General features: G+C 35.6%; 5 protein-coding genes and 1 long non-coding RNA gene across 7 annotated transcripts; 3 read left to right on the top strand and 3 right to left on the bottom strand.

Moving 5' to 3' along the window:
* Positions 1-22,251: 22,251 nt before the first annotated feature.
* LOC137401078 (beta-1,3-galactosyltransferase 5-like) lies at positions 22,252-73,582 on the bottom strand. Of its 2 annotated transcripts, XM_068087428.1 has the most exons (4): positions 73,538-73,582; positions 44,132-44,245; positions 33,217-33,399; positions 22,252-24,478 (listed from the first exon to the last, which is right to left on the bottom strand). In XM_068087428.1, exons 3-4 carry the CDS (start codon positions 33,396-33,398, stop codon positions 23,596-23,598), a joined length of 1,065 nt encoding a protein of 354 aa, XP_067943529.1. In that variant the 5' UTR covers position 33,399; positions 44,132-44,245; positions 73,538-73,582; the 3' UTR covers positions 22,252-23,595. The 2 variants fall into 2 exon arrangements, with proteins under 2 accessions (XP_067943529.1, XP_067943530.1); XM_068087429.1 differs by lacking the exons at positions 44,132-44,245; positions 73,538-73,582 and having other exon boundaries at positions 22,252-24,335; positions 33,217-33,391.
* On the top strand, positions 63,867-64,823 carry LOC137400820 (beta-1,3-galactosyltransferase 1-like). The gene has a single exon (XM_068087159.1). It carries the CDS (start codon positions 63,867-63,869, stop codon positions 64,821-64,823), a length of 957 nt encoding a protein of 318 aa, XP_067943260.1.
* Positions 73,583-74,569: 987 nt separating the features above from the next.
* Positions 74,570-75,241, bottom strand: LOC137400819 (general transcription factor II-I repeat domain-containing protein 2A-like). The gene has a single exon (XM_068087158.1). The coding sequence runs from the start codon at positions 75,239-75,241 to the stop codon at positions 74,570-74,572; it is 672 nt and encodes a 223-aa protein (XP_067943259.1).
* A 66-nt stretch (positions 75,242-75,307) lies between these two features.
* On the bottom strand, positions 75,308-76,112 carry LOC137400818 (general transcription factor II-I repeat domain-containing protein 2A-like). Its single transcript, XM_068087157.1, has 2 exons — positions 76,012-76,112; positions 75,308-75,758 (listed from the first exon to the last, which is right to left on the bottom strand). Exons 1-2 carry the CDS (start codon positions 76,110-76,112, stop codon positions 75,308-75,310), a joined length of 552 nt encoding a protein of 183 aa, XP_067943258.1.
* A 731-nt stretch (positions 76,113-76,843) lies between these two features.
* Positions 76,844-88,483, top strand: LOC137400087 (uncharacterized). The gene is made up of 3 exons (XR_010979217.1): positions 76,844-76,919; positions 82,301-82,426; positions 88,436-88,483. It is a non-coding gene; the product is annotated as an uncharacterized lncRNA (long non-coding RNA).
* Positions 88,484-90,182: 1,699 nt separating this feature from the next.
* LOC137400817 (uncharacterized) lies at positions 90,183-121,640 on the top strand. Its single transcript, XM_068087156.1, has 15 exons — positions 90,183-90,196; positions 90,309-90,461; positions 94,566-94,793; positions 98,310-98,401; positions 99,826-99,923; positions 103,059-103,100; positions 103,929-104,010; positions 110,944-111,105; positions 111,266-111,427; positions 111,590-111,727; positions 112,462-112,599; positions 115,495-115,607; positions 115,860-116,002; positions 119,155-119,210; positions 121,142-121,640. Exons 1-15 carry the CDS (start codon positions 90,183-90,185, stop codon positions 121,180-121,182), a joined length of 1,662 nt encoding a protein of 553 aa, XP_067943257.1. The 3' UTR covers positions 121,183-121,640.
* The last annotated feature ends 6,434 nt before the right edge of the window (positions 121,641-128,074 follow it).

The raw sequence follows: 128,074 nt of genomic DNA, 5'->3' as shown, positions 1-128,074 counted from the left end.
TGCTCATATTTGGGAGCTATCGGTGACTCAATATATCGAGAAGACAACTCATACTATTAGCATATCAGTATTTATCGTCCATCCCTACGATGAATAGCAGGTTACGTATTATAATAGAGGCGTGTACTAACCGGAGATTCCCGTTAATGCGCCCTAGCGGTGAAAAAAACACAGAATAGACACGCCCTTATATAAAAGTAGCGGCTAATAGTCCGAAAAGTACGGTACTCTATAAAGCGAACAGACAGATACACAGATAAATAGATAGACAGACAGACAACGATTGCCGTTTATATAGTAGATATATATAATATATATATATATCTCAATGCTCGTCTGTCTGTAGCTCGTCTGTCTAGTTATAGCAATAAAATTGTAGCAACAAAAAATTCCCTCCGTACTGGATTTGAACTCATGAAATTCAAATCACAAGTCTACTAACAAGTCTGTAACCACAAGACTAAACCAATCTTATCATTTCCACCAATCTTACTATATACTGCAAATTTTTTTGAAACTGCAATCGTTAAACATGGAATTTTTATTATTATTTATTACTCATATTACCTTTCGTGTTTAACTGTCTTTTGAAAATTTTTAAACGCTTTTTTAGTTTTTTACCATTACTCACTACCTTTTTTATTTGTAATTTTCCAATGTGTCATTTTATTTGTGCCATTACACTTCCATTTCTAGTTTTTCCTCAGGTTCGATCGCTAAATCTTTGAAGGCTAAATACTTTTCACTTTGATATTTGTGTTATCTCGAGTAGGAATTGCTTTTACATTTTCTCTTTTCGTTTGGTCAGACAAAGTTTCAGGCAAAGACTTGTCGGTATTTCATTTTTACTTTTGTACCAGTATCATCCATCAAAACTTTGAATACAACGAGTTTCTGTTGAAACAGTAACCTTTTTTATAGACACACTTCTATGTAGTCATTGCTATTATTAATTAAAAATATTCATGACTTTTATTTTAATTTCTCAGTTTGTATTAACTGTGTCAGTATCAAATCATTTTTCATTGTAATAATTGTAGTCATTGTAGTAAAACAGACTATCTAGTCATTACGCTAATTCTTTCAATTTAAACACCTTTACAGTTTTATATTTTTTCTCACAATTTCTTCGAACTGCCCACAACACTTTTCTCATGATATAAAGTTTGAAAGTTAGAATGGTACATGTAGCTGTTGTTATACGTTAAATAAAAACAAGTTTTTTTTTCAAAGACTTTTTTATTACCCGAGCAACGCGGAGCATTCAGCTTTATAGTCATAGATTTTATAGTTAATTAATTTTAAAATAAAAACTACCAAGCTAAACCAAGCGACAACTTTTTCATTATACATATTTTATGTCTCATGAACAAGTTGTGCTCTCAAAAATATGAATCTTATAATATTTTGGTTATCTTAAAATTAGGCAAACTCCATCTTTAAAGGAGAATTGCTCCTTCGTGGTATCTCATATAACAGGGTTAGAGAATCGGGTTTACTGGTGAATGTTCACGTACACGTATATGATGATAAAGCCCTCAACTTGGATGACTATCTCAATCTATTTTCGTTGTCTTCCCATTTATTTATGTTTATGTTTTCACAAGAAACTGATTTGACTAAGTTTGAAAACCTACCAATTTTTAAAAACTTTATCGTCATGGTTACGCTTAATTAATTTTACAAAAATGATTCCTTCGTTAGAGTACTTGATCAGCAATCAAAATAATTGTCACTGTCAAACTAGACATGAAGAGTTAAAAGCTGTCATCGAGTTCTGTGCTGAGCGGAAAAATTTTCATCTAGAACAGAGAAGTACCAAAAGTTAAAAAAATATTGAAATAATTCGGTGCAAACTTATTCACTTAACATCGCACATACTTGACTCAAAAAATTGCGTAATTTTTCAACACTTGAAGGACACTCGTTGTTGTTACTGCTAATTATTTTTATAAAAATTCTTTTATTTGAAAGTGTAACAGATCTTTAAAATTAAAAATATCAAAAACAAATTACACTAGTTTTAGTGTTCTAAATGTCCGGAATTGAAACAAGGACAGAGAACAAGAAAGTCCAATTTCAGAGGCGCAGCATGTACATCAGCTGTTACCTCTCATTATCTCAGAGGTTTTACAAGAACTTAGCTTGTATCAGGTTTCAATGTATCTGCTTCAAGGCCGGCTTGAGCAGATTTCAACTAAACATTCCATACCAATCTTGGCTTTGTATGACTTGTAAGCTAATCTGAGCAGCGATAATCACCATTTGTATAACCTATGTGTGCTATGCCATCTATGGGTTCCTTGATGCTTACATTGCCAATGAAACGGCAGTTCGGATGAAAAAACATCCGGTCAATGAGCTGCCGGTAGGCGCTGTCACAAATATTTAGTATACTTAGTATATAGATATTGTGTGTCCTGTTTTAGATGGCTAAGCAGTTCTCTGTTCATTTAACTTTTTGTCAGCATCGCATGATGAGGTACGCTTTTAGTGCAAACATATAATTCAGTGCATATACATATATTATGTGCATGTTATGTGGGTTTATTTTAAAAATCTACCATCTATAGTTGGTGTTTCCTCAAAAAGTTCATGCAAATGGTTAAGATAAACACTTAGTTATACACATCATTATGAAGTTGAGGTACTGTATTAAAATATTGTCTTAACATTGGGTTAACATTGTGCTAACATTGGGTTAACATTGGGTTAACATTGTGCTAACATTGTATTAACAATTTGGTAGCATCGAGTAAGTATTGTATTAATATTGAGTTAGCATTATGTTAACACTGAAATAGCATTGTGTTAACACTGTGTTAACAATGTGTTAGCCTTGTGTTTACAATATGATTATATTTTGTTAATGTTGTGTTACTATTGTGGTAACATTTTTATAATATTGTGCAGATCCATAATGACCAAATTCATCATTGCAACCTTATTAATAAATGGTGGAAAATAATAGAAAATAAAATAGTATCTCATGAAAAATAAAAACTAAAGTAAATGAATAACATAAACATTTTGTCTCGGAATATTTTAAGTATTCTATTCAAGTTGATCATTGGTTATACTCTGACGGCGAGACGGCCGATAGCTGAACATGGAGCACCATCTCATTGGTCAACACATAGTTGCATGACACCACCTTATGAAAAGCCAGAGAATATAATGAGCCAATTAAAAAGTTATGCAGTTTTGTGTACATCGTGATGTCACCACTGTCTGGGCTCTTTCTGTTGTGATGTAACTTATAAAAGTGGGATGCACCTTAGAAAAAATATAAAAGTTACACATTTTGTTTACAATTCAGAGTTGGTTTGTGACAATACTGGATGGATAGCAATTATTACTAGCAACTTATAATAAAGGGCAAAAAGTTAAAACATAGTAATTTACTTTTGAGTGAACAAATTAAACATTTGTGATTTGTTGTTTCACTTTTGGTACTTTCACTATTTTAATTTAAAAATTTTGATACTGTAACATAAATATGAAAAATATTAATAATGTAATGCAGTATACAATACAAGATGTAATATACTAAACCATAAAAAGTATATAATTATGTGTAATTATTATACTGGTGTTAGGGTCAGAGTACATGTTTGTTAACACATGAGTATAGTCACATCGGTATAGTAACAGGATAGAGCAGTATTTCTTTATTGGCTAAACTAATGTTGTTGGTGTGGAGCTATTATCTTTGGTATGTGAAATCTGGTATAAAAATATATTTTATGATAAGGAACCGCTGAGAGTGACCATTTTGTAATATTTGAGTTTTACCCATTATTAAGATGTAAAAAAAGAATTAAATGTAGTCAGTAAAGCATAAAATAAACATCACGGACATCTAGTTTACAATTAGTATAAAACTTACCTACGTTGAAGTGCACTTTTATTTAGGTCATAAAGTCTTGGCGGTAGATATTTTGGCAGAACTGCTGTCACGACAAATCGATTTTTTTATTTTGATATCGTTTCACTATTTATGCCCCTGGTCATACTGTAGAAATGTTAACACCTAAATAAAACAAAAATCAAAAAATTTTTATAACAAAATATGTTATAAAAATTATTTATAACACATTTTTATAAAATGTGTTATAAATAATTTATAACACATAAATTATGTGTTAATGTTTTGACACATAATTTATAATGTGCTTAATTTACCTAATTATTATACATTAATTAGGTAAATACAATATTTTTAAAACAAGATGTATAATAATTAGGGAAATTAGGCAGTTATCTCTTGTTTGCTTGAATCAAAATTGTATCCAACTAAGCCTGTGTTCCCTAACTTCAGTATTTATTCTTGCTCTAGTTTCCTGCAGTAACCATATGCAACAAGAATGCATTTACAAAGGCAGCAATAGCAGCAACAGAGGTCAATATGTAGGTCGGAGGTATCGAAGAACTACTCAAAGAAAGTTTCGATGTCTACATTCACAGTCAGCGGTACGTGCTTTTATAGACTTGGTCAGAGTAGGGTGAAAATATAACCATATCTGTTTCTTATTAGGAGTTAAAATTTTACAAAACCACAGTGTCTCTTTAGTGAACATTTGGTCTCTGAAAAACCATATATGATGTATGTACTTCTGTGGGCCTGCCAATCCAATCCTGGATATTAACAATGAAGAGAATCATTTGATTTATGTGTAAATATAATACTAATTCTGAAAAGAATTTTTTCTAAAATCTTCACTACAATTGAGGGGTGTCTGTCAGCCTGTCTGTAGCCACGGTGAACGTTTTATCAAAAGATTTCCTTGCACAAGAACCAAACTCAGATATTCCATTTTGCATGCAAGCATGCTACCAACTGTGTCACTCAACCAACATGCTGCTTTTCGGAATAATTATGCACATACTTACTACATATAACAATCCTTCATGGTCCACGGGACTGACAAAGCACTACAGTTGTAGGACTCAGTAGCACTACAGAGTACTACTGTAGTTTTTTATACGGTGGTTGGTGATTCTGGCGAATAAAAATTTAAAAAACTGTGCTTATTAATAATAGCATTGGTAAATGACATGAAAGAAATGTTAACAAGCTCTTTTAGTAAACATTTACATCTTGGCCTTTGTGCTGGTGTCATTGACATGAGGGTACATGTCAATGCCCGCTTCGGTGTCAAACATTGGCCTGTACGCCAGTGTTGCACACTTACCACAACTTTAATCAATGTTTTTACTGTGACGATGACCTATTCACTAGTAATTATGGCAATATTGTTTCCATAGTTACTAATGTTCACTTCCTCTAATGACAATTATAGCATTTAAAACTTGATAAGTGGTAATAAATTGCGTCAAACAAATAATAAAAGTTTATTGATGCTGCCAAGTCAGCGTGTTCAATCAGGAAAGTGGCCCGAAATGAAATATCGGGCCACTTTAAAATTATTAGTTGTGTGCACTTTGTCAAGAATTGCCGAAGAATAGTTTAACATGCCTTGATGCAGCTCTTTCCGGCTCTTCTATATTAAGTGAGTGGCCAGCTAAAAGTAACCCAGTTGGTAAAATATTATGGTACTTAATTTCTCATTTGAATTTTTACATCCATTATGAGTTAGGTCAGGCCCATATAAGCACTTATGCTATGCCCTGGACCGGCAGTTACAATACATTAAACCATAACTGTCACGAACAACTTTTATCGTATTTATTAGGTAAATCAGACAAGCTGGTTCCGATTTTGTACTCAAAATAAAAATTAGTCCACTAACCTTCAAAGTCATTTAGGCTTTTTTAAAGCGTTTCAATGTCCGTTTCGAAAACAACACAATCAGCATTACAAGCTCCGCCCATAAATATGTGATGAAACCTAGCTTTTTCAGGAACGGAAGTTAGGAATGTTTAGTCCGATTTAAAATAATAGAGATGGGTGTATTAAAACCCATTATTATCTAAATCCAGCCTGTAAAATAATTTCAGTTTTTTTATGAAAGGGGTATAAACTATTTAAAATTGCTCGTAGCTTGTTACATGACGTTTAAATGGGCTGAACGCCGAGAAAAATGAGCTCAAAAAGCGTGGTTTTATCACAAGCTAGCGTTGTTATCGCGCTTTTTTAAATATGCAATGCTAAATAGCTTATCTACCTTTCAGAAAAGACTGATATTATTTTTAAGGCTGAATTTAGATATTAATGGATTTTAAAACACCCATCTCTATTATTCTAAATTGATCTAAACATTCCTACGTAACTTCTGTTCCTAAAAAGCTAGGTTACGTCACATATTTATGGGCGGAGCTTGCTATGCCGATCGTGTTGTTTTCGAGACCGATATTAAAACGCTGTAAAAAAGTCTTCATTACTCTGAAAGTTAGTGGACTAGTTTGTATTTTGAGTACAAAATCGGAATCAGCGTGTCTGATTTACCTAATAAATACAATAAAAGTTGTTCGTGACAGTTATGGTTTAATAGACAACCAAGTCATGCCCCTAGAGACAAGTAAGCCACGCTTTCACATACAATCGAACTATGCTTTGACAGAAAATTAAGCCATGTCTTTGCAAACAATTAAGCCAGGTCCTATCGAAAGACTAAGTTGTATCATTTACCAAGAAGTCCTGAAACTCTGATTAGCGATTTTGAGGTTTATAGAAGTAAATTTGCAGCTCATGTATTCATATTTTATTGCAAGCACAATATTGAATATTACAAATGGGTTCAGATATGTAAATGGCATATTAATTATTATTACATTTATTCACATTAAAACATTTGACCAGCGATCTCAGAAAACAGCTAAGATTAGGTTTAACAATAGTAACCACATAATTTTGACATTTAACTAGCAAGCTCTAGCTAGCAACAGTAACTAGCGAGCTCCTAGTTCTGTCCGCTGTGAGAGATCATGATGCATAATTATTATAATGATGCACAATAAATACAAATGTGGCAAGGTGGCTGCATGGTTTAGCAATAGAGTGCTTGGGTTCAAATTTGTACACTCGAATACCTAGGTTTGATTCCGGTGTAGTGTAATATTTTTTCCTGACACCTTTAACTGCCTTTGGACAAACGGACACGGCTTTTATTACAGTAAAGATTCAGAAGAAAAGGGTTGAATTGTTTGACTTATTTAGGAGTTGTCAACGGTTACTAGAACATGAGTAAATAGTTTCAACTTTCTTGGTATTCATTATGTTCAGCTTGCTAATGGTTTTTCTCAAGGTATTAGTGGGTTATTAGGAGAAATTTAAGGTTAGATACTCTTCCTGTTTCTTTTAACTAAAATAGTATTCAAAGCATTTAGAAATTCTGCTCCTACAAGATAGTGGGGCAGTAGCTACATACCGTAGTTTCTGATAATAATGTGCAGTTAGAGAGTTGTGCTCTCTCTTATCTTACCTTACACAGGCTACTGCATCCAGTTCAATGGAGATGGCAAATACACATAAATTAATGGAGGAAGTGCAGCTGGCTTTACTCTCTGGTTAGATGCAAGAGTGGATGACTACTACTTTGGCCCGAGCTTTCATGCTTCAGGCTTTCTTGTAAGAATGTATTTGAAATTCCTCAAAGATACCTGCAGTCTACCTCTTTTGTGCCAGCACTAGAAGAGAAATACAATTACTTAAGCTATTCAAAGACAAATGAGATGTTAATACAGTTACTGCACCAGCTATTTTGAACGACAAAAATGTGTGTTTGGGGTTCGAGTCTGTTTCCATCATCAACGGTTTTGAAAACTGTCAAAACTTTCTTTGTTTATTATCAATGGAAACTAAAAGCTAACAGTTAACATGTTCTGATAAACACTGCATTCATAGACAGTTCTTCGGCTGTTTCAACATTCCTATATACTCTACAGATGGAAACAGGAAAAATGCTATCAAGGATTGATACTTTAGCAGTAACGCTGCAGAACTAACTAGCCGAGTAGTAAAGTATATTTTAGGCCTGTGGTTTTGGCAGTCCTTATGGTGGTTGTTATATTCAACAAACCATGTTCATATATAATATAGCTTATTACAAAGTATGCGCATTAGACACTTTTAGATTATTAATTTTTTTTTAAATAACAAAATGGATCATTTCCTCATGACTGGAAACAGTAACTAATTTTAAAATGAACAATTGTATTGTATATTAGCTTCATGACATGCCTAGATAAAAATTTCGTACATTTACCAAATGTTCCAAATTTTGTTAATTCTGTTAGTTGTAAATTACTCCTTCAGCATGTGAACATTATAGTTTTATTAGTACGCGTTTCTTTTCAACATTGACAGCTCGGAGCCAGCTACAAAGTTTGAAGTCTGTATAACAACATTAGGTTCTAGCTTGTTTTAAGCATAATGTTTGCCAGAAAGATAGCAGAAGCTGTGAAAGTTGAGAGTTCCATTACATTCCAATCTAACTAATAGGAATGCTGTTTGTTAAACAACGAAAAAGGTTACACGTATTTGAACCTCTATTTTATGTTTTGAATAAAAACAAAATGCAATAAAAATAAAACATTCAGAAATACCTTGAATAAAATCTTCTGGTTTTTAGCCTAAGAGCCCAATATTGGCTCTACCGACTTCTCCAGGCTACTCACTGATCATAATATTACTAAGCTATGAGTGATAATGATAGCTAAATCATTAACTAACATTTTACCTATCTCAAATTCAGCCTCCTTCTGCAAAGGTGTCAGTTCATCAACCCGGAGAAACCCCCTTCTACCTGTGGAAGTTACAACCGGTGTCATACCTGGAACAGATGTTTATGTGGCTCTCCAGAAGACTGAGGTACATTTCCCTAAATTAAATTATAGCCTTAATGATTGGCTATCAAGATCATTAGAGAACACCTACACAAGTTAGAAGAATACTCATTAATAGCCATGTAGATTCCTCAAGTACAAATCAATTTGTACCTACAATAATTAGTTTTAAAATGTTATTATCACCATTTAATTATATTGTATTATAATGTTTTTATTAGTCTGCATTACTGTTGCTATGTCTTGAGAAACTTTAGTTAGAATTTGTTATAAAACCTGGCTTGTGGATGACTTGTAAGAGAGACCGCGGTGATTGGTTGAGATACGATGCACACGTATATGAGCTTTGTTATATTCTTTGTTATTGTTATATTGAGCTTTGTTATACCGCAGCATGGTCTTGATAGCTGTTGAGATATATTATCAATAGTAGGGAATCTAAAAAAAAGTAACTGTTTGAAATCAAATACAATCAAACCGCCAGACCTCCAAATAAAACAATTGTTTCATTGCCAAATGTGTATGCTGGATAAAATAATATAATAATAATATACAATGTAATTTACTTTATTTGGTTCATTCCACAGCCTTAACTTTGTGTAAGTTTGGTAGATTGTTTAGCATGGAAATAAAAACACAGAAATGTGTTTAGATACTAATCACAATAACTCAAAGATCAAATATGATGTCTGGTTAGCAGAGGCTGCGCGTGTGTTTTTAAGCATTGTTGCACAAACAATGTCTCTGTAATCTTGTCTGGACGTGTCTGAGTCCAGTGGCAAGAGAACCACAACATCTGGTGACATGATCAGTTGTGCAAAGAGCATTTAAGGTTAGATGTTATTCCTATCATCAACAGTAACCATCTTTGGGGATTGAACCACAACCTTTTGTTTAAAAGTCAGGCGCTCTAGACCACTAGGCCATGGCTGCTTTGTAACAGAGTAACTGCTGTGGCTGCTTTGTAACTGAGTTTTGTAAACAGATGAATTAATAAAGAAGTAACCTATGGAAATGCTTTTATTACAATTTTATATCACAGAAAAGAGCGCAAGTGTAGTTTTCAACGCACAAGGTAGAGGTCATGTCGCAGCCATACAACATGAACTACTCTGAGATGAACTAGGGTAGCAGGAGTCTAATTTAGATTCCATCTTTTGCATTATTTTTACATTTCATATTCTGTTACATTTTCTTCTTTGATTCCCATTTAATCTCTTCTCTTTCATTTACTGTAAATATTTTTGAGGAAACTGAAGGGTGTCTGTTTGAAGTACATTCAGTGTAAAGTTAGATATTTATAAAATTCTATGTTCTTTGTTGAAAAACTTGTCTGTTATGGCAATCATGAGGAGGTTTGATTTGACTGTCAACTTATCTGCTGGAAGCGCAATGATCCCTTTCTATATCGCCCTTCATGTTTCGTGGATTATTTTTTACATTGAATTGTGCTTTGAATCTTGATTGGCTCAGGTGCTTTACTGTTGTCTAAAAGTAAAATATTGATGCTGTATTGAATTGTTTTTTTTCACTTGTCAGCAGTTCTCATTTCTGTCCATTCTGCCAAACCTACTTTTGCAAATGTTTTCCGTGATAAAACCCACAACGTTGAAGAAACGTTATGCACCGACAAAGGAGCTTCCAGACGCCCTCAAGAGGCCGAGGAAGATGCTAACTAACGCAGAAAAAGTTAGACTTCTGAACATGCTAAAGAAAGTTACACGCTATGCAGCTGTAGATCGCCATCACGGAATAAATGAATCTTCGAATAATTTTGAATTTTTCAAATAATTCAAATCTTTGAATATAGTAGATGCTCCCACAACGTAAATAATCCGTCTCAGGAACATTTAAGTTTTAGGAAATTTATGTTATAAAAACAGTAAAATGCTTGTAAATTACTTAATCCACTCCAAGATTTTTCCAAACTCACTCCTTTGACCGTGGCCATGCAAAAAGGAAAAACTTGACTTATCTCTTCCAATTTGTGAGCTGTACCGTAACTGCAGCATTGCTAATTTGCATCGAAAACTTTTCTCCTTTTTCTGGTCAATTTTAAAGGTTTTATAGACCATGATTTCAGTAATTTTTACAATAAGTTTATAGGGAGCGCACATCTTTGATGTTTATTTGCAACGATTTGGTTATTTTTTCTAAACAACCAAGTCTATTCTGCAAAGTAAAACTAATAACAAATATTTTATATGTCTACAATAAAGCAGAACAACATAATATTTTTACTATAAAAAAGCGGTACTACCTGTTCGTCGTCTATCTGTACTTAGGTTAGGTTAGGATTAGGATAAAAGAGGTCAAGGTTAGGATAAAAGAGAACTTTCAACGATGCTCTAACTCATTACATTCAGATTGGTAGACTGACAGTGTAACATCTACACCAATCGATCGCCTTCGTATTTATGAACAATTGCGCAGCAGATGTTCTCGGTTTAGTCGACACATATGATGGTCTATCCCGACAAACTAGAATGTTGTGAATGTTGTATATAGAATAGATACACCTTTATAAGCACGTCGTTTTTCTCTCGCAAGTTTGGTGAGAATGTGTTACATTCAAATCGAATTTGATAGCTCACCCAACTTGACTCTTTATGTTATATGGAATTTTTTACGTAGTAGGAGGCCATAACTTCCCATAAATTTTTTACTTCATCTGGAATTTACGTTATAGGAGAGACCTGCTGCAATTTTAATATTACTATTTTAAAATTATTGTTTTTTTTAATAAATTTCGGGCCTTAAAACAGGTTTGGATTTTTGGTTTCATTCTATAGTAAAATAAAAATAAATAAAGCTGACTACTTCACGGATTTGCCTTCTCACGGGTTATTTTTGGAATTCAAATCCCGCGATAAACGAGGGATCACTGTAATTCATGGAGAACTTGAGCTAATGTTTTAATTTTTCATTGTACACCTTCAGTTAAGGTTTAAAGATGAATAGGAAAACATTTTAGTAGATTTTATTAGAAAGTATGAGTATTTCTCTATCATTTGCAATTGTTTTTAATGTTTGAGGTAATCTGACGGCCAGGATATTACGTGATTAAAATTGACAAAGCTTTATTAGGGTTAAAATGCTCAGATCCAGCAAAAGTGCAATTATGACGTCTATAGTTAAAAAGAGACCAATCGAATAGCGAGGCGTAACGCTGCATCTTGAACGCAGTAGCTGATATCAACTGTCGCAATGATAGCAACTAGTGACATCATTCCACGCGTAATTTGCTTCTGAGCATTTTAACCGCGATCAAGTTTTGTCGATTGTAATCTTGAAACATCCTGGCAGTCAGATCACATCAAACATCAAAAACAATCGCAAATGATAGAAAAATACTGATAATTTCTGATAAAATCTATTAAAATTCTGATTAAGTTCATCTTTGAACTTTTTGTGCTCTAAAATACCTGATTCATAAATGAGTATAAACCAACTCTATTTTTAGTACTGTTTGTTCTTTAGCCATAGTTTAACTATATTAATGTCAATTTTTAGGTTTGCCATGTGCCACCTCCCGCTGACAGGAATTGAGCAAATTGTTTTGATGTTGATCCAAATCCACTCAGCTTTTATTCCAACTATTCCTTCACCAACTGCTGAGAGAGTGCAGAACGAGATATATTGTTACAAAGTGTGGGTGCAGATTAATGGTTCAGCCTGGTGAGCTATAAAATATTTAAAAAACCATGACACATTATTATTAGGAAAACCATGACCTATTTATTAGGAAACCTATGACTCGTTATGAGGTTAAACACTGACCTGACTTTATTAAGAAACTTATGAACTGTTATGTTAGAGAAAACCATGATGTGATTTTATTAAGAAAGCCATAACCCGGTTTTTATTCAGGAAACTGTGACTCGTTGATGTTAATGAAATCGTAGGCTCATTCTTATTGCAGAAATCGTGACTTGTTCTATGTATATATCAGTGAAAGCTTTTTGGTCTATTTAGGTAGCCAATGGTAATAAATTTACAAATATTTTATAAAAATATGTTAGCTGGTTTAAACCATAACTGTCACGAACAACTTTTATCGTATTTTCTAGGTAAATCAGACATGCTGATTCCGTTTTTGTACTCAAAATAAAGATTAGTCCACTAACTTTCAGAGTAATGAAGGCTTTTTTACAGCATTTAAATATCGGTCTCGAAAACAACACGATCGTCATAACAAGCTCCGCCCATAAATACGTGACGTAACCTAGCTTTTTAGGAACAGAAGGTACATAGGGATGTTTATACCAATTTAGAATAATAGAGATGGGTGTTTTAAAATCCATTAATATCTAAATACAGCCTTAAAAATAATATCAGTCTTTTCTAAAAGGTACATAAGCTATTTAGCATTGCATATTTAAAAAAGCGCGATAAAAACGCTAGCTTGTGATAAAACCGCGCTTTTTGAGCTCATTTTTCTCAGCGTCCAGCCCATTTAAACGTCATGTAACAAGCTACGAGCAATTTTAAATAGTTTATATACCTTTCATAAAAAACTGAAACTATTTTACAGGCTGGATTTAGATAATAATGGGTTTTACGACACCCATCTCTATTATTCTAAATCGGACTAAACATTCCTAACTTCCGTTCTTGAAAAAGCTAGGTTTCGTCACATATTTATGGGTGGAGCTTATAATGCCGATTGTGTTGTTCTCGAAACGGATATTGAAAAGCTTTAAAAAAGCCTAAATTACTTTGAAGGTTAGTGGACTAATCTTTATTTTGAATACAAAATCGGAATCAGCGCGTCTGATTTATCTAGTAAATACGATAAAAGTTGTTCGTGACAGTTATGGTTTAAGATGTTTTACTTTTTACTCTAACCAGTCATCTGCATAGAGAAGACAAATCTTTATTGCATAGTTGAATCTCAGTGCTGTCTACCAAACATACCCAAGTTCAAAATCATAGACAATTGCTCTGGTGATGTGCTGAACATACAGGTTTCAATTTTTTAAAACTTTGATGTTGTCATCAAATGTATATCAGGACTTAATATTTATCTTTGTGATATATAATAACCTTCATGATGACCTTCATTTGTACCCATATAACTAAGATAAGTATAGGCAAAAGCCTTTGAAGTTTCAATTGAAAATTGCATCAATAATTATAGATACCCTCATTATGCGTTATTATGTTATATTATTTAATAAAACTGGAATTGCCTAAATCCAGTGACCAAAGCATCCATATTCCTCACAGAGTGTGAACCTACCCTTTTGCGCATAATAGCCTGTGTTCTACGTGTATCCAGATACCAGTATCCGAACTAATCTTTGTCATGCTAACTTTCTCTAGAATACTTTCTTCCAGCATTTATAGTGTAAACTGTAAAGCATACCGTAAATATTTTTAAAGCACTACCTACCATAATAATTGTAAAGCGAGTGACTACTTAAAGATTATTTTGAAAATTGCGGTTTAGAATTGTATAATAAATTCTTTCAATTTAGTTTTTTCAATACAAAAATTTGTTATGTACCTAAAGTGAAAAAAGACTTCAGTGGTGAGATCTCTCTTATCACTCTAAAAAGACCAAAATTTATCAATAGCCTGTGTTTCTATTTAGCCTCAGTTCTGATGCTGCATGTTGTGATTCCTATCATAAAATGTAGGTGATGTTTTACATCCTTACCGTTTCAGGTGTAGACGGAGCCAAAGTATGCAAGCCAGAAGTTATGGCCACCTGTGCCAATGCCTATGATAGTGAGTAATCTTCTCCTGTTATTGGACAACTCCTCAGGATTTTTTCTAGTTTTATTAGTAGACAAAAAAGATTTCAATAATTTTTAAACTAAAAGTTAATAACTTGTGCTGTGGAATCGAACAGTCAAGTAAGAAAGCTTCACACAAAACATAATGAGAAAAACAGAATTTTAAAACGGTTTAAAAGTAATTGTTTAATTAACAGAATTGATGATTTGAATAGCGATATTCTGTATATGGTAATGAGTACATGTGTGTGAATCATGCCACAAGATCTTAGTAGCAAAAAATTTACTTTCTTTCAAATAGCTGTAGGCTTAGTATGGTTATCAGACGTACCCTGTTAATCACAACAACAAGACTCTAAATTGCAAACTATAAATTATTAAAATATGATTTACATTGTCGATTATTAAAATATGACTTACACTACTGATCGGCACTGTATGACTCCCACTATGAACTCCTCAAAATAAGTTGCAATGAGATTAGATTATTTACTGCAGGAGCGTTTTACACAAATGAAGATGGAAGAAGGAAGTGTTCCTGCAAGACCCCCTGTCATGAGGTAATCTACGACAGTCAACTATCTAAGTACGCCTATCCAAATGCAGCATATATTGAAGGCCTTGGTGACAGCAGGTGTAAGTATTGCAAACACTCGCAAGTTTTGCTGCAATGAGTTAGAAATAAAATAGCCCAACAATTTCTAAGCTATTCAATATGCAGTTATACCAACCCAACCATCTATCGGTCGCAGCAGTTCAATTCTGTGAAGATTGGCGGTTTTAACCCGTGAAGAGTCTTTTGTAAAACCTTTCCTTTAAAGAACACATGTCAGTTCTTACTTTGACATGACAAGTGTTCACTTATTTTGCATTTTTAAACATTATGAGGCTTTTCAAAAGCCGTTGATCCTGGATAAAGACATGCCCATCACCTTAAACCATAACTGTCATGAACAACTTTTATATAAATAGTTATAAATAATAGCTAATAGTTAATAAATAAACTATAAATAGTTTATATACCTTTCATAAAAAAACTTAATTATTTTACAGGCTGGCTTTAGATAATAGTGGGTTTTACGACACCCATCTCTATTATTCTAAATCGGACTAAACATTCCTAACTTCCGTTCCTGAAAAAGCTAGGTTTCGTCACATATTTATGAGCGGAGCTTGTAATGCCGACTGTGCTGTTTTCGAAACGGATATTGAAACGCTTTAAAAAAGCCTAAATGACTTTGAAGGTTAGTGGACTAATCTTTATTTTGAGTACAAAATCGGAATCAGTGTGTCTGATTTACCTAGTAAGTACAATAAAAGTTGTTCATGACAGTTATGGTTTAAAGGCGATGGGCATGTCTTCATCCTGGGAAATGATATCACTACATACATAGCTAAGACATCAAGTTTCAGTTGATCTACTCTTAGCCTTTGTAGACCTATCCAGCACAGGTCTACAAAGTGGCACCATCTACAATGTTTTAAGTTTTTAAGATATAATAGTTTGAAAGAGAACCTTGATGGAAACAGTCATATTCCAGCGGAAGTGCGATTATGATGTCCATAGTTGCACTTTGTCAAAGAAACCAACAGAATAGAGACGTGTAATGCTGCAGCTTGATAGCTATAGCTGATATGAATAATGAGAGAGACAGGCAGCCATGCAGCTAGTGTCATTATTTTGGCACTCATGTTGCTGTCAACTTTAATCTATAAACATCCTGGCAGTCAGATCACCTCAATCATAAACAATGTTTGATGATATAAAAATACTGCCATTTTCTGATAAAATCTACTAAGATTTTGTGTTAGCTCATCTGTTAACCTTTCTAAAACCTATCATTTTGCAGTGAACGTCGACTTCTTGAGGGCAAACGGGCACCTTCTTTCCATAAACTTGAGATGAATGAGTTATGATGTCATAGAGGAGTATGTTGTCTTTGTGTGGGAAGATGCCATTGGTAAGCTATTTATCCTTACTAACTCAACAGAACTCAAAGTAATGCTCTTTATATTACACTCATTAAAAGGTTATTCCTAGTAAAACATTTGCAACTAGTATTTGTAGATTGAAACGCAAGGACCTTAGTCACTGTGTTTTATATCAGGAAAATAGTAATATGCGTACATTGCTTATTTTCCAAATTGGCTGCTACCAAATAACTCTTTTAGTATAAAAGTGAAATGTGAATATAAGGCTATAGCTGTTTGTAGAATTCAGATTTTTGTTCACGTCAAACATTTTACTGAATTACCCTAGGACACTTATATTTCGCTAGTATTTAGTTTGGTGAGTAGCATACAGAGTAAAACTTCGCTGCAACTTAATTTCGCGGATCTGATGAGTGCGAAAATATAGTGATGTGAAAATAAATGCAGTAGAACAAACATAATTAGATTCCTCAGGTCCAGTTCACTAGTAACAATTTGTTTGAATTTGGGGCTAGTTTGTATTTGTGAAACGCGGGTAGAAATGTGTGGGCGAGATCGACAATGCAATTTGATCGCTTACTGCTATTTGTTTCTTGGACTATCAATGACGTCTAGGTCCTTGCCACCGTGACTGATGTGGTACCAATATTAGATCTCAAGTATTTATAGCACGCGATGGCCATGGCTCAAGGTTGTTATTGTCTTTGGTTGGTAATAAAATTCATCGCTACAATAATTATTATTCAATTTTATGACTTTTCCTACCAGACTTTCATCCTGTTCAGTTTTCATCCATTCAGTTACAAATTCAGTGACTAAACTAATATTATCATCTTCCTCATTTGTCTTGGCGTTTCCAAAAAAACCTGTTATCTCAGTTTGCTTTGCCACGTTGCTCAGTCGGCGTATTAGCTATAATGAGTTTAGCAGAAATTGCCCAATGAGCCCAACCACACACAAAGGTTACCTGAATTTCTAATTTGATGATTTTATTGTGGATATCAATGAACAAAGCTATTTAATTTCGCGGCGTTTTCGCTCATTCGTTATGACAGTTTAGTTTCGCTCATGAAATTTTCGCGAAAGGATGACTCCGTGAAAATGCGAAAGTTAGATGACGCGAATACATAAGTGTCCAAGGGTATATACATACTGTAAAACCTCTAATTGAACGCCATGGCACTCTTATTTTTCTACCCTTCCTCTATAGTGGCGGTCAATTGGAAGCGGCGTTCAAATAGAGGTGGCGTTCAATTAGAAGTTTGACGGTAGTTTACAAAAGAACTCTGTACTAATAGTAACTTATCTGAGAGGTCAAATATTTCTACCCTACAAACCTGTTTCACGGCGTCGCTCATCAGGTGTCTTAGATCAAAACTTTTTTGATATTTTTTATAAAGCTACAGTAATCAAGCTAAACTAAGGAAAACGATATAACATATTTAAAAAGTGTTATTTTGCCAGAACAAGATAAAAACTTGATTTTTTAGTCAATTTGATATGCCTAAAAGAACAAATTTGAAAAGCAAGTGTTCCCTAGGACAGTAGCATTCTTGTACACACCGAAGTCACTGCACAGAACAGAGTTTGCATCATGGTAGATGTATCATCGGAGAGAGCAACAAAAAGGAAATCATATTTTTCACGCAAACCGACCTTAGCCTTAGCACTCAAGCTGTGTATAATCCTAATTCTTGCCAAGGCACCATGAATGAATATACCTTATATACGCGCGAAACACTAGAGCTTCATTTTTGTAAATGAACAAAATAAATTAATTTAATGTCACTCGTTGAGCTTTCCATTTCAGTGAGTCATCCTGGAACAAATATTTCCATTTACATATTTTCAGGATTGCTAACAAAAATACACTTTCTTCACTTTTGTTGATAAGTGGAATAGCTATATTTAGCATAAACTTGCTTATTTATAAAACAACTACTGTACAGTACACCGATTATTATTTTTTAATGTAGTTGAAAATATAACTCTTTTCACCAATCAACACCAGACAACAAACAAAAGGTAAGTTTTGCTTTTACCTAACCTACTTACATAATTATAATAAAACTAGTTCATGCAAATGTACCATTTTATATTCCTCTACAAATATGAAACCACTAGCATTTTGTAATTATTCACTAAACAGTCATACCTCGACATACAAGTGTCCCAACATACAAGAAATTTGAGATATGAGGAAAATTCTGACTAAATATTTGCCAAAAGATACAAGATAAATATGACATATGAGCATGTGAGGAAAGTTCTCGATGCGGCTGCTAGGTAGCCGAGTATGAGAAAAGCATCGCAGCGTCTTTTTTGTCAAATCAGTTTTAAAAAGGCCGGCTAAAAGCGAAGGTGAAAGCGAGTCAACAAAAGCAATGGCTTAGAAAAGAAGAAAAAATAAAAAACCAAGTTAGAATCATGTTTAGTGTAAGATTAACTCTTTCGCTACCGTAAGCCGATGTATTGACTTATCAATAGGATTTTACTTTTCTTTTCACTACAAAGCCCACACATTAGCTAGACTAATCAAATTTTGTCTCTCATGAAACAACCTAGTTGCCAATCACGTGCAACCAATAACAATCTTTTGGCTCAGCATTTCCATTTCTAATTAATTTTCAAAATGGGAAAACCAGATCGTTATCGTCGTGGCAATAGGAAACACACCGTGTTCAATCATGGCAAAGAAAGCGTCAGAAACTTTGTGAGAATGAGATTCACTAAACAATTCTATGCTTATCTTGTAGAAAATTTTGTTCCGAATAAAATTCATTTTACAGTAAAAAATTATCTGTTTTTAATCTTGAGATATTGCTTAAATAGTAGCGGTATATCGATTTTTCGAAAATGCGTTTGAATTAATTTGGGCAGAATAATCATTTGGTCAGAATCTATTGCGGTAGCGAAAGAGTTAAAGGTTGACTTGCAACAAAATTCACATTACAGTTATTTGGTATCAGAAGATTCACTATGTCTTACTCTGTTGTGTTTTAGGTGCCAAATATGTGGAAATGTGATTACAAGCTCTTAAAAGCTCAAAAACGAAAAGCCGCCGTAGACGGGAATCTGTTTATTTATCTGACGTAGTCATTACAGTTTGGTTATTGTCTTGTCAGGGGATGTTCTCATGTGAATGGTAAGGCCAATAAAAAGTTCAATATAAAACTTATTGTTGCACTAGTTTATGACAAACCCTTCGGGTTTTACCGAAGACCCCGTATCAAATATAGATGCTCACTACTTTACAGTTTTGTTTCGACCTGGTCTAATCGGCAAGTCGTAATCTGATCATGTGACCCAATACTGCGAAAATAGTTTTTGCACCACTTTTCAATTATCACAGGTGACCAACAGGCTCGTTTTGATTATCAGACAATGATATGTACTCCTTCGATGTAAGATTAAAAAATTAAATGAATTTTTACGGTAAGTTATAAGATGTCAGTGCTAAAAATGATGGCATTACAATGACGATAAAACAGACGGGTAAGAACAATAGACATGGTTTTATTGAATGCGTGAAGTATATTTGTGAAAATATTTCGACGAATGAGATTGCATAAAGGTGTAAACAGAGACCATCATGTAACAACTACGTCCCATTTGAGCCGTTTTGGAAAGGGAATCCAAACTACGGCGGTCTCGTGTGGCTGCGATTAACTGTTCGTTTTTGAGCTTTTAAGAGCTTGTTATCACATTCCCATATGTTTTGCACCTACGACACAACAGAGTAAGACTTGGTGAATCTTTTGATATCAAATAACTATAATGTGAATTTTGTTGCAAGTCAACCTTTAAGCCTTACTTTTCAGTATGTAAATAGTAAATTAAATTCACTTAAGCTAAATTTAAGTTTATGTTATGTTCCGAAGTATCACAAAAGTGTAGCCTACTGAACCCGCTGTTATCAAATCTCTTATACACGGCTGTTAGTCGCCACCATCTGTCTCCAAAATAGGAACTCCATACAATGCTGTACATAATAACATTGCATTTTATTGCAGACCATAACAACTAGATAAGTATTTGTGACTTTGTACGGTTGGTGATGAATTAGAACAATTAAAAACATCTTTTTCCATTGTAATTTTTTTAAGTGGTTTTTCAGAGGATGGAAACGGATTAATTTTTATTTAGTTATTTTATATAAAAAACTGATTTGGGATACAAAAGAATTGACACGCGAGTAAGGTCCCAGAGCAAATCAAGCTCTTATTTCGAGGTATGACTCTTTATGCCTACACGAAGTAATAAAAATAAATAAATTTTTAAAATAAATTTTTAAAATAAATGATAACACTAGAGAGTTATCACTGCTTCTAAAATTCTCATTCTTCACAAACTTCCCTTAAATCATACATTAAACTTAAAGGTCAACAAATGACAAGCAATAATCTTAGAAGATGTCTACTTTTCAATATGTTGTAGCAAACTTAGGAGGGACCCTGGGACTTTGCGTAAGAGCCAGTCTTTTGACCATTTGCGAGTTTCTCCAGTTTGGTCTGTTTGCCCTTATCAGAGTCATCAAGAAAACAATGAAAAAAAGATCTAACGTCACAAACGTTCAGCCTTTGCCTGGCAACTCGGGAATATGATTGAACATTAAGTGGTAGGCATGTTGCAATTGCTTTTTTAAACATGAAACAGAGCCCGAATGTATGTAAAACATTTTATTATAACTTATTAGTTAGAAAGTGAAACTAAATCTAAACATACAATTCCTAATATTATTTGCACATTTTTAGCAAGTCAGTGGTTATTGCCACAGGTTTTCCAAGTAAACTCAAAAGCATGCAACGCAAAAACCTACAGTACTATAATATTGTTTTGAAGATATTAACGTCTGTACACATCACATTCTGCATTGTTCGATATTTTCTTATCCAAGGGTGTACAATATAAATATTATTTATACTATGTTTGCTTATGAATCTCAGCCCATTCAGACTTTTGTCAATATTCAAATAATTTGTTGTAAAAATTTTAGTTTTTTGGTAGTTTGCAATCACATATCATTTATATTGTTAGAGCAAATAATTAATTTAGTTTGTTTAAAATAGATGTATTTTTTTCTGTGTCACATTAGTCCAAATCTCGTAATAATAAATCCCAATTTGTCATTGTGTATGTGTCTGTCTGTTAGTCCACATAAAAACTATGTGAGTTTTGCGTTTCCACATTTTTCGGCCAATTTTGTCCAAAATTCACACGCATATTCTGAGCCTTCCAAAGATAACGTAAAACATTTCATTTCAAAACTCTATCTGATTCATGAGCACTAGCCTCTCAGGATTTCAAGCCTGGCCTCAAGATAATTTTGCATATATTGTTTTCTCATCAGATCCTGTCCAAGAAAACCCAGCAGTGTAGTTTCGGTTTGTTTGCTCCTTTTTCCTAGGTTAAGCAAGAATTACATAAAGTTGGCCATGTTGTGCGAGATTAACTTTCAGTATAACTCAAACATTTCCAGTGGATTGGGCCGCTAATTTGTGAAATAGTGCCAAAATACTGAGGTCATTTCATTAAATGACCATTCTGTTGCTTGACACATCATCATACGATTGAAACTTTGACATACGATCAATCAAGTGAAGTTTGTGATTCTATACAGTTCCGTAAACAATTGCGCCATCTCAAAGCACTGGTTAGCAAAATCTTGATAATAATTATAATAACCAAGTACAAATAATTTGTTCACTATGTTGACCAATAGCGAGCTGCGAAGTGTTTCTAAAGATAATTAATTAGTGGATCCCTGGCTGACGGAGAATGAGCAAACACATGCAAAGCACTAGTAAGTATTACATGAGGTTGTTGTATATACATGTAGGTTATTATATTAGCAAGTTGTTTGGGATGTGGAGTAGCAAGTTTCTGAAAAGATTTGACATGAAGGGATGATCTTTAATGAAAACAACAATATTGAGGGAATTAGCGAGGAACATATGCAAATTACAAAAAGAAATATGCAGGAACAACTGTTTGTATTAACGTGAATAACATGTTCTTTGTGATGTATGAATACAATACAATGACTAGCAATTATGAGAAGCTCATCATAAAAGAAAAATAATGTAACATTAATTATAATCACAATTTTCTTCCTATTCAGAATTTTGAGGAAGTCCTAAAAATCAACATTGAAAATCAACATCAAATATCAACATCAAATTCTTTTGATTAGTATAAAAAAACTTACTCCCACTCATATTTAATTTGACCGGTTCAGAAATGGATGACTAAAGTTCTGTACAAGATCTCTATGTATAGGTACAGCACACTTGTTTCCTAATCAATCTGAAGTACGGGTATTCGATGGTACCTTTACCAATGAAAGGCTTTGCATAGGACAATTTCAGATTATGAAACAATTTTTTTCTTAAAAATATTGCCTCTTATTACAAAATAAATTGAAAAACCCAAAAAGCGAACATTTATGATACTGTTACAATTTTTATTCAGTGGAGACCCTAAGCAAGTTACTTTTTTCCGAAAAAAAGTGGAGAAAAGAAGAGTCGATATATAAACAAAGCATATAAACAATAAAACAAAGCAAGAACCGTCAGAAAAGGACAAAAAAGGATGTTTGTTTGATCAAGCTTATTAAATTTTTCGTAGTTATTTTATTTTTCATTTCACAAACTCTTCTCTTTCATTTGCTAAACTGCAATGTCTGAGGAAACTGAAAATTGTTTGTTTAAAGTTCGTTTAGTGTTGAGCCAAATATTTGCTCAAATTTTATGTTTCTTGTTGGAAAATTTGTGCGTATATTTGTGCGGCAACCGTAAGTACAGGTAAGATACGACTGTCAACTGATCTGTTCGAAGTGAAGCATTGAGAACATAAGACGAGCTTTGACTAACACACGAATATGCCCACAATCTATCTACGAAACAACAAATGAAAGCCAACGTTCTTTACTTTGCCTGCAAATCTCATCTTTATGTTTAGTAATTTAAGTTTTAACTTTTAAGTAAAGTTATTGACGCATTTTTGGAATTGATACAAAATTTATGTCCAACTCTTAATTGGCTTGGAGTCAATTTGTGCATTGACGCTGTATTGTAAAAAGCCATTGACCAAAAACCAAAACAAATCAATTTTCAGAACGAAGTTAATTTGTAAGTAGAGGCACATAGTAAAATATGGGAAATTGGAATGAATTCTAAACGCAGCTGCCAATTCTTTCACGTTTTAATCTGTTATGAAGAGTTTTTAGCTGTGCACTATTTACACCGTGTATAGATTTAGTATAATGAAAATCAACAGCCCCGATAGCTCGAGGAACATAAGAGAATCCAGGTACTTGATAATATTGAACTGAGAGATTGGTGGCTGCAGCTGACAATCCAGTGATGAAGATATCTTCGAGCCTCAAAAATGGAACCTTCATGGCCACAATCGATATAGGTTTTAGAAGGTCGGATGAGATTATATACGCAGTTCCGCTGACATATGTAGGATAGATGGTGCCAGTGTAGTCTCCGGCATGCCACTTATTCGTTGGGTCACGTACTGGTTTAGCGTTTTTGAATACCGACCCAGATATACTATAGCTTGCTAAAGTTTCGTGCTTAAAAAAATATCTGACATCATCTAGAATTGTGAAAACATCGTCATCTAATTTGAGAAGAAATTTAGCCTGCGGGCACTTGAGAGCTGTCCATCGTACTAAGAAGATCGATTTGATCGTTAGATTCTCGTAAGAGTCTGTGAAGTTGCCTTGCAGTATGTCGCCATGCTCTTCACTTTCCTTGTCTAGTCGATTCTGCATTTCATCATTGTCGACTCTCCCGATGACGAAAGCATACTTGATATCAGTTAGACATTGATTTGTTATGGGTGACAGGACGGTCTCTCTGTAAATTTGTCGGTGCTTTTGGGTAGATGGTTGGCTAATCACTGCTATGAAAAGGAAAGTGTTGTTAGTACACAGACTACTGGGTTGTTTCAATGTTGAGTAGAGGGAAACACTGGAGTGCCAGAAGTGTGGGTCTCGTCTTGTGTTTTCACTTTTATGTTGAACTGCTTCGTTAGTTGTATCATTACTAGAAAAATGAAAGATTTTGGATTTATTGCCTTACAAGCTATAACTAGCATTGACAAAAAAGCTAACAATTAGCAGTAAAATACTTTGCCTACTTTTAAAAATATAGCACTAGCAGTATGATATATGGCTTATAGATAGACTTAAATTTCTGAACAATGCATGTCAAGAACGATAACAAGTTTTTTTAAAATTTTGTTGCTGTAAGCTTTATTTACCTGACTGATATTTAGTTTATGTAAACAATATTGTACAAAAACTTTATATAGCGAAAAGCATAAAAACTCATCCCAGAGTGGAGATTACAGTGATCTGACATCACAGTAACTCTGTTCACCTCGGTATTGACCTAAATTGTTATTTGTGGGCAATAACGGACTATTCAAAATAATTTTACAATGGAGTTACTCAAGCTTGAAATGAAGTTTTTTGGAAATGCTTAGTGCTTGCTGGTATGATCACCATGATCAACACTTTGTCTACTGCTACAGCTTCTATGCATGGCCTGCATGGAATTCTGAAGTCACTGAAGCTTACTAAAAAATCCTTAAAGGTTGACTTGCAAGAAAATTCAAATTAGCGTTATTTGATATCTAAAGGTTCACCATATCTTACCCTGCTGTGATATAGGTGCAAAATATGTGGAAATGTGATTTCAAGCTTTTAAAAGTTCAAAAACGAACAGTTAATCGCAGCCATCACGAAAACGCCGTAGTTCGGAATCTGAACATGAAATTGAAGACCAATAAAAGGCTCAATATAAAAGTTCTCATAGCACTAGTTTATGACAAACACTCGGTTATACCGAAAAGCCCGTATCAAATACAGATGCTCGCTACTTTACAGTTTCGTTTCAGCCTGGTCTAATCATCTAGTCATAATCGGAACAATTTCTGCAGCATTTTTTGACTATCACAGGTGACAACAAGCTTCTCATGTTTATCCGAGTATGACATGCACCCCTTTGAGCTAAGGTTAAAAAATTAACGAATTTTTATGATAGGTTTTGAGATATCAGTGCTCAAAGTGACAGCATTACAATAATGATTAAACAGACACGTAAGGTCAATAGACATGGTTTTATTGAATGCGTGAAGTATATTTGTGAAAAAAACTTTGATGAATGAGGTGGCATGAAAGTGTGAACAGAAGCACATCGTATTTAACTACATCCCATTTGAGCCGTTTTGAAGAGGGATTCCAACAAACAGCGTTTTTGTGATGGCTTCGATTAACTGTTCGTTTTTGAGCTTTTAAGAGCTTGTAATCACAATTCTATTTTGCACCTACAACACAGCAGAGTAAGACGTGGTAAATCTTTTGATACCAAATAACTGTGATGTGAATTTTGTTGCAAGTCAACTTTTAATGATTCAAATTAAAAGTCCATGATATAATGTAAACAATTTTGCTACAAAACTACTAAAATCATCAAAAATATATTTATGAATCTGTTGTATAATAACTCTAAATAATTTAAGTGCAATGTCAAAATTAGCTGGTCAAACAATAGCATACAACTTTTAAAAGATCACAAAGGGTAGAGTCGCCTTTACAATTAGTTATCGCTGAAATATCCCATAAGCTTGACAAAATAACTTCTAAGAGTTGTGAAAGACTACCATGTTATTGAAAGCGATATTTTAAGCTATGATAGACTTTGCATCAGTCCTTAAAAACTAGAAAAGTCCTGTTAGCTTGCGAAAATAATTCAGTTGGCTTTCACAATAAAGTTAATCTCTAGAAGTGGTAAAGGTTCAAACTTCATATCTTAGCATAGAATAGATGTCGGAATTTTTATTGGGCATAATTATTATGTAACTTCCTTGGTAACATACTAGCTTCCTTGGCAACATACTAGCTTTCTTGGCAACTAGGTAGCTTCCTTGGCAACTTCCTAGCATCCTCGGCAACTAGGTAGCTTCCTTGGCAACTAGGTAACTTCCTTAGAAACTTAGTAGCTTCCTTGGCAACATACTACTAGCTTCCTTGGCAACATAATAGTTCCTTAGCAACTTACTAGCTTGCTTGGCAACTAGGTAGCTTCCTTGGCAACTTACTAGCTACCTTAGTACAAAGGACCCTCGCCATGCGACTTTAATTCGTTCCAGTGATGGCACCGTAAGGCGAAAATGTTGTATAAGGGGTATAGAAACCCATAATGATTAACTAATGCACACACGATCTGGAATTTTTTTTATATACATATGATACGGAACATATAAAAATGATTAACAAAATACTATGTTATTCTTAGTAATACCACAGTTACTTACAGTAACTTTATTTTTATGTAGTAGTTATGATCTGCAATAACATGTAACATTGCAATGTACTAATTGCAGTACGTATCATAGGGAGCTTTTACCCTCATGACAGATGTACAACATAAATGTTGAACTTACCTTAAATAAATTTAGCTTATTAAACAAATACCTAAAGCTAAATTTTAGTATGAAGTTTTAACTATTTTGCTAAACTTCAACTTTCCTTGATTTCCTGTTTCGTTTTCACTATAACTAATAATGAATAACACTGAACTGAGAGAGATCAGGCATCATATTTCTTTCATACCAATAGAGTGGAAGAGATTTGGATGAATTCGTTACTCCGACGTATTCAGCACACAGACTGAGTTGGGTAAATTGATAAATAGAGTATATGAATTAGATATTGAATAAATTAATGAAATCTAACTTATCCAGTGAGAGAAAATCTTCCCAACAAACTACAAAACTGAGAACAACTAGATCAGTGGACTAGATTAAACTTACTACTGATACCTAAGTGATGAATTGAAACAACTGCGTAGGATGAGACCTGATGCTTGAAAGAGATGTAGTTACATTCGTTCGCATGACAATCAAAACAGTATGAGTGTGTTGCTAGTGCACAGACAAACTATAGAACTATACCATATCGTCGCGTGGTACATAAATAATAGTACTTCATCTTATCGAGAAACAAAACATTACCCCAACGATATCGAGGTTTACAAAAATGTTAAACGTGTGCAGCTGACACTGCTGGACTGCATTTACGACTAACTTATTGGTTTTGTAGGAATCACTGACCATGATAGATCTTCCGTCAACACAGTAATAAATTATTAAATATAGAGTTACCAAGATAGTAATAATGAAGAGAAGATTTGATTCGAGTCTTTTTGCTTATAGAAAAAATGGAGAATCAAGTCAATTCGTCTATGATGCCATTTTAAGAATCAATTGGCATGGATTCTTTACTGGCATCGTACTTTTGAGTTAATTATAAGTATGCATGTACAGACGATAATAACATTGCATATTGCTGAAATTATAAGTAGGTTTATACAGGCTTTCCAACCGCCACAAAAGTGTTGTTGATGTTGTAACTACAAAAAATCTGAGCTCTAAACGAAAAATTTGTTTCTAAAGATACACATGTTAGGCCATGGACCAAGGCAGTTTATTTTGCATTTCTGTTTGCACATTTTTTCAGTGGCAATTTTTTGCACTCAGTAGATAGACTTGATGGTGTGAAATTCATATACAATGAGTTGCCATGCCTATCATTCCCACTAACGGGAGAATTTTCCCATTTTAGGTTTGGTAGATTTTAAAGAGTTGTCTCCTTTCACACCAAATATAATTGACTCTTTATGGATTGAGTCACACTTTGTCCATTTGTTACAAAGGTCAAAGTCAAAGCATCGTCTGCTGTAATTTATTTTGTTGTCATGCATTCATGGTTTGAGCTTTGACATGGCTTGTGTAGCTCGCATAGACATAGACAGACAGTTCATAGACATAGCATAGACAGTTCTAAAGAATTTGATTTGGTAAACATTGACTAAGCACGCAAGTCAAACACTTAGTCACGGTCTAGAAAACTGGAAAAAGCACTTTTTAAAGAGCCTGAAAGGTCCATTTCCAAAGGTGTGTGCCTTCAACTTGTCTGCAAAGGCTTCCAGATTCACAAAACATGCTATTAGAGACTGACTAATAACAGCAAGATTGAGCTTGCTTGAGTATTTTTTACACTTGTGATACTTTAATAGTTTTAACACTCAAACATTCAAGTCGATCGTGAAGAGCAGGGGAAGGATCATGATGATTTGGTCATCATTAACATCGCATTTTTCATCACCAACCGTGAAGTATCGTGTCCCAGTTTGTACTTTTAAGAACTTCCCTTCGAGATATTCTCAGGCAGATTTCTCATTTCTCATAGATTTCTCACTCCCAATATAGTGAACCGATCTCTTCTTCAAAGCTTATCGTATCAACACAAAATCTTCTACTACAATATTTTCTGTGTTTATTTCTTCATTGCACTTTTCCATCTCAGACTCGCTATCATCTTCAACCAATTGTGCCAATTCTATTGTATAGCGAAATTCAATTTGCTTTAAAGCCTTCAGTTATATTAGCAGGGGTGACAGATTTTGGATAGGATTCACCTGATGATCCTCCAATTGGGGCAAGCGTTATTGTAGAATCACTTCAGTAGTCCATATACCGACTTGTCTAATGGCTTTAACTTCTGACTAGTATGTGTTACAATTACTATTTCGTTTGCCTTTGCATATGCAATAGCCTCTATGGAAACGTGGCTTGCATGGTTGTCTATGAGTAGAAAAGCTCATATTTCCTTGGTGCACCAGGTAGACTGTACAAAATGATTCATCCAATCTATGAACAATTCTTTTGTTAACCATCCTGTGAGCTGAGCAGCACCTACACTACCTGGCGGTGCATCATTTACAATACTTTGTTTAAAATGTACACTAGGAAACACAAAAAAGGGAGCGATTGAGTTTCCTACTACATTTACACATCCAACTAATGTGACCAGTGTCCTTCTTTCGCATGACGTAGACAAACCAACTTGCTTGCAGTTTTTTTCTGCAATTACCTTTGGAGGTGTGTGTACTGTTATCATTGCGGTCTCATCAACATTATAAATGCCACTTGGTTGGAATTTATAACACTCATAGGCGTCAAGAAAGTACGAGTAGAATTCATTAGCTATTGTTTTGTTGAAAGCGGTAGCTCTACTAAAGGTCCGGCCACACGTAACGAATTATTCATTCAATCTGACCGAATTGACGAATTTCACAGAATTCACAGATTTATTCGGCCGAATATCACAGAATTGTCTGAGCTGTGCATGCACACCGAATTCGTCAACGAAACACTTTTAATTAGCTTACCAAATTTTTTAGCGAACACGATTCTAGTAGCTTTGACAAGTGGTATAGTCCAAGACACGTACGATGACACACAATAAAAGTATCACCGCGATATGACTTTATACATACGATGCAACTGCCTATATGCGCTAGAGATAGCGACTGTTTTTTCGACGGAGCTTTTGCTGAATAAAAAGAAATTATTATTATTGAAACAGAAACAACTTATAGCTTCTAAAACATCTAAAAAAATACTGGATTCACGATGAGAAGTTTTTGCCATGGTGAACCAACGAGAGAGAACCAACAATAGCGCATATAGGCAGTTACATCGTATGTATCAAGTCATATCGCGGCGATACTTTTATTGTGTGTAGTCGTACATGTCTTGGACTATACCACTTGTCAAAGCTACTAGAAACGTGCTCGCCAAAAAAATTGGTAAGCCAATTAAAAGCATTTTGTTGACGAATTCGGTGTGCATGCACAGCTCAGACAATTCTGTGATATTCGGCCGAATAAATCTGTGAATTCTGTGAAATTTGTGAATTCGGTCAGATTGAACGAATAATTCGTTACGTGTGGCCGGACCTCAAGACTAGTTGCCTCTAGTGTGCTTATAGACAGCTCCTTGCACCTCTTCATGAAGCCATAAAGCCAATCATAACCTACAAGTTGACTGTGAATATGTTAGTCTTATCATTTCAATCAGGTTCACATCCAAATGCCATTAACAGACAGCTCATGAGAGCAGTTTAAAAATTTAATAATCTATTAGTTTTTAAATTAAGATCACCCAATCCGAAACCCTGATTTGAACAGCTTTCAATTTGTTATATACATGTATATATATACATGTATATATACATGTATATATACATGTATATATACATGTATATATACATGTATATATACACGTATATATATGTATATATGCATGTATATATATATATATATATATATATGCATGTATATATATACATGTATATATATACATGTATATATATATACATGTATATATATATACATGTATATATATATATATATATATATATATATATACATATATATATACAGTGAAACTCGGATAAATCGTCCTCGGATATATCGAACACATGGTTAATTCGAATGTATTTGCTTGGTCCGTTCCCACACAATGATAAATGGCTTTAGATAACTCGACCGAAACTCCGTTAACTCAAACAGTTTTTTCCAAACGGCTACCGAGACGGTTGTTACTATCGCTTTAGAATATCACTTTATTCCAAGCCATAGAGATAAACATCGACTTTTAGTAGTTCTTAGGCCTCGTTATTACCAACATCGGCAAATATTTTCATTAACGACTTTTCTAAAGGTTTGCAAAAATCAAATTTTACCAAACATCCGCTTAGCGATAAGCCCTCTGAAAGCAAGAAAAGCGAGGTAAAATTTGGATAACTTTAAAGTAATATCAGCAAAATTGATAATGGGTTTTTAATAGTAAAGCAGTTTTGTAATAACTGACTTACTGCAAAATTGATCTTGGTTAAAATGCTCGGTAGTAAAACACGTATGTATTTTTTCTGAGCGTTTTAACCGCGATCAAGTTTTGCCAATTTTAATCTGAGAACGTCCTGGCAGTCACATCACCTAAAGCAACAAACAAATCTCAAGTGATAGAAAAATATCTATACTTTCTGATTAAAAATATTTAAAACTTCACACGAGAGACCCTTTAACTTGCAACAAGCAATCTATGCTTTTGATTTATATATAGTTTGTATATGTACATGTATCTACTAATAAATACGTGCACTTATGACTGTCCTGATAACTTGAACGCTCTAATAACTCGAACACTTTTGCTCGGTCCCTTGAAGTTTGAGTTATCTGTGTTTCACTGTATATATATATATATATATATATATATATGTATTTATAAATAACATAGATAAGTATAACATAAATAATATATATAAGTAAAACTACCACACACCCGCTTGTTGTTGGTATCCCAGCTAGTTGGATAAGACCAATGGTTGATCTTCACAAAATCAAAAGCAAGTTCTCTTAGCATCTTTCTTGTGAGTCCAGCATGCAGCTTAGATGCTGCCAAAAGGTGGTCAGTCATAGCTTTCTACTGGTCACCATCGAATTCTCTGCAATTGTTAAATCTTGGCCAATAGGTCAAGCTGCCTGGCGATTAGCCCTGTTCAATTGCATTTTTTGCCTTGACAACATAACGTGAAGGTGTCGACTTCTTGATGTTGAAGTCGGTAGCTGGTCCTCGCAATGTAGATGTTCCATCTAATACCACTTCTACAGCAGCTGTAATACGCTCATCTGTATGAATAATGTGTGTAGTTGGTTTTCGATTACGTACCATGAATTCTGTAATAAAAATTTATATGCTTTATGCATTTTTGGAGCAAGTAGCAATTACTGACTCTTGTTACTTATTGCTAAGGCAAACATGGCCGTGATGGAGTGCATAGAATAGTATTCAACTTTCATTGCATTCTGGTAATTGTAAAAGTAGCTATGCAAAAAGGCAAGATAGTTCATGGGGTGCATCGAGACGCATGGGGTGCATTGGGACATGGTCCCAAGGCACCCCCTCCCATAGTGCCCTGACAGCCGTCAAAAGACCTAAACTATTTTTATGTAAACAATTTACAAGCCTAATTTAACATTAATGTGCGGAGCTGAAGTTGAGAATGGTATGTTTTCATAAACTACCAACTCTGACCTCTGACCCTGCTGCATTTCTTTCATACTTGATTAGCAAACTAATTCAGCTTAAAAAATTTACTTTTAGTAGAGAAAAGTGAATAAGTACTCACCAAAATTACCTCTTTCATGCAATGTGGGCAAATTCAATATGGCTGAGCAGTGATGTCATTTCCTCTTTCTGGTGAATGGAAAGCCAACTACACAAAGTATTGAAGTTTGAATCTCGGCCCTGTCCCAATGCACCTTGTGTCCCAGTGTGCCCTCGCCTCCCCTACTTTCAGGGAGGGCTGGGTTTGCTCGAACTGTGATTATTAAGTACTTCGCCTTGTAGTATGACGAAATATACCCAGACACACAATTTATAGCAGTGGATTTCAGTAAATCAATGCTGACTAGTAAGTCAGCTGAAATGAACTTGCAGTATAATAATCCAAGCTTCCTTTCACACTAACTTCATGCTGTATGTAAAAAAACTGCTGCAGGGTGAACGCCTTGCATCCAAGTGAGCTTACTGATAGCACTTATTGTAACTAACAAAGATTGGTTGACATCAAAAGGCTGAATGAGAGAGCAACAAAATATGACTACTGACAACGCAGTCACTCTGTTAAATTCTGTTAAGCTGCAGTCACACAGTCATATTCTGTTGCTAGGAAACTTTTTAGCGAGTATTTTGTGCTTACGAAAGATGGAAATGGCACTTGTGAATGATGCGCAAGCTAGTCTATTTTAAAATTTTCCATTTTATTTTACCATTTTAAAATAGTGTATACCAGTAAACTATAATTTGTAAGCTTTCCACCGTTCGGATGAAAGACAATTTTTATAATTGCGCTAGCGCGAATACTTACATAATTTGTGCTTGTGTATTCTCATCCTCTTCGAACGCTTCTCTTGGTAGCATGCTGTCCCATTTAGCATTTTCTAGAGCCTTCCCTGACGCGAGGTTATAGATTACCTCCCTCTTGTGTAGTATAACAGCTATTATCAATGTTGTAGATACAGCCAGGGCAGCTATCCATGATCGTTTCATCCTGCATCGAAACAGTATTGAATTCAATGCCCTAAAACTCATCACCGCTACTTGACCATAGCAAACAAAAATACTCTGGGATGCTCTCCTTGCGTGCCGACAGTACGAGTACTAATAAATGGTAATATGTTTGTGCCTAGCCTAGCGGTACAATTCTTATCTTTTTATCTTGAATTGATAGGGTAGCAATCGACAACGTTAAGTATGCATTCGAGAATTTCAACTAGCTCCGTGTCATCACTCAGAATACAGTTTAATGGCTTCACTTTTTCAATTGTAAACCAGTTTGTATTTCTCTTAACACGAATGCAACATATCAGCACACTTGTACACATTACTCATACAAGCCAACTAATAGATTTGTTTGAAAGAGACCATGACTAGGTATTTATGATATAAATTCTATCAAATAAATGTGGTTTTTTTGGTTTTCTTGAATTGCATCAGTGATGCATTGAAATCTCATCTGAAAAACATGAAATATGATATATACAGGAAACATACAAAAGACATATAAAAGACATGCATTAAACATCACATCAAAGTACAACAATCCCTCCTACACCACAGCTTCAGCTACCATAGTTTTAGCGTATCACACGCTTTCGATAGCCTTCATTTGTATACTTATAACAACACGCTGTACGTCATGTCTCTAAGAAAAAAATTGCAGTGCACAGTCGAATGATATGACAGTCCCTAGCAACAAGCAGATTAACGTCCACAATAAAAATAAAATCTACAAAGAATAGCTTGAATCTACTTATTAGCTAATTAATATAATTTTACCAATTTTCTTTCATCTACAGAAAATGGCCAATAAACGCTTTCCGTCTACCGTAAAACCTCTAATTGAACGTCATGGCGCTCTATTTTTCAACCCTTCTTCTATAGTGGCGGTCAATTGGAGGCGGTGTTCAAATAGAGGTTTTACGGTATATGTATATAAATTTTAGTGTTTGTCATTGGTCTGCCCAGTTACAGCAATAAAGTTATAGCATGTATGCCATGCAGATACACAACTAAATTATATGATTGCAAAAGTTTCGAAAGAGGTTCAAGTTTTCTGAAGTATTAAAATTATGACTAACATTGTAAAACAAGTTTACTCTAAAACTTCTAATTGAACGCCGCTTCTATTTGATTGTCACTGTGAAAAAAGAGTTGAAAAATAAAGCTCTACCCTTTAATCAAACGCTACCTCCCTTTGACTTCCACTGACATTCTTTGAACTTTACGAAACCGTAATATAAAGTGATCAGTAGAAAAGTGTCTACAAAATCGTACTAATAATGACTCGATTACATCAATAACAATTAATTCTTTTGTTGTTTCCATTCGTATCAAAGTCCGTTTTTGAACTCTGAAGCTTTTAGGTTTTTCCATTAAAATTTGAAAGCAACATCGCAAACTGAAATAATTAGTAACCGTATAAGGCTAATACTAGTTCCTTGTTTAATGCGGGCTGGATACTTTGACATATGTGAAAAACCTCTTTCATTTATGATGTTATATGAATGACTAGTTTTAGGCTAGAGGTCATGCTTTTGGCAAGCGAAACTTTCAAGCGTTGCATTTGAGGAAATGCAATGTGTGAAAGTTTTACTCCGCTAAAAAAATTGTTTGAATGCTAATATCGACTAGTTCAGAAGTGCAGAAAGAGAGCTGAGGTAAGCAGACACTGTGGGAGGTATTGGACAGCCAGAAGATGCTTGTTCCATCGAAGGCAACAATCAGAATGCAGATGGCTGAGCAAACGATGCAAATATGTTTGTTTCAAAAATATTAACTTTTGTTTCTGCGTGTATTATAATGGTTTGTTTATGCCACTTGTTCTTGAATATATATTTGTAGGATTTGATAGATTATTATTATATAACTTATAAAATTTGCAGGTTTATAGCATATTAGCTGCATTACCCGCCTATGGGAACAGATTCACATGCAGCATAGGGTTTATTGAGAGTTGTCTTTCATATTGTAAAACAACTCCAAATATGCAGTCTACTGAAATTGTTGCCCTGATCAGAGTATGCATACACACATACATGTCAATGATGTTGGGGAGAACAATAGAAATCTGCAATGTGTTTTACAGCTAGATGCGTGTAAAATCTAGTAAATATTCTAGATTCATGCGTCTAGATTCATGCATCCATTCATACCCATCTATACTTGCAGTTAGCGATCGCGCACTTTTGCTGCCGAGCCCCCGCCTCGGCCGACCAGTCTTTACCCGCCGAACAGTTGACCATCGTGCTCTTACACTCGCCACGTAATCAATCGCTTCGCACTCGCAATCAATCGCCTTGCAATCAATCGGCCCGCACTCGCCTCGCAATTAATCGCTTCGCAATTAATTGCCTCCCACTCGCCTTGCAATCGCCTCGTAATCAATCGCCTCGCACTCGCCTCGCAATCAATCACCTCGCGATCGCCTTGCAATCAATCGCCTCGCACTCGCCAACTCATTCATTCAGCGTGCCGCGCCTGGAGACTCCCGCTGCACTTGGAGTGAAAAAGGTCTCACGCGCATCCCCGAGTGACACCACGGCCCAAAACCGCTAGCTGCATTACCCGTCCATGGGAACAGATTCACGTACAGCAAGAGGGTTATTAAGAGTTGTCTTTCATATTGTAAAACAACTCCAAATATGCAGTCTACTGAAACTTTTTGCCCTGATCAGACTATGCATACACATGTGCATTCATACGTTTCAATAATGTTGGGGAGAACAATGGAAATCTGCAATACGTTTTACAGCTAGTCTACAATGCATCAGTCTCAAACCACTCAAATTGGAGTTGCCCTATTTGTGTACAGAGAACTGATAATGAAATTGACATTGCCAAGTAAACTTAAGTTCTTCAAACTGGCAGTATTGACAAATTTTGCATCTTTTAAGAAATTATACAAAATATTTTGCTATTGCCAGCATTTATTGAATTGAGAGTTCTACATGCTTAAAACACTAATCATGACTCACTAGTTCTTCGTCTGTAGCCTGTGTTTTGACATGGTATATACAACCAGTAATGAGGTTGTGTTGATAAAATTTATATGTATAACAGCACAGACAGTACGATGTCAAGGCAGATACAGCATTAGCACCTTACAATAATAAAACATAACGCCAACATGAGATCCTTTTTATGAGATACAATGAGGAAAACGAATGAATGTAAATATATACACTGAAAAATGTGTTAGAAAATGCTGCATGTGGATAATATGTAGGTATAGCAGCACATGAAGAACATAGCATGACATAACAATAACACAATGTTAGTTCAACGCAACACTTGTGGATAGACATTTTATGTTTTTCTGTCGGGTGTATGAACAAACAGTTCTCAGCTTGTGCCTACTTTTGAGCAGGCGACGTACAGCTGGTCATGGCTAAAGCAGGGTGACCGTAAGTCGATACCAGCTGCTCTCTTTCTTTTCACCATCACCTATCGCGACCCTCGGAATACTTGTGCAAGTTCTGTAGTAGTAAGTTACAGTGGGCCTACTCTTAGCTGAAAAAATTAGTAACTCAGCTGCTGAAGGAAATGAACATGTCCCACTATCACGAACAGTGGCAAATCCCACGTTATTAAGTATTGGAGGTGTGGTAATTCATAGACAATACAACATTGAATGAGAAGTACTTACCTTTTTGAACTAGAAATTTAGTGGGTAAAACGCAGTAGCAGTACCCGTGCAAGTTCTGTAGTAGCTGTAGTTCTGTAGTACTCGTAGCTGGAAAAAAGTAAAAGTAACTCGGCTGCAGAAGGAAATGAACATGTTTACTATCACAAACAGTGGCAAACCCAACGTTTTTAACCCTTTCACTGAAGTAGACTTATGCGTTTTCTATGGTCGACCGCGTAGACGCATTTTTGCGACTTTACCAGCAATTGCTAGTAACTGAATTTTATTATTCGTTGATAACATAACCAACGGTCTTTAGGACTTTTGTGGTAGTGACAGTGTTGTCCTAAGATTCCTCTATAAAATTAGCCTCAAGTTTAATACTTTAATCTTTGTTTGGGAATTTCCAACTTGAAAACGAGCATTTTTTGTGTAAGTTCTTTAAACGCGTCCGAGTTAGAAAACAAATAACTACTCATGTTGATGACATTATAGCCGATTCAGATTTTTGTGATTACACAGTTAATTAAAATAGCAATAGCAGCACCGACTCTGATGGTGGTGAAACTAATGGTTTTGTAAGAATAAGGAACATTGTAGAGGATCATTTTAGCTTCGTAGCTTCACATCGCTTTATCAATGCACAAAGTATAGATACAATGAATTTTTTGCATAGCAGTGTTAGTTAACATGTTGGCAAAATGAAATATATAACCAAAACAAACGTTCTAGATGGAGTTTGAAATTAAAACAAATATTGTATACATTTCATGAAGCAATATCGGCAAAATGGCTGGCAGTAGGCCGATAGCTAAATTTGTACATGGATGCAGGTGAAAGGGTTATGTAGTGGAGGTATGGCAATTCATAGACAATACAACATTGAGTGAGAAGTACTCACCTTTTTTATGTATAAATTTAGTAAGTGAGAACAGCATTTTTTCCCCAAGAAACAAACATTCACATGACCTTCTCGGTATGCGTTGGCAGTAAATACTAATTACATGTAAATTACTATTCATTAATTTACTTTATTTAATGAGTAGTACATTTGTATAGCTGTATAGGCACCTTTGTGTAGGCCGCAGAATTCAGGACGGCGCTTTTTAACACGGCAGCAACTTTGCTGTTTAAGACGGAACAGTGCCGTTGGGCACTGTAAAGAGGCGTGCTAACCGGAGATTTCGGTTAATGCGCCCTAATGGTGAAAAAAAAAACACAGAATCGCCGCACCCTTATATAAGCCGCTTGACTCAAATCATCACAAAAAAGTAGCGGCTAATAGTCCGAAAGTACGGTGTTTACTACTCAGTTGGCTTCGTACGACCGAATGGAAAAAGAAAGACCGCTCTATATTTTATTTACTGTTACTACTCATGTTAATTCAGTTCGCTTCGTACGACCGAAATTCGTACGACAAAAAAAGTAAAGACCGCTCTATAAGGCGGACACACAATTACACAGACAGACAACAATTGCCAATTATATAGTAGATTACTTGATAGGTTCCTTACGGTTATCTTAACTCAGCTTATAATGGATTGACGCTCATAACTCCTTTTCTGGTGCACATAAAATGTCAGTTTTTGCTACAAACTGTAGCAAACATCAATGAATGCAATGAGTTTTTATGCAGCATTGTTAAATATAGTGGTAAAATAAAAATATGTCTTCAAATTTAGAATGAAATGAAAATTTAGAGCTCCAACAAATTGCTAAGCAGGACACAGGCTATAATATCATCGCAGGTTAGTTGCAAGCAATAAATATCAACTGGTAGAGATAATTTTCGAAATCCCAATGCATATTTAGAAATCTTTGACAAGCTTGAAATAATTTGTCAGATTTTTTGCATCCAAAAGGGTTAATGTTGCTCTGCCCAAAGGAGAGTACAAAATATAGGTGACATTCGCTTCACCGTTAAAAGGGTTAAATTCATCTTCCTAAAATTCTGATGAGCTATTTGAAACATACAACGCCACCCTCTATTTGAACACTACTCTCTATTTGACAGTCAACCTGTATTTGACTACCACTATAGGGAAGGGTTAAAAAATAGTCGCCATGGAGTAGCATGCTATAGGGATGTTTTGGATTCTATTGCCGTAATGACTTTTGCACTCAATGACCCCAAAAATTTATCAGCACACGCGTACAACCACAGCACTACCTCTATTTCCAAAATACTCTACACCCACACTTCCAAGTTACAAAATGCCTTTCCATAAAATTTCGCTTCGAGTTACAAAAAATGTTTCTAGATACGGACACGCCTTCTGTATTTTGGCCGGTTTGTTTCGTGCCATGGCTCATTTACCTCTCGTAGATATGACATACAACACGTCTCACTCGCTCAGTTTTATTTGCTAGCGAAGTCAGTAACTGTTGTATAATTTGGAGTTATCATATGTCACATACAGAGCAGGGCGCCTATAGTTTCTCGCCAAAGAGGTTCTGCGTTTTCCGTATGATGACGTAGTTTTTCAGTAGTTACCAATGTAAATAAATTTCTTTACTTCCATTCTTGAAACATTTATTCTGAACAAAGCAACACTGAAGCAATAATGCAAGAGCCACCTCCTCAGACCATCATCTTCCCACTCCCTGTGTTCTATGCCTAGCCTCGTCTAGACCGCCAATGCTAACGGTAAACAAACAGACATTCGTAGATTTTATTCACTAGTTCTGTTCTTTCTATGCGTCCGAGATGAATTAATTTCACAAATCAAAGTTCCACTGTGCAAAGTTAACTATGAACTCCTTTTATTACACCTAAGGGACACTTCGGTTCCACCAATAGATCGTATGTTTTATTCACCTAAACAGTGTAGTAGTTGTTTGTTCTTACTTCTTTGTTCTTGTCTTCTTTCTGCGACAGAACTTTAATTTGCACAACTGATAAACGATAGTAATGAACAGTATGAATAGCAAAAGCATACAAATAGCGTAAGAGAAAAACACTTTTACTCTGATCACACCAGCAATCATGAATCACTGCAATACCAACGAAGTCAAATTATAAAAATAAATATATCATAAAATCCGTATATAACAATAGTAAGGATGGATGCATTGTACTTTTAAAGTGGTCCTGTTTCCTTCACAGGAATATGCTCATGCACAGCCCCATACGGAACAGAGTCATACAGCATTTAGTTTCACAAAACTTTTAGCTAGGTAAGGTTTTCAAGAATGCAGAGCTAAAGTGTTTATAAGGACTGGTAAAGGCGTGGTCACACGAGCACCAAACCGACATAGGATCGGTTCGGAGGCTGGTTCGGTTCGTGGCACATGTCACACGGCCACCGAAGTAACTTCGCTTCCTAGATACCATACGAGAGACAGGACACGGTTTCACTAGTAGTGTTTATGTATTTGAGTTAAATATTTCTATTGTAAACAAAAAAAACTTTGAGGAACAATTATAAATTATAATTACACAGCAGATTTATCAGAAGATCGTTCAGCTGCTCAAAATAAATCACTCGATACAAAGATTTTGCCAACCCTTCCCATCAACATAATTATATTTTTTTATTAACAAATGAATGTTTTTCTATGCTGAGTACATAACAAACAAAAACAGTCTTTATCATAGTACTGTGGTTTTACATAAATAAATCAGTCAACGATACTTCATCAGGATGAATATGACACATTACTTATACTCTACACGAAAGGAAATCACAATTCTCTTACATTTATGCAAAAACATAAGTGCAACATCTTACATTTATGCAACACAATCATAAGTCCGGGTGAACTTTGTCGTAAATTGCTTCATGTGGTTTATTTAACGAAATAAAAGTATCGTCCCATTTCTTTTTTAACATTACTCACGCGAACGTAAGTAGAAATGTGACGCGTGCTCGCTAGAATTCTAGAATTTTAACCAGCCAATAAGAGCAAGGGTTCGGCACGAAATTTCGAGCAGGACCGAAAAGGTTCGTTTCGGCCAGAAATGTCCTCGGTCGAACTTTTTAGAGTTGAAAACGACGTCGTTTTGCGTCATTTAGTTCGGTTCGGCGCTCGTGTGACCACCCCTTGAGCCTCTTCCAAAAACTCGAGGCAGCCTGCATCTCTAGCCTATGTGTGAAAGCATATCAATTATTTTTTTCGAGATACACAATAAGAGATTGCTTGGGCATAGAAGCAGCAAGAAAGACGGTAGTTGTCTTTTCCATGCCGCTTTGATTGACATGGCAATGACTCTACTGTATGAATTAGGGGATGGCTTGAGAACAAATCATATAGCAACCTTTTTGCATTTTCCTACCGCAATCGATATATACAACAAGCATTCACTAATTATAACCAACAAATATTACCTTTAGTAATTCCTCGCTCCTTCGGGGTTCAACTTTCATGGCTTCAGCCTTCAGTACTTCCCAAGGTAAAAATATTCGTTAAAACTTGAAGAAATAAATTAACTAAAATCTGTGAATCTCTCTCCTACTCTGGCCTAGTGAGATTCGTCCACGGACATCATTGTGATAACAGTAGTCAGGGTTTGTTGTTCACCTGTTACGTTTTATAAGTTTTAAAACTGTAACTTGCTTGGAACACCCTTCATCAAGCCTCCTATTCACCATCAACCCCCAAAGCTGACTAATAAACTAAGAAAAAGAGGAAAATGCTTTCGATTAATCAAAATGTGATTTTATCAGATGAGTTCATTAGTTTCTAGTTCACAGATTTGAACTTTCACAGAGGTTGCTAATTCTGATTAACTGCAAATTACTGTCCATTATAATCAATTCCAGGAAGGTTTACGTTATACTATATGTAAACTGTATGTATTATACTGTATGTACTAGGGATGGCATTTGTGGTTTGGAAAGGTGTTATCACTATTGTTGGAGTTGTCCCACCGATAGCGATCGAATTATCAATGAGCAGACAGAGTTTACCGATAGTTATCGCGTGACTTGGCAGCTGGTAAAACTATCGTATTATCGTGCCTGAAAGATCGAGGATTGTGAAAAGGGATAGGAAAAGGAAAAGCTGCAGAAAAAATTCTGCCGAAAAAAACAACAAAAACTATAGGCAAACTAGGATAACTCAAACTTTACGGGACCGAACGGAAGTGTTCAAGTGGTCAGAGCATTCAAGCTATCAGAGCACTGTCACAAGTCCATGTATTTATTAGTAGATAAATGTACATATTCAAATTATATATAAATCAAATGCATAGATGGTTTGTTACAAATTGAAAGGCTTCTACTGTGAAGTTTAAAAAAAATGTCATCAAAAAGGATAGAGACTTTTCTATCACTTGAGATTGGTTTGTTGTTTTAGGTGATGTGATTGCCAGGATGTTTTCAAATTAAGATTGGCAAAAATTGATCGCCGTTGAAATGCTCAGAAAAAAGACATCTTTTTCTTTTGAGCGTTTTAACCAAGATCAAGTTTGCTGATTTTTTTTCAAGGAAATCCGACGGTTAGCTCACTTTTCCTTGCTTTCGGAGGGCCATCGCTAAGCGGATAATTGGTAAAATTTGATTTTTTTGCAAACCTTTAGAAAAGTCGTACAAAAATATTTTGCCGATGATGGTAATAACAACGTCTAAGAACTACTAATAGTTGAGGTTAACCTCTATGGCTTGGAATAAAGTGATATTCTAAAGCGATAACAACCGCCGCAGTAGCTATTGGGCACAAAACTGTTCGAGTTAACCATGTGTTTGAGCTATCGAGGGCGAGTTATCCGAGTTTGACTGTTTCTACAAAACTATCAAGTTATATTCTTTTTTATTATTCGATAACGATATATAAGTTTCAAATGTTTTGATAGGCTAAAATAAGCAACATACAGTCATACTTCGACTTACGAGCTTAATGCGTTCAGAGACTGAGCTCGTATGTCAATTTACTCGCATGTCGGTGCAATTTATCCTTCGTTACAACAGCTGACTTTGATAAATTTGGATTTTATCAATGCCTTAAAAGACAAACTTAGAAGCAAACCTAAAACCAAATTTTCATTTTTAATTTAAAGTAATTAAAATTTCTTCGGCGTTCATAGTTTGAAATTTTTAGCTGGTTAGCTAATTTTCTCTTTGTTTCGCTCCCATAACTAGCCGGCCGTTTTAAGATAAACCTATCTAAGGATGTTTGCCTTTGTCGCCCTTGCAACATGTTGCGATTAGGACGAACACAGGTGTCGTCACAAAGGGTTAATGCACGACCACTAGCCAACTTGTCCGAATGTCTATTTTATAGTTTTGATAGATAGAACTGGCCTTTTCACATCGCATCATTTCAGTTACGCTGTCACCGGCCAATTGTTTATCTTTTATCCCATGCCTGAGCAGTCTCTCTATCAGCGGTCGTGAAGATCGCTGCGCCGTTTAGAAATTATGGTTAGTTCTTTTGCGAACTAAATGCCCTGAATATAATCCTTCTGTTTGATAATTGTGGATGTATTTCTGTCATATTGCTGAGCTAGCTCAATCACGCATACACATTTCGCATATTTTTCAATAATTTTCTGTTTAATATCAATTGTTATCATTTGCTTTTTCTTTGCATTATTTTTCATTTTACTGGCAAATTTTCGGTCTACGCACAGTACTTTCAATTCACATAATTCTGCATTGAAAATCGCGCACAAAAACATGGTACAAAAGTATAACCTTAGCAGTTGAAAAATACTGAGTGATGCTGTTCTCATAAAACACCTCTGGCATACTTGGCAACTGACTCGCGTGCTCGTATCTCAAACATGGCTCAAATGTTAGTGCTAAAACTTGCTTAAAAGCTGGCTCGTATCTCAAGCTTCTCGTACGTTGGAGCACTCGTAAGTTGAAGTATTACTGTATTCATATCGAGAAGACAACTACCGACTATCGTAGTCGACTATCGAGCTATCGCGCAACCCTAGTATGTACCTCCTGATGTGACCTACTCAACTGAGTTTTTACATCATTCCTTCATCATAAAAACTACTAAAAACACGACAAGAATTGGGATGTCACATATACAGCCCTTACGCATTTCCCATACTTGTAGGAACCCTGCAATGCCTACTATTTGTGCAACAGATTGTGGTATAAAAATGGATAAATTATGAGCATGACTAGCCTGAGTACCTTACCTGACGTCAGCCTGTCAGTGAGCCCAGCAAGTAGTGATCATCCAGACCGGCAATACTCCTAGTAGGCCATCAAAGGAACTGAGTCACTAGTGTGATCAAGGAAAGTTTACAAATCTACAAAAATCATTATCAATAGCTCACCTGATTGGCTAGTGTTGTGTAGCTAGCAACTCTGAAGTCTGCTATAAGCTAATAATGAAGACCATCTACTATTTGCGAATAAACAATCTAATTCTGGCAGTAATTCAATTGGATCCATTAGCTATACTTGCAATGCAAATGGCGGCTAGGTGCATATAGCCGTTATAGCAGAAGGAAAGACCTCGAATTTTTGTTGTAAATACAAGCCAAGTTGGACTTGACTGGGCTGGTCACTCATGATATAGCCAACTGAGTTTTTAAAAATCTTATTTTCTGCGGTGGTTTAGATTTGCGTTTTCTTTTATAGCCTCCGATAACAGCCCGCAATTAAGCCTCGACATTAGCAAATGGCTAAGGAGCAGAGACAACAGTACATTAATGGCAACAAAAAAGGGTGGATTTTCAAATTGCAGAATGATACCCTTCTAGAGGGAGATTCTCTGGCCGCAGAACTTCCCAAAACTACTTCTGACTACATTGCAGTAATTTTTTCCATGCAATGCATAAATTTGTATCGGAGCAGTAACTTCTGCTCAGTCTGACGTCGATATATGCGATCTGACTTACAAACAATCATCACTTAAAGATGTAGTTGCGTCAAAAAAGTCAATTTAATGAAATTAGGACCCATAAAAGGCTAAAACATCAGCTACAATTTGATGCCATTTTTGTCTTTGTAGACCAACCCTGTCCAGAGATATATGCGTTTGAATGAGGCCCTCTTTTAAAAAGCTCACGTTCCAGCGGGTGCCTATTTCGTGACGTCACAAGCAAGGTATCTGAAACGAAACCACGAGCGATAAATATGAGGTCGCTTCGTTAGCCAATCATGAGCGCGAAATCTTTATATAGGCCGTAATAAATGTTATCACTCGTAAAACGCGTTGTCTGTGATCTCGAAGAATCTCATCGTTAGAGAATTCTCAACGTTACTGATTCAACGCGTTTCAACAATTACTAAGTTATACATAGTTTTGTATAGCGACTGCGACTCAGAGTTATTTGAGCAACTTTTAGTAAAATATTGGAGTAGACAGCCTATGGCTGTTGACAGGCGTCAGCAGCGTTTCGCTGCAGAGGAAGACAGAATGGAGGTAAATTAACTTAGAGTCTTCTATACTTGAGTAAATATAATATTTTTATAGTCATAAATACATTTACTAATGAATAAAATGATAATTCTTTGCTATCTCCAATCATCGTTTCATAGCTTATCTGCCGTTTTACCTAGCTTTAATATTTTTTTCGAATTTTCTTTGGTAAATTAGAGTCATGATTACCAATTATTTTCACTCGTAAGAAGTGGGTAAAATCGATTGATCATTGCAAATCTTTAATTTCCAGAACCAAAGCTTCGAATCGTTAGCTTGGCTTGCTTGTGCCTTTATTAAATGTTTATTCGTTTTTAAAATTACACTCGCAATCTATTTAACTCCCAATTTGGAAGCTGTCAATAGATACGCTTTAGAATGAAATATCTATGAATGACATATATTTATTGCATTTTTTTTACTGATTACAGAATGTTTATGTCGTCCCACCAGCCGAAGAAGCTTTGTCAGTGTGGAAACTGCCATAAAGTGGAAAGAGAGACTGGAATGCGTGCTGCATAATCCATGATGTTTTGTTTGAGTTTGTTGCAGTAGATGAATTTGTCTTATTGTATCAGCTAATACTATCTGAGTGGCCACGACTTGATGAATATTTTTAATAAAAGTTTTATGCCGAGATGAAAATAATTTTGCTTGTAAAAATTATACAATAAAATAATATTGTTGAAGATAATGCAAAACATGATTTGCAGAATATTGTAGTGAATTGGATGTGGTATATGGATGTCCGCAGAACTGGAGAAGGTGAGTTCAAATCCAGTTTGCAGCAGACTTCTCATCCTTAACACTCTATCCCTGTCTATATTCTTTTCAAAGACGTGGCTTGCTTATTTCACTTCGGTAGTATTCGGTAAGAATACTACTAGTAAGAAACTAGTACGTAGACGGTGTAGGCAATGATATACAGCCCTGCCCCAAAGATAGGCGACAGGCATAATGTGGACGGGGCTTATAAGAGGCGGTATATCGTTAGTATAACGGGTAGCTGCTGATACAAAGACCGCGTTCTACATAAGTGACTTGACAGAATTACCGTAGACCGGTAGAATTGGTAGTCGGTACCCAAATGTTTACACAACATTTGGAGAAAGTGAGTAGAACAAATTTTCAATTTTCGTTATTTGAGGCCTTTGAAACATTCATAATAATGCATCTGTAGCAGGATTTAAAATTTTATTCTAGCCAACATGAGCAAATACAAAATAAGATATATGCCAATAGAGCCGCGTAAGACTAGACATTTATCGCAAATAGCCGATGTGAATACGAGAGATGGAGACAGGTTGCCTAACGCGTGACATCATTTTGGGCAAGTCTGGGCACGTTTTTGTGGCCTGAGCGTTTTTACGGCGATCAGATTTTTTCGGTTTTAATCTTCAAATATCTTGGCAATGCGATCGCGTAACACAACAAACAACATCAACTGATAGAGAAAAAAAATGCTTTCTTTTAAGATCAACGTAAATTTGACGCAACTACATCTTTAACTATGAACTTACACAAATTTCTGTAGATTTTATCATAAAGTATCTGTACTTTTCTATCATATGCGATTGTTTTTTATGTTTGAGATGATCTGATTGCCAGGATATTTCAAGACCAAGAAACTTGATTAAAACGGTCCGATCAAGTGAAAGCGCGATTATGACGCGTGTCATTGAAAAAAGGCCGACAGAATTGAGACACGTAACACTTCAGCTTGAACGCAATAGCTGATATCAACAATCATGATGAAAACAACTAGTGACGCCATCTCACACGTATTTTTCTTCTGAGTGTTTTAACCGCAGATGGGCACTCGAGTTTTTAAGCTCGCTCGAGTAAGCCTAAGGCTCATCACACAAGTGAATCGAATCAATTCTCTTGTATCCTTTTATTCACTGTAGAATTGCATTAACTCAAAACATCCTACTAGTAAGAATTAGATCAAGTCTTTACTGTCAGCATAGAGAAATTGACTCAATTCTCGATTTTCAATAAACAAAAGGACTCGAGCCAAATGCATCAATGCCTCATTATTACTGCGTTGATGGAAAATCCATCATGAACAGTGACATGCTAACCCAATCTGTGACTTGACCTGCATTAAAGCGAAAACATCTGTGCAGTCCTGTGTTGCCTACCGCACACGTTTTTTACAAGACCTCGATATCACTACATATACATTATTGGTCAATGATGGCCAATAATGTACCTATACCCACTAATATGGTATAGCTCTATGGTTTGCCTGCGCACTGGCAATCAGCTCATAAGCTTTATAGCTGCTCGCTATTCTGCTAAAAAGCCTTCATAACGACTCACCTCTGTAGCTATACAAAAAACCATGATCACGGATCGCAGTATTAACAGATCCACCAAAAACTTTGCCTCAATAAATATAGGAAGTTATGTTATCATTTTACAAAAACAAACCAGTTACATGATTTTTTTCTTGCTCACAAAACGGCATAAAATCGTGGTTTCCATTTTTCATTTCCTGTTTAGGATGAAGGGGAATATTGTAAACAACGACCTAAACGTATTTCGGTTAGTAAAACTCTTTGACACTGGACCAAAGATATTTTTGATCACTACATTTTTATATTAGACTAGAAATTCCCCTGTCATACAACCTACGACCAAAGTGATATTGGAAAAAAGAAAGGGTACTGCTGGTTGAGAAATGCAATATTAGCAGTCAAATGGCCCTGCACTAAAATAACTGCAATGGTAGTTGTAATGGTAGCTGTAATGTACTGGGAGTTATTATGTACAACAAACAGCAATAATGAAAGGAAAAGATATATGTTTATATCTCTCCCCTACAATAGGAGAAATGCAATATTAGATGTACAATGGCAAGCTGCTGTGCAATATACACAATTTGAAAGTTGGTTGTGTTGAATATAGAATGGATTTAATAGCGATCTGTAAAAGAAAGCGAGCATCAGCATTCACGCGCCTGGAAGTTTTCTACGAACTAGAGCAAAATAAAAAAAAAAGTTCTCGTCATAAGGAGGCATTGTAAATCGGCCCCACCTTGTTCATAAGATGTAAAGAATTTTGGCTAACGTTCTAAATAATTTAATGAAACCTTCGGAAATTGGACCAAAAAAAAATAGGCTGATAAACTGTGTACCACAATTTCGTACCTGTAAATTGGTCTACGCCTCAAACGGTCTACGTTTATTACAAAAACCTTCGGATAAATGAATTCGAATAATTATTCTTATAATTAAATATTTTTGGAAGATATTAAAGACGGAAAGATATTAGAAACCTTCGGCAATTGGACAATGCCATAGATTGGTGAAATGTGCACGTTTTTCTCGTGAAATACGCACGACTTGATGGTTCGATTCTCGGTCGCACGGCTTTATCAGCGTTTCGTTGGCCGGTCTTAATTTTGATTTAAAAAGGCTTGTCAGGTTTTAATATCGATTTTAGGCCAAACTAATCTGTCTAGTTATGTATTATCCGATCAGATGGGTAAGGTTTAGGATATTGTCTACAAAAAATAAAGACTTGGTAACATATTTAAATGGGTTTATATGTGTTTTGTATCGTTATTATACTTAAACGACTCCATTGAAAAATGGTTAAAGTTGTTGATAAGATTTCGGTACAAGGGTTTGCGACGATGTTGATGAATAATTTTCGTGAGTTGTGTGCACATATGCATTTATCATAAAGCTCTCAAACAATCGCTTCACCCGTGTTTGGTTGTGGGATAATGTGTGTCTGCGTTTTGATCCAACTGCAAAATGATAGCGGTTTTCTTTTGCAGCCGAATTCACTAAACTACAAATATATTAAATATTCATTTTATTCCTCAAATGCATTGATTCTTGTGAAAATTTTTTTGCGGGTGTTAAAAGACTCTAAAATGAAGTTATAAAACAGAAACATTGCTGTTTAACAAATATACCGAGTGTATGCCAGCAAAAAAGCGTAAGCATGACCCGATTCCATCCAAAAAAGCAATGAAATCCGTAGTGAAATAGTTGATATTCGCTATTCAGACAGTCCATGGACTGAGCTAATGTGTGTAACTAAATTGAAAATTGTGGGTTATTGTTATTTTGATATAGTGCCATAGGTCAATTTCTGGGTAAAAATTGATAAAGAATTGATTCTGTTTATTTGGAAGAAATGAATTGAACCGAGTCGTTGAAGCTAAGATAGCTAAAGAATTGAGAATTGAATTGTGGTGTTTTGCAATTAACTGTGAATTAAATCGATTCTTACATGAAATATGATGCAAAAGAATTGGAAATTGAATTGCTAATTTTTTGATGAGAATTGAATCGAGTCATTTGTTAAAGCCTTTAACATCTCGGGGTTCAACCTAGCCTGTCTTGACAAACTGTTGTTTTTGCGGAGTTGTCCCCCGTCTAGTGTCGACAAACTGTTGACAAACAACAGTTTGTCAAGACAGGCTAGGTTTGACCGCGATCAGTTTTTATCGTATTTAATCAAGAAACATCCTGGCAGTCAGAGCACCCCAAACAAAAAACTATCGCAAATGATAAAAAAATACTGATACTTTCTGATAAATTAATAAAACAATTGTGGTAAATTTATCTTTAACGACGCTTTTGCTTAACAATGACTTGGAGTTATGACACCATGTCAAAAATATGTACTGTTAAGAAAACTAAAGGCCGGTTCACACTATGTCGCCGTTTCCCTTTCGGCGTTCATCGTCGAATATGTGAACCATGAATTGATGGCATCGACGAAGCATCACGGACACGTCGGGAATGTTTGCAGCTGTCAAACTTTCCCGATATTTCGCCGAGCATCGATGAAGGCCTTTTAAATCTGAACCATTTCGGCGAAAGTAATTCGCGATTGCTGATAGATGATTTATTCATATCCGTTTATGATAGTCACTGCGAGACTAGTTTTTGATTCTAGCTCGCGAAAACAAAGAGGTTTCTTCATGAAGCTTTAAAAGATAAATGAAAGCACTACGTCACGGAGTATTTCCTGATACAAACGCAGATAGTTATGTGATAGTGTGAACATGGTTATCATCGATGATCACCGAAGTATTGTGGCATCAACGCCGAAATACAACAATAGTGTGAACTGGCCTTTATAGCACACACAAATGCTAAATAAAAAAGAAAATCCCAAGTAAGCATAAAGAATGGGTAAAAACATGTAACATCTACTGCAATGTACTCTACGGTAGCATAACATTTGTTTATATGCTCGTGCATACAAAAAAGCTAAATGAAAGAGAAAAACTCTAAATTTAATGTGCTTATTAAAATTTTATACTTATTAATTATTAAAGTAAAAAAATAGAGGGAAAAAAAGTACAATACATTGTAAATAAACCATACGTATGCAATATATGCAAAATGTCTATCAACGGTAAATGTTTATCAACGGTAAATGTTTATCAACGGTAAATGTCTATCAACGGTAAATGTCTATCAACGGTAAATGTCTATCAACGGTAAATGTCTATCAACGGTAAATGTCTATCAACGGTAAATGTTTATCAATGGTAAATGTCTATCAACGGTAAATGTTTATCAATGGCGGAATTGCATAACGAAGGGCCTTTAGAATGTAAGCCATCATTAAAGATGAACGTAGGCAAAATGTTAGTAGATTCTATTCCATAAATACAATAAAAAGCCCTGTATATTACAATCACAATGCATTAGGCGCTCCTACAAGGTGAAAAATGGGAAATTTACGTTATAAGAACAGTAAAATACATGTAAATTGCCTAATCCGTTCCAAGATCTTTCCAAACTCACCTCTTTGGCATGCAAAACGGGGTCAAGGTTAGGATAACAGAAAACCTTCGACGATACTTGAACTCGGCATATTCAGATTGGTAGATCGACCCTGTAACTCCTGCACCACTCGATCGCCTTTGTAGATATGAACAATTGCGCAGCAACTGTTCTCTATTTTGTTGACATGTGATGATCTATCACCGTATCACGACAAACTAGAATGCCGCAAAAGTTGTGTATATATAATAGATATAACTTTATACGCACATAAATTTTTTCTTGCAAGTGCGGCGAGATTGAGTAACATTCAAATCGAATTTGAGAACTCGCCCGACTTGAAATTTCACGTTATGTGGAATTTTTACGTGGTAGGAAGCAAAAACTTCACATAAATTCTTTACGTTATCTGGAGATATACATTGTAGGAGCGCCTGCTGTACAAGTTGTCTTTACTTAAAAATAAACTTGCACAAAGTTGTAGTAGATTTTATCAAAAAATATTGGTATTTTTCTATTACTTGTGATTGTTTTTAATGTTTGAGATGATCTGACTGCCAGGACGTTTCAAGATTAAAATCAAAAAAACTTTATCATGATTCAAACTCTCAAAAGAACAATATGTTAAAGGATGTCCCTAGTTGCGCGGTTGCCTGTCTCTCATTATTGATATCAGCTATTGTATTCCAGTAGCAGCATTACATGTCTCTGCTCTGTCGTTTTGTCGATTTTATTTTTGAAACATCCTGGCAGTAAGATCACCTCAAACATCAAAAGCAATGGCAAATGATAGAGAATCACGGATACTTTCTGATAAAATCTACTCAAACTTTGTATATGCTCGGATTTTCAAGCGAGGACAACTTGCATTGTTATTGTAATATGCAAGGCCTTTGATCATACCAACGAAAGAGTACTTCAACATGTAAACATGAACCAAAAAATCCCACCTTAGAGTTAACCGAATGATTGAAAATAATTGAAAAATATCGACAAGATATAATTCCAGCAAACTCTGTTTTGTGAAAAGCGAGTTAGCTTGATTTGCTGGTTCAACTATCTTGAGGCCAACACCATAGTGACACTGTTTAGGTTACGGAACATAGCCTACAGAGTTATAGGGGACCAAGTGAGCTGCGCAGGAAACAAAGGTGCAAGATCATAGATGCCGAACATTAATGCATTGACCAAATCCTTACAGTACGCCAGCTCCCACCTCCCAAATGCACACATAGTAGAATCCCAGGCCAAACCAAGTTCCTTTGCTGCGCCTAAATAAAACTCTCACACATTGATTCAGACCAACACTCATATAGCATTTTAAAAATCCGCTCTTACCAAAGGCAAAACCAAAATGAAAGCTAACAAAGAGGTACAGTGGTTTTAGAACTAGAAGGACAAATACTATAACATCGCCTACAAGTTCACAAGAAATCAATAGTACAGGATGAGTAAAGATAATGCAGCCGAGGTGTGAAGGGGTTGACTCACAAATGATGTCTCTGCCTATGGTTATATTCACTATGTTTCCATGATGCGCAGTACTTCAATGCAGCCCCCTCCAAAGTCGAGGGGATTGAACGTTTACATGCTGTGCAGCTGTTTTCAGCAAATTAGCCAGAGAAGAGAAATTATATAAATCGAATCGCTGGATGGATACATGGAATCGATCATGGATACCGAACGTCAAAAACGGTCTTTTTATGCTTTTGTCATCATTATACTTTTATTTACAATACACATTCACAATGTTTTACAAAACTTCAATTTTTAAAAATAATATATTTTTAATAAATATTTATTTAAGTAATAGATTATTTAAATGTTACTTTAGGACTTGCCACCTATTTTTCGAAAAGTGTTGGTATCGATAACAAAGTCTAGGAAAGTAATCACTTCATCATCTTCGTAGGAGCAGACCATAATTAAATTTAAGTGAAAAAAATATCGGAAAAATAGCAAAAACAAGATAAGCAGGATAACTTTTGTACAAGTTTATGGCGCTCGAAGAATCTGTCTCCACGGCATGAGAGCTATGCGCAGCCACTGCGCAATTGCTGTTTCCTTGCTGCGAATTTGCACTGGCTTCGTACTGATCAGTGCGCAGTGATTTCAGTGCGAAGACGCGGTTTCCGTGATTCGGAGAGAGCGCAACTCCGAAGTACTGCGCATCATGGAAACAGTGATTAAGTGGCTCTTCGCATGCGAACAGTGTGTGAGCCTCGAGTACATTCTACTTCTGGAATACCTCATGCACGAGTGAAAACACACTCGCCAACAGCTGTGTGTACATTAGATAGTACCTTGATGACCTGCTATTTTGATAGATGCTTTGACACATTAAAAGCGAGGCTATACAAGGTAAACTCAGAGTGAGCCACATTCACTCTTGAATTTATAAGGTAGCTCATAATGACGATCAAATTTCTTGTTGTAGAAAGAAATAATGAAAGTACATAATCATATGGTATTAGTAGAAAACTAGCTAAAGAGTATCAACCCGCAACACCCAACGTTTACAGATAGAACAGCTCTAGGTCATTGATAAATCTACCTTAGACTTTAGTAGTAAACTTAGACTTAGACTACCTAGTAACATGAACCATAAAAAACTTTTCTAGCTAGCGACACGAGCAGAGATCTGTTAGTTGGTGGTTCAGAGTATTCCTTGTGAAAATGGTACAAAATTTTAGGCATTTTGCGAACTAGCATATTGTAGAGAATTTCTTCTTTAATAGCTACTGATCCACAACATAAGTGGTAGATAATGAGTATATTCACTACTTAACCACTTCACTACTAACTGCATACGCTTGAAGACAAGTCACTGATTTGTAGGATAAGTTTAATAGCATGTATATATTTGTAATCCCTTAAACCGTGAAATCTGCAATTGTAATTGTAATGTTGATAATAGGCAAGACAAAATTGTAACGCTCTATGTAATATGAAATAGAAAAATACAGATTCACACAATTGCAAGTTTAGAACGCATGTACACGCAGGCAAATGACAATAACGATAATGGCAATAATAACTACATATTTAATTGATATATAATAAAAATGTAAAATTCCTTGTATATGATGCCATGCATGCTGCTAGTGATGAAATGGAGGGTAGATGATAAAGTTTATTACACATGTACGTTTGATCTGGTAGATGGCTAAAATAAAACTGATTCTAGTTCCCACAAAAAATGCAACGGAGTTTTATGTATGAGTAATAATATGCTTTTAATTGGTTGCACTAGCAAAAAGATCCTATTTTGTGGTAATACAGAGAGTTTTGTGAGCTATGATGATGACCTGTCTGCTGCCAGTGCAATGTTTGTTTAGTAACCACTCAGTGACATCCCGTGACCTGAGTAGGATGGTCAGCAAAACTTTACACATATATTTACCTCATAATTTAACTTGGAATTCAACTAGTACAGTCATACTTCAACTTACGAGCTTAATGCGTTCCGAGACTGAGCTCGTATGTCAATTTACTCGCATGTTGGTGCAATTTATTTATATATAGAACAATTAAATATACAATTATTGGTTTCCATACTCTGTAAAATGCAAATAAAACACTCAAAACAAGATATTGTAACAGAAAGAACATGTTGGTTATTGTCCTAACTTACCACTTGCTTTCAAAAAGCAACAAATAAAAAATAATGCAAGGAAATGTGTTAAATTAAAATGTAAAATTAAATACATACAATAGCAGCTAACGCTAGCATTTGCCAGAGAGAGATATATAAGTTATCCTTCATTACAACAGTTGACTTTGATAAATTTGGATTTTATTAACGTCTTAAAAGGCAAACTTAGAAGCAAATCTAAAAGCAAACTTTCATTTTTAACTTGACGTGATTAAAATTTCTTCGGCGTTAGTTTGAAGTTTCTCGCTAGTTAGCTAATTTTTCCTTTGTTTCGCTTTCACGACTAGCCGGCCGTTTTAAGATGAACCTATCTAAGGACGTTTGCCTTTGTCGCCCTTTCAACATGTCGCGATTAGGACGAACACAGGTGTCGTCACAAAGGTTTACTGCATGACCACTAGCCAACTTGTCCGAATGTCTATTTTTATAGTTTTGATAGATAGCACCGGCCTTTTCAAATAGCGTCGTTTCAGTTACGCTGTCACCGGCCAATTGTTTATCTTATATCCAATGCCTGAGCGGTCTCTCCATCAGCGGTGGTGAAGATTGCTGCGCCGTTTAGAAACTACGGTTAGTACTTTTGCGAGCTAAATGCCCTGAATATAATCCTTCTGTTTGATAATTGTGGATGTATTTCTGTCATATTGCTGAGCTAGCTCAATCATGCATACACATTTCGCATATTTTTCAATAATTCTCCGTTTAATATCAATTGTTATCATTTGCTTTTTCTTTGCATTATTTTTCATTTTACTGGCAAACTTTCGGTCTACGCACAGTACTTTTAATTCACATAATTCTGCACTAAAAAGCGTGCACAAAAAACACGGTACAAAAGTATAACCTGTGTAATTGAAAAATACAGACTGATGCTGTTGTCATAAAACACCTCCCGCGTACTTGGCAACTGACTCACGTGCTCGTATCTCAAATATGGCTCGTATGTTAGTGCTAAAACTTGCTTAGCAGCTGGCTCGTATCTCAAGTTTCTCGTACGTTGGAGCACTCATAAGTTGAAGTATTACTGTATTCAACTTAGAGGTTACTCAGCATTCTATTTGGAGTTGTTGTACATTGAGTCAAATAGATAAAACAACTTCACAGTTGGCTATTTTCAAGCAGTGTTTTTAAGCTGGATAAACATATTTCTACAACCATTAAAAATTTGTCCCCATCTAATTGAGAAGAAATCAACTGAATGAACAAACATAATCGGAATATCGTGGAACTTTCATGGTGGCTGAAGAGGATCCGCTCAAAAGCACTGCAACCAGGGCAATGATGGGACATGGTCATAAATGGTTACTCAGTTTTGTTATTTTAAAAGTTATCAAAATTATATATTTAATAAGCTCGTATTTATACATCGCTTGAGTTAATCTCTCAGAAAAAATACACAGCTATTTTACTAGTCAAGTGTGTGCGTGCCAGGGTTGACTTGGTTTAAACCGAGTGGTTTGAACCCGGTTTAAACCAGCCCGAAAAAAAATGGTTTTTATGGTTTTTTTTCATTATTTTTTGTGAAAAACATAATATTTTAAGCACCTAGTGGTCCATGTGTGGTAGAAATGCAATTATATGTAATTATCAGCTGTGGAAGTTTATTTAGGACACAGTAGTAAATTGATGGCAGAGCTCAAGTTGAAACTACATGAAATCGTAGCACAACAATGAATTAGTGAATTTCATTTTCAATTGCTTTCATCAAGTGATATAATGATCTCTTTACTGATGAAATATAAAAACCATGTGAAATATACTAATCCAATCATCGTCTCTAATAATGAATGAATACTTTCTCAAGTCTGGCCAATGAGAAAGGATTACTTATAACTAGAAATTAAAACAATAAAATCCTTTTGGGCAAAAGCTTCAAGTTTACAAACTAATATTTCATTTATTGGGCACAAGCCAAAGTCGTTGGATTGTTAGAATTCAGTTTATCAAGTTTGTTGTGTTATGAAAAGTTTTGAAAGGCAAAACTTTTAAGGCAAAACGCAATAGGTGTGCTGTCGTAATGCGAGGTCATGCAGATAGGCTTAAAGCTCACGTAGCAAAATGTCAAGCTGAAAACACCAATATAGACAGTGATGCTAATATTCAGGTGATAGAAGTTGAGTCATCTGCTACTGCTCCAAACACTAGCAACGCATCTGCATTATGCTCTGCTCTACACTACCACACGACTAATCACTGGGATTAAAGTTCCTACTTATACATAGAGCTGCATGTAAAATATTCACTTTATGTGATAAGATTTCCGCTCTGTATTTCATCGATCATGTTGGATTTAAGACTCATTCTGAAGTTCCATGTTTTCTCTCTTTTTTCTCATAACAACTCCCACAGTACCATCGTTAACAGATGATTCCACATATGTATGTTCAATACTCAATCATGCAGCTATAGTAAGTGATGTTAATTAGACTTGAAATTGCAAAAACCTTGGTAAAATTATAAAAACCGGTTTAAACCATAAAAACCAGCTTAAACAAAAAAAACCTGGTTTTTTCGTAAAACCCGTGGTTTTTTCCAACCGTGGTGCAGCGGATAACTATAATAAGCAAGTAAGGTATAGTTACAATACTGACTAAATGAAAAAATGAAAGCTTAATTTCTACTTATGAAAATATGATGAGGCCCACAAGCGCAGTAGCACTGCAGCTGATCGATGAGTTGGGCCCACAGAAGTTGGTATATTTTGGTTGTAAGTGTAAATATTTGGCATAGTTCATTGAAACTCGAATAGTAGGTCTTGAATAATCTAGGGTGAACAACTGGCTCCTAACATTTCTTTTAAAGCTAGTAAATGCTGAAATTTTGCTTAAGTCTATTGGAAGACTGTTTCATCGTGCTGGTACTCTGATAATACTCTGTATTCAATTGTTGTTTACTAGAAGCAGTATAAAATATTTGTAATGGTAGATATGGAACAGGTGATGGGTGGTGATTCGGAACTAACCTCGACTGTTACTATCTCCTCGCTGGGTCAAGGCCCTCATGGTTTTTAAAAACCTAGCATTATAGTGAGAATCTTTTTTACTTTATAATCACTTGAATAAAATTTTGAATGCGCCATCAAGACCACTTATACTTAAAAGTTTTTTTAATTTAAACTTTACCTATAAGTTTTAAAACTTTACCTATTAGTTTTAAAACTTTACCTATTAGTTTTAAAACTTTACCTATAATTAGTTTTAAAACTTTACCTATTAGTTTTAAAACTTTACCTATTAGTTTTAAAACTTTACCTATTAGTTTTAAAACTTTACCTATTAGTTTTAAAACTTTACCTATTAGTTTTAAAACTTTACCTATTAGTTTTAAAACTTTACCTATTAGTTTTAAAACTTTACCTATTAGTTTTAAAACTTTACCTGTTAGTTTTAAAACTTTACCTATTAGTTTTAAAACTTTACCTGTTAGTTTTAAACTTATAGGTAAAGTTTATCAACAGGCAACACAAAAAGCTGCTGAACAAATAGTGACTGAGATGAAGTCAAAGGTTGTTTATCAAAGACTGCTTTTATTAGATGCTTTTTGTGATCTTAATGTTATTAATTTTTCAATATCACAATATCACTTGACTTATAACAATATGGAGCATTTTTCCATGACTGCAGGAAGTAGCTAATCTTAGAGTTAACAAACGTGTTGTATGTTAGTTTCATAACACTTCCGGGTAAAAATTTAAAACATTTACTTATCAGGCCGAACATGGATCTTATCTGCTTATTTAGCTTATGTGTGCATCCATTACCGGGTATCCGTTCAAATGAATTCTTAAGAATGTGATCGAAGATGTCTACTGAAGCTCCAAATCAAATAATTTCATTAGTTTTTCTAATTTAATTTTGTTTTGATAATTTCTCATTACGATGTACATTGTTTTGTCCATGTTTACAATTAATTTATTTGTATTACACCACTGTTCAATTTTTTAAAGTTTATTATTAACTATATTTATGCCATTATTTAAATTGGTATGCTCAAAAATAAATTTGTATTGTCTGCATACGGAATAGATTTTAAATGATTAGTAGACAACACAAGATCATTAATATATATCAAGAATAAAGTTGGACCCAGGATAAAACCCTGAGGAGCGCCACGATTTATACTTGAAAAGCTAGATTTGTAGTTTTCTATAAATGTTACGTGTTTTCTATATTCTAAGTAATTTTTTATCTAGCAATTAAAAGTGCATAGAATTTAATTCGTGAATGAGTATCAGGTGGTTAATAGTGTCAAACACTTCACTAAAATAAAAAATATCCCCCATAGTACTGCACTGCCATGGTTCATTTCAGAGACAACTCTAGTTGTAAGCTCAATTAATGCTTGACTAGTGCTTCGATTTTTCCTAAAACCAAACTGTTGTGTTGTAAGAATGTTGTTATTTTCTAAATAGTTGCATATTAGCAACTTTCTTAAAAATTTTGCTAAAAACTGAAATTATAGATATTGGTTTGTAATTCAATAAAAGCTTCGGTAAACCCTTTTTAAACAAAGGTTTCACTTTTGCTATTTAAGGCTATTTGGGAATATATCCAATTGTAAGCTGCTATTTATAATATGAGCTAGAAGATAGGCCAAAGCAGGTGCTGCAATTTTCACAAGCTTTACTGGAATTGAATCTAATCCTGTAGCTTTATTTGCATTCAGCTTTTTTACCAAACCTTCAAAGTAATTTCCATTGACACGGCTAAACTGAAGTTGTAGACCTGTTGGTAATAGATAAACATCTACGTTGTCCTAAAACCTTGAAGTGTTGCTAAAAGCTTGGGCTAATACAGATTCTCTGGATGTAAAATATATGTTAAAACTGGCTATTTCTTGTGAGTTCTGAATTTCTATCATTTTGTATAACTGATTTTAAAGTGCCACTACAGACTGTTGATTTACGTAATTGCTGATTAAAATTCGCCAGTATAGTTTGACATCCCCGGCTGTTTTGGTAAATTTTTAAAATACTGGAATCTTGCATTACGATTTTGCAATAACTAAAAGGCACGTTATTGGCATCTCGTCAATGTTACCTTTCATGCACTCACACTTGATCTGAAGTTCTCTTTTGAAAGGACACACAATTCCCATTCTTGCGAGTGTAGTTCACAGCTAATTAGAATAAAGAGGTAAGATATCTCTATCCTAACCTAAAAAGGGAGAACCTTGGAGATAGTGCAAGGTATTTACTTATACTAGACAGCATGGAGTAATCTCATCTATAGAAATTTTGACATTACTAGTTATATTTTTACAAATAACTTAGCCATGAACTTTTTTTTACAAATAATGCATTTCTTTTAATGCTACGTTTCAATAGTAATTGCTGGGTTTTATGTTAGGTTAGGGAATTTTGAAGTGAACATCACGACTTAAGCTTTAGAATGTATCGAGGACTGATAATTAGAACACCTTTAAAAATTATGTTTCAGGTTTATGCTACCTGATATGAACAGCTGCGACTAGCTTCTAAATGCCTTTAATGTTGATGAGCTAACTGTGTTATTATATATTTGCTCTCTAAAGTACTCAAATCATATCTCCGATCTGCCTGACCATCCATTACATTCCTATTTCCCCAGAAAATCCCCTACACCTTATACCAGACACCAACACCTTGCTAACTCCCATTATAGAACAATGTTACTCAAAAAAAACTTTTCTGCCAATACGCATAATTTTAATTTATTATTCTTTTTTGTTTATTGTCTCATGAATCAACTTGCTTTGAGCGTTGACTAGGAATGAAATTCATATCCATATACTTATGCATGCTGTGCAGCTGGCTGGAATACATTGTAAAAGCCAACAGCAGAACAGTCCAATTAGTAACAAGTGGATTTCTTTTTCATTAGCAAGTCAGCAGGAAGTAAACTTGCTATTAACATCAGAATTTAGTTGTGTGCGCATTGGTTGTTGTGAGCACATTGACTTTCTCCATAATAAATAAACCACAAAGCTTTTGAAAAGCCCAACGAGCTGAAAAAAGCCCAGGTTATTATTATTCCAGCCAGCGACTTAGCATTACATCACATTGGCAAAGACTAGCGAGGTTTCGAGATGCTATCGTTAGTTCAAACGCAACTTTACAATATAACAAAGTTAATGCACTCTACAAAAGGAAATGAATGATTCTATTTTAAGCAAACATATTTCATTTGTTATATAATTTTTGATGGTTTGGTTCAAGACGCTTCTGTGTGTGTACGAGCAGCAGATAAACGACTAACAAAGCTTTCAACCCTTGCAGTCATATTTACTGTGATAGATCGTCAGTCGAGCTGATGAAGCACAATGAATAACTATGTGCGCAATTATTCAGCTATGCCTAATGTGGCTGACTGGTGCAGATGTTACAACGCAATCTACAAAATAAAATATTGTGAGTTCGAATCTCATAAAACGCAATATTTTTTACAACTAAAAACTGCGGTTTCAAACAGATAGATGTCACTACAACGATGTAGGTAAGTGACAAACTATGTAATTGATAATAAATAGTGTCCTAATATTTATGTTCAAGGTTTTTGTAAAACCTTGTTTAACAAAATCAAATATTTATGAGAGCGCGACTCCTAATGCCGGAATAATTGCTGGTGCTTTCCTAAAGAGTGTAACTTTTTTCGGCCAAGGTATTCCAAAGATGCTGAGAAAACATCCCAGTTAGGCGATAACAAAATCATTGTCAGTGAAATGAACTCTCATATGACGCATGTACACAAACAGATAAATTGAGTTGAGGATGGGTCGACTATTGTTCTTGTTAAGCAGCCAATTACATACTAATCAATAGTCGATCATCTAAGGAATCAAGCGCACCCTTACAGTGCTAGTTCTTACAGATTTGATCAAGGTTGCAATGTCAAGATTACCCTCAATAAAAAGGGAAATGAGATATACCAGAACGTGTTACAGAATGAGGAGAGCATTGTTTGCAGCCATGGTGGTCTGGATAACATTATTAGGAGTTGGAATGCTATATAATCGAGGATTATCAGCTAGATTGACTTTGAAGAATATCCTACAAGCGGAACTACCTGCTGACATAAAATCAGATATAATTAAGCAAGAAACATCGCAAGAAAAAAGTTTTCAACGATCGGAAAAATCTCTGGAGCAAGTTCGTCTACATTTGAAAGTGCCCTTTGAGCTCTATCACCTACATGTGGAAGAAGGCACAAAGAAATTTCACTTGTTGGGTCGACCTGTGTAAGGCTAAAAGCTCCTTACTGTTCTGCTATTTTCAAGATAACTGCCTACATGAAGTATAGTTGACTAATGTGTCAATGTAAAATTTATTAGAATTTCCTGAGTTTCAAAAATTTCGTGCTCTGATAAATTTGAACTCACTGAGATTGCAACTACAAATTTTGAATCCACGTTCTCTACCACTGAGCTCTACAAAACACATTGATCAAAGATATGATCATATACCATAGAGCGTGCCAAATGTCATATTATTTGAAACTCTATGAATTATATTAACTCTACGAAACACGATGCTTTTTCGCGTTTTCGTGAACTTCTATTTCTGACTTTTCGTAAAGTTCAATTGCTAAAACGTGGCGAAGGTCAATACTTTTCACGCGGACAATCGTATTATCGAGTAGGAATAGCCTGTACATTCTCTCACCGTTCAGTCAGACAAAGACAGTTCGATAACCCATCTTTACATTTGTACCAGCGTCGAGAGGTACCAGTATCGTTGTATTCAAAGTTTGATGGATAGCTTCTGTTGGAACAGTAACCTTTTTTTATACACACACTTCTATGCATAAATTGTTATTAAAGGTTGACTTGCAACAAAATTCACATTACAGTTATTTGATATTAAAAGATTCACCATGTCTTACTCTGTTGTGTTGTAGGTGTCAAATATGTGGGAATGTGAATACAAGCTCTTAGTAGCCAAAAAACCAACAGTTAATCGCAGCCACACGAGACCGCCGTAGTTTGGATTCTCTTTCCAAAACGGCTCAAATGTGACGTAGCTGTGGTAGATGGTTTCTGTTTACACTTTCATGCAACCTTATTCGTCGAAATATTTTCACAAATATACTTCACGCATTCAATAAAACCATGTCTATTGTTCTTGCGTGTCTATTTTGTCGTCATTGTAATGCTGTCACCTTTAGCAGTGATATCTTATAATTTACCGTAAAAATTCATTCAATTTTTTAACCTTACCTCGAACGAGTACATATCATTGTCTGATAATCATGACAAGCCTGTTGGTCACCTGTGATAATCGAAAAGTGCTGCAAAAATTAATTGCGAAGTATTGGGTCACATGATCAGATTACGACTTGCCGATTAGACCAGGCTGAAACAAAACTGTAAAGTAGCGAGCATCTATATTTGATACGGGGTCTTCGGTAAAACCCGAAGTGTTTGTCATCAACTAGTGCTACGATAAGTTCTATATTGAGCTTTTTATTGGCCTTTCAATTCACGTGAGAACATCACGTGACAAGACTAACCAAACTATCATGGCTACGTCAGAAAAATAAATAGATTCCAATCTACGGCGGGTTTTCGTTTTTGAGCTTTCAAGAGCTTGTAATCACTTTTCCACACATTTGACACCTACAACACAACAGAGTAAGACATGGTGAATCTTTTGACACCAAATAACTGCAATGTGAATTTTGTTGCAAGTTAACTTTTAATAATTCAACACATTCAAGATTTTTATTTTTTTTCTCAGTTCGTATTAATTGTATCATTACCAAATCATTTTTTATTGTAATCGTAGCAAAACAGACTTAATTTATCTATTACTTGCTAATTGTCTCACATTTACAGTTAAATATTTTTATAGTCATTTTATTTTGTTTCCTAATTTATTTGATCTGCACCAAACAGTTTCCTAATGATATGAAGTTTGAATGTTATGGTTGTTTGACAAAGTTTGAAAACCTTTAGTTGTTTTATTTTTTTCTCTTAATTTACTCAAACTGCACAAAACACTTTGCTCATGATAAACACTTTCAACAGGTGATATATATATATATATATTATACATAAACTTTTATAAACCTTAAAAGTAATGATGATATACATGTGCAGAAATCATCTACATGTGGAAATCAATTTTCGATACAATATTTGCTGTTTTTAAAACACCTAAACACTTTATAACGACTTGCTATTGCAGGTCAGGAGTCAGTCGGGGGTCGCGACGCCATCAAAAAGAAAATAAAAAGGCACAACTCTACAAACATGCCAATCCTTCTCTGTACTACATCCAGAAACAACCCAGTAATCTGTGTACAAACAACACTTTCCTTTTTATAGCTGTGATTAGCCAACCATCTTCCCAAAAGCACCGACAAATATACAGAGAAACCGTTCTGTCTCCCATTAGAAATGAATGTCTAATAGATAGCAAGTATGTTTTCGTAATTGGAAGAGTTGACAATGATGCGATTCAGGATCTTTTAGACAAGGAAAACGAAGAGCACGGCGACATACTACAAGGCAACTTCACAGACTCTTATGAGAATCTCACGATCAAATCGATCTTTTTGGTACGATGGACAGCTCTTAAGTGCCCACAGGCTAAGTATCTTCTAAAAATAGATGAAGACGTCTATACCATTCTAGATAATGTCAGGAAATATTTCAAACGAGAATCATTCAATGAGTACAGCATAGCTGGTTCCATAGTGAAAAAAGCAAAACCAATTCGAGATCCGGATAGCAAATGGTATGCTGGGACTTATTCAGGAGCTGTGTATCCTACGAGTGCCAGTGGTATGGCCTATGCCTTTTCACAGAGTCTTCTAGAACCCTTATTTAAAGCAGCGATTAACACTCCCTTTTTCAGGCTGGAAGATGTTTTCCTATCAGGCCTAGCTGCTAGTGCCACCAATTTACAGATAGAGTATTACCAGATTCCTGGCTTTGTTCGTGTAGAGCAAAACATCAGCAATGTCAACCTCAAGAAATTCACATCTATACATGGTCTACATGGCAAACAGCTCAAGGCCCTTCACAAAAGAATAAAACAGGAGAAACATGAAAATTGTGTTTAGGTATTTAGTTATAATACTACATAGCATGATGTAATCCTATCTGCGAAATTACAGAAATGTCAACTTCACTAATTGCTTTTTAACAAATAATTTAATCACAAATATTTATTTTTTTAATGTATGATGCATTCATCTCAATGCTATGCCTCAGTAATAATTGTTAGGTCATAATTCTGTGGTAAGAATTCAACGAAATACAGTGCATTTTTGTGGACATACTGATTATTTGTTAATAGAAGTTTTCTGACAGTCGGTATGAAGGGATTGCAACTCCAAATTTGCTACTGGTTTTGAAAGGAAAATATTACCGTTTTACAAACGAGAATTACTGGACTCAGAGGAATCGGTCATCGCGTCTCTCTCAGGCATTGTGAAAATATTTTCGGGGAACAACATTTTGGTGTCTTTGTTTTTGAAGCACCCGCGTAATAAGCATACTGACAGCCAAACTTGAACTCGAGCAAATGTTTTATTGAATTTATATGGTAAAAAAAGATTCGCATAGTGAAGTAAAAAATCATCATGTTCCACTTCGTAAGGTGAAAAAATCGTATATCAGGGTTATCGTATCCCGAGGGTGTACTGTACCGGTGCAATACCGAGCATTCAGTTAGTAATAGTACTAATGACAACGACATTGTTAGGGTAGTACCAATAGTCGCTAAAACTTCCCTCAACTTATTGCGAACCATGAGCTGCGTAGCGTGACTCGGCACACCGTTTGTGGATGGCCAAGAGTCGGGTGGCGCAGCTTTAGTAAGCTTTGTACAAACAATTTCTGATTAGCATGTAGTTAATTATTTAGCCCATCGTGTCTGTATTAAAATAAAAAGAAACAATTTTCTGTACGGGGCTAATAAAAAACATCTTTACAACCCAGGATGAGCTGATTTTCACTTTGCCAGAACATTAATTTTTTATCGCAAATTCTTTTTCGTAATGACCATAGGTGTCGCGTTGCAGCTACCAAAGCATCATAGATTGTAGATCAATTGACTTTAGGTGATTATCTCATGCATAATAGACCTAGGTACAATAATCGTTCCATTTTTAACAATAATTGCCGTAAGCTATAGTTATAACAATAATCCTTCGGACTCGAATAAGATGAAGCTATTACCCTTGTTAGTAGGTAAAGGGCTGAAAGAATACCCAAAGAAGCTCATTCTGCAACTATCTGGACACCAAAGAAGCTTATTCTGCAACATATTTGGACCCCAAAGAAGCTCATTCTGCAACATACTTGGACCACAAAGAAGCTCATTCTGCAACATATTTGGACCCCAAAGAAGCTCATTCTGCAACATGTTTGGACTCCAAAGAAGCTCATTCTGCAACATGTTTGGACCCCAAAGAAGCTCATTCTGCAACATACTTGGACCACAAAGAAGCTCATTCTGCAACATATTTGGACCCCAAAGAAGCTCATTCTGCAACATGTTTGGACCCCAAAGAAGCTCATTCTGCAACATGTTTGGACCCCAAAGAAGCTCATTCTGCAACATACTTGGACCACAAAGAAGCTCATTCTGCAACATATTTGGACCCCAAAGACGCTCATTCTGCAACATACTTGGACCCCAAAGAAGCTCATTCTGCAACATACTTGGACCCCAAAGAAGCTCATTCTGCAACATATTTGGAGTTGTTTTTAAAGCATCAACTGATGAAAGATTTGATGCTGATTTAGTATGGCATCAAAACCTTTTTATATACTTCGTACTTCAAGCACTATGACAACTTATATGCGCCATTGTCAAATATTAGTTTTAAGGAATATTGAATTATTTACCGATAAAAAATTGATTGGGTAGCGAAAGAGTACCAATAACAAAGAATCGCTCTTGCTTATACCTTTAAACCTCTGCTTATTTTTAATGTCAAATATTGGTCCTTCGCTACTTTTCCTGTACTGTGTTGTTCATCATTAATGTCTGTCCCAGTGTTCTATTTGCTGACAACTATAACATGTCTTTGCTTCTATTGCTCCATCAACATGTACATTAAAGTTGTTTGTATCTTGTTGGCTTCATGACAAACTGCATTAGCATTGCAGACATGGCATTGCTTACTTGGGTGGAACCCATAAAGTGCACACAACTCCCTATACAGTGCACCTGTAATGGCCGCGATGATTCATCATTCACCTTAGGGTTAGTGTTTTTGTTTTTAGCCATTTCAAACACTTCCTCTCCGATGTCCTGAGCTAATGTATTTTTTATTGCCTATGAAAGATGGACTGACTGCTGTCGACCAATAATATTTTATCCTTTTCCATTATTCTCCTTTTGGCGCCAGTCTTGCCACTGCCTTTCTGGTAGCTTAGACCATTTATAGTTTTACCTAGCATTCATACACACTTGTAAATCTAAACTTGTAAAACTATGGACATAAAGTTCAGGCGCTTTCAGCCACCTATTTAATCTCACAAGTGCTGTCAAGGAAGCAAAGGTAATATTTTTACAGTTTTCTAATTGCATTTTCTTATTTGGTTTAATTTGTCTCAATTATCTTTTAGTTTTAATGCTGTAAATGCATAAATACTTGAACCTGTAATGCTGGTATAAATATTGTTGTTTTGCACTATAATTGTCTTGTCATACATGTATTTTACTCTGCTTATCTTTATGTACACATTTTAGCGATTATGTAACTTTTACTACAGGTTTCACCGTGTCCTGCGTCTTCAATATTCATCACTGAATAAAGAATTCTATCGACATAGTTAAAACCACTTATTTCTTCAACAGCACAACCAACCTAGAATTTCAAAACTCTATAGCACTCTCGAGATACGATTACCATGATATACGATTTTTTCACCTTACAAAGTCGAACAATGTGAGATCTTCACCTCGTTATTTGAATTTTATTTCACCATACGATTTTGAGAAAAGTTTTGCCCGAGTTAAAATTTGGCGGTTGGTGTGCTCACAACGCATGTCGAATTAAAAAAAGTCGCCGAAATTTAGTTTGCCGAAAACATTTTCAGAACGTTGAGAAGAGACACGATGATCGACTTCTCTCATGTCAGCATTCCGCATGGAAAAATTTGTGTAAAATACACAAGCGAGAGCAAATATTCATTTGTAGTGTTGTAATATATTTTACTATAAACTTTTAAGTCAGCATAAGTATATAATTCCAAGTATCTACATTTAATTCGTTAGCTATAAAATCTGAAACCGATACAAACGTTACAAAACGAAGGAAAAATGATTTCTATGTCAACAAAGTTGGATGTCGTAAATAAGAAGAAGACACCCGTACAATTAACATTGTCAAGGAATATGATCGCAACCAATCAGCATTTGCACTTATTATTAAAACAAGAACTCCATTAAAGCAAGCATAAGAAGGAGCTTACGACTGAAGATTTGAAGGAGTTAGAAGGCCATGCACGCTATCAGCATTCAAAAGGAGCAACCATTTAGTAAGGGCGCGGAAGTAGAAGATACAGAAAACCTCACATTGGCAGAAATATTTCAAGTGTTTAATTTACTGATGTGGACTGGTACATTAAAACAATGCATGCATAATATATATTATTTATCTCTTGTGTGGCATGTTTTTCATATTTTATTTATTTTATTTGTTTCCTTTCGATTTTATGTTTTCTTTTCTTGTTTAACCATGTCGTTGTAGGTGGGCTTGTTATCTTCTACGTGAAAGTCAACCTTTAAAGGTTGACTTGCAAAAAAAATCACATTACAGTTATTTGATATCAAAAGATTCACCATGTCTTACTCTGTTGTGTTGTAGGTGTCAAATATGTGGGGATGTGAATACAAGCTCTTAGTAGCCAAAAAACCAACAGTTAATCGCAGCCACACGAGACCGCCGTAGTTTGGATTCTCTTTCCAAAACGGCTCAAATGTGACGTAGCTGTGGTAGATGGTTTCTGTTTACACTTTCATGCAACCTTATTCGTCGAAATATTTTCACAAATATACTTCACGCATTCAATAAAACCATGTCTATTGTTCTTACGCGTCTATTTGTCGTCATTGTAATGCTTGTCACTTTTAGCAGTGTTATCTTATAATTTACTGTAAAAATTCATTTAATTTTTTAACCTTACCTGGAAGGAGTACATATCATTGTCTGATAATCATGACGAGCCTGTTGGTCACCTGTGATAATCGAAGAGCTGCAAAAATTATTTCCGAAGTATTGGGTCACATGATCAGATTACGACTTGCCGATTAGACCAGGCCGAAACCAAACTGTAAAGTAGTTCTTCTAGGGTCTTCGGTGAAACCCGAAGTGTTTGTCATAAACTAGTGCTACGATATGTTTATACTGAGCTTTTTATTGGCCTTTCAATTCACGTGAGAACATCACGTGACAAGACAATAACCAAACTATCATGACTACATCAGAAAAAGAAATAGATTCCAATCTACGGCGGCTTTTCATTTTTGAGCTTTTAAGAGCTTGTGATCACTTTTCCACACATTTGGCACCTACAACACAACAGAGTAAAGCATGGTGAATCTTTTGATACCAAATAAATGTAATGTGAATTTTGTTGCAAGTCAACCTTAAACAACCATTGCTTATGCGCTACATGTGCGTAAAATATTATCATTTGACTGTGGAGTTAGGAATTATCTACTCAATCCATAACAAAACTATATTAGGAACACAACTCCTATTCAGTCCATCCATTTATATAGAAGTAGCTTAATAGTTATATTCATTCTATGTCTAGCAACTCAGGAAACAACATCAGTTAATTGTATACTAACAGTTGATCGATCAACATGTATATTGTATCGTAATATCTTACGTCTAGATTGCTATCCTAACCCCAACCCAGACTGTAGAGGGTTGGTTGAAGGTGTACGTACAGTAGCGTATATATATATATATATATATATATATATATATATATATATATATATATATATATATATAGTCAAACATGGATAACTCGAACTTCAAGGGACCGAGCAAAAGTGTTCGAATTATCAGAGCGTTCAAGTTATCAGAGCACTGTCACAAGTCCATATATTTACTTATTTATTAGTAGATACATGTACATATACAAACTATAATATAAATCAAAAGCACAAATGGCTTGTTTCAAATTAAATGCTTCTAATGTAAAGTTTAAAACGTTTTCATGAAAAAGTATAGAGATTTTTCTATCACTTGAGATTGGTTTGTTGTTTGAGGTGATGTTATTGCCAGGACGTTTTTCAGATTGACATTGGCAAAACTTGATCGTTGTTGAAATGCTCAAAAGAAAAGACATTTTTTTCTTTTGGGGTTTTACCCACGATCAATTTTGCCGTTTTTTCTTGAAGTTTATGCAGATTACCTTACTTTACCTGGGATTCGTTAAGAGCAACACTCCGAGGCAGTTCAATTAGAAGTTTTACGAGGTTTTACAGTACATTCTATATCACTCACGCTTTTTTAATAGATACTTATTGAATGTACACACGTATTCCGTGTTTAGGTCAAACGATGAATAGTTTTTTGTAGCTCAGACAACGTATACGTTTAATTACAACAATTTTTAAGACGTTTTAAACATTCAACATTCCGACGTTGATTCAACACGGAATCAATGTCGGAAAACTATTCATCACAGGCTAGCCGGGTCACGCACTCAAGGATTTTCGCCACGCACATACAAAACAAAAACAACATGCGATTTTTGTTTTGTATGTGCGTGGCGAAAATCCTTGCGCGCCTGACCCGGCTAGCCCGTGCTATTCATCATATCGCAGTATAAATCAAATTTCACCAAACTTTTAGAAAAGTCGTTGACAAAAATATTTTGCCGATGGTGGTAATAACGACGCTTATGAATTACGAAAAGATGAAGTTTACCTCTATGGCTTGGAATAAAGTGATTTTCTAAAGCGATAACAACCGTTTCGGTACCGTTGGGCAAAAAAACAGTTCGAATTAACAGTGTTGAGTTCGAGTTATCTATAGCAATTTATCATTACGTGGGAACGGACCAAAGGAAATGTTCGAATTAACCATGTGTTTGAGCTATCCGTGGACGAGTTATCCATGTTTGACTGTACGCTACTGTACGTACACCTTCAACCAACCCTCTACAGTCTGGGTTATACCCTCTACAGTAGCGTATATATATATATATATATATATATATATATATATATACGCTACTGTACGTACACATTCAACCAACCCTCTACAGTCTGGGTTGGGGTTAGAATAGCAGTCTAAACGTAAGATATTACGATACAATATACATGTTGATCGATCAAATGTTAGTATACAATTAACTGATGTTGTTTCCTGAGTTGCTAGACATAGAATGAATATAACTATTAAGCTACTTCTATATAAATGGATGGACTGAATAGGAGTCTGAGTATATACATGTATGTATATATATATATATATATATATACTCATGCTACAGACAGTACTGTTTCGGCTATTGAAGCGTCATCAGTGCAGCTCAGAGCTTAGGCAAGGGACACAAATCCCATTACCAATGAGAGTTTACTTCCTGCCGCGAAACAACTAAGTTGCCTCACAGACTTTAAGAAAGTCAATGTGCTGACACCAGAGTGCTCAAATCACAAAAGTGATGAGCTTTGCTCATCACTTTTGTGATTTATATATAGTCATATATACAGTTATATATATATACAGTGAAACTCGGATAACTCAAACTTCAAGGGACCGAGCAAAAGTGTTCGAATTATCAGAGCGTTCAAGTTATCAGAGCACTGTCATAAGTCCATGTATTTACTTATTTACTAGTAGATACATGAACATATACAAACTATAATATAAATCAAAAGCACAAATGGCTTGTTTCAAATTAAATGCTTCTAATGTAAAGTTTAAAACGCTTTTATCAAAAAGTATAGAGATTTTTCTATCACTTGAGATTGGTTTGTTGTTTGAGGTGATGTTATTGCCAGGACGTTTTTTAGATTGACATTGGCAAAACTTGATCGTTGCTGAAATGCTCAAAAGAAAAGACATCTTTTTCTTTTCAGCGCTTTACCCACGATCAATTTTGCCGTTTTTTCTTGAAGTTTATGCAAAGATTCCCTTACTTTACCTGGCATTCGTTAAGAGCAACACTCCGAGGCAGTTCAATTAAAAGTTTTACGAGGTTTTACGGTACATTGTATATCACTAACATTTTTTGAATGGATACTTATTGAATGTACACGCGTATTCTGTGTTTAGGCCAAACGATGAATAGTTTTTTTTAGCTAAGACAACGTATACGTTTAATTACTTACAACAATTTTTAAGACGTTTTAAACATTCAACATTCCGACGTTGATTCAACACGGAATCAACGTCGGAAAACTATTCATCACGGGCTAGCCGGGTCACGCACTCAAGGATTTTCGCCACGCAAATACAAAACCAAAACATCATGCTTTTTTTGTTTTGTATGTGCGTGGCGAAAATCCTTGCACCAGTGACCCGGCTAGTCCGTGCTATTCATCGTATAGCAGTATAAATCAAATTTCACCAAACCTTTAGAACAGTCGTTGACAAAAATATTTTGCCGATGGAGGTAGTAACGACGCTTATGAATTACGAAAAGTTGAGGTTTACCTCTATGGCTTGGAATAAAGTGATTTTCTAAAGCGATAGCAACCGTTTCGGTAGCCGTTGGGCAAAAAACAGTTCGTTATAACAGTGTTGAGTTCGAGTTATATAGAGCCATTTATCATTGCGTGGGAACGGACCAAGCAAATCCAGTCGAGTTAACCATGTGTTCGCTATATCCGAGGGCGAGTTATCCATGTTTCACTGTATATACATTTATATATAGTTTATATATAGTCACTATATATATAAATATATATATATATAAGGCATCGTTACACAAACCATAGCATTAGATTAGCCTTGTTTTAGAACCGTAACCTAACCATCACTAGACTACTTCCCACCTACTGGCATCGACACTCACGTAGACAGTGAAGAACACACTATAGCACAAGCTAACCGGAGTCCTCTGCACCTAACGACAAACACAACTGAAGTGACGACTATCCATATATAAGGAAAATTGGACTCATACTAATACTGAAGGTAGATAGCTCATTTTGAACAAAATCAGCTACCATAATATCGCTGCCATTTCCACTTCTGTGAAAAATTTGATAAAAATCATGTTTTAGGATTTATCTCCTCATGCAATAAGATTCCTTTCGTAGGCGCAGAGTTGCAACTTTTTCTCATTATTACTTTGCAGTGATTTAGGATGTCAGTAGGTAAGTAAAATTCATATTCTATCCATTGTCTAACATTCTACATCCTGTGATTGCAACACGTACATTTAAACTATAAATATACTTTCTTAATTGTACCAATTTACTATTTTATATTTCCATTTTTTGTGTCAATTTATAAACATATAACCCGACACAACCTGATTTAAGTTGAAGGTATACACCATTGAAAACATACATTTTAAGCTCTTTAAAAAGTATTTTTCAGCTTTTAAACAGTGACTAAGTGTGTGACTTGTGTGGTCAGTTAATGTTGTCAAATGATTTTTTTCAAAACTATTTATGTTGGCTACACAAGCCATGTCAAAGCTCAAACCGTGCATGCGTGCCGAGAAAAATAAATTTTAGATGGCGATACTTTGATCTTGACCTTCGCAATAAATTGACAAATTGTGACTCACTCAGTAAAGGGCCAATAACAGTTTGATGTAAGACTTTTTAATGTTTACCAACCTCAGATTTCTCCCACAGGTAAAAATTGTGAGCACTGTAACTCATTAGATAGGAACTCTACACTATCAAATCTGGTAAGCGCAAAAATTGCCAATGAAAAAATATGCCAACGGAAATGCAACATAAAGTTCATAAACTGCCTCGGTTTATGGCCTTGAACTAAAAACTCTTGGAATGACCTTGGCCATTTCAGGGGTTTTGAGTTCGATAATCTACGGCCTATGATCTATGGTTATCCGGCTCACGTGGGATTTGAAATCCCGCCACAAATTCGCTGTATAAATAGTTTTCACGTCTTGTTCTGGCTACCGGTATTAATCGCTCGGTTCAATTCAACTTGCCTATAGTTTCGAATTGCGTAGCCCTATAATTTATTTGCACTTAAGCATGCACGTGTGACTGTATTACAGGGGTGGGCAAAGTTTTTTCTCAAAGAGCCAAATTTCAAAGCTGCAAGATTTTTGGGAGCCGCATAATATGTGTATCAGTATAACATTTCATACTGATAATACAAGTTTGGTAGTGGTTGTAATAAAATTTATTTATTAGAATACTTTTACAATAGCATTGAATAATGTTGAAGTGAGCCTAAAGAGCTTTGTATAACAGTATATCATTTCATGAAGAGCTACATTATAACATCATACTGTTAATACAAGTTTGGTAGTGGTATTGTAATTAAATTTATTTATTAAAATATTTTTACAATAACATTGAATAATGTTGATGTGAGCCTAAAGAGCTTTGTGTAACGTAAAGTTTAGTGAGATACATGGACAAACCTGCCAACCCAAGAGTGGGGCAATGCGTGAGATTTGGTTTTGGGGCAATTGATGTATCAATAATAGTATATATAAAATTGTGGACGTTGGGGCAAAAATCTCACGCATTTCTCACGCATTTTCATTTTTTCTTTGGGGTGATTGCGTGAGTCTCACGCCCAATGCGTGAGAGTTGGCAGGTATGTACATGGAATTGTTTATGGCTGCTCATTATCTTTTAGTAGTCTGGCTCTCTACTGCAGCATGCTATTCATAGGAGCTGGCACAAAAGATCTTGGGTCAAAGTGGATCTCAACTTGCTCTTGATATTATTCATGTATAAAAATGCTGATTTACATATATATGTGACAGCAAACACAGTGTACAACCATCTTCCTAGTTGAGCAAGCTGTGGATATTCAGCCTTGGTTGAAGCTTTCAAGTCAGCCTTTGTTGAAGCTTTCAAGTAGAACCCAATTTCATCTATATCTATACTTTTGAGGTTACACAACTCCAGTTGCAGAGATGAGACATTAGCACTTTTCAATGTCGACTGACTGAACTGAGTAACCCACTCTCCACTAGGCTTTGCCTTCTGAGGTGCTTTTATGAGTTGTATGATATGTTTCAATGATTGAAACTGACTAAATCGATTGCTAAACTCTTGTTGCAGCTTTTCTATAAAGTGAGTATACTCAGCTGTACAAGACGCCATTTCATCATCATCATCATCTAAAAATGCTTTTAGAGTAAGAAAGTGAAGCATATCACCTTGCACATCCACCAGAAACAACTCCAACTTATGGGAGAAGACTTGAACAGCTGGTAGTGTATTAATGATAGTCTTGTTCTTCCCTTGAAGCTTGAGGTTCAAATCATTCAATTGGCCACCGATGTCAACAAGGAAGGCAAGGTCACTCATATCTTTAGAAGAGCTCATCATCTCTTGAAACTTTTGAATTCAGGCTGATGCATGTATTTAGAAATTGGTTAGCTCCTGACGAATACTTCACAACATCGACAGAGCATTTCCCTTACTTAGCCATCTAATGTTATTGTATGTTAGTAAATCTTCACAAGTGGCACGTTTTTTTTTGAGAAACTTCCTTAAGTTTCTGTGTCTGAGAACTGATTGATTTCTGAGGAAGTTGATCATCTTCATAGCCTTACACGTTAGCTGTTGAAAGTGATCATTTAGTTTTTCGCATAAAACTGTTGAGTGGATGATGCAATGAAATGCTAGCATTGATGGCATATCCTTCTTCAATCTAGCTATGACACCTTGATCTCTTCCAACCATGGCTGGTGCGCCATCTGTTGTTACGGATATGCATTTGTGGAGAGGTATCTTCATATTATAAATTTCTTTAATGAGGGCATCATGGGTAGCCTGCCCAGTGGCTTCTCCTTCTAATCCAACCAAAGTAAGAAGCTCCTTCATTTCTTCACCATCAAAGAATCTGCAACACAGGGTATAAGACTAAAGCATAATACTATGCTTTATAAAAAAAACATACCGATGCTTTATAAAGAAGCATGTAGTATAAATGAGCGGGTTAGTCACTTTGAAACAAATATAAAATAAGTGCAACATTTTCTACTTGTAGTTGTTTTCTCTCTTTACTGTCTTTTAAAATGCACTTGTATGACTTATGCTTGCAAATGCATGGTAAAAATGATTACCAATTAGTGTACACACAGTAGCCTACATACCTTACGAAGACTGCTAATTGAGCAACATCCATTATATTAGTAGATTCATCAATGGCGATTGAAAAGTAATCCGCCTGGTCTACATGGGTTAGCAAAGTCATTCTGAGATAATGATTAATGCTTGCAATTCTACCAGTGGCAGTTTTCCTAGAAAGTGGTATTGCCGTGACTTTACCAATCACATCACGCTATCTGAAGTGTTTCGATAGCCTCAACCATGCATTCTTCTACAATCTCAGTATGGGAATAGGGAAGCATTGCTTTTGCTAGAATCTTTGAGACACGTAGAGAAGCTTCTGTAGCGCCTTTATCAGTAGCTGTGAAAAAAACTAGCATATTTTCTGAAGAAGTTAGTGATTTTTGAAATTTATTTAGCTTTTGATGCTTTTTTTTAGCTTATTAGGTCAGCAACAGACGTTATTACATCAGAAAAGCTACATGTACATGATGGGATGAATTATGGCTCATGATGCATGTGTAGGCTGTATATATAACGCAGTAATAGTGCACTTTTAGATAAGCCTAATATGTCACAATGCATGTAGTTTTGTACAGTATATTATAAGTATATTTTTATATACGTCAAAAAAATTTGAATTTTCAGAGTTGAAAGAGTCGCAACAATATTTGCAAAAAACTGCATGCGGCTCTTGAGCTGCACTTTGCCCAGCCCTGCTGTATTATATTGTCTGACTGCCTTACTTGCGCTAGAGTCCATCCACACGTTCCATAATTGGTTTCTAAAGAGACACTTTATTATCATCATCTAAAGTATATTGATAGTCTTTTTACTCATTGACTCAACGCTAACAACTGTTTCGGTATAATTTTAGTGACATGGAGATTTACAACTACAGCATTGTAACAGGACCTCGTGGTGTACAACGATTAGAAGGCCAGCTCGGCGGGTACGTTATTAACCAGCCTTTTGTATGGTTCTAGCTTAAAAGTATATAGGTTTATATTGTCCAAGGATAAAATTAGTCATATGGTCTCTCTAGAGTCTAGACTATAAAGCTATAGGTGTTTGCAAAGTTAGCAAGACACGGAATTTGTTTGTTAATATACATTAAACTACCTGTGCTACCCGGCGTTGCCAGGGTAATAAAAAATTATTTGGACAGAAAATTGATTTGTATTTAACCTATATCAACATTTGCCATTCTAATTTTCAAACTACATATCATGAGAGAAGTGTTTTGTGTAGTTGAAATAAGTTGAGAGAAAAAATAAAAACAACTGCAAATGTTTTCAAACTTTTTCAAACAACAGTTACTGTACCTATCAAACTTCATATCATGAAGAAAAAGTTTGTGCAGGACAACTAAATTGAAAGCAAATAAAACAACTAAAGGTTTTCGAACCACTGTAAATTTAAAATTTCATAACTTTCAGTGACGTATATCTTTTAATAACGTACAGTGGAACTTCTATGGAGCCTAAAGCCATGGTCACACGATGGCCGAACCGACTTAGGTTTGGTTCGGAGGTTTGTTTGGTTAGGCTAAGCTACATGTCACACGGCATCCGGAGTCACTTCACTTCCTAGATACCTTATGCAATTATGCAAGGATACAGAACAATGTTTCATTGGTAGTTTTTATGTATTTGAGGTAAATATTTTTATTGTTAACAAAAAAGCTTTGAGGAAAAATTAATTATAATTACGCAGCAGATTTATCAAAAGATCGTTTAGCTGCTCAAAACAAATCACTCGTTGCAAAGATTTTGCCAACCCTTCCCATCAACAAAATTATATTTTTTGTTAGCATATGAATGTTTTTCTATGCTGAGTACATAACAAACAAAAGCAGTCCTTATAGCCCTGTGGTTTTACATAAATAAATCAGTCAACGATACTTCATCAGGAAGGGTATGACACATTACTTCTATTCTACACGAAAGAAAACCAAAACCATTTTCTTACATTTATGCAAAACTCAGTGTAACATCTTTCATTTATGCAACACAATCACAAGTCTGGGTGAGCCTGGTCGTAAATTGCTTCATGTTGTTTAATTTACGAAATAAAAAGATCGTCCCATTTCTTTTTCAACTTTGCTCACACACATAAGGAAAAATGTGCGGCGTGCTCGCTGGGTTTTTAACCAGCCAATATGAGCAGGGGTTCGGCTACGAAATTTCGAGCAGGACCGAAATGGTTCGTTTCGACCAGAAATGTCTTCGACCAAACAGTTTACAACTGATACCGACGTGGTTTTGCGTCGTTTAGTTCGTTTCGGCTTTCGTGTGACCACCCTTTTACAGTGCCCTGTGTTCCATGTTCTCAAACCAAGTTGTTGAACTTGGGTTGCTGTTCAAAAAACCCAGGCTGGCTTTTTGATGAACTCAAGCTGTGTTACGCAAAGCTAACCCGGGTTTGTAAAAACAAGCACAGTTAGTAATTGGGGTGTCTCATTTACAGAGTCGCATTTGCGCATATTATATATAATTTAATAATTAATAATAATAATTCAAATATATATTTAAATTATTTATATTGGCGATATTTGCGCATATTTATTTATATAAACATAAATAAACAAAAACGATTGTAGAATGTAAAAAGCAAACTAAAAAACAACCTATGTAGGAGCCGGGCCACTTCTTTTTCAAATGAAAAATGAAAGAGTTTTGTTTCTAGAACCTGACAAGGAACTGAATGAACACCGGATATGAACAAACATAAAAATTATATCAAGGATGTTTAATGATGCACCCAAAAAAAATTCCATATGAGAAATATAGCTAGAGAAAATCTTTAAAAAAAATGATGAAAACAATTGAGTTGTTAAGAGCGAGTTGGATCATTGCCAACTCGGAAACCGTAACTCGGGTCTTTCAACATGCTTGCGAGCAGATTTTCCCCGTTTGCAGAAGCCGAGTTCTTCGAAATTGGTTTATAACTAGTGCGTTGTAAACTTGAGTTCCTGGTAAAAGCAATAAGTTGGAGTTTTACAGCACATACATAGTTTTATATCTATTAGCTAACGGGTGCCTGTCGGTGTACCATTGTTAAAATAACCAGATCTACAGTTATTCTACTGTAATATCAGTATATTGCACCTTATTTTCACAACCTCGAGCTTGTAATATTTTATAACTTGGTTTATGCAAACCCGGGGCACTCCAATTCACCATAAACCTCGGTTCTCGAACATAATCCATTCCGGAAGGTTGTTCGAAAACCGAGTTGTTTTCCGAAACAATTTTTCCCATTAAAATAAATTTACGTAAATTTTAATCCGTTTCAAGGTGAGAAAACAACTTCGGTCAAATATTTTTTCAACATTTTACACCATAACTCCATAAACTGTACTTGCTAAGCTTGTACTTGCTATTTTACACCATAAGCTGTACTTGTACCCGAGCGTCACTCGAGTAATAAAAAAGTCTGCATAGAAAATTTATTTGTGCTTAACATATGCCGTACTTTTCAGACTATTAGCCGCGGTTTTTTCTGACGATTTGAGCCATGCGGCTTATATAAGGGTGCGGCTATTCTGTGGCTTTTTCTTTCACCACTAGGGCGCATTAATCAGAATCTCCGATTAGTGCCTCTAGCGATGAAAGAAAATATGAAACAATGTCTAATAGTACTGTTCCGTTAGACACAAAGTTAAAAAGTGTCGGTTAATCCGAAGAAGGTCCTTCGGTAGCATTGTATTACATGCAATCGATTCTTACCTTCAGATTTCCTAATTCGAGACATTACGTGTGTACAGATTTGTTACACACACATCAAAACTAGATTGTTTGTCACACGAAACACTGATTTTCGCAAAATAATTAAAATATAAAGTTTTGATTTTTTCCGGAAACTTTATGATTTAGATAAATGATTAAATTATTTGATTTTTTTCGTGCCAACTATTGATTATTTTACCATTATACCTGTATCGCCTTTAAGCTCAAATATTTTCTCATGGACAAACGGGAAAGGTTCCTGGTAGTCAGTTTCACATCTATTCACTTCTGTAACTATGTAATAATATTTTCAGGAGTCTTATTTATCAATGAACTTGTGTAGATTAATTGTATACGCAAAGTTTTATCATTGTAATAGAAAACGGCTCAACAATATAACTGTTGCAAAAATGTCCATCGCAGTCTTATTGCACCACAATTCATCCATACCCTAGGACACTTATGTATTCACCTCATCTAACTTTCGCGTTTTCGAGGAGTCATCCTCTCGCGAAAATTTCATGAGCGAAACTAAACTATCATAACGAACGAGCGAAAACGCGGAATTAAATAGCTTTGTTCATTGATATTGTAGAATAAAATTTTATAACGACATTTATTTTAACGTTTTTAACGACCACTATAGCATCGTTAAAATATAAACCAACAAAATAATTTGACTGTCCAAATTTATTACGTTATTATTTTGCAATTATGATTATTTTCCCATTAATAATGATTTATAATGATAGTAATTTGATGTCAATGCACACGCATTAGTAGCGTTATTGTTTGTTGTGGACATCAATCAATGCAGTGAGCACCGCGTGTTGAAAGAAAATATGACACACTGACACTCACAGTACTACACAATTAGCATGGCTCTGGAAAGGTTTGGATTCACCACTGACACCCCTTCAATAACTTGTAATGAGTCAGAAGATGAGGCAATAGAGAAAGAGTTAGCTCTGATAAGTAACACTAGTAAAAAAGGAAGAGAAGAAGTTATAATAACTACACACTGTGCTAGTATCTGTAGCTGTAGTATTACTAGCCGCTGTATCATGTATGTATTTGTATACAACTTGTGATTATTGTAATAAAGATGTTCAGCAGTTATTAGCAGCAGTTGAGTGTTTGGGAAAACATTAAAATTAATACATATACACAACACCGTTGACCGTTAAAATTAAAATACGTTAATATAAAACAAGCTAAATTGTGACAAAAACGTTAAAATTTTCAGCATAATTAAATCCCATTCTACAGTAGTCCAAGAAACAAATGGCAGCAAGCGATCAAATTGCATTATCGATCTCGGCCATACAATTCTACCTGCGGTTCACAATTACAAACTAGTCCCAAAATGAAAATTTTTCTTACCGGTGAACCGAACTTGAGGCATCTAATTATGCTTGTTCCACTGCATATATTGTCACATTATATTTTCGCAATCATCAGAGCTGCGAAATTAAGTTGCAGCGAAATTTTACTCTGTCTGCTACTCACGAAACTAAATACTAGCGAAATATAAGTGACCTAGGGTAGTCACCCTAGGTCACCTAGGGTGACCTGGGTACCCTAGTGACCTAGGGTAGTCAGGGTAGGGTAGGGTGTGTTACTATTATCAGTGATTACGGATTAGTAACTCAATTAGGTCTGAAAGTCTTTTTGTAATCCAAAACCTTCGTAAGTAGGGCACTTTTTACACTATTAGAGTACTAATCCATTCCAGGAACAAAAAGATTCAAAGATAAATATCTCAAAACGTGTGAAAAATGATATAAATAAATGAATTAAGTTAAGTCACATCTAATTTTATACAAAATCAAATATTTTATAAAATTTTCTGTTTTTTTTTCATTATGACAGAAGAAATGTTAGCTGTCTTTACTTTGCCAATCATAATATACTCCATGTGAGTCAAAGTATGGCTCTTCTCTTTCACCTCTTTCAGTTCCTCTATTAGCCTATAAGCTCTTCGCCGTTCTTTCGCGTGTTGATAAGCCTGAAAATTGGTGGGGTATTTCTGACTGACTGCTGGACCATTGGTGTTTTCTTTTTTGCGTGCTAGATGTAGCAGGGCTTTTTAATTTATCACTGTCTATTTGACTTTATGTTAAAAATGTCAAATTGGTCTAATGCTATAATATGCATATTTTTAGCTTGTTTAAGATTTTAGTTTGAATATTTGCTGATTACTTCAATCTAGTTATCCAGCATTTGGTCAAACAAATCAGCTGGAACCACTTCTAGTTTTTCGCAGGTAATAAAAAGTTTCCAAACATACCTAGGATTGAAGGTAGAACATTTGACAAGAACTTGTGCTAACATTTGTCTTCATGTGGTATTTGATCTTAACGATGATAAGCACAGATTCAGATGTCAGTTTTTGGAGACATATTTGTTATTGCTGCCCTTCTTATTTAGGGAACATTACTTCATTGATCTGCTCGAGAGCCTTGTTTAAAAATACATTAATAGTTTGTTAGTAAAGAGTTTGAATGCGATCTGTTAGAGCTGCAAAAGAGTTTGACTGACTTGTCACACAGATCTGTCCTGGAACTACTACCAGTGTATGTCAGTATGTCTGTTTATGCAGGGTGGATGGTCCTCTGTGGAAAACGTCTTGCATTAAACAAGTAAAAGGTGACTATGTAATCACAGCCGGCAACAGGCTCTATCGTTTGATGTGTCGAAACACCAAGCAGAATACGACTACTAAAAGGTATGTAGTTTTTCAGCTGCCTAGCTTGTACATGTACATGTAACATGAACACCAGGACAATGGTAATGCATCTTTACTCTTTTGATTATTAGATTAGCTAGTAACTAAATACCTAGTACCATCATATCATGATGGGGCTGTCTGTTCTATGATTGATCATTAAGGCAGCAGTGTTTCTTGTTAAAGATTGACTTGCAACAAAATTCAAATTAGCCTACAGTTATTTTATATCAAAAGATTCACCATGTCTTTCTCTGCTGTGTTGTAGGTGCAAAATATGTGGAAATGTGATTACAAGCTCTTAAAAGCTCAAAAACGAACAGTTAATTGCAACCATCACAAATCCGCCGCAGATTAAAATCTCTTTCCAAAATGGCTCAAATGGGACATAGTTGTACAAGATGGCTTCTGTTTACACTTTCACGCAACCTCATTCGTCGAAATATTTTCACAAATATACTTCACTCATTCAATAAAACCATGTCTATTGTTCTTACGCGTCTGTTTTATCGTCATTGTAATGCTGTCACTTTTAGCAATGATATCTTATAACCTACCGTGAAAATTCGTTTAATTTTTTAACCTTAGCTCGAAGGAGTACATATCATTGTCTGATAAACATGACGAGACTGTTGGTCACCTGTGATAATCGAAAAATGCTGCAGAAATTATTCGCGAAGTATGGGTCACATGATCAGATTACGCCTAGACGATTAGACCAAGCCGAAACAAAACTGTAAAGTATCGAGCATCTATATTTGATACGGGGTTTTCTTTAAAACCCGAAGTGTTTGTCGTAAACTAGTGCTACGAGAAGTTTTATATTGAGTCTTTTATTGGCCTTTCATTTTACGTGAGAACATCACGTGCCAAAACAATAACCAAATGTAATGACTACGTCGGAGAAATAAACTGATTCCTATTTACGGCGGTTTCGTGATGGCTGCGATCAGCTGTTCGTTTTTGAGCTTTTAAAAGCTTGTAATCACATTTCCACATATTTGGCACCTACAACACAACAGAGTAAAACATGGTGAATCTGTTGATACCAAATAACTGTAATGTGAATTTTGTTGCAAGTCAACCTTTAACTATTCATGCACCACCTATTTTTTGCTAGACTAATTTTTGCCGGCAATTCGTATTCACCTAGGTTTCTTGTGGTCATATGAAGTGATGGACAATGTTAGAGGTAAAAAGATTAACTTCTGCTAAACTAAGACTAAGTAATACCTTAGGTCTCCGTTAGACTGATTTGAGGTTAGTTCATGCACATCCATCGAATCAGACTCGTTTAAACACCTTTTAAACTTAACAACGATCAATAAGTACATTTCGTACGATACGTAAATCAAATACTCGTTATTTACAATTTTCTTACTATTTCTGCAAGTAGTATTTTCAATAAACAATGTAACATAAGGATGCTTTCCAACTTTAGAATAAAACTTTATCAAGCACAGCGCGGCTTATCATGATCTTCATCACTATTTTCGTCATGACTGGGTATTGATTGTTGGATCAGAGCACATTACATTACTATCACCACTCTGAGTGAGATGTTTGTGCACAGTGCTCCGTCTTTGTAAGATTTTAATTCGTTCCAGAGTTGGCCTCGTATAGCGAAGATGTTGTACAGAGAGGTATAGAAACCCTTAGTAATTATAAAATGCAAACATTCTCTGGTAAAAATCATCAGGTTTTATATAAGTGCTATACATATTAAAAATTAGGTACAAAATAGTATGATTACCTTAGTAACTATAGTTATCTACAGTGGCTTCAGTATAGTTAGTGGTTATGATCTGCAATAAAATGTAACATTACAATGCAATGTGTGCAGCACGTACTGTAGGGAGCTCTTACCTTTGAGACAGACGTATAACATAGACTTTGAATTTAACTTTAATGAATTTAGCTTACTAACCACACACTTAAAGGTAAGTTTTAATACATGTTTGTATCTTTAACTAGTTGACTGAACTTCAACTTTTTCATCGCTAAAATTTTATCACACATTAGTTTCAAGTTCCTTTTCACTATAGCTTTTAGCCGACCTTACTAAAACCTTTTTCAACCTAATTCGACAAGAAAGCCGAGCGATGCTGTTCTCCTAATGAAGATGATTTTTGTTAGCAGATTAAAGGAAGCTGTCTGATCCCTGACCCTCTGTTCAAAGAGATCGCCACTCCGACTTTGCCACTAGTTTTGAAGGGAAAATAGTTCATAACCTCTTTTTACATAGGAAATGACAAACTGAGAACAATCGGTCATTTTGTCTCTTTCGGTCGTTGTGAGAAAGTTTTTGGCTAACAGCATATTGGAATTTTTGTTATTTCGATGTCATAAGCACACCGACAGCCAAGTTTGAATATTGAAAAAAATGTATATTTGGAATTCATATAGCAAAATAGGATTCGTACGAGGATAAAAAACCATCATGTTCCACTTCGTAAGGCGAAAAAGTCGTATAACAGGGACATCGTAACCCGAGGCCGCACTGTACAGCAAAGATTATTAGTTGTCGGAGCATTAATAATATTTAATGTTTCATACAGCAGATCATCACTGACTAGCTGGAGCCGAGCATAACATCTATGCATATCCAACACAGGGTCATCCCCGGCAATTTGCCAGCACAGCTTTACTCCTGTTAATTTTACTAGACTTCTTTTGTTAATTACCATCTTCTTCGTTTAAGAAGTCACAAAAAGTTTGCAGCTGTCAAACTTTCTCTCTAGTTTGCCAAGCAGCCTGTCGACGAAAGTTTGTACAATGTGCACCATTTCGGTGTTGATGATTCGCTGTCGCTGATAGCTTCATCTATTTATTTCCGCTGTGATAGTCGCTGCTGGACTAGTAAAAAGAAAAATGAAAGCGGAAGCAAATAAGGGCGGGACTTTATGATGGTGTGTTTATGACAGTCCACTTCCGCCATATGCCATTAATTCGTTACGGTGTTAGCATCGTAGGGCGCAAATGTCGTCACTTCGCTTCCTAGATACCATACGTACAGTGACAGGACACGGTTTCATTAGTAGTTTTTATGTATTTAAGTTAAATATTTTTATTGTAAACAAAAAACTTTGAGAAACAATTATAAATTATAATTACACAGCAGATTTATCAGAAGATCGTTCAGCTGCTCAAAATAAATCACTCGATACAAAGATTTTGCCAACCCTTCCCATCAACATAATTATATTTTTTTTATTAACATATGAATGTTTTTCTATGCTGAGTACATAAACAAAATCCGCCTTTATCATAGTACTGTGGTTTTACATAAATAAATCAGTCAACGATACTTCATCAGGATGATATGACACATTACTTATATTCTACACGAAAGAAAATCACAACCATTCCCTTACATTTATGCAAAACTTAAGTGCAACAGCTTACATTTACGCAACACAATCACAAGTCCTGGTGAACCTTGTCGTAAATTGCTTCATGTTGTTTATTTAACGAAATAAAAGTATCTTCCCATTTCTTTTTCAACTTTACTCACACGCATGTAAGGAGAGATTTTATGCGTGCTCGCTAGAATTCTAGAATTTTAACCAGCCAAAAAAAGCAAGTGTTCGGCCACAAAATTTCGAGCAGTACCGAAATGGTTCATTTCGGCTAGAAATGTCTTCGGCCGAACTTTTTACAGCTGAGAGCGACGTCGTTTTGCGTCATTTAGTTCGGTTCGGTGCTCGTGTGACCACGCCTTAAGGCTATACTGTATTGAATTTATCCTGGATGGTTGAGAAAAATTGGTATAAAAATTTATCGTTAAATACCGTGAGAGAGAGTGGTAAATCGTATTTTTCATAGGAAAAGCATGGTTGTAAAGTTGGACAGGAAAAATATGGGTTTAAGTTGTTTATCAACCTTTCAGGAATTTAAGCTAAGCAATGAATCAGTTGATGCACTATCAAGGATTAAATTAATTGTTACAGCTAGCCTTTATTCTGCTAGTCTTTCACTCAATTTAAATATTGGTTGAAAAGAATTTTACTCGAATGAAGGCTCCTACAATTTAATGCTCACATGATGTCTAGCCATGATATTTAATGAAGTGATATGCCTTCAATAGTACTATGATTGCTAACAACAGACTATAACTTCAAAAGGATATGCCCATAATTAATAATTTCATTATTCAATTGATAATATATACAACTCCGCTATAAAAGCTTTGGAAAGAGGAAGTTTTGGAAAATGCGTGTCACCATTCGCTCGGAATTGTATCGCGCCTCCCACTCGTGCTTGAGTGTCATATATTGAGGCCTAACTCGACTTGAATATTCTTGACTATGGCTAGTAGAACTGTGAATAGACCTGCACGATTTGTCTCCCCATGCCAATTCGGTTATCGACTTCAACTTCAATCGAACACCGTTTATAACCGACACACATGAGGACTCACCACGGTGTCAAACGATGTCACAATTGATTGCGGTTAACCTGACACCGAGACAACATGAACATCCTCATTTCATGAACCTTAACTTCAGATTTTTGTAATGAAATTTAACTCTTTCACTGCCAACCATGTACAAATTCAAGTACATGTACCTACCCATTGCCAGCCATTTTACCGAAAGCTACCGACATTGCTTCATGATATGTATACAGTATTTTTTTTCAATCTTTATCTAGAACATGTTTGTTATGGTACATATTTTATTTTGACAACATTTTAACCAACATTGCTATCCAAAAATTCAATGGATCAATACTTCGTGCGATGATAAAGCTATGTGAAGCTACGATCGATGCGAAGCTAAAACGATTCTCCACAATGTTCCTTACTCTTACAAAACTGTTACTTTCACCATTATCAGAGACAATGCTGCTACTTTAATTATCAGTATGATCACAAAAATCTGATTTGGCTATAATGTGATCAACATAACTAATTACCTGTTTTCTGACTCGCACGCGGTACACAAAAATGAACTCACACAAAAAAATGTTCGTTTTTAGGTTAGAAAGTTTAAAATTGCTTCGTTGTTTTAGGCTGATTCTTTTAGAGAAGTTTTCAGACAACACTGTCATCTTCGTACAAGTCTTAAAGACCGCGGGTTATGTTGTCAACAAATAATAAAAACAGGTTACTACGTGATTGCTGGGAAAGTCGCAATAATGCATCTATGGCAGTGGACCCTAGAAAACGCATAAAAGCGTTTATGGCAGCGGGAGGGATAAATAGCTTTCGAGAATGGATGTGATATCTACGTATATGTAAAGTAAAGATTAAAAACCTTTCGAGAGAAAGTAGTGTCAATTTCCATGGAAGATTCCGTGTAACTGCCCAAGCACGCAGACACAGTTTTTATGATATGGAAACCGAAACCGCACCTCAAACTCACACCGGTTAACCGGTGTTTTCGGTTTTGTTCGATGTCAGAAAATTAAACATTCGGCTCGATTAAATATAAACTAACCGCAACCACCGAATCAAACCGAAACATCGTGCAGGTCTAACTGTGAAAGACCAACTATGTAATACTTTGCTAAAATGCTTTCAGTGCTCTTTGTGTCTAATAGTTTAGTTAGACCAGAGACACCATGAAGCATAATAGCTTAAATTACTTATTCTGACTTAGCTATTTTTCCCCATTTATCCCGAGGTATTTGGGGCGGACGATAAGTAAAAACCGTATTTTTCTCTGTGGTATTTACTACTGCAGGAAAATCTTTGCAACTTTGCTTTTAGTAGCATCAGTGCATGTGTCCGTGTGTGTGTCCATAGCAAGTATACCTTACGTGTTGGTGATGCGTTTCACCAGCATGTGTAGCCAGGTCTCAAGCTTAATGTATCTGGTTTCTTTTGTCGACCCACTTCGGCACAGTTTTCTTGTATTACGACAGTAACTGTTGTTCTCTAACACAATGCAAATCTGTTGCTTTCATTTATCAATGTCTTCCATACAAAATATATTATACACTTTATGATTTAATGCGACTTTATGAATTTATATTATTTGATATATGTATGGTGTAATTTTTCAGTTACTTTGATGATGATCGAAGTATCGCAAGTAACTTTGATGAAGAACCAGAGGAAGAAACCATGTAAGTTGATATTCGTGTGTTGAATCCCTAACTACATACATTTCATAAACTGACGCATTCGGAAATTATATTTACTGCATGTTTGATTTTTGCTAGATTAACTCTGTCGCTGCCTAATTTATTTCTAGCTCTGCCCGAATCTTTTTTTTGTATTCACACAAAAGTTTACATAATGCCACTAATTTTGTGATAGCTTGAGAAAGAATGAAGGTGTCCACTCAATTTAAAAAACAGGTTGTTGAAAAGAAGATACTTTATTAGGAAATAGATGAAAAATTTTAAATCAACTTCAGTAAAAAAAGACAAATTTTACAAACTCTACTAACTGTATTTTGCCAGCAATTTTGATAGTCATGTTTTGACTGTCGCCATAATATTCGGTTACTATTACAGTTTTTCACATGAAATACATGCACTAGAAGAGTCATACTCACTCGATGTGGAGTTCTGAGCCCATATGAGCATGAGCAATCGCTAAGAATGTTAGAAGGTTCTACAGCTGTAAACGATTGCGTTATTCTTTTGTAGCCGTGCTTTTTCCGCCGTGAACTTTGTTTGATAGTCAGTAAGCCGCTAGTGAGAGGCCTGCTGATTAGTCTATATCGTTAGCAATAAGCTTGTTTTCATAGAGTTCAGATCTTATTGGTCTATCTAAAGCGGAAGTTGAGTAATTTTAAATAAGCTAACGCACTGTTTAAAAGCCGATGTATTGGCCTCTGGCCACAAAGAGAAGTTAACTCGAGCCAATGCATTGGCTTGTGGTAGTGAAAGAGTTAAGCCAGGACTTTAATATCACATACTACTTGTATTTGCCATCTAGAAGTAGGGAGAATTGTTCTGGTTCAAATAATTGGTCAGCCGAAATTGTTATAAATTTCGAACTGCTGCTAACAAACACCTTGTATGATATGCAATCCATTATACACTGTGTTTCCACACTTTGAATAGGTTGGGAGTTTTCTGCTGCTGACGAGTTCGCACCCTATTGTTTCGACGATTCGGAGTTGCATTATAGATCATTCCAATATTGTTTATGTTAAAACAATGTTGTTTACCTTAAAACAAAAGATGTAAAAGCAGACTCGTTTTCGAGTAACAGTCACTTTTTGATTCATGCGTAGTCAACTAGTTGCACTAAAATGGAAATTATTTCGTCATCTTCCTAATATCAACCTATCCTTGGCATGTAAATGTGAATGTAAAGGCAGACAGTCAATCAGAAACAGTAGCGAGTAACAGTAGAACGTTTTCGTAGCAGAGCTGCGTGGTTGTGCGCTGAAATTTGTTTTTCTCCATTAGAGAAAACATAGCCAAGTTTTATCGATTGCGATTCCTCAGCAGTGGTGTTTTTATGATGTCAAATAGTACCCTTACAGCCAATGCCTTCGCACAAAATTTAGCGACGAGAAACTGCGTCAAGTTCATTCAGGTTTTAGTTCTATGATTCAGAGTGGAAGCAACTCTGAATCCATATGTGCATGAAAATGTGCTGATTACCTCATGTTTCAAGATGGCCTAAATAGACTGAGTGAGACTGATATGGATTTGCTTTGAACATAAATCGGAATATAAGTTGTCGTTATATATAAAGTTGTGTGAAAATCTGGTATCACCTTACCTTTCAGAAAGAAATTGATCAAAAGTTACAATTTTATTTCAAAATCGGCCTTTTAGGCGTTATCAAATGGCTTTTAACAAGTAACAATAAAGCAGAGTGTATGGTGTTTGCTAAACAACAATTCCATGTTAGCGAAGCGCTTGATAAAGCTTTATGAAGGGTGGCAGTTTATTCTCACCTGATTCATTGTAGGGAACTCTTAGATGAATCTGAACCAGTCGGTTCCATTCCATCCTCTCGAAAAAGAAACCAGACATATCAGATTTCTCCAAGGAAGAGTGTGACAGTGGATGGTGCGTTTGAGAGGTCACGAGGGGTGAGGGCAGCCGATGCATCTGGTGTTAGGTGAGTCTTATTTATCAACTCATCTTGTTTAGTATCTCCTCTATAGTAGTTTCTTCCACTGACAAGTACAGTACACTCCTATGGTGTTAACCTTTCACCTAGATTCCGTATGATGTGAATAATTTATGTAAAGTTTTTGTTTCATACTACGTAAAAAATCCAAATATTGCAAATTGTCAAGTCGGTGCAAGTTCTTATCTTCTATTTAAATAACGAGAATCTCGTAATCTGCCTTAAAACATCGCTTTCTCTTTTGCTGCACTTGGGAGAGAAACCGACGCATAGGGTTACCTCTATTATATATACACACGAGTCAAGTACCCTGACAGTCTAGTGCGGGGTCGGGAACCTATGGCTCCGCGAGCCATATGTGGCTCTTTTGATGGCTGCAGATGGCTCTCTCAGTCAAATAAGCAAGCAGTGAAATTGACCAATCAAAACAAATCTAGTAGACTTAATTTTACGAGCGCTCTCAGCCGCAGCCATGCTCACGAAGGCCTTCACTTCACTGCAGAGCTAGTTATAGACTTAGTCCTTGAAAGCAGTGAGTGTGCTACCCCCTCCCGTGCTCCCATTGTGTTATATATCTAAATATGTAGTTATTATTCGTAGCCAACACTGGGACAATAAGCTAGTTACTCTTAGCTCCACCTACTTGCTGAAAGGTCAATGCAGTTATTTTATTAACTGGACAAAGCGTAATCCTGTCACAACTAGGAAAGCATGATTTGAATCAAAGATTTGCTAATTGTTTTCGCTGACTTGGCATATGGGTTCAGATGTAAGTTTACAATCATTGTCCTACCTTTGTGTGAGCAACATTTTGCATGTCAATTTATATACAGTAATACTTCAACTTACGAGTGCTCCAACGTACGAGAAACTTGAGATACGAGCCAGCTTTCAAGCAAGTTTTAGCACTAACATACGAGCCATGTTTGAGATACGAGCACTTGAGTCAGTTGCCAAGTATGCCGGAGGTGTTTTATTAGAACAGCATCACTCTGTATTTTTCAACTGCTCAGGTTATACTGTTGTACCGTGTTTTTTGTGCACGATTTTCTGTGCGGAATTATGTGAATTAAAAGTACTGTGCGTAGACCGAAAGTTTGCCAGTAAAATGAAAGATAATACAAAGAAAAAGCAAATGATAACAGTCGATATTAAACGGAAAAGTGTTGAAAAATATGCGAAATGTGTATGCGTGATTCAGATAGCTCGGCAATATGACAGAAATACATTCATAATTATCAAACAGAAGGATTATATTCAGGGCATTTAGTTCGCAAAAGGACTAAACATAGTTTCTAAACGGTGCAGCGATCTTCACGACCGCTGATGGCATTTGACAAACAATTGGCCGGTGACAGCGTAACTGAAACGATGCTATGTGAAAAGGCCGGCGCAAGCTATCCAAACTGTTTAATAGACATTCGGACAAGTTGGCTAGTGGTCGTGCGTTAACCATTTGTGACGACACCTGTGTTCGTCCTAATCGCAACATGTTGCAAGGGCGACAAAGGCAAACGTCCTTAGATAGGTTTATCTTAAAACGGCCGGCTAGTCGTGAAAGCGAAAAAAGGAAAAATTTCTCGCTAACCAGCAAGAAACTTCAAACTATGAACGCCGAAGAAATTTTAATTACGTTTAGTTGAAAATGAAAGTTTGCTTTTAGGTTTGCTTCTAAGTTTGTCTTTTAACACTTTGATAAAATCTAAATTTATCAAAGTCAACTGTTGTAACGAAGGATAACTTATATCTCCCTCCCTGGCAAATGCGAGTGTTAACTGCTATTGTATGTATTTAATTTTACATTTTAATTAATCACATTTCCTTGAATTATTTTTTATTTGTTGCTTTTTGAAAGCATGTTGTACGTAAGGACAATAGCCAACATGTTCTTTCTGTTACAACATCTTGTTTTGAGTGTTTTATTTGCTTTTCTTTTAGAGTATGGAAACCAATCAATATGTATTTAATTGTTCTATATATAAATGAATTGCACCAACATGCGAGTAAATTGACATACAAGCTCAGTCTCGGAACGCGTTAAGCTCGTAAGTTGAAGTATGACTGTATATATATATAATTTATTTTATCAGCAGAGTGGTGAATTGCTCTTCTGTAGTTGGCTGAGTTTTTATCGGATTGTTCAATTCCATTTTATTCGTTTCTAGCTTATGTGCTGCTTCGGAAGCTCGCATTAAATTTGTCATGAATGCTAAGACCTTGACCCATCAGCAATAGACTTGAGTGGTCAATTTAGTCAATCAATCTGCTGATGAAATGCATGCTGAGTCGTTGTAGTGAGCAGTAACAAAAAAATGTTAGATGAGTTTGAGCATGTGCACACAACTCAATCTTTGTTAGTTTTGCCAACACTACTTTTGACGCACCACCTCTCTGTCGTAAGCACAAATAAATATGCTGTAAGCATGTTTGGCTTTTCTTTTCTACTACAGTAGATGCTTCTATAGCGTATACCTCCTATAACTCAAATTCTAGATAGCGTAAAAATTTCATGTGAAGTTTTTGCTTCGTACTAATAGAAAAAATTCTAAAAAACGTCAAGTGGGGCCGAGTTCTCAAATTCGATTTGAATGGTAACCTATCTCGTCACACTTGCGAGAGTATGTATATAGGGTAATATGCATTTAGGGTATAGCTATTATAATAATATATATAATAGATATATATATTATTATATATATATTTGTCATGGTATAGCCATGACATTCTAGTTCGTTGCGATAGATCGTCATATGTGTCAAACAAAACAGAGAACATGTAATGCGCAGTTGTTCATCAATGCTCGAAGGCGATCAATTGGTGCAGGTGTTACAGCATCGGTTTACCAATCTGAATGTCATGAGTTGGGAGTATCGTCAAAAGTTATCTTTTATCCTAACTATCCTCCCCCAAGGGTGCAGACAGTTAAGTAGGACCGCACTTTTTATAGCAAAAATATTTTTTGCTTTATTGTAGGCGTATACAATATTGGTTATTAGTTTTATTTTGCAGAAAAAAAACTGCTGTTTAGAAAAAATGAGCAAATCGTTGCAAATTAATATCGAAGATGTGTGTTTTCCATCTACTTGTTGTAAAATGACCACAATAATGGTCTATACAACCAGGGAAATTGATCAAAAAAAGGAGAAAAGTTGTCTATGCAAACCAATAATACTGCAGCTATGGTACAGCCTACAAATTGAAATGTTCAGTATAGTTTTTCCTTTTTGCATGGCCAAAGGCGCGACTTTGAAAAGATCTTGGAATGGATGAGGTAATTCACATGAATTTCACTGTTCGTATAGTGTACAATCTCTATGACATAAGGGCCATTCCATGGGGACTGGTCCAATGTGTGTGCTGACCCGTCACAGATATTAAAACTAATCCTATGTGAAAGAGCATGTCAAACTTGGTGGAAATCCAAATATTTTAGTCTCTAAACATTTCGTGGCGCTGCCGGCATCACCCCAAAGTTTGCCATTCAGGAGGGGCAACTCCGAATCGGAATTTTTTAGGTTTTTTGATAACAAATATCTCAAACTATGTCTTCTAAAAATCTGAATTTTTAGTTATGTCTTCTTCCACATGTGATCTATCATTTTCATTTAAAAACTTGTCTGTCGGAGGCTGTCATTTGGGGTCAGAGGTTGCTAAAGTAAGTCAGCGGGCCCTATTTTTTGGCAAGTTTTGTAGATTTAAGCTATTTTAGCGTCACGTAAAACCCGAATTTTTTTTCATTTTTCGGCAATGTAACTCTTGATATATGCTTATTAAGGTATTTTCTCCATAAAAATAATTTATATTTGTCAGATTTCATCCTCATGCGGGCGGGACAAATCCAACATGGCTGCCGTCGGCAACGATGGAAAAAGGTGACGGAAACCACTAAAAATACCAGAAATAGTGTAAAAAATTATATAATAAAATAATGTTTTATACATATTTCACATGCGCTGATTCCAAATCTGGTCTCAAAATCTATGATATTCTGCGCGTACTGTATTACTGTATTACTAATGCATAACGAGGTTGGACCAATTGTGGCGTGACACATACCTAATTAGACGTAATCTATGCATGTTTTTGTTGCAGAGACCTTGCTAGGAGGTACACTCGAGCCAAAGAGTACCACAGAGAGTTGATGACAGAATTTGAAAAGTCAAAACGGAAGTTGCAAGAACTTAAGTTGGCATTAGATTCTCAAATACAGGACAAAACTATGTCAGTGGAATCGTGGCTGGATAAGTCTTCGCCAGAGTCCACAGAAGACGGCGGTCATCACCAACAGACGCTCATTGACTATCCTCCTTCTGATGCCACGTATGGCTTGTGTTCTTTTCATTTTGTCTGCTCGTAAAAATGAATATACAAAAAAAATTTCAATAGATTTTGTCAGAAAGTATCCGTATTTTTGTATCATTTGCGATTGTTTTTGATGTTTGAGGTAATCTGACTGCCAGATTTTCAAGATTAACATAAGATTAACATCTGCAAAACTTAATCAAGTTTAAACTGCTCGGAAGGAGATGTCTGAAATGATATCACTAGTTGCTATAGTTGATATCAGCTATTGCGTTTGAGTCGCAACTATGCAAAGTATGCGACTATAGATGTCATAACCACACATTAGGCTTGATCTGTGCGTTTAACTGCGGTTACGTTTTGTGGATTTTATTCTTGAAACATCCTGGCAGTCAGATCACCTTACAACATCGAAAAACAATCGCAAATGATACGAAAATGTCTTTAAAATTGCTCTAACATTCGTTTAACGCAAATCCTTTATAATTGCAACGGGGCAGTGGCAGCATAGTTATGAGCATAGCTGTATGCTGTCACATACGTACGATAAATGGGCTATGGCAAAGTAGCCACCCTCTCTTCATCTCTCACTCAGTACCTTCCTATGTTAGTCATACACTTTCTAGGATTATATCAGTGTGTAGGGCTTCAAGTTCAGTACTCATACATCCTTTCTAAATGTTGCAGAAAAGAAAAAGTACTGCTCTTCAAGAATTATGGAATCTATAATATATATATATAGATAAATACAGTTAAAGGTTTGCAAAAATCAAATTTTACCCAGCATCCGCTTAGCGATGGCCCTCCGAAAGCTGGGAAAAGTGAGCTAACTTTCGAATAAACTTGAAGAAAAATCGGCAAACTTGATCTTGGTTAAAATGCTCAAAAGAAAAAGATGTCTTTACTTCTGAGCATTTAAACAGCAATCAAGTTTTGTCAATTTTAATCTGAAAACGTCCTGGCAATCACACCACCTAAAACAACAAACCAATCTTGAGTGATAGAAAAGTCTCTATACTATCTGATGAAAATTGTTTAAAACTTCACAGTAGAAGCCTTTTAATTTGCAGCAAGCCATCTATGCATTTGAATTGTATATAGTTTGTATATGTACGTTTATCCATAATAGAAAGTGATCAGTAAAAAACTGTTCACCATCTGGCATTAACTCTTTGGCTGGGTAAAAGCCCGGCAAAAACACCCGAAAGTCATGTAATTTATTTTTCAAAGTTCAGCAAAGTCGATATTTTATGAACATTCATAGATCAAATCTTAAATTTATTTCTATGAACAAAATATTTTGTACATAAACATTCATTTACATAACTACTACTGCAAAAAAAATACAACCATGTGCAATTGTCCCTGTATGAAATGCTTGGAAGCATTTCTTTCGGTAGAGTCAAATGCTATAATGTAGCTGTGCGAGCTACCATAACGATCCCTTTTCTCTGTATATTCCAAGTATATTAAAAGTCCAAAAAGTTTACATCACTTTCATCTGAATTATTTTTATTCTGATCAGTCAAAAAATCACTAACGATCGCAGGATCAAATAACCTTTTTTTTTGCCGTTTTGAAAGTCGAGTCGATGTTGACTGGTTTTTCTAACTTTTATTCTTTCCAAGGAGGCGGGATTTTTATTAAGCTTTTAGCACAGAGTAACGCCTCTCAGATAATCGTTTGATATTGTAATTCATCGGCTAATATTTTGTTGATGATATTTAAAACTTACTAGTGTTCATATCCTTTGTTTAACGTTACTAGGCGACAGCTTTATAAACGTCTACCGAAAGCAACATAAATGTTGTTTTCCAACGCATCCGATAAACGACATTTTGGTCGGTTCTCCAGCCAAAGGGTTAATAATGACTTGGGTTACATCAACTATTAATTCATTCGTTGTTGCTCTAGTAGTAGTCACGGTTCTAGTGACGGTGTACCTGAGAAGATCGATCGTCACAATCATCAGAGCTACATTCTTATTCGACGTCACCGATCCATCGGTGAATCCGGTAAATCCGATCCATCGTCTTTAGAATCATTTATAGTGTGGTTCACAACCTAATCTGATGACGTTAAAATGTTTTGATGAATGATCAGAATACTCGGCAGGAACACCGTGTAATGCAGCAGCGGCCATTTTTACGGGATCTCAAAGTTCGTTCTCTAATTCCAAAGTTGTTCGTTTTTTTTCCTTGAAACTTTAAAAGCAACGTCGTTGAAATATGTAATACAATTATCCCTCGCTATACGATTTTAATTCGTTCCAAAGTTTGCATCGTAAGGCGAAAATGTCGTATAGCTGGGTATAGAAACTATCTAATGCACACACCACCTGGTAAAAGTCATTTTAAACTTTATTGATGTACTGTACATATTAAAAATTAGTAACAAAATAATATGTTAATCTTAGTAACTATCCCTGTATTTAGTGGTTATGATCTACAATAAAATTTAACATTACAATGTACGATGTGCAGTACGTGCCAATGTACGTATGTGCCGTATTGTACATTGATGTACAGCACGTGACTTCTTACCTTTGAGACAGATGGATAACATAAATGTTGAATTTAACTTGTATGAATTTAGCTTACTAAACGCATTTTTAAAGCTAAGTTTTACTATGTATTCTTGACTACAACTTCAGCTTTCTGATCAACTAAAATTGGTCACCTACCTGTTTCCGGTTTCGTTTTCACAATAATTTATAACGCATAGTTCCGAACTGAGATGGAGCGAGCATCATATCTCTTTCAGGTGTTTCGGGAGGGATTTCGGTGAATAGGATCTCGGCATCTTCGTTATTTCCGCGTATTCAGCACACCAACTGTCCACGTTTAATTTTGAGAAAATTTTTTGTTGATGTCATATGAATAAAAAATGGCGTATGGCAAGAACAAAAAACGTCGTGTGACATCATAAGCAAATAAATCGTATAACAAGATCATCGCAACCAAGTGCACACTGTATTGTATCAACCTAAGATGTTTTACCCAAAAGTAGGCCTGTGTTTAACTCGGTCTGATAATTTGAGGTATATGTAAAACGGTTTAGTAAAATAGCCTAGGCCAATGTTATTAATGTCGCTCTGTTCAAAGGAGAGCGCAAAGTATAGGCGTCATTGGTCTGGCTTCGCCTGTAAATGGGTAAAATTCCAAGATTATGACCAGCTAGTCGGAAAAATACAGTGGCAGCCTCTATTTAAACGTCATCTCTAATAGAAGGCCACTATAAGGGAAGGATTGAAAAGCTAAGGCCAAGGCGCTCAAATAGAGGTTTTAATCTAGGTATTAGATTGCCTGCCTGTTGGTCTCGCAAGACACGCTCGACTGACTGAGTACTAATGAATTCTTTTAAGAATATTTGCTCCAACGCGTGATGTTTTCACATTTCAAAGTAAATATGTAACTGATCAACGCCATATGTCAGTGTAGGGCTGAACTTGGCTTTGCTGACTTGAATAGAATTCTTTTGTTATTGCTCATTTGGTGGTTTTTATTGTGTTGTTATTTTGCTGCGTTGTTTCAGTTATGACGTAGATGTCGGAGGACAGTCAGGCTTTTTGCAGAAACCAGTTCCTCATCAATCTAGATCAAGGTCTCCGAGGAGGGTTTTCTCTGGTATGTGAGATGAACTTGTTTAAAACGTAGTTGGTAGTTGCGATTGAGCTCCGCTTCTGCCAAACCATACAGTTTGATGTGGTGTGAGTGTTTGAAATGTCTCTACTAGACCATAACATGGACATCGTCCTTCCAGGTTACCATGTTTAAAAGGTGGCAATTAAATAGCATACATAGTTTTTTGTTCTGCCTATTGTAGGAAATCCTAACAAATCACATCTCTTTTTTACATCGTTTATGTTGGAACATTACAATTGATTATTAATAATATTAAGACCCATGTGCATTAGTGCTGTATGTAATTCTTACTTTCAAGACACATAGCAGCTAACGGCGGTGTGAGAGAGACTTGGCAGCGTCACATTCGGTACGGTGCACTTTTGTGACATTAACAAAATGTGAACTTTTAGACTTAATTCAATGAATAATAAGCACACACTTTAAAATAAATTTTAATCTTACACTAAAAATAGTTCCAATTTTGTCTTTGCTTTCATTTTTTATTATCTTTTTCCTGTTTGTCTCTTTTTGCCTCGCTTTCCCTTTTTGAAAACTTTCAAACTGTTCTGGCGAGAACGGCTGAGCGATGCTGTTTTTGTACTGTCATCTAATATAATGGCCGCAACAAGAACCGTCTCGCATGCTCGTTTCTCAATTTTGTCTCATATCTCAAGACAAAACATGCTCAAAATTTTGCTTGCGTTTTAAATTTCCCCTATGTTGGGGGCACTCGTATGCCGTAGTAGAACTGTAATCAAAATCGCTGGTTCTTTGTTGCTTTACCTGAAAACAGATTAGTGGTTCATCTGCTATATAGTTTTTTATTTTGAAAACTGTTCTCATGGTTGAAATTGTAAATTGGTAATACAGTTTATGACCCATTTGCAACTGGTGATCCTCTATAGCCTAGACTGTGTACTTTTGAAACCTCTTTTATATACCTCTGTTATATACCTCCGTTATATACCTACGTTATATACCTCCGTTATGTACCTCCGTTATGTACCTCCGTTATATACATCCGTTATGTACCTCTGTTATATACCTCCGTTATATACCCCCGTTATGTACCTCCGTTATGTACCACCGTTATATACCTCCGTTATATACCTCCGTTATACACCTCCGTTATACACCTCCGTTATATACCTCCGTTATGTACCTCCGTTATATACCTCCGTTATATATCTCCGTTATATACCTCCGTTATATACTCCCGTTATATACCTCCGTTATGTACCTCCGTTATATACCTCCGTTATATACATCCGTTATGTACCTCCGTTATGTACCTCCGTTATATACATCCGTTATATAGCTCTTTCATGCCTCTGTTATATACCTTTGTTATATACCTCTGTTATATACATTTGTTATACACCCCTGTTATATACCTATGTTATATACCTATATTTCTACTACAGGCCATGCTGGTGATTCATCTCCGATACTGCCCACTTTTTTTGAACAACGATCCGCTAAACGGCCTAAAAAAAGGAGAATTATGGAGGAACCATCAAAGGTATGCATAGCGTATATGTATATACACGAAATAGCTTGTATGATATATTTCAATGGCTGTTTAGGGTTGCACTTCAGCACTGACATGCAAAGTTAATCAGTGTTCTTGTTATTCTGAAATCTGAACCCATCGCGGGTTTCAGCACAATCGACACAACAAGCTCCATCCATAAATATGTGACGTATGCTAGCTTTTTAGAAACGAAAGTTAGGGATGTTTAGTCCGATTTAGAATGATAGAGATGGGTGTCTTAAAACCCATTATCATCTAAATTCAGCCTTCAAAATCTTCTCAGTCTTTTATGAAAGGTAGATAAACTATTTAAATTTGCTCGTAGCTTATTACAGGATGTTTAATAGGTTGAACGCCGAAAAAAATGAGCTCAAAAAAACGCAATAACAACGCTAGCTTGTGATAAAATCGCTATTGAAACCGATATTGAAATGCTGTAAAACGCATTTATCACGTGAAAGTTAGTGGACTAATCTTTATTTTGAGTACAAAATCGGAATCAGCGTGTCTGATTACCTATACCTTTAAAAACAAAAGGTGTTCGTGGTAGTTATGGTTTAACAATAAATGTTTTAGCTCATTACACAGCAATTAAACAAATACACTATAAAACTAGTAAAAATGACAAAGTAACAACGTTGGAAATGTGAAAATTAAATTAATAAAGCGATAATCAGGAAGCAAAGTTATTTACCCCCAAATTTGGAAATTGAAAAAGTGAAATATATGTAGCTTCCATTATATGCAGCTTACTTATGCGTGTAAAACGTGAATACCTAACTGTTGCTATTGGCCATCATTATTTGCAGATGAGTGTTATATCTACTCCCTAATACTTTTCCTCAGACGCTAAGGTTTTGGCTTGCTCTATAAGCAATTTTACCACCTCACCCCGCCTGCTATAAACCGAGTTTCCGAAGGTGGGTAGGCTGAGCTTCAACATTCGACTGCCAAGGTTGTCCAATCAGAGTTAGCGATTGTTGCTTGAATGATTTCTCACTTGCCGGTATCTTGTCAAAGGTCTATCTTCGTGATGGGCTAATAACTTGTTTTTAATGAGTGGCAATGATGTTGGGAATTATATCATGATCAGACATTCCTTGTGGAATCCCGTAGCTCAACGGCAAATAGTAAACTGACTTGGTCAGCCATTACAAGAGTAACCAAATGTTGGTATGAACAGCTGAATCAAATTGCAAAATTTTGTTTTTGGGAAGTTTGACTGCAAAGTCACATCACTAAGTTGTCTAGTGTAAGTCCTTCTATGGAGTTTTATATGTATTGTTGTCCGCGAAAGGTCGATGTAGTGACGCATGGCAACCACCAAAACAACACATCGACGTATATGAGACCTGTCATAACAAGACCAGGTGTTTGGACTTGGGAGCAAATTTAACATCTATTTCTTTTAATAATTTTCAAAATGTCTAATTGCTACTGATTACTTTAGTTTTTATTTGGCCCTGCTAACCCAATTGTATCACAAGGTATACTTAAAAATTGACTGGACGGTTACAGTGGTGAGTCAAATGTGAAATGTATAAAAGTGCAGTCAATGTCAGAGATTAAAAATATTGGCCAAAGTCATTGCTTACATTTTCCATAGTTCCTTTTCATCAACTCAACAGAAATGTATCTTTCTCATTTTGTATCGTAACTTTTACATACCGTACTTTTCGAACTATTAGCCGCTACTTTTTTCTGATGTTTTGAGCCATGCGGCTTATATAAGGGTGCGGCTGTTCTGTGGTTTTTTCTTTCACCGCTGGGGCGCATCTACCGGAATCTCTGGTTGGTGTGCCTTTAGCGTTGAAAGAAAAAGAGAAACAATGCCTAGCAGTACTGTTCCATTAGGCACTGGGTTGAAAAGCGTCAATTAATACAATGTTAATTGACGTTAACATCAATATATATAATATCAAATAATATAATTTTATATTAAATGGCACACCAAAAACAGAACAATTGAATATAAAGGACTTCCATAGTTACGCGCTTATATAAAATTCTAAAAACAATTGGAGTTGGCAAGTGATAAAGTTGTGTATGGCTTAGGTTTATAATGTAACAGCTATGGGACTTGTTCTATAAGAGTTTTTAGGTTTATAATGTAACAGCTATGGGACTTGTTCTATAAGAGTTCTTAGGTTTATAATGTAACAGCTATGGGACTTGTTCTATAAGAGTTCTTAGGTTTATAATGTAACAGCTATGGGACTGGTTCTATAAGAGTTCTTAGGTTTATAATGTAACATCTATGGGACTTGTTCTATAAGAGTTCTTAGGTTTATAATGTAACATCTATGGGACTTGTTCTATAAGAGTTCTTAGGTTTATAATGTAACATCTATGGGACTTGTTCTATAAGAGTTCTTAGGTTTATAATGTAACATCTATGGGACTTGTTCTATAAGAGTTCTTAGGTTTATAATGTAACATCTATGGGACTTGTTCTATAAGGGTTCTTAGGTTTATAATGTAACAGCTATGGGACTTGTTCTATAAGAGTTCTTAGGTTTATAATGTAACATCTATGGGACTTGTTCTATAAGAGTTCTTAGGTTTATAATGTAACATCTATGGGACTTGTTCTATAAGGGTTCTTAGGTTTATAATGTAACAGCTATGGGACTTGTTCTATAAGAGTTCTTAGGTTTATAATGTAACAGCTATGGGACTTGTTCTATAAGAGTTCTTAGGTTTATAATGTAACATCTATGGGACTTGTTCTATAAGAGTTCTTAGGTTTATAATGTAACAGCTATGGGACTTGTTCTATAAGAGTTCTTAGGTTTATAATGTAACAGCTATGGGACTTGTTCTATAAGAGTTCTTAGGTTTATAATGTAACATCTATGGGACTTGTTCTATAAGAGTTCTTAGGTTTATAATGTAACATCTATGGGACTTGTTCTATAAGAGTTTTGGTTATTGCTGTTAATTTCTTTAGATTGTACATCTAAAGATATAAGAGTAGGCAGTTGTGAATTTGTCATCAAATGTTAACTTCATCAGACTTTCGCAGCCCGCAATGCATTATTAACTTATACTTTTCTTTGTCTTTGCATAGTGCTTCGAGTGTACACTGTGTTGGACATTGTGATCTCTTTTGTTTCCGTTTAGGAAGAGATTCGGAACAGGAGAGGCTCAAGAGATCATGATGAGGTCGGTTTACGACTGTAACAATCTTCCATCATCTCTTTTAAAGCAATCTTTTCAACTTTTAAATCTTTAAACTTTTTGTAATCAAGTGGTTTAAATGCTTTTGTATTGCTCAATTATCCTATGCTTACAGGGTTGATAATAAGGGTATTTTTGTTTCAACAAATTACTAAAAACAATTCTGTCTCACAAATAATAAATGGTTGTTACAATTGATTTTGAATAACCAGATTGACTAATCACTATTTTTTATTGTCTGGATGATTTGGATTTGTGTGCACACTGAATTACCATGTGACCCGTGTTTTGATGGACCCTTGTGTGGTGCTGATTAATTCGGGCGCTTTGTTACAGAGATAGGAAATTATCCGGTAAAGGTCATTGCGCCGAACTCCTGTCTCGCTTGGCGGGAGAGACATTTTCAAAATAAAACATGGCTGAAATGTACAAAGTATTTCAAATGGAATAGTGTGCGTGGCATTTTTTTGCCTATTAATCGCAAGAATGAAACATCTGATAGAAAATTGGGGAGTAACTAGACTCGTCCGACTTAACGGATTTTTGTTGTTTCCATCTTGGGGGTGACACAAACTTGCCTATTTGCTGTATCATGGAAACGATGAAGATATAGCCAGCGCAAAATGTTCAAGATTGTATTTTGTAAAGCATCATGAAGACAACAGCATTTTAACAGCATGTCTATGTAGATGTCTGTGTAGCTAGACAAGCATTAGCATAGTGAACTGTACTAAGCATCAATGTTTGTACCATGTGTTCAGCTAGTCTCTCCTTGAAACAGTCCGTACTATCAGCCTACTGACTTGCTTTCAGCTTGAGGTTAATTGGAGAGATAGTGAGCTAAGGAGGTTCGAGCAGGCGCGTCTCCCGACAGATGAGTTTACTTCCGATTACGGTGAGTCAGTCATGGTTTCCTTTCCAGCTGTTTTCAAGGTTCGCTGGGTCAACATAGAACAGGGGTTTCCAACCTTTTTCGTTCAGCTTGCCCCCTCATGCCTTTTCATAAATTTGATTCCCCACACACTTTTAACTCGCAGGACTAAAAACAACTGATACAAATTATAATCCCATTTTATTGTACATACCTAAACATATAACAACATACTATTAATTTTTATACAGCACGCATACAACACACAACAATACATGACCTTCGGCATGACAATGAATTGGTTTATGACTAGGTTAACTTACTATCCAATCAAAATCTGGATGGATGTGTTCACATATATCTGGGTTCTGACTAGTAGCTCATTATTAGCAACTAGTGTTATAGATAAAGCCAAAATGCTTAATGATGATACCCAAACTCACACGGCACTGCAGGACATAAGTTAAAAATTTAACAAATCAGACACCTCTGTTTCCCCTTGTATATTCAAAATCCTCCCTAGGGGGAATTCCTCCCTGGTTGGGAATCCTGACATAGATGAACAAAGTGAGAAATGCGATTTTCCAAAAACAGTTACAATGTTTTTTTTCTGGTGGTTAGATGCCGGTTAGATGGTTAGATACAGTAGATGCCAAGATATGGCATTAATCTGTTCCGGTGTTGGGGTTGTAAAGTGAAATGACTGTACAACATGGCCTCTTAACGCCTATGCTGTCTTGCAATTCTATTTTGGAGAAATACTTGAGCAAAGAAGTCATTTTCTAGTGACTGCTCTAAATATTTATGGAATGACCCCTGTATCTGTCATTAACACTCTTTATATGGTGACTTGTGAGGATTTTTTTGGGATATTTTTTAAAAATTAAATTTTGATATAGGCAATAAATAGCATGACATAAATATGGTATTGTAAACACACGCAAGATAAACAAGACGCGACATTCCGCGGATTCTTCGTTTAGCTAATGATAAACGGTGGATAGCATCTCAGATCGCTCTCAGTCATTGTGAGATTTTGATCAATTACGTATTGGCACTTGTTAATTTTAATACTGCACAGTGAAGCGGGGAAATATAGTTACCTGTGGCCAGAAAAAAATCGTATTCCAGATCATAACCTGAAAAAAAACTATCCTAGAGTTACCTGACTCCAGGATTTCACTTTATTTGTTGGGTAGGATGTAATTTTTCTATTAAAATTGTGTTCTCTTAGGATAACGTACAGTGGAGCGTCTGTTCTCGAACATAATTTGTTCCAGAAGGTTGTTCGAAAACCGAGTTGTTTAAGATCCGAAGCAATTTTTCGTATTGGAATCAATTTATGTAAATTTTAAACAAAAGAAAACAACTTCAGTAAAGTATTTTTTCAACATTTTACACCATAAACTGTACTATATACTGCATACTATAAATAAAAACGGGTTGATATAGATTGTGTTAAACTTTAATAAAAGGTTTTCTATTTATAATGATGGAAAAAGAAAACAAAAGTAATGATAGAAAAAGAAAACAAATTAAACATTTCGTATGTTTTGCTCTTAAAACATCAAAACAGGGTTAAGATACAATACTAAAAATTGCAGAAATCGATAATGAAACAGCAAAAAAATGCAACAGATCAGTTACATCAAAAATCGTAGGAAAAAGAAAATATAAACAGCAATGGCCTGTTTATATTAAGTAAATATAAACTATCTCTGAAGGAGAATCCTCTTCCAACACAATTTAGGGTAACTCGATTGGAGGGGTTGTCTCCCTAGCAAATTTCTTCGGTCGAGAAGATGTCGTCCCAGATGGTTCCTTTTGGTAAAGATTTTATTGAGCGTAAAATGCTTCTCCGTTTGTTAACGAATGTTTCCGTGCTGTTTCCGGAGCCGTGCCAATTCCAATGCGCATGCTCCGGTTTGGTCGAGAACCGAATTTATGTTCTAGCTCCAAGGTGAAAAAATCTCAAAATCTTTTGTCGAAACCGAGTTGGTTGAGAACCGAAGTTCCACTGTATATGATCAGTACACAAATTGCCAAATTTTAAATTCGAGATAAATTATTTTCGATATCGTGGGCCGAATAAATTAGCCCTAACAAAAACGGATGAATAATCATCGCGTTGCATATACTTAGGTCTCAAAATATTTCTGAACAGGAGCATCGTAACTTGTGAACACAAGACTAAAATAATTAACAGGCGCATGGTGTATCCGTTATATGAAATGTATCTAGTCACTATGGCGTTTTAGCTCTGTGGTAGAGCATCCGGATAAGAAACTTGTCGATGCATTTGTCGTGAATTCAAATCCATCAGTACGCGGAGTTTAAATACACATACGACGACAGACATACTTTGAGAAACATCGTAAAGCCTCTAATTAAACGCCATGGCGCTCTATTTTTCAGCCCTGCCTGGTGGCGGTCAATTGGAGGCGGCGTTCAAGTAGAAGCTGGCGGTCTATTTTTCAAATAGCTCGTCAGAATTTTTGGAAAATAAATTTAGCCCTACGAAGCAAATGTCGCCAATATTTTGCCATCTTTTTCCGGTAGTCCATTATTAAACATTTCGAATGCAATAAATATGCTAGCTCACCTCTAACTTGTCAAAGATCTCTTAATAAATATGTATTAAGACACTGAGAAATATCTCCACCAGTTAATATCTATTGTTTGCAATTGACCTGCGATGATATTCAAGCCTGTCTCCTTTTTGTGCAATTTGTTGGCATTTTCAATTTTTCATTCTAAAGTTGAAAACATTTTTATTTGAAATCTATACTTAAGAATCTTGGATAAAAGCTCATTTCATTCGCTAATATGTTTGCTACAGATTGCAGCCAAAGCTAGCTTTTTATGTGCAATAGAAGTGGAGTTATGAGCATCGATTCATTGTAAGCCGTGTTAAGATAGCCGCAAAATGCTATTAATTAAATAAAATGCTATAAATCTGCATATTCATGTTATACAGCGATAACCTATCAAATGATGCAAATATATATTCATGAACAATGACATAAACGAACCACACTCATCTTACATACAGAAACAAAATTTAACATTTTTAAAACAAAAGAATATTTCTATTGTTTGCTCGGATAGCTGCGTTCTGACTGTTGCTTTTGATGGAACGAACATCTTTTAGTTGTCCAATACCTTTCACAATATCTTCTGGCTTCAATTCTTCTTCTGCACTGCTGAACCAGTCGATATTAGCGTCCAAACAATTTTTCGGCAGAGCAAAACTTTCACGTGCTGCATTTAGCACTGATGCAGTGCGAAAAGTTTGCTCGCTAAACGTATAACCTTTGGTCCAAAACTTGTGAACCGGTTTTTATATGCATGTCCTTCGAAATATTAGGACCGCGTTAAACAAGGAACTTCTTATAGTAGTTCCTTATTTAACACGGATAGTAGTTTGAGATAGTAGTTATTTCTATAGCGTTGCTTTCCAAGTTCAATCTACTACCTACCGTAAATTTAAACTGTTATTATATATAGGCTACTTCGAATTAGAAAGACTGTGTTAAACAGCTACTACTAGTGTGAGACCGTTATTTAGGTTATTGCTGCGGCGGTGCTTTCAAAGTTATAATGAATAAAGCGGAAAGCTTTGGAACTGGACAACGAAAGAATTAACTGTTATTGATACAAACGATTCATTATTAACCCTTTGGCAGGGGAAACGACCAGAATGTCGTTTATCGGTTGCGTGGGGAAACGACATTTATGTCTATTTCGGTAGACGTTTATGTAGCTGTCGCCTAGTAGCGTTAAACAACGGATATCAACACTAGTAAGTTTTAAATATCATCAACAAGATATCGGTCGATGATTTACAATATGAAACGATTATCTGAGAGGCGTTGCTTTGTGCTAAAAGCTAAACAAGTCGCGTCTCCTTGGAAAAAAATAAAAGTTGGAAAAACCAGTCAACATCGGCTCGACTTTCTAAACGGTAAAATAAAAGATTTCTTGATCCTGCGATCGTTAGTGATTTTTTGTCTGATCAGAATAAAAATAATTCAAATGATAGAAGTGATGTAAACTTTTTTGGTCTTTTAATATATTTGTAATATACAGAGAATACGATCGTTATGGTGGCTTGCACGGCTATGTTATAGCGTTTGACTCTACCGAAAAAAATTGCTTCCAAGCATTTTATACAGGGACAATTGCTCATGGTTGTATTTTTTTTAGTAGTACATATGTGAATGAATGTATATGTACAAAAATTTATTGTTCATAGAAATAAGTTTAAGATTTGAGCTATGCATGTTCATAAAATATCGATTTTATTGAAATTTCGAAAATAAATTACATGAGTTTTGGTTGTTTTTGGGGGGCTAATACCTGGTCAAAGGTTAATACGGTTTTGTGGACACTTCTACTGATCAGTTGATATTATGTGCTCTAAATAATGTCAAAATGGCGGTCAAATGGAGGTGGCGTTCAATTGAATAGTGCCGGTGTATTTTTCAACCCTTCTCTCAGGGTGATTGGAGGTGCCATTCAAATAGAGGTGGTGTTCAATTAGAGGTTTTACGTTATATATAGATGCACTTGAACTATATTTTGGCAAGTAAAGTTTTGGCTGACTTAAAGGTACTATTTTGCTTTTTGCAAATCTGAGTTGTAATGATGCTACTGTTCAAATGTACATAATAATACACATGAAACAGACCTACATGTATATATGTTAGTGGCAGGGCCTATTGGTCAAACACTAGAATGCTCATATTCAAAATAATTCTATGTTCTCAGTTATATATTCGCTGATTTTTCATGTATCAACCCAAAGCAACACCTTAATTTGTTAAAAGTTTGTCCTTTCGAAGACAAGCAAGTTAGACAAGGTTTTCATGGTATTCAGTGATCAGTTTTTCAATACATGATAGCAGCTGATCACTCAACTCTTGCTCCATTGTATCAGTGAAACGTCGTCTCAGTGGCACCTTACTTCAATTTTGCTTTCTTTAGTTTAGAGCTTCACGGATGTTTTAAGGTAGAAGATTTAAAAATTGTCACCATTGGGAGAGATATCGCCAATCTTATAAATTTTATAATCATGTAATTGCGATTTATCTCAGACCTTACAATTTTTAGAGTGAGCGATATTGGAACTAAAACGTATGGATCTTCTAGTCCTATAATAAGATCATTTCATGGCCTTCCACGCTTATGGGGGATCATTTCATACTCATGAAATAAATGGGTAAATCAGATTTTCTATGGCAGCCATGATGTCCTTTAATGTAAAAGCACCATTGTCCTCTTTTAGCTTCAGCAAATTTTCTTAAAACGTACTAAACAGACTTTTAGCGCAATGCAACCTTCCCATAATAGTCGTGTAAAAGTAAAATTTTGCTTAGCTACAGCGATGATGCATATACAGTTAAACTTGATTGTTGAGAAACATTAAAAATGTTATAGCGGTTAAATGCGTAGTATTATCATTAATCGATGAAAGTTAGTATGAAGGTGAGTGTTCTGTTACACAGACTAGTGGGTGGCTGTCTCCCCCCCCCCCCCCTAAGTCTTCCACCCAATAGTCTGTTACACAGACTATTGGGTGGCTGTCTCCCCCCCTCTAAGTCTCCCACCCAATAGTCTGTTACACAGACTATTGGGTGGTTGTCTCCAAGCAGGTCAAAACAAAGTCACGACGGCAGTGCGCTCGACTTTTTCAGAAGATGAAGCAGAGTGGTAGTAAGTTGTTTTTGTTAGTTTTTAGCATCTTAAAATAGTTTAATTTTAAATGGCTGTTGCTACAGTTTGCATGATTTGTCAGTTGTGCTGTTCTCGTTAAAGGATGTGTGACAAGTAGAGTGAATGCATCTCGTACACACCATTACGAGATATAATTTTGCAGAATGTCTCCTACCTATGGCATTGAGTCGTTCACATTGAGTGATGCGATGTAACTCGATTTCAACTGCAAGTCGGAACATCCTGGATAAATATTCCTGAACTTTTATTAATATTTCTAGTTTTAAATCCATGATGATGGCTTCCCTTTTCTGTAATGCGTTGCCATTGGAAGGGTCTGCCTTAAAATGAAAGTGAAAAAATTAAACGAAACCCAAACAGGCGATAGAGCGGAGACAACAAAATGGCGTATCTCTGAAACTGAGTAATAAACCGATGCTGTCTCCCCCCCTAAGTACAACAGAGTGTATTCATTTTTGCCTGCGTATTACTCGTTTACAATTGTTTGCATAGCTTATGTCGTTAATGACTAACGCCCTGACTAACGCCCGACCAATACAATCACATATTTTGGGTTAATTAATTATGCTTCAATAAATACACTGTTGTTGATATAGGTAATGAAATCACATCGATTTAATTGTGACCTGCAGTTGTGTGACCCTATTTTCCCACTTTTGCGATCATGCAATGCTTGAAATTAATTAGTCTCTGTCATGCCCCTCAACATCACAATAAAAAGTGAGGGTTAGTGCATAATTTCAGCGGGAAAACGTAGTATGGTGTTTGGAATCTGAGTTATTTATCATAGAAATAATCTGTACATGGAGAGCTTATGACACTGATTCATGAGTTGTCTCACTGAGTTGTCCTACCTTTGCCTGCCATTGTCGTCATTATCGTAGTTGATAAATATCAGCGGTGAGCAATAAAATCAGCGGTAAGAGTACACAACACCGAATATGAAAATTGTGACCTTGCAATTTTCGAGCCTATACCATTGAAGATTTCTGCGGCAGAGCTCTCGAGAAATCCTCTAAACACCAACCAATGTCTGTCTCACCATGCCAAACAATGGCTCATTCGAAAGCCAAGACTGATGTATTGAAATATAAGATTGAAAAATTATGTAATTTATGTGCTTTGATGTACATATAAGAGCATCGAATCATTTCACGTGTAACTCATTTCCTAAGAGTTGGGTCACCACTTGAATTAATAGTTCTCTTCACACTGCTGCAGGTCGCTCTGCCATTCGTATTTCACCTAAAAAGAGGTCTACCCACACTCTTATACGCCCAAAGAGTAAATCGAGAGAGGTAATAGATCGTTACTGTTCGCCAACACCGGAAGATGCAGCTTCAGCAGATCAACGTGGCAAGAATAGCTCTGGAAAGCCTTCAAGTATGAAACCATTTTGTAACCTTTGTTGATGAATTTAAGTTTTAATATAAAACCTGAAAGCAAACAGGTTATCAGAAGATCAAACATCATTTCACATGTATCATATTTTCTAAGAGCTGGTTCAATGCTTCAATTGATAACACTCTTCACGCTGTTACAGGTCACTCTGTCACTCGTGGTGCGCGTAAATTTACATCCCCTCGTACTCTTGTCTGCCCAAAGAATACATCCGGAGAGGTAACAGATAGTTATTGTTCACCAACACAGCAGGAGGTAGTTGCTGCAATTCGCCATGGTGAGAATACTTCAGGAAAGCATTCGGGTATAAAACTGTGTTGTAGCCTTTGTTGATGTATTCAATTCTTAACACAAAACTTGAAAGCAAACAGGGTATCAGAGAATCAAATATCATTTCTCATGAATATTATTAATTCTTACCAATTGGTTCAACGCTTCAATTGAGAACTCTTTTCATGTTGTTAAGGTCAAACTCAAGGGTCCCCTCAAACTCGTTCATCGGCAAGTGAAAGGCCTCGAGGGAGCAATTCTGTTTCACGTACTCGGAAGGAGGCAGCTTCACCGGCCCAACAACTCAACATGAACACTCCACTTAAGCTTGCAGGTTTGAAAAGCTTACTAGATTTGGCTACTCTAAAGGATTCATGATCCAAATATGCAACAAAAAATGTTTTTCTTGCAGCAAAACAATAAAGTTGTATGTTCTGTTTTGGTTTGTGATATAAACACGAAGTCCAGCTACAGCCAGTCATGTGACACAAAATTTTCGATGACATTAGATGTATGGTGTCATTAGGTCCACCAGTAGTAATCCAGTCTATTTATAAGTAGCCCTAGTATAATTTGCATACTGTCATTTTCGGACTATTAGAGGCTACTTTTTCTGATGATTTGATCCATGTGGCTAGTATAAGGATGCGGCCAATCTGTGACTTTTTCTTTCACGGCTAGGGCGCTTTAACCAGAATCTCCGGTTAGGACGCTTTAACCAGGATCTCCGGTTAGTGCGCCTCTAGCGGTGAAAGAAAATACGAAACAATGCCTAACAGTACTGATCCATTAGGCACTAGTTTAAAAAGCGTCGATTAATACGAAACAGTGCTGTTAGGCAATGTTTCGTTTTAATCAGAATAGTCGCTGCCGTGTTAAAAAGCACTGTCCTGAGTTCTGCAGCCTATACAAAGGTGCGGCCTATGTATTGTTTTATTATCGGTTTTTGGAAAATAAAGCAGATGCGGCTTATATAGTGGTGCGGTTTATAGTCCGAAAAGTACGCTATTATTAATTTTTACCGGTTGGTTCACTGCTTCAATTGATAACTCTTTTCATGCTGTTAAGGTCGAACTCAAGGGTCCCCTCAAATTCGTCCATCAGCAAGTGAAAGGCCTCAACGGATCGATTCTGTTTCACGTGCTCGGAAGGAGGCAGCTTCACCGGCCCAACAACTCAACACGAACACTCCACTTAAGCTTGCAGGTTTGAAAAATTTATTAAATTTGGCTAATCTACAGGATTCATGATCCAAATATGCAACAAAGAAATGTTTTTTCTTGCAGCAAAACAATAAAGTTGTATGTTCTATTTTCGTTTGTGAGATGAATGCGTAGTCCGGCTACAGCTAGTCATGTGACAAAAAATCTTCAATGACATTAGATGTATGGTGTCATTAGGTCCACCAGTAGTAATCCAGTCTATTTATAAGTAGCCCTAGTATAATTTGTATAACTATAATTTTATAACTACTGATATCTAAGCAAGTAATCTTTGAATAGAGTAGCAATGTTGCTAGTTATGTTGCTAGTTGTCTACTCAGTAGACATTCAGTTGCAAGCTGGTATGCAGTTTATAGTAATTATAATAGAGCAACTTAAAATCAAATATTCATTATCATTTTGTCAGTTTTTTTGCCAATTAATGTGATAGAGTAATTTGAAACATGATCCTGTTAAATCTGAAGACAAAATAAACTTATCGCATGTCCCCGCAGATAAGCCTATCTCTCATATAAGCCGGCCGCAGAACAATTCCTTTGAAATCAGGGAATGTATAAGAATTTGCATATAAGCCGACCTATAAATCGTAACGTGTCGTACAGACTTGTTAATGCAAAAGGCTGCGAAAGTGGAACTGATTTTGGAGAAGTAGTGCAAAAAACTTGATTCGTGAGTAATTTTATAATTAGCCTATCATGTCTCCGCTTAATTGAAAGGAAACAATTATCTGTTCTCTTTGAGTCAATGAAAAACTTGTTTGTATCTCACCCTGACCTTAGTTTCGCTTTGCAAAAAACACTTATAGTTATTTGTTCTCAGGCTTGGGGCCACTAGTGAGTATTGAGCGCACTGCACTATTTGCTGGCTAGACGACAGTAAGGTGCACTAGCACTAGTGCATGGCATAGTAATAATATAAAATGCACTAGGCACTGCACTAGCAGAAATTCTTGTGCACTAGGCACTGCACTAGTGCATGGCATAGTAATAATATAAAATGCACTAGGCACTGCACTAGCACTAGTGCATGGCATAGTAATAATATAAAATGCACTAGGCACTGCACTAGCAGAAATTCTTGTGCACTAAGCACTGCACTTGCACTAGTGCATCAAAAAGTGAAGTCAAAAATGCACTAGGCACTGCAATAGCAAAAACTCTTGTGCACTAGATATTGCACTAGCACTAGTGCAGTGTAAAATCATAAATGCACTAGGCACTTCACATTAAACTTCACTAGGCACTAGACCAATTAGCTTTTTTGCTATAGCAGCCGCAAGAATTGCTTGCTAATCAACAGATATCTACTGCTATCCACTGCAATAGTACAATTATAGCCGTGCAAAGGATGTCAGCCATGTATTTGTCAAATAAACTAGCCTCACCTAAAATTTCAAACAAACCATAGACCTACAATAATGCTCAATATTAAATATTGCAGATGACAACAGATATCAAATAGCGCAATGTATTACAATTACAATAACTAAATATACTAAGCAAGCATGGAATGGAAGAATTCACTTCTTATTACATAAATGACTATGTACAACAAAAAAATCTACCCTTGGATAAACCAGTATCATGTAAACAGTAAGTCATATTGATGGCAAAATTGATAAGCAATATTGTTCAGAGAAGATGTTTATTAGACCGAAGGAACATTAGCCTTTTAAAGTTGGCATCAGTCAGTTTAAATCTAGTTTAGACTAGTGCATACTATGTCGCACTAGGCACTGCACTTGCACTAGTGCATTTATGAAAAAGTTTCCAATCCGCACTAGGCATTGCACTAGAGCATTTTATGTTGCACTGTGCACTTGCACTAGTGCGTTTATGGGAATTTTCTAATCCGCACTAGGTACTGCACTAGTACATACCATGTCGCACTAAGCACTAGTGCACCCAGGGACTCGTGTCAAATTTGCACTAGCATTGCACTAGACTTTTCTATTTTTAAATTGCACTATGCACTAGTGCAGTGCTCACTGCACTGCTAGTGGCCCCAAACCTGTTTGTTCTTCGCGATGATCAGGCATCTTACAGCTACATATGTTCGCAAATTGTGGATCAACGGACTTCTGATGATTATCTATTGGGCAATAGCAGTAGTGGCAGTATTTATTTTTAACAGTAATAATAATGCCATGAGTTATAGTAATAGTGATAACTCGGCTGACTTCGGAACACGCTCAACTTGTCAACCAGAATAGCATGAAGAGGACAAAAAAGTGTCTGAAGTGATTCTGCAACACATTGGTTGCTTCTTTATGGCATCAGATGATGTAAAATTATATAATAATTAAGTCTAATGTTATGACAAGTTATATGTGTCAAATTCAAGTATTTAGTTTTGCCAAATATTGAATTGTCTCGGTAAAAAAATTGATTTTGTAGCGAACAAGTTAACGATATTATTGAATATGATGATCATGTGTATGACCAACGAACCACAGACAGTAATTGCTGTCATAGCATGCTATTATCAAACAAGAGCTGCTTTGAGCAGATGTGCTTGCTCATACCTTGAGAACAAAAGCTGAACAAGAAAAGGCTAAATGCACCAATTCCATTGCATTTCTTTTTCAATTAATCTTCACACGCGGCTATTCTTCGAGTGCAAGCCATGGCTGCTGTATAAATCTAACTAAGTAAAAGGCTACCAACCACATGCTTAGTATGGTATAAGTTGTATTTGTTGAAATTTAGTTAACAATTCATTTGCTTTCAGTCAGAGCTACGCGAGTGTTAGTCGATTCCCTAGTCTGGTAAAAAAACATGCTTGCATTCCAGAATCGGCTTATATGCAGGGATATACGGTAGTTGTCTGAGGAGTTATCAGCACCTTTTGGTTCTAGCTGTTGCGTTTCTTACTTCAGGGAAGAAAACTCGACGTAGAAATGAGGAGTTGGCGGACATAACTGATCAGGTCAACAACAGTTATTCCTACGATATATCTGATTCTCGTATTCCGTCTACCCCAAACCCTAAGGTATGCTGTTCATATCATTCTGCATCATCTCATCTCTTGTTCAATGTTTGACCGTAGCCTCACCATCAATCGTTGGAATAGAGGATGGGACGGTAGCGGTGAAACCTCTTTAGGTAGGACTTGAAGAAATGAAGACTTGTCGTACATCCTTGACAAAGCAATTCCCAGTAAAGCTCTGTCGTATATCAGTTGCTCCTGTTCATATTACGTAACTTTGCTTTTATTTATTATGCTATGTTTTCATTTTTTTAGAAATCAATGTTGCCTAGGGTAACGTTAAGCACTCATAGTGAGGTACCCGAAAAGATCCCAAGCCATGTGAAAAGACGACAAACATTTGAGGATAATACGGAAGAGGAGGAGCCCTTCTCAAATGATGAGCTTCCGAAAGAAAGGTGACATTTCATCTCTATAGCTAAAATATTTATTGGGCTAAAGTTCTGTTTTTGTTTCACTTTCATATCCTGCTGATGTACACCAGTGTGAGCCTTTCTTACCCTCGTGTGTTGCCACTCTATGATCGCCTACTGTTATCACGTGCTCACGCAAGCTGCATTGATACGCTCAGGTGTTCTTTTTATACACCTGTATTTTCAGCTTGCATCACCATGTATTGTTTCTGCACTTTCCTCCGCTGTTTTTCAAACCTGTATACATTCTAATCTTGACCTACAATCATATCAATATACTAATTTATGACACACGACATAAAATTTGAGCAAATAAGCGATTTCACCTCTGATGTGGTTTCCAAGATATAACATCTCAAACACTTCAGAATATTCCAGCTTTGTGAATCAGCGCATACTATCACTGTGTTTCCATGCTTTGAATGGTTCGGAGCTGCTTCCACTCCGAACCATAAAATGATCAAATCCAAATGCGTTTGACGCCTTTTCGCTTTGTTACATTAGTGCAAAGGCATTCATTGTGAGGGTATGTTGACATCATAGAAACGCTCACTGCTGATTGATCCGAATTGACAATACTCGAGTAACCTTTCCACAGTAGAGGTAAAACAATACCAGCACACAACCATGTAGGTTATACCACGCAGGTCTCTGCTATAAAAATACTCTATTGCTACTCGCTAATATTTCTGCTTGACTGCTTGCCTTTACATTAACATGCTAAGGATGTGTTGCTACTAGAGGATGATGAAATAATTACTTAGTGTAACTAGCTCACTGCACATTACTATCACATTCACTACTATGAATTGAAGTGACGGTGTCTCGAAAGCGAGTCTGCTTGTACCTGTTTTGACGGATACATCCCGAATCTTGGAAATCTTTAGCGCAACTCTAAATCGTTGTAACGGTAAAGTGCAAGCAAATTCATCAGCAGCGGACAACTCCAAACTGTAACATAGTTTGGAGTAACAGTAAATGTATGTGCTGATTTACTAAGCTGCACATATCTCCTTTACCTAATTTGGTTCAACAGTTTTTAAATATTAAAAAATAAGACTTGCAATGCAGAACAGACTTCTTCCAGTTCTTAATTTGTAAATTCCAAGAAAATTAGTGTGAGTGTTAGTATCTGTGGTTGGGAAAATTCAAAACCTTGTTTTAGATTTAAAGCGAATGTATAATAAAAAAAACACAAACCAAAATTTTTGCATTGATTTTTTTAGAAAAAATTGTGCAAAGCAAGTTAGTAGTTTTTTTTTATAAAGGAAGAAAGTAAAATGATAAGATGAAAAGAAAATATTGATGAAATTTGAATGCGAAAAAATATAAATATGTTACTTGAATATGATGTTCGCATTGTCTACATTGTTCTAGTTTCTATCTCTATAACCAACCATGTACTGTCTTTCTCTATCACCAAGGCTACATCTCCATTCACCTCTCTTCTATATAATGGCACTCTGATTTAGTAATATTATTTTGTAACTTATCAGTTGTTCAATTAGTTAGCTTTAGTTCCTGTTTGTAGGGGACTTGTTTTACGCGTAGAACTAAGACTAATAGTCCGACATTAAAAAATTTTGGAAACGGATCTCTCCATTGAAAGCAAGAACTTCAAAATATAGAACACATACAAATACTGGCTAATACTAACTAAATGTAAAGAAATGTCGTGTACAGTAGAATCTCTACTTACGAAATGAATTTTTTTAGAAGCTGTTTCGCAAGTAGACAATTTCGAAAGCAGAAACATATTTTACCGTATAAATACCCTGATCTGTCCAAGCCTCCACATGACTCGGACATAATAATCTGTAATCTATACAAAACTCAGTGTTTGTCTTTTTGTTAAACCATGTGTCCAGTTATAGCATATGAAATCTAGCAATTAAAAGTTCGCATGGCACTGAATTTGATCTCGCACCTCCAAATCTAGAAGGGTCAAACTTAACCATTAAGCTACACAGAAAACAATGGAATCATTGGGCCAATAGTCATTACATTGGTTAAGATACTAACGCCGAACGCGCTTGCTTGCTTTTTATAGACTGGTTCAAGAGTTATGACGATTTATGCGCATCTGTCAAATATTATGTTTTACCGAATACGTTATTGTGTCCTGGTTAAAGTAATTAATTTGGTAGCAAAAGAGTTAATTATGCTCATACTGATTACTCATGACTATCTCTCACAGTGTACAGGACTGTCAAGTGTATTAATATTTGTATAAGTTGTATGAACATGTAATGGTTAAAACCTGTAATACATACATGTTAAAATTATATTACACGATAAATAAAAAGTATATATGCAAAGAATAAAGAACAAAGAAATAATTAATAATAGCTATGGGATCCTCATGGAATGTTCAAAAAAAATTTGTCCTAAATTATTTCTGTGTTAAATTGGTAATGTTACCAGTATGGTTAGTGGGTAGACAACTCCATCCTGTTGATCTGTTTTCTCATAGGAGTTTTTCCAGTAGTTCATTTGCCCCAGAGTCGTGTGAAGTTTTATATAATGCGTGTTTGTTTGAATGTTGTGTATTATTATGGGATATATTTGTCATTATTATGATATCATAGAGTCACAGACCTTACATTCAAACCTCTCCACCATGAACTAAATATAAATAGCTAACTGGTTATGCATGGCTTTCCTTTGTTTCCTTATGTAAAAAAAGGCTATTGTAAAAGAACCAGTTTCTGGCTATATGATTTGGATACAGTGCCTTATAAATGGAGACGTCATGTTGAATAGCATGGTTGTCAGTCTGCACTGGTGGCTCTACAATAAAGACATACCTCACACCTTCACTTCTACAACTTCCATATACACAACAGTCTTCAAGTGTTTGTGTTAATGAATAGAATAGTGCTTACTTATAGGAATGTTCACTGCAACCTTGACCATTTAAAATACAAAAAGATTTGGAACAGATTAGTTTCGTGTGCAGTGGTTTGACGGTATTGCTTGTATACTCCATACACATTTTTTTATCTATCCTATGAACTTTTCATATGCTCTTGTTTCATATGGTCATATCATGTCCATGTTTATTTCTGTTACACCTTAATCTGGTATTGTTATCTCCTCTTGCGCAGTTGTTATACTAAAATTAATTGTTGTTTTAGGAAGGATTCGCATGGATTTGCCAAATCTCCTTCAAGACTGGCCAATCAGCAAAAAGGTGGGTAGAAAAATCTTCAAAGGTCTTTTTTAACTGAATAATATGAAACTAGAAAAAATTCTGTCATGCAGTCAACTCATGCTCTTTGATTGGACGGACAAGTTTCAGTTTCGTCGGTATTTGGCTGATAACAGACACACAGGAAGTCTTTAGAATGGCTCTCCCCGAGATCAACAAATGTTGTCGTAGTCAGAAGGCAGGGCGTTGGGTGCACCTTACCTTAAAGGTTGACTTGCAACAAAATTCGCATTACAGTTATTTGATATGAAAAGATTCACCATGTCTTACTCTGATGTGTTGTAGGTGCAAAAAAGTGGGAATGTGATTACAAGCTCTTAAAAGCTCAAAAATGAACAGTTAATCGCAGCCACGCGGACCGCCGTAGTTTGGATTCTCTTTTCAAAACGGCTCAAATGTGACGTAGCTGTGGTAGATGGTTTCTGTTTACAATTTCATGCAACCTTATTCGTTGAAATATTTTCACAAATATACTTCACGCATTCAATAAAACCGTGTCTATTGTTCTTACGCGTCTGTTTTATCGTCATTGTAATGCTGTCACTTTTAGCAGTGATATCTTATAACCTACCATAAAAATTCGTTTAATTTTTTAGCTTTACCTTGGAGTACATATCATTGTCTGATAATCATGACTAGCCTGTTGGTCACTTGTGATAATAGAAAAGTGCTGCAGAAATTATTTGCGAAGTATTAGGCCACATGATCAGATTATGACTTGCCGATTAGACCAAACCGAAACAAAACTGTAAAGTAGCGAGCATCTATATTTGATACGGGGTCTTTGGTAAAACCCGAAGTGTTTGTCATAAACTAGTGCTACGATAAGTTTTATATTGAGCTTTTTATTGGCCTTTCAATTCACTTGAGAACATCATGTGACAAGACAATAATCAAATTTCATGACAACGTCAGAGAAATAAAAAGATTCCAATCTACGGCGGCTTTTCGCTTTTAAGAGCTTGTAATCACATTTCCACATATTTGGCACTTACAACACAGCAGAGTAAGACATGGTGAATCTTTTGATACCAGATAACTGTAATGGGAATTTTGTTGCAAGTCATCCTTTAAGATAGAAATGCTCTGGCTTTTGATTTTTTGTTGTCGACTCATTTGTCACTCGGCTACATCTAACGATCGATGGCTGGTCGTTGGTGCTTCCGGCTGACTCGGTTTCTCCGGTTTTTTGCTAGTTCGGGGAAGCCTTTCCGGTTGACCCTGTGCTGTGGTGTCTCTTGCCATTACTGATGTATAAATTAAGTTCATATTATATCTACTGTAGTCTAGTGTAAATTAGAGTAAGTAATGCGTTTCTATCTACACCTCTCTGTTCATTGCTGAGTCTGCACATCCATCCATGTACCTCGAATATAATAAATACTTCTTCACTGATTATTACTGTAGCAATCTACTTGCTACATATTTTCAAGCTTTTAAAAATTATATTTTTTACTCAGTTTTTTATTATACATTTGTTTTAATGCTGCATACAGATGATTAAGTATTTATCATGGTTTTTGTGGCTTCAGGGTGAATTATATAAAGTTTGATGTAATCCAATATGAATATTTGTTCCAACGTCAGATGGTTTTGACATGCAAACAAGTATTGGAACGAATTAACTGTCAACATCAAGGTTTGACTATAGGGGAGACCGGGGTAAGTTGAGCATGCTCAACTTACCCCGGTCTCAACTCACAAAACTCCGAATGAATGGCTTAACTCTTTGTCTTTCACTTTAAGTTTATTAATACCTGCATAAAATTGTCACAAATGTTTACAACAAAACCCATGGTGGGTAGGAAATGGTAGTGCTCAACTTGCCCCAACGCTCAGCTTATCCCACTCTCCCCCATTTGTGTTTTAAGTTTCTTTAGAGTCTTAACTTGAAACTGTTTCATGTTGCATAGGTAAAGCGGGCAGACTCACACCAAACTCTCGCAGAGAATAGATGAGCAAGAGCCTTTGAAAGAGACGTGCATGTATATGCAGCTGCATTGCTAGTCATATTTTTAAATACGGATTTTAGTTTTGAGTACTATTCTTTTTACTTTCTATGTACATTTCACAGGATGTTTGCTCGTTATGTCTGGAATTGGAAGTTTAATTATGGGATATACAATTCATTCCTACTAGCTCAGACACAATTCATTCCTACTAGCTCAGACACCGGTGAAGGTGCTAAGTTATAAGTAATACCAATATTTACCGATAAAATATGTTGTATTTTATAAACTCAACATTTTAATTACTATTACAATCCTAACTACTAGTCTTATATATATGTTGTTATATACGGTTTTTAGTTCTTTGTACTGTCTTTTTAGCGTTTTGTATACGTATTAGGATGATTGCTTGCTATGTGTCAAACTGGAAGTTGACTTACAAAATACATAATTGTTCCGCGCATGCATCACTGTTGAATTTCCTTTGTCATCTTATTTTATTTTGACTGTCTAGTTTGTACACGCCTTTACATAGCTTGTGAGAGCTAGTTTGATTTTTACTGGTTCAGACACTGATGAAGGTGCTAAGTTAAAAGCAATACCAAAGGTCCAACACTTGAAATACACAAATAACAAAATTTTAGAACTACTAATTACAAAAGCTTTTTGTATAAGCTGTACAGTCATCTTCATAAATATTAACACCCCTTTCATTTTAGAGTGTTTGCCAACTTTAGACCAAAATTCTGGAGATTATTGATGACATACCATATACAAACTTTATATCAAATTAAAGCCTAAAGTCTCCTTCATCTGATAGACCCAAAATTAAATTACACAACACAGGTTGACCATGAGTTGGGAAGTTTTGGAAGGCAGGAATGGCTAAAGTCATGATGGGTTTAAAAATGAAAATTTTGGTTTCCACATTGTTGCGGGCATGCAAACAACTCTGAAAAGTGAACAAACTTTATAATATGAGTTGTTGGAGAGAAATAATTGTCTCTAAAGTAATTTTAAATGGGATTGTGGGTAAAATATCAGAAGTGAAATATTGTTGTTTATTGTTCAAAATTAACTCAGTCTTGAGAAGGAGAGGAGTTCTTCCAATGTGTATGGAATTAGTCTCATTGGAAAGAAAGGAGTTTCAGCTTCACTTTGATATATAAATTGTTAAATAAACAAATTTTTATAAGACTTACTCAGGCTTAATTATAATCTTTTCATCTAAAACTACTAGTAATTCCAGGGGTGTTAATATTTCTGAACATGACTATAGGTTAAATGATGTAAATGAGTAGGGCAGCGCTGACATTTGACAGTTGCTTGCCATTTGTGTCGTAAGTTTTGTTTTATCAATCTGAAGCTTGATTCTAATAACTAATTGCTTATAATTATATCAAACGGCCAAGTTTAGGCCTTTCAACCCATCTGCATATTTATTGGTTAACTTTTTTGCGTAATTCATTCAATTTTTGCTGGCCTCCGCGCGCAAATTGAAACCGCTGAGAATGCTTCAAGCTTGAATAATTATATTGTTTAACAGTTTTTAGTGTCCCAACTCAACTGGCAGTAAAACCTCCGCGACAGTTACTCTTGCTTTTTTGTTACCTTGTGGTTTCAGGGCTTGGTTCTTGTTTTGGACAGTATATATTCAACACATCCAAGCAATTCTCTGTATTCTTCACTTGTACAATAGCTGTTTTCTTTTCTCAATCGTACATTCACATGTAAGTTTTAGGAGACTAAACTGTACTATGTACTGTGTATGTAGCAGTGAAACAAATTGTTTCTACACTGTTACTATGGTTATAAGGTAAGGCTTACCACTCCCTGGAAGATCCATCGGACAGATCTATTTTTCGAGCACGAAAAGCCTAGAGTGACTTGATCAGTATTTAGTATAAATTAGCTGCAGTGTGGAGGGTGTAGCCATGATAGATTGACATGTTCATTTAGTATTATTTAACCCAATGTATTCCATAGCATAGTGAGTTGGAGGGTGCAGCGTATTGGTTAAATGCCTGTCTGCCGAACTGGAGGTTGGGAGTTTTAATCTAAGGCACAGCAGATTTTCTTTATCCATGAAACTTTATTGTTACAAGTGGACAAACAAGAGGACAAACAGACAAACATTCAGATCTATGTATATATAGATAACACCAAGCTCTGTTCAGCGTTAAGCTTAAATAAAACCATGCAGCTTACAGGCTTAAAAAAACAAGTTTTTCATTCCTTGCTTTTTAAAATTATTTGTGAGAGTTTATAAAAGCAGCCATAATCTTTCAAAAACATGTTTTTATTAATTTTTTATTACAGAATTTGAATAATTTTAATGTCCAGATTCATAGTTTCAAGTACAGTGAAGCCTCTAGTGTCCTGAGTCATAGTTTCAAGTACAATGGTGTCTCTAGTGTCCTGAGTCATAGTTTCAAGTACAGTGGAGCCTCTACTTACAAAAGACTACATAAAAAATTTTCGAGTTGCAAGGGTATTTTGGTAGAATTTGTTCTTCGGCTTGCAAATAATATTTCTAGATATCAAATTCTGATTGACATTTTGTACTTTGGCCTATTTGTTTCGTGCTTTATATATACATGTATATATCTACATATATGTAACTATGTATATACACTATATATATATATATATATGTATATACATTTCTTAGACTTTTTCATCAAGTTTTTTTATGTGAACTACTGCAGCAGCCTTCCAGGCAATAAAACATTTTTGTGATGATGCGGAGTCATCTTCTCATGTCTCTGTAGTTTGAGATTCCTGGATTCAATAATGGTAATACTGTCCCTCTTGCAAGCATCAAGTTGTAGCTAAAGTGGATTTTAACGTAATTTAGTCAGCCGATCGAGCCAAGTTGAACTGCCTTGAAGACTGACCATTTTGGATATTAACTCGTGATACCAACATCCGGTCTTAACCTTAATCTTCATCGCACCTTAATCTTGGCATAGAGACCAACAGACTAAAGACGCATAACGCTACAACTTGATCACTATAGTCAATACCAGTAATGATGGAAAGAAGCCGTCGCGCAACTGGTGACAACTGACAACTGGTGACCTGTGTTTTAATCGCGATAAAGTCTTGTTGATTTTAATCTAGAAAAATCCTGCTGTTAGATCTCCTCAAATGACCACAACAATCTCAAATGATGAAAAGATATCGATACCATTTTATAAAATTTACTAAAATTTTGTGTAAATTCAACTTTAGTCAAGTTCACTTTCAGTGAAAAACAAGATATTAAAATAATTCCATTTTTGAATGTCAAAATATGGTCCCTCAGTGTGTTCCACTGATGCCAGTTCCTATGAATTCTAGTGGATGCTATTTTTAAAACCAAGTTAGTACATTTTACATCAAACATAAAAAAACACCAATGTATTTGGACAACCGATAATGTCAACAGATAATTGGTCAACCTCTTTGCCACGCATTTGATTCTTTTTTTGGTGCTGTCACTCACATAGGATGCGCTATAGCCTTGTAGCGATTTTGATTGAATATTATATTTGTCTCTATATTGAACACAAATAATATTGTTTCAGCTTTGGCTATATATAATAGTGTATAACGGAAGGTAATGTTATATTCGAGCACCTGTCACGCTGCAACAGCATAGACAATGACAAAGTTGTGTTAATGTTAAAGGTTGACTTGCAACAAAATTCACATTACAGTTAATTGGTATCAAAAGATTCACCATGTCTTACTCTGCTATGTTGTAGGTGCAAAGTATGTGAAAATGTGATTACAAGCTCTTAAAAGCTAAAAAACGAACAGTTAATCGCCGCCATCACGAAACCGCCGTAGATCGGAATAAGTTTATTTCTTTGATGTAGTCATTCCATTGTGGTTATTGTTTTGACACGTGATGTTCTCACGTGAATTGAAAGGCCAATAAAAGGCTCAATATAAAACTTCTCGTAGCACTAGTTTATGACAAACACTTTGAGTTTTACCGAAGAGCCTTTACCAAATATAGACGCTCGCTAGTTTACAGTTTGGTTTCGGCTTGGTCTAATCGTCTAGTCGTGATCTGTTCATGTGACCCATACTTTCTGCCAAACAGCGTGAATAATTTCTGCAGCATTTTTCTACTATTACAGGTGACCAACAGGCTTGTCATTTTTATCAGAGAATGAAATGCACTCCTTCGAGCTAAGGTAAAAAAATCAAAATGAATTTTTACAGTAGGTTTTGAGATATCAGTGCTCAAAATCAGAGCATTACAATGATGATGAAATAGACGCGTAAGAACAATAGACATGGTTTTATTGAATGCGTGAAGTATACTTGTGAAAATATTTTGACGAATAAGGTTGCATGAAAGTGTAAACAGAAGCCATCTCGTTCAAGTACATCCCATTTGAGACGTTTTATAAAGATATTCTAATCTAAGGCAGTTTCGTGATGGCGGCGATTAACTGTTCGTTTTTGAGCTTTTAAGAGCTTGTAATCACATTTCAACATATTTTGCACCTACAACACAGCAGAGTAAGACATGGTGAATCTTTTGATTACAAATAACTGTAATGTGAATTTTGTCGTAAGTCAACCTTTAAAAACATATTCAAACCAATCATATAAAATTTTTATAAATGTATAAATTTGAACCAATAAAAAGTTATGTAGAACACCAGATTGTTTTGTCATCCTGCTAGTGATAATGATTACAGTTAATCTTTGAAATGCAGTGTACCCTCGAGATACGATTACCCTGATATACGATTTTTTCACCTTACGAAGTGAAACATTGCGAGATCTTCACCTCGCTATACGAATTTTATTTCACCATACGATTGTGAGAAAAGTTTCACCCAAGTTAAAATTTGGCGGTCGGTGTGCTCATAACGCACGTTGAAATAAAAAAAGACACCGAAACATAGTGTGCCGAAAACATTTTTAGAACGTTTAGAAGAGACACGATGATCGACTTCTCTCGTGTCAGAATTCCGCGTGGAAAATTTCGTGTAAAATACTCAAGGCAGAGGAAATATTCATTTGTAGCGTTATAATATCTTTTACTATAAACTTTTAGTCAGCATACGTATATAACTACGAGTATCTACATTTAATTCGTTAGCTATGGAATCTGAGACTGATACAAAACGAAGGAAAAATGATTTCTATGTCAACAAAGTTGGATGTCATAAATAAGAAGGCACCTGTATTATTAACATTGTCAAGGAATATGATCGCAACCAATCAGCATTTGCAATTATTATTAAAACAAGAACTCCATTTAAGCAAGCACAAGAAGAAGCTTACTACTGAAGATTTGAAGGAGTTAGAAGGCCGTGCACGCGATCAGCATTCAAAATGAGCAACCAATTAGTAAGGGCGAGGAGGTAGAAGATACAGAAAACCCCCACATTGGCTGAAATATTTCAAGTGTTTAATTTACTGATGTGGACTGGTACATTAAAACAATACATGTAAAATGTATATTATTTATCTCTTGTGTGACACGTTTTTTCATATTTTATTCATTTTATTTGTTTCCTTTTAATTTTATGTTTTATTTTCTTGTTTAACCATGTCTTTGCAGATGGGCTTGTTATCTCCTATGTGAATACAATTCATCGTATGTATGTAACTCATATAACTAGCTACTCAAGGTAGTTGATGCATTCACATTACTTTCTGAAACTTGTTAAAGCCTTGTCCTTTAGTGTATAAATACGTACAAACTTTGTACGTATGGTTACATTGATTCTTGTGCACGTTTCATACAAGAAAAACTACTGTAGTACCTTCTCTGGATTCTTCTACAAGCGTTAGCTAGCTAGCAGTTTTCTGCATTGCACCAGCATTTTTTCTTCTAAATCAGAAGAAAAATTGGACAGGACTAGACAACTTTCTTTCGCCTGCTAAAAACTCCATTTCATTACGTATTAAATTAATCTTCAAGTGTACAGCAACATAATTAACATTGATACGTTTTTACCTCCTCCCTGCTTTATTCGCTACATGTACCAGCTAAAGTCACGTTACTCCAAAGGTATGTACGTCCTCAGACCTGCCAACCCAAAAGTGGGGCAATGCGTGAGATTTGGTTTTGGGGCAATTGATGTATCTATGATAGTACATATAAAATTGTGGAAAATGGCAAAAATCTCACGCGTTTCTTCTGCATTTTCATTTTTTCTTTGGGGTGATTGCGTGAGTCTCACGCTCAATGCGTGAGAGTTGGCAGGTATGTACGTCCTGTATAATAGTAAATAAAATTTCATTTTTCTTTTCGGTAGCCATTAAATAGTCAGGTGTGTGAGAGGCCGCTTTCGATAACTGCATCGCTCGGCCTTATTGAATTCTGGTTGAAAAGGTTTTAACCAGACACGCTAAATTTTATAATGAAAGTGAAGACAGAAACTTATGAAGGATAAAATTTCGTGATAAGTTGAAATTCAGTAAACTAATTCAAAATACATAATAAAACATAAATTAACATACCATTTTGTTACTAATTTTCAATATGTACCACATTTTTATAAAATATTGGACGATTTTTACCTTGCATTTTTCCATTGCATAATTACAATGGTTTCTATATCCCGACATACGATTTTTTCGCCATACGATGCCCGTCTTGGAACGGATTAACATCGTATCTCGAGGGTGCACTGTACACTTATTCTTTCTCAATGAAGCTACAGTATTATAAGAACAAAAAATTTTTAGTTTGTTCCTCAAGGTGTGAATATATTTAGAGTTGATCATTATAGCTATTAATAACAAAGAGATTTGAAAAAATTTCGATTACATCTTTCTTTTGTTTTAAACTGAGGCTCGCTGAGTAGACCTAAAATGTATTCAAGTACAGGCTGCCTTATGTCATGAAGTATTAATACTAACAATACTACTAAAGATACA

The sequence above is a fragment of the Watersipora subatra genome, chromosome 7 (genome assembly GCF_963576615.1).
Source record: "Watersipora subatra chromosome 7, tzWatSuba1.1, whole genome shotgun sequence".
Lineage (NCBI taxonomy): Eukaryota > Metazoa > Bryozoa > Gymnolaemata > Cheilostomatida > Watersiporidae > Watersipora > Watersipora subatra.
This window is presented reverse-complemented; position numbering and strand designations above follow the sequence as displayed.

What these genes read in the sequence shown, in the direction of transcription:
- LOC137401078 (XM_068087428.1), bottom strand. Translation starts at nt 33,398, where the DNA reads ATGAAACGATCATGGATAGCTGCCCTGGCTGTATCTACAACATTGATA. An exon ending in AATACACAAGCACAAATTAT is followed by an intron (nt 24,479 to 33,216) that starts GTAAGTATTCGC and finishes TCATTTTTCTAG; the next exon opens with TAATGATACAACTAACGAAG.
- LOC137400820 (XM_068087159.1), top strand. Translation starts at nt 63,867, where the DNA reads ATGTGGAAATCAATTTTCGATACAATATTTGCTGTTTTTAAAACACCT.
- LOC137400819 (XM_068087158.1), bottom strand. Translation starts at nt 75,241, where the DNA reads ATGATGAGCTCTTCTAAAGATATGAGTGACCTTGCCTTCCTTGTTGAC.
- LOC137400818 (XM_068087157.1), bottom strand. Translation starts at nt 76,112, where the DNA reads ATGACTTTGCTAACCCATGTAGACCAGGCGGATTACTTTTCAATCGCC. An exon ending in CAATTAGCAGTCTTCGTAAG is followed by an intron (nt 75,759 to 76,011) that starts GTATGTAGGCTA and finishes CCTGTGTTGCAG; the next exon opens with ATTCTTTGATGGTGAAGAAA.
- LOC137400817 (XM_068087156.1), top strand. An exon ending in CGTCTACCCCAAACCCTAAG is followed by an intron (nt 115,608 to 115,859) that starts GTATGCTGTTCA and finishes TCATTTTTTTAG; the next exon opens with AAATCAATGTTGCCTAGGGT. An exon ending in GATGAGCTTCCGAAAGAAAG is followed by an intron (nt 116,003 to 119,154) that starts GTGACATTTCAT and finishes TTGTTGTTTTAG; the next exon opens with GAAGGATTCGCATGGATTTG.